At 41.5% G+C, this 121,896-nt stretch overlaps 1 pseudogene; it reads left to right on the top strand.

Annotated features, from left to right (window-relative positions):
* Positions 1 to 8,925: 8,925 nt before the first annotated feature.
* On the top strand, positions 8,926 to 109,507 carry LOC130104679 (NACHT, LRR and PYD domains-containing protein 3-like; annotated as a pseudogene).
* The last annotated feature ends 12,389 nt before the right edge of the window (positions 109,508 to 121,896 follow it).

Genomic DNA, 121,896 nt, shown 5'->3' with positions numbered 1-121,896 from the left:
TAGCTTTGAATAAAGTTTATCTTTAAATGGGGATTTTACTTAACAGTATCTGCTCAAAAACTTTACAATTTTAATGCAAAACTGTGCTTTGTCGTCTTAGATCTAATTTATACAAAGATATGTAAGCAGTATTTTGTCCATCGACACACAACAGCAAGCAGTATTCCTGTTACCGTAACCGTTTAGCCTTTTCCACTATCAAAACATTTCAAATGGATGCATTCGACAATATACGGCTTATTACGGTAATTTCAGGCTTTCCGCCAGCAAATGACGCCAGCTTTCTGGCAGAGCGGGGTCGCGGAAGGATTTGAATGTTGAACAGAGAGATACGGAGCGCAACAGGACAGGGTGTTTTGGACAGCGTAAATAATAAAAGAAAGAACGAACAAAAACATAGTGATTCAAGCGGTAGAAAACAGGTGAGGTGTTTGGGATGATTTTTTATGAAACTTGGGAGGTGGATGGCCGAATACTCTTTCAAGTATCTTAGCATGCGGTGTATGTAAAGTTATGTGTGTAGGCTATTTGTATATGAGTGCGTCGCGTATGAAAAAAGTATCCTAAATGAAAACTATGCAACTCCATGTCACGCACAAAAATACTTGTATATGTGCATTATAGTTCATTTTAAACTTAAACGTGTTAGTTTTATTTATTTATTACGATTTTTTCTCAATAAAATCAGTAATTTATTCAAGTTTCTATCATTCAACTCCATGTCACACACACACAAAAATACTTGTATATGTGCATTATAGTTAATTTTTCAACTTAAACGTGTCATTTTTATTTATTACGATTTTTTCTCAATAAAATCAGTAATTTATTCAAGTTTCGATCATTTGTCTATTTAAACTAAACAATTTTATACATTTACAAACACACCGCACACACACACACACACACACACACACACACACACAGAGAGAGACTAATGGCCAATAACTGTAATTTATTGAAAGTCATCTTTTTCTGAAAAGATAATTCCTAGCACTTGAAGATAGCACATTGGTTTATAATTTTACAGTCAAAACAAAATATGTGAAAATCACCCATTTTAGTTCTTCAAGTTCTAAAGGGGTATGTTGTATCTTTTAGAAATTTGCACACATTTTCAGAGACAAGATGTGTACTTTCACAAAGCCATTGTCTCAATAGATTCGTAGAGTGCATTTAGAAAGGATAGTTAGGATGCAATTTCTTTTTGTGCAGACTTTAAGTTAACTTTAACCAGAGATTAAAATGCTAAAGTTCAGTCCCTGTAGCGTTTATTATACTCTATAGTGAAATTAAAACACAATGTACCGATTGTATATAACCCTAAACGTCGACTTTTAAAAAGTAGTTTAAATTCTGAATAACCATAATTATTACGTCTGTAAGATTCTTTGAAAATTGGATCATATAGCAAGAGACTCTGCGACGAGAACAGATGCAAAAACTCTATACGTTACAATATCATTCTACCAGTAGTGGTTTTGCTGTAACACAATGGTATTTTCGATACATGTTGACACTTACCGATGCTTAAACAGCTTGTCTATTGTTGAAAAGATGTTGTGTAACACAGATATGGATGTAATACCCTGCGTTCGTAGTTATTAAATCACGCAAATTCATGTGAATACTGTCGAATATGAATAAAAGGCTAGAAGATCTGGAGTTCACTAACATGACATAGGAAACAGATATCCATGGGGCAAGTGTAAAGAAAACACCACACAAGCATTACAATCACACCCCGGCATTACAATAAGAATACTGCTGTTAAGAATGATACCGTGGTAAAAGTTTCAAACAGACTGTTTTAGAAAAATGAGAACAAAATCAAAGAAACATATCTTAATTTTTACAAATGTAAATATTTATTTGTGAGATTGAGCTATATTAAACAAATTTGGTATTCACTGATGATGGACACAAACTGTTTTTCTTAAAGAAAGCCCCGATTTGTGAAGACAAACATGACAAATTGTGTGTCTGTGACACCTTGACTCATAATGTGTATAGCTAATCGATAGGTTTGTTTTAAGTGTAACAGTTGTATATACAGTATGTTACAGAAAAACATCAAGCCTCACTTTTGATGTTGGGCCTATTATGTGTCTTGTGACCTCTTCGTAGACAGACCTAAAATAATATCAGTTTAAATTCTGTAATTTTCTTATGCTGTATTTGTTCATTAATTACTATATGAACATGCTTGACACTGCTCAAAGAGTAGTCTTTGTCAAAAACTGTACAAAGAAACAAGATGTATACAGCGTCATCCGCTAGTGGGGGAAAATAACATAGAATCATGGTTACAAACTTTTTCAGTAAATCGGAAGAATGGGTTCCTGTATTTGTTTTAAATGGCTCATGTTGTATTTACTTTTTTATTTTATTTTTATTTTTTATGTTTTGACTTTTTTGTTTTAGAAACTCTAGAATTTGCTTTTGTGCAATTTTATCTGCAGGTTTTACCGAAGTGTGGAACTTTGTTTTGCAACCTCATGCTTTAATGAATATGCATCTCTCAGGGCAATAGTCAGATGTGACTCTACCGTATAGTTTAAGTGTAAAACAGCATGCACTTACTTTTTGTGTTAATACTGTGTGTGATGTTCCACATCATAGATAGAGGGAAAGTTGACCTAAACAAAGTATCAGCTTAGTCAAATATTCTCAAACAGAAAGACAATTACTTAAATTAATTGTCATTTATTCCTATAAAACGCAGAATGTCGACAGCTCTTTAAGAAAAGTCTTCACCTAAAACACATACAGTCCAACATACATAATGTGAAACAGTATCATCTGCTGTCTGAACAAGATGACTAAATCTATCGGTGTAATAAAACCGCCATTTGCACACTTTTGCGTGTTTATTATAAAAAGAGCTTTTCAACCCTCTATTCTTATACCCCGCACACACTGTTGTAGTAAATTGAGCACGCGTGATTGTTGCATAAAGATTATGCTTGAATTGTATCCATAGCCTTTGCAAGGGACGGGTAACGTTAGTCCTCAAATGTGATTGCATTACAATAATGTGGTACAGGCGCTCTTAACAAATCTGTCAGAATCTATTTACATATTGTAAATGTTTACTACATCTATGGAAGGATCTGGAAGTGTTTTGTTTATTATCGTTTTATGTCGACTTAAACTATTTGTATTGTTTTTAATTAATTCGTCTTTGCATAAAAATACTTCTTGATGTTAAACACCACGGGATATAATTTAAAATGTATGTTTGTCAAAAGAAAAATCATCTGTATTTTAAACACTGCTTTTCTCAAAACATTGTGTCAGACTTATTTGGTATCATTATGCTCTTGTTCAAAAGAACCAATGGCTTTGTGAAAGTACACATCTTGTCTCTGAAAATGTGTGCAAATTTCTAAAAGATACAACATACCCCTTTAGAACTTGAAGAACTAAAATGGGTGATTTTCACATATTTTGTTTTGACTGTAAAATTATAAACCATTGTGCTATCTTCAAGTGCTAGGAATTATCTTTTCAGAAAAAGATGACTTTCAATAAATTACAGTTATTGGCCATTAGTCTCTGTGTGTGTGTGTGCGGTGTGTTTGTAAATGTATAAAATTGTTTAATTTAAATAGACAAATGATGGAAACTTGAATAAATTACTGATTTTATTGAGAAAAAATCGTAATAAATAAAAATAACACGTTTAAGTTGAAAAATTAACTATAATGCACATATACAAGTATTTTTGTGTGTGTGTGACATGGAGTTGAATGATAGAAACTTGAATAAATTACTGATTTTATTGAGAAAAAATCGTAATAAATAAATAAAAAACTAACACGTTTAAGTTTAAAATGAACTATAATGCACATATACAAGTATTTTTGTGCGTGACATGGAGTTGCATAGTTTTCATTTAGGATACTTTTTTCATACGCGACGCACTCATATACAAATAGCCTACACACATAACTTTACATACACCGCATGCTAAGATACTTGAAAGAGTATTCGGCCATCCACCTCCCAAGTTTCATAAAAAATCATCCCAAACACCTCACCTGTTGTCTACCGCTTGAATCACTATGTTTTTGTTCGTTCTTTCTTTTATTATTTACGCTGTCCAAAACACCCTGTCCTGTTGCGCTCCGTATCTCTCTGTTCAACATTCAAATCCTTCCGCGACCCCGCTCTGCCAGAAAGCTGGCGTCATTTGCTGGCGGAAAGCCTGAAATTACCGTAATAAGCCGTATATTGTCGAATGCATCCATTTGAAATGTTTTGATAGTGGAAAAGGCTAAACGGTTACGGTAACAGGAATACTGCTTGCTGTTGTGTGTCGATGGACAAAATACTGCTTACATATCTTTGTATAAATTAGATCTAAGACGACAAAGCACAGTTTTGCATTAAAATTGTAAAGTTTTTGAGCAGATACTGTTAAGTAAAATCCCCATTTAAAGATAAACTTTATTCAAAGCTATTAATTTAGATTGTATACCAAATGTAACAATTTAGTCTCATCTAATTATGGTCTTATGTGTGGCATTGGTGATTCGTTGTGTCATTGGTGTTACTGTCTTTTCTGTCATGTTAATGTCACATGTGACATGATAATAATTTTACATCCATTTAATTCTGATGTTCTCAAAGTTAAGATTTAAAGGAATGCATCATCAGTGCAGATTAACTAACATCATTCAGGCATACTTTTAACAAACCTGATCAAAATAAATAAAACATAATCTCCTTATTTGTTGCACTAATATTATTTTCTGAGACTCTGACTACATGTGCTGAAAAATTAGAAATAATATTTCATAAAACCTTTAATATTATCAAAGAAGTAAGGTATCACTAGTGTCAGAATGGTATGCCCGCATGCATACTTTAAATAAATGCACAAAAATATAAAAAATCATTAAGATGTCATTTATGTGTATTCATAAAGTCAGAGGGTGTTCTAATGTGTAAGTTTAAATGTTAGAAAAATAAACCTGCTCCTCAGGGGTGAGGTGTCAAGAAAAACAGGATGGGGACAACTCCCCAGGAAATAAGGACAATTTATCTTATCATCACAATCAATGGATAAGAGTAGGCTATATAATATGTAACTTTGCGACCATTTTGTTTTGACTTTTTCCTGAAGACGCCGGTATAAACATCTAATTATATTGATCTTACAGCCTGGTCTGTGTGAAGTGTCAAATGGGCCCCATTTTGGGGTCTCCCCGCCAGACAGGAATCCTTCAGATCAGAAGATTTTATGGTTGGAGACAGTTGTGGTCTTTGATTGTAAAACACCATGTGGCCGCACTATCTTTTAATTGCTTGATGTTTTCTGAAACAAACTCCTAATGCTATTACCTAGCATAAGATAGCATCTACACAGAGAGGAAGGGGCGGACCATTGCCCCGGACATGATGAAAGCGATCTTCATTTTCAATTTAGCAAACGGAGAGCAAACACCTCAGAAATTCAAGGATCTGTGATTTTAACCAGAGCCAAAAAGACCTCCTAATTTCACCAATGGTAGGTACACTTCAACATACGTTTAAAACTAGTTTTAAATACTTAATAAAATGTCATCTTATTTCGTATAAACACTGTTTTATATGTTTATTTATCTGTGTAAGGCAGTATATTGTTGTGCATTAGATTAAAATGCGTATACTTTATAATTTAATATCTTATTTCAAATAATATGAACTCTTATTCACTATATTATATGTTTTATTTATCTGTGTAAGGTCGTATTTCGTGTGTATTAGATTCAAGTTTGTATACTTGGTAATTTAACAGTTTGTTTAAAATAATATGTTTCACTAATTTATATGTTTTATTTATCTATGTAAGTCAGTATATTGCAGACAACATAGTGGTCAGTGAAGTGAAGATGCAATAGAATATTGGAACCTAGGAACCTGTATTAGATTAAAATGTGTATACTTGGTAATTTAACAACTTATTTAATATAATATATCAACTATTATTCGCTATTTTATGTTTTTATTTATCTATGTAAGGCAGTATTTCGTGGTGTATTAGAATAAAATACGTAATAATTTAGAATCTTATTTCATATAATATCAACTATTATTCACTATTTTATTTATCGGTGTATAAGAAAGTATATTGTGCGTATTATATTAAAATGCTTATATACCTGATAATTAGCATCTTATTTCAAATAGTACAAACTATTTTCACTATTTTATGTTTTATTTAACTTTGTAAAACCATATATTGTGGATAATTTAACCTCTTATTATATATTATATAACCATAATAATGTGAACTATAATTCATTACTATTATATAACTAATATTATGTAACTATTATTCATCACTATTATTGATCTGTGTAAGCCAGTATTTTGTGGTGTATTAGATTAAAATACTTGATAATTTAACTTTATTTCATATAATATCAACTATTATTCACTATTTTATTTATTGGTGTAAAACAGCATATTGTGATGTATTATATTGTGTTGTATTAGATTAAAATACATGATAATTTAACATCTTATTTATTGATCTGCGTAAGACCCTATACCACTGATGTATAGATTAAAATGCTTATAGTCAATTCGACATATTGTTTCAAATAATGAACTGTTATTCACTGTTTTATTTAAGACAGTATATTGGGGTGTATTTGATTAAAATGCTTATAGTCAATTCAACATCTTACTTCATTTAATAACTATTCATGTGTTTTATTCGAGCACAGTGCTTTTCATTTCTTAAAACTGTTTGTGATATTTCATCTGCTCAGAAAGACTTAAGAATCCGCAACAATATTCAGACGCATAAAGGATACCTAATTAAGTTCAGCACATGTTAAAACTTACTTTAAATGTTTAATAAAATTAATTACTATTTATGTGCTTTATTCAAGCACAATGCTATTTCTTTAAACTCATTTTTGTGACATTTCATCTGATCAGAAAGGTTTAAGAGTCTGTGACTAACCAGATAGACGCATAAATACCTCCTCATTAATTTCAAGAGTTGTTTTAAAACTTTGCTTTAAAATATATAATGAAGTTTTATTTTATAAGCTTTTATTTGTCATCAATGCTATTTCTTTAAACTCATTTTGTTTCATTCTCCCCAGCAGACAATATGGATGATGCAGTGCCGGCTGAAAATCCGTGTCAGACCTCTTCATGTTCATAATTTCGGCGTTCTGTGAACATTATCCTGATATAATAAAAACTTTCCCTGAAAACATTCCTCAGTCACACCAAGCAAATTGCCCCGTCATAAACACACACACAAACACATAGCCATAAACTCCGGAAACACATGGTCGGGGTCAAAAGTTCACATACCATCTGGTGGTCGTAAAACCCCCTCCCTACTACACATCCTGTCATAAATATTTCATAATCATATTCATAATCATAAATCATAACCTGTCATAAATCATTTTTGACAGAAGCTCCCTCATAAAGACTACTGTTGTTCTTATAGTATTGGATTTGAATTAAATCATTATTAATATACAGCAGTTTAATGATGTGGATTTGAACCAAACAATTCTAAGTTCAATTCTGTAAGTTTCAGTCTATTAATGATTATCATTGTGCTCTTGTGTAAAGCTCTGTGTGTTGTATTGTTAATACATTCACACAGTGGCATGCACAGACCTCCTCAGGGGCAGGGGCGGAGGGACCAAAAAGGGCACTCAATTTTTTATTTTATTTAATTTAACAGTACCTGCATTTTTATTCTCTCTTTTCAGCCAACTTGTGAGAGAGATGCTTCCTTTGGCTGCATCAGAGAGTTCCTTGATTTTTTCTTTATTTTTTCTTTTTTTCTTTCCTTGGCATTCTAAGAAAATATGTTGATACAATTATTAGAATGCATAACGCATCAAATGAAAATAGGGAAATGATGATAATATTACTAAATATTATTTACTTTACCAAACAAAACAGTGAGAATCAAGGAGGTAAATATGGAAAATTAATTTTTAGTTTTGTTGATGTTGTAAATTTTATGTGTATGAAAGCAGTGTTAGCTATCATGAATCAGTAACACTTTACAATAAGGTTTCATTAGTTAAATTAGTTAACATTAGCTAATAACGAACTGCACTTCTACAGCATTTATTAATCTTAGTTAATATTAATTTCAGTATTTACTAAAACATTAAAATCAAAAGTTGTATTTGTTATCATTAGTTAATGCACTGACTGTGACATAACATGAATAAACAATTAACAGTTGTATTATTAACTAAGATATACAGTAACAAATGTGTTGCTCATGGTTAGTTCATACATGAGTGAACAAATTAACCTTATTGTAAAGCGTTACTATGAAATCAAAGATATAATTTCCTTACAATTTAGAGTTGGACATGGACTTAAGATTTCATTTAACTAGATGTATTTCCCCTTGCACTTTTATTCCTTGGATAAAAACAAATGACATTGTCACTCAAAATGCGTCTGAAATCGAGTTATACTTTTATTATAGTTAAGAATAACTCGCATGCTGCCGCAACTTTTAGAGTAGCATGGTGATGGTAGGATAAATGTAATTTTCCGTATTAGCTGCTCGTTTGAAGACTCGCGCGAACTGCTGTAGTGCGTACCAGAACCGTTAAATGCGTACGAGGCGCTGCAAAGGAAACTCCGCCTACCACTTCTCCGCCAAATTTTTTTTTATATAATATTTGTGTGTATTATTATTGTTAGTGGCAAGGGTGTGTAAGTGTATTGTTATTTATTATAATATTTATAATAATAATTATTATTATTTACAATTATCAGAAAAGGGCACAATACATTTTGAGACAAAAGGGGCAGGGGCTTGAGCCTGGACTTTACCTGGACCACCTCTGCCCATAATACAGCAACGAATAATACATTTAGTATTTTATGGCTATTTACTTCTCTGATTTGTGTAATAATGCGGTATTTTAATCTTACAGCCATGACTCTAAACCTGCTGAAGTCCTCAACACATTGAGATCAAATCTGAGACAGAAGTTTGAGTGTTTGTGTAAGGGAATATCAAAGCAGGGAAACCCAACACTCCTGAATGAGATCTACACAGAGCTCTACATCACAGAGAGTGGAAGTGGAGAGATCAATAATGAGCATGAGGTGAGACAGATTGAGACACAGTCCAGGAGAGCAGAAACAGAGGACACACCGATCAAATGCAGTGACATCTTTAGACCTTTACCTGGACAAGACATACCCATCAGAACTGTGCTTACAAAGGGAGTTGCTGGCATTGGAAAAACAATCTCTGTGCAGAAGTTTATCCTGGACTGGGCTGAAGGGAAAGAAAATCAGGACGTCCAGCTCATATTTCCACTCGCTTTCAGAGAGCTCAACTTGATGAAGGACAAAACACTCAGTCTTTCAGATCTTCTCTTTATCGCTTCTTCCCTGAAACCAAAGAAATGGCCATATCCAGTGATGAGTATAAAGTGCTGTTCATCTTTGATGGTCTGGATGAGTGTCGTCTGTCTCTGGATTTTCAGAGCGATGTGAGGTTGTGTGATGTGACTGAATCAGCCTCAGTGGACGAACTGCTGACGAACCTCATTGTGGGGAATCTGCTTCCCTCGTCTCTCATCTGGATCACCTCCAGACCAGCAGCAGCGGACCTTGTCCCCTCTGAATGTGTCCATCGAGTGACAGAGGTACGAGGCTTCAGTGACACACAGAAGCAGGAATACTTCAGGAAGAGAATCAGTGATCAGAGTCTGGCCGACTGGATCATCTCACACCTGAAGTCCTCAAGGAGCCTCTTTATTATGTGCCACATCCCAGTGTTCTGCTGGATCTCAGCCACTGTTCTAGAGGAGATGTGCAGTGAAGCAAAGAGAGGAGAGATTCCCAAGACTCTCACTCAGATGTACACACACTTCCTGCTCATTCAGACCAACATCAAACATGAGAAGGACTATGAGAAGAAAGTGAAAGATGAAGACATGATTGTCAAACTGGGGAAACTGGCGTATCGGCAGCTTGTGAAAGGCAACCTGATCTTCTATGAGGAAGACTTGAGCGAGTGTGGCATTGATGTGACAGAAGCATCAGTTTACTCAGGATTGTGCACTCAGATCTTCAGAGAGGAGTTGGGCTTGTATCAGGGGAAAGTCTTCTGCTTTGTTCATCTGAGCATTCAGGAACATCTAGCAGCTCTATATGTGCATCTCTCATTTATCAACAATAATATCAATGTGTTTGACCAGATTACCAAACCAACTAATGGAGACAAAGCTTCACTATCTGATCTACATCAGAGAGCTGTGGATGAGGCTTTAGACTGTAAAAATGGGCATCTGGACCTTTTCCTTCGTTTCCTTCTGGGTCTGTCAGTGAAGTCTAATCAGAGTCTCTTACAAGAACTAAAGACGCAGACAGCAAACAGCTCGCACAACAATGAGAAAACAGTTGACTATATTAAAGAAAAGATCAGTGAGAATCCCTCCCCAGATAAATACATCAATCTGTTTCACTGTCTGAATGAACTGGGTGATCTTTCTCTTGTGAACGAAGCTCAACCTCATACGAGCTCTAGAGGATTACGTGATGTGAAACTCTCCTCGTCTCAGTGGTCAGCTTTAGTGTTTGTGTTGTTGTCCTCAGAGAAGACACTGCAGGAGTTTAACATGAGCAACTTAATTGGAGCCAGAAATGATCGGTAAGTTACACTGAGTACAATCATTACAATCTAAAGATATTATAAACAATGAGAAACTAAGAGATCAGAGGTGTTTAAATCACAGGGCACAGACTGATTTTTGGGATATTGTACGTAATTTGCGGGTGTTTCTCAAACCGTGGCTGTGTCCTAGTAAGGCTGCATATCTCGACTGCCACGTCATCGAGCGCCTCTGAAGGCCGTCTCAGTTTGAAGGATCTTTTGAAAACAGACTTCATTTTGCATCTTTAATTCAGATATTTTTGAAGGATGCATCAAGTGTATCCTTCATGTTCTTCAATCTCCCACAATCCGTTGCACACATTCCAGTTCATTTAAAATAACTGATGGAAAATGAGTTTATCTGAGTTCATTATGAAATGTAAGACACAAATAATGTATTTGGAGATTAAGGCATACATGTAGAGATGCACCGATTGATCGGCTGGTGATCGGACCGATTTTCACGTGATCGGCCATGATCGGCGACTGCCCGGTCAGTCTGACATATTTCCGATTTTATGCCGGTCAAATGCACTCGGGCGCCGCATGATTAACATCGCAACATTAGCATCACACATGCACGCGGAACGCACATGTAGGAAACCTTGTGAATTACGGCCATTTAACACCGCTGGCGTGAGCAGCACGTTTTTTTTTTTCACTTTTTTTCGGCGTGCCTGTTAATCAATGCCTGTTAATCGCCGGGAGCAGCGCGTGAGCAGGAGCGTCTATTCTGCTCGCGCTCAATTAACCCTCTGGGGTCGGCCGTCGCGACAAGCTCGATTTTTTTCACATAGCAGAAAAATAGACTTAAAATATCATTTCTGGTCATACAGAGTTAAGAAATGTGACAAAATAAACTGTTAAATGTCTATTTTTTTCAGTGTCCACTTACAATCGAAATAAAACATTGTGCTTTTGTAAAATAAAGAAAATAAACAGGGTGTGCTTTCTGCCTCTCCGTCTCCGTGAACTTTTTTTCTGGAGCACGTCTCAAAACTTAAACAAAACTCAGCGAATACCATTCACCCAGGCATGAGCAATATATCTTTATAATCATTTAAGTGTGTACTTTTAAATTATCTAATTCAAAACTAAAATAAATATTATCTGTTTATGTAATCTATATAAAAAGAGAGAGATGTCAGCCGTTCTAATTATCGTTCTCGCAGCTCATTATTTGAGACACCCCTCGCTGCAGACTGTAGCTCGATGACGTAGCTGGATGGTCCAATACGTACTGGATGGGGGTGTGTTTTGGCGACGTCATAGACGCATGCGCAGTACTGATCTCTGGGTTATAATGCGCATGCGCTGGTCTTAAGTGACATGTATGCTCAATATTTTATTGAATAATGTTCTAACCTGTGTAGTAATAGTACTTATAAATAGTAATAAGTAATTATTGATGAATAATTATTTACATAAATATGATCCTAGTTTCTCTCTACATGCATGCAAAATAGTTAATTTTACAACATTTTAAATCACATGATTTTAAACCTAAATTTGATGGATTAATAGCATGTTGTCACCACAAGTATATATATATTTTTTTATTTCAATGTCTGCAGGGTATGTACGTACATAAAACAACAACAACAACAACAACTGATTTTAAGTTTCATATACAAACTGATTACAGCAGTCAGATCAAGCGATTGTCACTAAAGTGAGCATTTATATTTATAAATTTTGCCACTGCAAAAATTCCATGCTTACTGTCAATGCACTGGCAAGATAAATGTCGTTCTAATGTGATGGCCTCTTTAACTGTTGTGCTTTCTTCAACTGGTGTGCTTTCTTCTAATGTGAACATGTAAGTTCTTTTTATTTAATTCCATATCACAATGATCACATCTGATTCTGTTCTTCTTTGGTTGAGGACGATTTACTGTTGGTTGCACTGGTGGAACATGGACAGAGGAAATTGTCGGAGATGGAAATGTTTGGGTGGATGTAAAATATTAAAATAATTGCTGTGATTATTTTAAAAGTCATATCAGCTAAACACGTTTCGCTTCAGATGCATAACAGTACACACGACTATACATGTTGAAACAACAAAACAGTGAAATAAAGATTCCAAATATGAAATACCTACCGATATACAATCAATGTTGTTAATTGTTACATAATTTTTCTTGGAAGATCAAAGCACGTCCGATTGTTCACCAACTCTCTAGTACATATGACGTCACCAAAACACACCACCGTGCATGCGCATAACAGCGTCCACTACGTATTGGACCATCCAGCTACGTCATCGTGCTACAGGCTGCAGCGAGGACTTCTTGGATTATTTTGCTAATGTGACACGCCCACAGAGAGCGCGCGCTATTCAAACGCAAATGATCTGAAGCAACACATGGAGACGTGTAAACGCCCACATAAACTCGGTAAAACACATCAAGTATACCGTAATTCCTCAAATAAAAACCGGTATTCAAATAAACGCCGGGCCTCTGATAGTGGCCGGGTGCGTGATTAACGCGGACAAATAAAGGCCGGTCTCAAATAAAGGCCGGGGGAAAATTAGTGTGGATAATCTCCTAAATGCCTTTCATTGAAGAGATGTTACACCTGTCCACTTCATGCGTGTTCTGTGATCTGATGGCTATCTGATTGTGAAAAGACCAGGTATAAATGCCATCCGAAGCGCATTCGAGACGATTTAAAGCCGATCACTCAAACCACTTCTTCAGGAGGAGATCTGAGACAAGATTCCAGACGAAACTGCACAAGTGTAAATCAAAGGCATCTGATTGTTGAAACCACGTATTTAAATTTTACTCCTCCCAAAAACGCTAAGAAATAAATGTGTGAGAGCGTGTTATAGGCTATGTAATGTTATAGCAAGTTGTGACAATACTACTGCAACACGCATCACGGCAGCTGAGCATCTATTCATAAAGCAAAAGTGCAAACTATTGCAAATTAAAGTGAAGGTAAGTCGCAGACAATACTCCTCATCATTAAAAGTAAAGAAACGAAATGATCTTACCAGGGCTGTTGCCGCGCTCTCTTATTGCGGTCTTTTGATTTTGAAATTGGCTGATCTATCAAATGCAGCAGCTCATATCTGTTGCTTTCGGTTTTGTGAACTCCATTAAATATGCACATAGCGCGATTTATATCCGTTTTGCGAAAATGCATTTGTGAGAGCAGATTTAAGTAGAATTGTTTTGATAAATCAGATAGCTTTCCGATCTGAGAAAACGCATGAAGTGGCCACGTGTAAACATCCCCTAATGTGCAATCAAGTTCATCGTAACGTACAGCCAATAGATGGTAGTAATAGATGTAACTTACATCTATTACTACCATCTATTGGCTGTACGTTACGATGAACTGTAACACAGATATCACTTAGTGCTGCTAGTAAGTATAACGGTCTTTTCAACAACTTTATTGAAAACGAAAATGTCTTGAGGAGCATTTGGAACCCAGACGGAAATTTGATTTTGATTTTTTTTTTAAATAAAGGCCTCTAATAAAAGCCTGCTGTAAATAAAATGGTAAATTGACTGCATTTATATAGCACTTTCACAGACACAATGGCCACCAAAGCACTTTACAATTTGCCTCACATTCACCCACCGACGGCGGTGTCAGCCATACAAGGCGCCATCCAGCTCGTCGGGAGCAGCTGGGGTTAGGTGTCTTGCTCATGGACACCTCGACACTTGGTCAGGTGGAACCGGGGATTGAACCACCAACCTTCCAGTTTGTAGACAACCTACATGAACCACTGAGCCACTGCCGCCCCAAATAAAAGCCGGTTACCTTCTGCAGTTTAGGTAAATAAAGGCCCCGGCTTTTATTTGAGGAATTACGGTAATCAGATTAATGTACGTCTTGCGAGGCTGTGAGGAATAATCCTGGGACATTTACCTCAGAACAAGTGCTGGTTTATCCAAAGTATCCAGCTGAGAATTGTTTTTTATTCTTGTGCTTTGTTCTAATCACGATATAGATAGTGTCTGTAAACGCAAAAATACTGTTTAAATTTGAATCACGTTTCTGTGTGTGAGAATTAACAGCACAGATGGGCACTGTTACAGACGAAATTTGAAAGACAACATTTCGTTGACTAGTTTTGGATAGATTATAAATATTATTTTACTCTAAAATAGACATCAAATAAGCTTTTGTTAGGAGTTTCTGCTCATATGTTAAATATATAGTAAGTTTTGTCAAAAATAAACTAATCAACTAAGATGTTATAGTGTTTGTTCCAATGCAGGCTATATCAAAATAATGAATCCTTAACTTTGAAATATGTTTGATAAAATGTATTGGCCTACTTTAAAAAAGGATTTTTTATGGAAAAAGACCATTTTCTTTTCAAGATGTTTCCAACTTTAACTTTGAACCAATTCTATAGAATGGCCCAGATAGCCTATTTGAACAGGATTTGTTTCCAGGTATGACTAAAAATGTGCTTTTGACTTTCATTTATATGTATATTTTATATATATGTATATATATTAGTGCTGCAAGATTAATCATATTGCAATCGTAATCGCAATGTCAAGCCTATGCGATTATATGACGCAAAATACTGCGATTTTATGAAATAAACAAATTAGGGCTGTTAACGCAGCATCTGTTATTTTTTGTCATCCTTTGGCTAGTGTTACATGATCCCGCTCTTATTCATGCGAATGCTTTAAACCATTCAGCGAGACAAGTCAAAAGAGAGCACGCTGCCTGTGAATGTCCTGACTGAAAGACGCGCGCCAATATCATGCGCATACAGTTCTCTTACGAGAGGTTCTCTCGTATTGCGTAAGTTTAGCTTACGCTACAGGAAAGATTCATCTTCTCGAGATATTGAAGCCAAAAAATTATCCTTAATTTTGTATATGTTGTCAATGCAGTGCAGCAGCTAGCAGACCTAGAGCGGGCATTCTAGCACGCTCATAGGCTGCCCTGCGGGAACTGCACAGCCTACCAGTGAGCCCGACGTGACGTCACGTCCAATCGAGGGCGCTCGCGCCCTCGCCGCATCCTAGCCCGCCAGAATGGGCGTGGCTTAGCGTATATAAGCGGGGCTCGGAGGGGCTGATTCTCTGATTTTCATCTCTTCAGCGAAGCTGGACCTTGAGAAGCCGCCGCCGTTGAAACAGCGACAAAGCCAGCTAGGACAGTGACTGAGGAAGCCGGCCGCCTTCACCACCTTCAGCCTTCCGAAGCGAGCTACGCTATCCGGCGTTGTATCCTTTTCTCATTGCAAATCCGAGCATCTAAAAGAGCACGAGCGTCTTTTTAAAGATGCCTCGGTCCACTTGCGGCTCGTGCAGAGCCCCTCTCAGCGTCGGAGACCGCCACGTTATATGCGCTCTCTGCCTGGGACAGGAACATGCTGCTCTTGCCCTCTCTTCGGGAGGATGTGAGCACTGTGAGGATCTTCCGATGTCGACCCTGCGGGCTCGACTCGAAGCCTTCCAGGACGAAGCTATCTCTTCGCCCTTTGCTGCACCGCGCAGGAAAAAGAAGCGCCGTTCACAAAGGCCGCAGGAGCCTGCCGCCGCCGCGACGCGCTCGCCGGAGTCCCTCCCTAGAGCCTCGCCGATGCCCTCCCCGCCTCTTCTCAACGACGCGCAGCCGCCGGCTACGGCCCGCCCTGCCGTCGAGTCTGAGGACGACGCGGATGGATCCGCCGCAGGAGATAGCTGTTCCATCCTAGCTTTGGATAGCGAGGACTGGTTGAGCTCTCAACGCTCCGCCTCCTCTTCTATTCAGGAGTCTGGGAGAACACGTGCTGGAGCGGAAGCCGAACTGATGCGCCTCCTGTCACAGGCCGTCGACCGCCTCGGGCTCGAGTGGTCACCGCCTCAGGAGCCCGCCCCCCAACAGGCTTGATGGCTGCTTTCTTCAGAGTCGCCGCCGTCAAGCGCCCGCTTCCAGGCCCGCGCCCTTCCTCCCTGAGCTGCACTCAGAACTGGCTAAATCGTGGAATGCCCCTTTCTCCGCAAGGCTTCATTCCTCTGTCTCCGCGTCGCTCTCCCAAGTGGACGGCGCCGCCGAGAAGGGATACAGCTCCATTCCAAAGGTCGAGGAAGCTGTCGCAGCGCACCTTTGCCCGCCCTCCGCGAGATGGCGCTCAAAGTCTGCCCTATCATCTAAAGCCTGCAGGACCACATCTGCCCTTATCGGTCGCGCATACGCCGCCGCTGGACAAGCAGCTTCCGCCCTGCACTCAATGGCTGTTCTACAAATTCTCCAACCCGATCTCCTCCGTGAGTGGGACGAGAAAGGCCGGGACCCAGCTGCCGTCACGGACCTGAGGAGCGCGACGGATCTCTTCCTTCGCGCTACCAAGTCTGCGGCCCAGGCCCTGGGGAGATGCATGGCCTCGTTAACTGTAACTGAGAGGCACCTTTGGCTGACGCTGGCTGACATGAGAGAGTCTGAGCGATCCGTTTTCCTCGACGCCCCTCACCGCAGCAGGCCGCACCCCCCACGAGGGCCTCGGCCGAGGATCGCGTTGAAACCTGAGCACGCGAAGCCCTCCTAGCACCATCAGGAGAAAAAAGACGGTTGTGTCTCGCCGCGGCCGGACCACCATCAAAACTTCTAGCCCTGTCAGTCCCCTCATCTCAGGCTACTGCAGTGGATCATTTAGCAGTCAACGAGTCGGTTACACAACCCGCTCGCCTGCACACAAACGCCGTTTTTACGGCGACCCAGAGAAATCTCATAAAGAGCAAGTTATCTGGTTATCCGGCTCATGCCGAAGGTGTTTTATGTGTAGTAAAAGTGCCCACAACCCATTGTTCACCCCTACATGTAATCACAACACTTCCCGTGTCTCACATAGAGCCCACTCTCATGAAGCAGGCAAATGCTGCTCGAGTGTTGCCCATAGCAGATGTGCCCACGTGTACACATCTTCTATCTGCCCGCTCTGTCACACGGCCAAGCCGCGCGCTTAACATAAAGCTGCGCGAGCACCACAGTGCACAGTCCCACATGAGACACAATATAAACGTAAGTCTCGTGCCCACTCACAAGCGCCCACGCTTACTAACTCGCGCTTCGCCAGTGCTGTTAAACACACGCCACAAAGCGCAAGCTCATGCCGGTCAATCTATGGTTGTAAGTCACGCGTCCGCCCACGAGCGCCCGCACTTACAAGCCTGCACGCCTCTCAAGGCGCCGCTCGCGCATATCAGAATGTGATCACAAAGCTCCCCCCATTCACAGTAATCGGGAAGCTGCATATGAAACAGCCTGTCACTGTTTTCAGCGAGCCGCCCCATATAAGCACACAGCATCCTCTGGAATTTTTTCAGAGGGGAAACGCTGCCCGCCGTGAATGACATGGCTAGTTGCCGGACACAGCGTGCGCGCTGTGTAGACAGGCGAGCCGTCATGGTCACTGAGTCCCGCGCTGCGCCCGCTCCTCCGGTTCAGTCTCTCGAGCCCGCACAGCGCGGCGACCAGAGCCCGGAGTCCATTCTACCCTTAGCTTCACATATAAAAGCATGGGAATACATCCCAGGGGTATCGAAGTGGGTACTAAGCACTATAAAGCAGGGTTATGCGTTACAGTTCGCTCACCGTCCCCCTCGGTTTCGAGCGCGGACCGCAACGACAGTGAAAGCAGAAGTAGCACACCTACTTCGCTCACAAATAACAAAACTGCTGGGCAAAGGGGCCATAGAACCGGTACCGCCTTCTCTGAGCGAGTCAGGCTTTTACAGCCGTTATTTTCTCGTGCCGAAGAAGGACGGGGGACTCAGACCTATACTGGATTTGAGGCATGTGAACAAAGCTCTTATGAAAAGACCGTTCAAAATGCTTACAACCAGACAACTCCTCGCGCACATTCGCCAGGGCGACTGGTTTATATCTCTCGATCTGAAAGATGCCTATTTCCAGATTCAGATAATACCCCGTCACAGGCCATTCTTGAGATCTGCCTTCGACGATCGGGTTTATCAATATACCATCCTGCCGTTCGGCCTGTCCCTAGCACCCCGTACTTTCACAAAGTGCATGGACGCGGCTCTCGCCCCCTTGAGAACCCAGGGCGTGCGAATTTTGAACTATCTGGACGATTGGTTGATTCTAGCACAGTCAGAGACAGAGCTATTATCTCACAGAACTGCGTTTCTCAGCCATCTGAAATGCCTAGGTCTCACGGTCAACTGGACCAAGAGCTCATTACTGCCCAGTCAGTCAATTTCCTTTTTAGGAATAGAACTGGACTCAGTGACCAAGACGGCTCGCCTGTCTACACAGCGCGCACGCTGTGTCCGGCAACTGGCCATGTCATTCACGGCGGGCAGCGTTTCCCCTCTGAAAAAATTCCAGAGGATGCTAGGTTTGATGGCTTCAGCCTCGGCGGTACTCCAGCTAGGTTTACTACGCATGCGCCCGCTACAGCACTGGCTGGCCGCGCGTGTGCCACACCGAGCTTGGCGGTCGGGTCACGAGCGGATCAGAGTGACTCAGAGCTGTATCACAGCTCTGCAGCCCTGATCAGCGGCCGACTGGTACCAGAGGGGAGTGACTATGGGGGCGGTCTCATACAGGAAGGTCATCTCGACGGATGCGTCCAACGCAGGTTGGGGCGCCACCCTCGAGGGCAGAGCAGTCTTCCGCCTGTGGTCAGACTGGGAAAAACTGCTCCATATAAACTGTCTGGAAATGATAGCGGTCGAGAACGCGCTGAAACGCTACCTCCCGCTCATTCAGGACCACCATGTTCTAGTCCGTTCGGACAACATGTCTGTGGTGTCCTATTTAAATCGCCAGGGCGGCGTCAGATCCAGGAACCTCTGCAATCTGGCGGAACGCCTCCTCGTTTGGTCTCAGCACCATCTGCGCTCACTGAGAGCTGCACATGTGCCGGGTTACCTGAACGATGGCCCAGACAGACTGTCCAGGGACAACGTTCCCCCGGGAGAATGGTCCCTGCACCCCCAAACAGTCCAGTTATTATGGCGCCTTTTCGGCAAAGCGGAAGTCGACCTTTTTGCGTCACAAGACAACGCTCACTGCCCGACGTTCTTTTCGAAGGACAGGGACGCGCTTGCCCGGACGTGGCCCAGCCGTCCGCTATATGCATTTCCTCCTGTATCTCTGTTACCACAGGTGATCAAGAGAATCAGGGAAATGCGCCATTCAGTGCTCCTCATAGCCCCGCGTTGGGAGAACCAGACTTGGTTCCCAGAGCTAATGTGGCTGTCACAGACAGCCCCATGGCCTGTCCCGCTGAGAGCAGACCTCCTCTCTCAAGCGCGCGGCTCAATCTGGCATCCCCACCCGGAGCGCTGGTCGCTACACGTGTGGGTGATCAACGGGTATCCCTGCCAGACGCAGTAATGAACACAATCTCGCAGTCTAGAGCACCTTCTACCAGAAGGCTCTACGCGTCCAAATGGTCTGTGTTCTCTAAGTGGTGCACTAGCAAAAACCTGGATCCGCGAACGTGTGGGGTCCCGCGGCTGCTCAGTTTCCTTCAGGAGCTGCTGGATAGGGGCAGATCCCCCTCCACGCTCAAAGTCTATGTGGCGGCTGTCGCAGCATTCTCTGAATCAATGCATGGCCAGTCAATAGGTAGAAACGAGCTTATCATCCGCTTCCTCAGAGGAGCCAGAAGGATGAACCCCCCGCGCCCCCCCTCGGTTCCTATGTGGGATCTTTCACTGGTCCTAGAGGCCCTGAAAGCATTGCCCTTTGAACCCCTGGACACAGCGGACCTGAAGTACCTGTCGCTCAAAGCTGTTTTTCTGATCGCACTGTCATCAGTCAAACGCGTGGGGGATTTACACGCGCTGTCTGTAAGCGCGTCGTGTCTTGAGTTTGGCCCGAATGACTCTAAAGTCATCCTCAAGCCTAGACATGGTTACGTTCCCAAAGTGGTTGGCACCCCATTCAGAGCACAGGTCATTTCTCTATCGGCTCTGCCAGCATCCGATAGTGAAAGTGATGTTAATCTCCTCTGCCCAGTCAGAGCTCTGAGATTGTACATTACGCGCTCCGCCCCATTCAGGCACTCTGAGCAGCTGTTTGTTTCGTTCGGTGGGCGCATTAAAGGTCTCGCCTCCTCGAAACAGAGCCTGCCCAGGCGGATAGTAGACGCAATCGCAGCCGCTTACACGGCAAAAGGTCTGCAGTGCCCCTTGGGCATCAGGGCTCATTCCACTAGAGGCGTGGCCTCATCGTGGGCATGGTCAAGCGGAATTTCCATTCAAGACATATGTGTGGCGGCGGGCTGGTCCTCCCTGTCCACCTTTGTCAGGTTTTATAACCTAGAAGTTCCCGCCCTGCAGGCGAAACTGCTGTCTGTTTAAGTGAGAGGCTAGCCCTGTCCAGATACTATCATGCGCAGACTACCCTCACGTGAATTCAGCTCTTCTGGTTGAGCTGCGCTGTTTCAGGTTATGTGCTATATATGCCTATACACCGGCCACACACGGCCGCTCTGTATTGCCTGTCAGTGCTTGTCTACACGCGCTTATACGCTCATAGTACTCGCGCTTATGTACATGCGTGTTGTTCCCACTTTCTGGGTTCACAGAAGTGTTGTGACTCATGAGGTGGATGCGGGCGCGCACGGCGTGGACAATGGGTTCCCGTAGCGTAAGCTAAACTTACGCAACACGAGAGAACCTCTCGTAAGAGAACGATACTGGTTACTAACGTAACCTCGGTTCTCTCTAGAAGAGGGAACGAGTATTGCGTAACTTGCCGTGCTAAACGCCACAAGCGCTATTTCGCTTCAGTCGATGAAAACCAGAGAATCAGCCTCCGAGCCCCGCTTACAGAGGTGGGTAGAGTATCCAAAAATTGTACTCAAGTAAAAGTACAAGTACTTATAGAAATATTTACTCAAAGTAAAAGTAAAAGTAATAATCTTAAAAGTTACTTGAGTAAGAGTAAAAAAGTCAACAATGAAAAAACTACTCAAGTAGTTAGTTACTAGTTACTTTGGATCACATAGGCCTATATATATATATATATATATATATATATATATATATATATATATATAACATTATATTATTTAGATATTTTTTCATTTAAATGACTAAAATTATCGTAATTAGATAAGCTATCTTTGCAACAAAAACAGAAGAGACAAACATTATTTCTGTACGTTATATCTGTATATTATATCTATAGCCCGAAAACCATTGCCTGTCCTTTGGTTTGTATAATAGTATAATAACTTATGCAACTACATTTGGATTATTAGACAATGTCGGAATAAAGTGACTCTATGGAGTTTTGCATTCAAATGTAAAGGGATGGCAGTCATGTCATGCCCAACACAAACAACGATCAAATGCAAGGATCTTCTTCTGTCTGTTCTCCAAAATGTATTTAAATGTAGGCTATATTTATGAAAGCATCTTTAAACAGGTTAACTGTGTCTAATAAGGCAGGCAAAGACATTCGTTTTCAAGTCGAGTTCGCACGCCACTGCGCAATACACATTGAGTGTGTACACACATTCATAAACTGGACGATGGTAGCTTATTTAATGTATATGTCATGATTCTGCCATCATGTTATTGATTATTCCTGGTCTTGTGGCAGGATCATGACAGAACCAATGTTTTGTGTACAAGCGCATGGCCAATTGTCAAGGCCATGTGCTTGTGTTGTCTCGTCTCTTAACCCCGCCCCCTTGTTATCCTGATTCAGTCTTTATTGCTTCACCCGTGTCACCTGTTATGTCTTGATTAGTCTCCTTATTTAATCCCCTTGTGTTTGCTGTCTTGTGTTGGTACATTGCCAAACGTTACTTGTGAGTGTCTTGTGAAAGTCTTGTCATTGAAAGTCATTGTAGGTCTAGTCATTGTTAGTATCTCTCGATGTGTTGTTTGTTTTCTAGTATTTTGTCAGTGTCGTTGTCTAGTTAGTCACCAGAGTCCTGTCTTGTTTTGCCCCCTCGTGGGCTTTGTTTTCCCCTTTTTGTCTTCAATAAATTGTGTGAAGAGCATTCAGTCTGCTTTTGGGTTCGTCAATCTGCATCCACATAACAGTGTAACTATAAAGTAATGTATATGTCTAAAAAAGGATAATGTCATACTTTGTAGTAGTGCTATATGGCGTAATAATCTGTTTGGTTGTAAAATGTATTACCTGAATGAAATCGAATGTATCGTCGTGAGGAATAATTCCCCAGGTAGAAGGTGACGTTCCCGCGACCATGGGTAACGTTACCTAAAAGTTCTCTAAAGGTGACGAACATTCTGAACCTTTACAGAACATTAGGGACGTTCGTGAAACGTCCTCTTTTGGTAATGAAAGTGCTGCGGTTCAACGTTCCTTAAGTTGGTCCTATTATAACGTTCCTTAAATTACTTTAGGGAGACGTTCCGTAATGGTAATCTTATGGACACATAACAACGTTACAAAGAGGACGTAATCAAAACGTTCTCATATGGGTCTAAGTTGGTCCTATTATAACGTTCCTTAAATTACTTTAGGGAGACGTTCCGTAATGGTAATCTTATGGTCACATAACAACGTTACAAAGAGGACGTAATCAAAACGTTCTCATATGGGTCTAAGTTGGTCATATTATAACGTTCCTTATAGGACTTTAGGGGGACGTTCCGTAATGGTAATCTTATGGTCACATAACAACGTTACAAAGAGGATGTAATCAAAACGTTCTCATATGGGTCTAAGTTGGTCATATTATAACGTTCCTTATAGGACTTTAGGGAGACGTTCCGTAATGGTAATCTTATGGTCACAAAACAACGTTACAAAGAGGACGTAATCAAAACGTTCTCATATGGGTCTAAGTTGGTCATATTATAACGTTCCTTATAGGACTTTAGGGAGACGTTCCGTAATGGTAATCTTATGGTCACATAACAACGTTACAAAGAGGATGTAATCAAAATGTTTTCATATGGGTCTAAGTTGGTCCTATTATAGCGTTCCTTATAGGACTTTAGGGGGATGTTCCGTAATGGTAATCTTATGTTCACATAACAACATTACAAAGAGGACGTAATCAAAACGTTCGCATATGGGTCTAAGTTGGTCCTATTATAGCGTTCCTTATAGGACTTTAGGGGGACGTTCCGTAATGGTAATCTTATGGTCACATAACAACGTTACAAAGAGGATGTAATCAAAACGTTCTCATATGGGTCTGAGTTGGTCATATTATAACGTTCCTTATAGGACTTTAGGGAGACGTTCCGTAATGGTAATCTTATGGTCACATAACAACGTTACAAAGAGGACGTAATCAAAACGTTCTCATACGGGTCTAAGTTGGTCCTATTATAACGTTCCTTATAGGACTTTAGGGAGACGTTCCGTAATGGTAATCTTATGGTCACATAACAACGTTACAAAGAGGATGTAATCAAAACGTTCGCATATGGGTCTAAGTTGGTCCTATTATAGCGTTCCTTATAGGACTTTAGGGGGACGTTCCTTAATGGTAATCTTATGGTCACATAACAACGTTACAAAGAGGACGTAATCAAAACGTTCTCATATGGGTCCGCTATCTTATTTGTCTCACACTGAAAGCCTGTAACAGCTTTAACTGCATTAACTGTGTGTTGGAAGTTGGCTGGATCAATGTATTCCTCAAGTGATTTGAGAGGGGACACCTGCCTTCCTTTCAAAACCAGTCTCCCTAACTCACGCATTTTCTGACGGATCAGTTCATGATCAGAACGCCGGTGTCCCATGATGTTGTATTTCTGCTCGCCATACTTGAGGATACACTTGAGGTCACTCTTTATGACATCTACCACTTCACCGTGTTTCATATCACTGAGAAGTTTCCACAGTCCCTTGCTAACTCCTTCCTGCACAGGTTGCGCAAAGGCGCAAATCGATTGGGCTCGAGTTCTACCAGGTTTTGGAAGAACACCTCGAAGTGGGCACCTTTTCATATGTTTCCAAAGAAATCTTTTTTTGAAAAGTCCTTGGCAATTTGCACAATGTAAGAATTTATTTGGATTGACATTTGGAGAACTCGCTTGTTTACATGGAACAATGACACCTTTTCCCTTTCTAATGACATCTACATTGTGTGCTCTGTCCCCCTGTTTCCTTAGTATAGTCAGTTGGAGCTTTCTTTCCTTGGAGTTCTTTGGAGATGAAATGGCTTTAGCGACTTCAGATTGATCTTTGTGAACGAGTTCCAGATGCCTGGCAATTTTGGATTGTGGTTTCTCACAAAAGAGACAGTAATGTTTTTTGGTGTATCTTCTAGATCCATCATCAGTCTTTTGACTGTGCATGACTGTAAGTGAAGTTATGGAGCTTTCCCCAGATGTGTCAGATTCAGAGTTCCGGTTTCTAGGTCCCTTGTATGTTTTTCTTGTTCCATCTTTAACAGCAGGACTGGCCATGGTGGCAGCATTTTTCTTTAATATACTGTCTCCCTCTGAGCTGGTCTCACTTTCACAATCTGACCCTGGCACATATTCATTCTCTGTTATTTCCATGCTGCTTAGTGAGTCTTCAGAATCATTTCCAAGCATTTGTTTTTTAAACTGAAATTAATCAGAATTCAGCCAATTAAATTTCCTAAATAAAAGGTCTGTGTCACTGAAACAGAACTACAATATCTCCCAATGTCTGTAGAATAAAAGTATTTCCTTCTAACATCCACGTTCTCAGAATGTTTGGAAACATCGGATTTCTGAATTAAATATGGTCTTCTAAATGTTCCCAGAACGTCCTGAATGTTCCCTGAAGGTCCTCCAAATAACGTCTACAAACCCTTTAAAGAACTCCACATCGTGACTGTCTGGGAACTTTGTGGGAACATTACTGTAACGATCACCAGCTGGAGTGCCCTCGAAAGCCACCAGAGGGTGCTCCACAATAGACTATGATCACTTCCTCACAAACTACATTTCCCATAACTCACTGCCCGGATTCATCAGCACTCATTTCATTCACCTGTGTCTTATCACCTTGTTTCTCTCACACCATAAATACTTGGTTTTCACATTCACTCGGTGCAAAGTATTGCTTTCCCAGTGAACTATTCTGAGTGTTTGTACCCTGTGTTTGTTTGCCTGTTACGACTTTGTCTGGACCTTACTTCTCGTTGTCTGCTGCCTGCCTTACTCTCTGCCTGGACTCTGTATTCTGATTGTTTCGCCGCCTGCCTCAACCCTTTGCCTGTTCTTGGACTCTGATTGTGTGTATTCTGCTCTGCTTATATCGCTGGTATTCGACCCTTGCCTGTCTGACCCTGTTATTTAATAAAGCCTGCAAATGGATCTCTCCTCGTCTGCTGCATCATTACAATTACCAAGCGATGTTCCTGACACCAGCGGGACGTTCTCAGAATGTTTTGGAAACATTGGATTTCTGAATTAAATATTGTCCTCTAAACGTTCCCAGAACATTGTGAATGTTCCCTGAAGGTCCTCCAAATAACGTCCCCAAACCCTTTAAAGAACTCCACATCGTGTCTGTCTGGGAACGTTGTGGGAACATTACCAGGCAACGTCCTTGACACCAGCGGGGACGTTCTCAGAACGTTCTGGGAACGTAAAATTTCTAGCTGGGTCATTCACAGACAGCTTAAGAAGTAACATACGAAGATGTTCAACTAATAAAGATCTTCATCGCTGGCAAAAAATATGATGTATTTGCAGATTTACTTTCTAGACTGTACTGTAGACTGTGGACCGCCACTTCATACAACGCTCTTTATGTTCTTAAATCTTCCTGTTACGACTCCGAAACGATTCAGTGCGTGCAGGAAACTGAACAGATCATTCAAACTGATTCGCAAACCGATTTAGACAGATCTGCCCAACTTGTTTGATGAAGTCTTTGAACAGAATCGACTCAAAAGAGTGATTCATTTGTGAATTGAGCATCGCATGCCCAGAAAAAAGAGAGAGCGCGCGCTTAGAATAAACTACGCTTTTAACAACATATTGCATTAAAATAAAGTAACGAGAGGAACGTCGCCCAACGTAACGAAGTAAAAGTACAGTTTTTTCATTAGAAATGTACTCGAGTTAAAGTAAAAGTACCCACAATTAAATATACTCTTAAAAGTACAAATTTTCCAAACAAATACTCAAGTAAATGTAACGAAGTAAACAAATGTAAATGTACTTCGTTACTACCCACCTCTGCCCGCTTTTATACGCTAAGCCAGGAGGACAAACTCCCGTCGGGGGGTGGGGGGGGGGGGTTGAATAACTGTTCGTCTGTTATAGGACAACTTAGTTTGAATAAACAAGCAGACACTGATTAACTACTGGCTCTACGTTTATTTAACATGAACAGCAAGACAACTAAAGTGAATGTGCTTTCCATTAAATGTATCACACAGTAAACAAATCCTTAACTAACAAAACAAACAAACGTTGCAATGAACGTGCTTTTTTTTAATAAATCACACACAGTAAACAAAACCTTAACGAAAAAACTTTGGAATGAACTTTGCAATTTAGACGCGCAAACTGCGTGCCGGTGCGGTGAGACGTGCATGCTCGGGCAGATTCGGCTTGAAGTCGGTCATCCTCGGACGCGGCACCGCGCGCGCTGTTACAAAAAAAAAGCCGTGCACACAGCCAAGCCAAATGGGGTCTTGCCGGTCTTGCGCACCGAACGCGTCATTTTTGCCACGCGCACCTTCGCGATCGTGCGGACGCGTCGAGTATAAACAAGGCTTTACTCCGTGTCAGCGTGCGCTCTGATCGGTAAAGGTGCACAGACCTCTCCCGAATCATCTCCAGCAGTAGCAGCCTCCGTTTCCCTCTTAAGCTGATATTAGTATTTAAACATTCTCTATGATAAAAAATGTTTGTAAACAATATTTTAATAGCACGGTTTTGGCGGTTATAGAGTTCTAATGACGGTGTTCAACTATAACCGTCGGTCTCACGGTTATATAATAACCGTCACACCCCTAGTTACAACCTATATCAAGCAGGGACACGTTTGTGTGCATTTTATTTTGTGATTTCACCGGAATGATTAGAGAGTCTCCGCAACGGCGATAGATTGAAACGAGCATCTGAGTGAAGATTGCGCAACTCGCGCAGCACGTCATCCATGCAACTGATAGCAGCGGACACGAGCGCTCAGCTTGATTTAAAAAACAACAGATTTTAGCGCTAGATCTCTTATTTAATAGCGAACTAAATGAATTATCTGCTAGTTAACTGGAGATGTTTTATTTATTTGTATTAGGTACATCCGTGCCTCAATGTTTCAAAAAGTGAATGTGTGTGAAACCATAGTAAAAAACAATTGGCGTTTATTCTGTCCTGGCAGATACGTCACTGTATTGTTAGACAGATAGCGAACATTAACAATAAGACTCAGTTGTCACAATGCGGTAGAAACGAGAAGGAAGCAGGATCCACATGCAGCACACTTTATTAGACAGACTGGAAACTAGACAAAGACTCAGGCTATGAACAGGACTCAGGGAAAGCACGACCAACATCGACGATAACAACATAAGAACTCACAAGGACTGAACTGAAACACAGGGCTTAAATTCAAGGACAAACAAGCTAAACGAGATAACAAGGGGGCGTGGCTAACGAGAAACACCTGGGAACAATAGACAAGACACATGGCAAACAGGGAATCACATGACATACAAGAACAAGGAACAAGACACAAAACCCAAACCGTGACATCAGTAGGCTTGACTCCAGGTTGAGTGTTTTCTTTACTGAAATCTTGGTTGTTTTCTTTTTTGTAAAACTGCAATACAGTATAAAATAAACACTATGTTACCGTCAAATATGTCAGTGAGGATAGGAGCAGGCTTCACTCAATGTATATACTGATGAATTTTAAGAGTGCTGGCCTAAAATATAACATATAAAATGGGAAAGAGGCCGCACTATGCATATATTATTTATTTTTGCACAGACGCATTTCGGCGTGTGCCTTCTTCAGTGTGCAACAAAATCACAATGTACCCAGTCTTATATATCCACACCCATTGCCACACCCATGTTAACACCAGCCTATAATATAGGATAATGACCAGACCAATAATACCAACAGTACATAAATTAAGCTGTTATACATTTGCAACAATATTTAACCCTCTACTGCACGCATTATTATGCAATCATGGAAAAAAAATTACAGTGTTTTTTTATATATAAAATGGACTCAAATTAACATATCTTTTTTTTCTTCTTTTTTGGGGTGGGGGGGGGGGGGGGGTACTTTTGGGTGCGTTGCCATATGGCAGAATTGTGCGACAATGGAACAGCCTGATGCGTTTTCTCCCAAACTGACATGAAATTCATAGATGATTACAGACCTGTCTTTTAGAAATGAAATTGTTTTTATTATTTAAAATGTTTTCAAGAGCTTGTGTACAACATATGAAACTAATTTTCAAAGTATTATTTCAACAACATTTACAGAACATCTGACGCAAACTCGTAAGAACTGGTCAATTGAAACTACTCGATGTGACACGCCTTAAAGCAGTTGTTCTCTCCGTTAAAGGTGGGGTATGTGATTTTCTTTTTTTACCATTTTTTCAAAATCACTTGAAATCCTATTCCTAACCCACTTACAGCCACTGAGTTAGAAGCACTGACATGAAAATTAAAAAATGTAATCATCTGTGAAACGGGCAGGACTCGAAAAACTCCAGCCAATCATTTCCAAGACCACCTAGAATCATTGGACAGTAAGCGCGTCAATCAAACGGTCGTACCATATCCCCCTCCCCCATGCCCCTCTTCGAATGGGTGGAGTGGGTGGAGTCAGGGCCAGCGTTGGAGGAAAGAAGGTAGGACCTTTTGAGTTGTGTATTTTCAAAAATCTGCCGGCCGTTTTGCAAATCACATACCCCACCTTTAAGGCAGAGGTGCACCTTGCACTTAAAGCAAACCCCACTGACGATGCCCTTGCAGCCAGGATTCTTGCACCTTCCTTTTGGTGCACCCATCTCTGGCCAGTTATCAAAGCGGTCAAGACAGATATATATTTTACTTTTATACTTTACTTTTACTTTACTTTATAAATATATATAAATATATGAGTAGAATACAACCATCCAACTAAATCAGTGCATCCATACATTGTCATTCATACAAAGCTACTCTGCATTAGCATGGGCAAAATATTGTTCCATTACCGCACAATGTTGCCATATGGCAACATACCTATTTTATTAAATAAAAAGGTGATATAAGTATCAAAACAATGTGACAATGATTGAAAAAATATTAGAACTTACCTCAGATGCTTGATGTATTTTTTTATTCCGAAGAAATATGAAAAAAATGAGGAAAATCTTCACATATACACGAGCACTTTTTCAGCAGCTGGAGTCATCAAAAGTGTGTGAAAAGAATGACGTTGCAAGGGTGTGTGTAGTGTCGTGATGTCATCAAAGCATATCATTGGTTACCACCAGGTTCTACCATGAATTTAAGATTAATCAGAGCTCATATTTATTTTCAAATTTCAAGAAATGTCCAAAGAAAGGGTATGTTGCCATATGGCAACACTGTGCAGTAGAGGGTTAAAAAAAATAATAATACAATTGTTCCAATTATAAGAAACAACTTAATGATAGATCCTCATTCATCCCACACGGGATACATGTGTTCAAATTAAAGATATACCAAGCTTCTCGTTGTAAGAGGCGGTTCTCACGGTCTCCCCCTCTTGGAGCCTGATCAACACATTCTAAGCCCATAAATTTGAGCGTATTGACAGCATGGCCCGCAGAATTGAAGTGCTTTGCAACTGATGATTTTTCATCATTCTTCCTAATAGCACATTTATGCTCGAAAAAGGGGTTTTTAGTTGTCGCTTCGTTTTTCCCTTCATAGAGTAACCCACAAGGGCACGTCAATAAATACACACGCATGTAATTCTGCCCTTTACTTTGTGTATCCTGCCTGTTTTTGGATGTGTAAATGAGTTATCTGTGAGCATAAAGTTGCATGCTGCACAGTTCAGACATCTAAAATGTCCATGTGGAATTTTAAAGGGAAAAGGTGACTGAATAGGTACAGGGAGGTGCGACCGCACTAACCGATCTCGAAGGTTGGGTGCTCGTTTATAGCAGCTTCGCACAGTTGCCAACTCTCGCGAGACAAATAAGCAACTGTAGCTTCAAAAACAAGCCCAAAACAAGCCCAATATTATTAGATTATTTAGTTTCAGCATTATCATTTTTTTTTATTACCAATAAATGAGCCTGCAACATATTAAACTGAAACCACTCCTTTATTAGAAAAGGATAAACGGATTAGGAAAAAAGGATTTAAAAAAGGAGAGATGGAAAAGGACAAAAAGACAATCAAGAAAAGACGGGGATATGTAACACACACACACATTATATATATATATGTATATATATATATATATATATATATATATATATATATATATATATTTATCTGAATAAAATAAATTTGACCCATATGTATCTTATGTTAGTATAGACTAGTTTTTTGTTTTGTTTTTTGTTTTTAAAGCCTGTGATAATTAATATATTACAAAAATATTGTAAAAATTACAAATTTACCTTACAAAAGAAGGTCATCCCTCTTCTCCACTGCACTGTCCATCATCTCCCCTATGATCTCCCCAACGTCTATCATTGGATTACAGCGTCGCGCGCGGCTGCCTGCACGTTGAACGGGATTTTTCTCCAATAAGGGGGCGCATTCGGCGGAATGTTTTGACGAATTACGCAATAGCACTTATACAATTGCACTGATTGGCTATGGCTGTGAGCAGACAGTGTCAATCAATGTATTGGAGATTGAGAAAACGGCAACCGTGACCATAGATGTAAAGAAAACAAAGTTGCTTGTCAGATTTTCCTAACAAGCAACCATATTTTTTTAATAAGCCCAAAAAAACGCAACCCGCAACCCGTGCTTTTTTAACGCGACTTACAAAAAAAAGAAGCCCAAAGTCGCGTATTATAAGCGGACTTGGCAACTATGCAGCTTCGTGGCAGCACTTGAAAAATGTGTCCTATCACTGGATCACTGCTTAAGATGTGCCAATGGCGATGCACAATATTTTTAAACTGTTAGAGATCTGACCGTAAGTAGATACCAACGTAACTTGCAGTGTTGTTAAAATCGTTCTGATTAGTACGTTTGGTCATCAAGTCTACCCGTTGAGTACTCTGCGCTCGCTCTAAACAATCACTCTCTAAATTGTATACATAACCCCATCAAGAAATCTTTGACATAGTTCGCCCGCTTGTCGTTCAAAACTCTCATCATCATTACAAATACGTCTTACTCTCAATAGTTGACTATAAGGCAGACTACGCTTTAGAGAGGGAGGATGGAAACTCTGGTAGTGCAACAAAGTCTTATCAGAGGCGTCCGATTGGCGTCGCTACAAAGCACTGACACTGATAGGAGTCAGAACAGCGTTTATTGACGCCAATCGGACGTTCATGTTTTTTTCCGTCTATTTGAAAGTTATGCTAATAATAACATGTTGCATTCTATCCGGCCTGATTATGTCATTTTTTAAGTTACATAGCCTACCTCCAGTTTTCCTCAACTTGACTAATTAAAGGCGATATTTGACCGGCATATCATCAAAATGTCCGTAAAACGAAAGTGACCGCACCAATTTTTTTCTAGTGGAAACTCTATATATATATATACATAACGGTACATACATACACACACATACACACACACACACACACACATTATATATATATATATATATATATATATATTGTCCTTGCATTCTTTCTTGTGTGACACACCTGAATGAAAGGCTCATTATTATGCGGGTCTTTGTCTTCTCAGGTGAGAACCACCTAATTATACATAAGGGGGTTGGGCTGTTCACGCCCATTCGCATATTGCCTTTCCAAACAAAAAAATGTTTTTCACAATTTAAAAAAATCTATTGTTTTATGTGAATGATTAGGCAGGATGATTTTCAGATCATTTTGAAGCAAAAACTCTAGGCGACAACATCCATTAGTCAAAAGTATTGTGGACACATATTTAGTTTGTGTTTTGTGGCCTTATTTCAGAAACTTTAATTTTTAGTTTTTTCAATAACCATGCATAAACAATATTCTCTCAAAAATACAAACATGTACATACATGTTGCTCACATATTATGGTAGCCCTGTTTGTGCTAAATAGAGTGTAATTTCACCTGTGTCATTAAAGTGAAAGCAAACTTTTGTTGGACAAAATAAACGATTTCACCCAAAAAGTGCCCAAAATGCACAGAATTTGCATGTCTGGTGTGTTTAACAAGAACTGGAGTAGGCTATGTCAGAAAAGAAAATGAAGACTCAAAAATATTTATAGAAAATGTACCCATTTAAACTTGTTTTTATTATTTCCCAATCGTTTCCCTGCACTTGCTCCACTTACCCGAGCTTAGCGCTTGTTTAGCCTGGCTGGACATGTGGCAGACGAGAGAAGAACTGTTTGCTAAAAAAAACTTGCCATTGATGTACAAGTGATTGCAATAGGCCTGTGTGTGTGTTTTGAGAAATATCTTTATACTGCAAGGCTATATTTATTTTATTTTTATTTGTTATTTATATAATATTTTATTGCCATTACCTGTTTTCATACAGAAGTTTAGTTTGCTAAATATATAAAATTTTTTTAGTTAGATATTGGATGTAAAAAGAAAGAAATGGTTCTTCCATAACACTGCACTTTAGATGTGTGTGAATTTCCCACACCAGGAGTAATTTATATACTGTAGTTCTATTTTTTAGCGAATTTCTGTTAAAAAAAATGAAAAAATTCTGTCTATGCAAAATGTTCTATTAAAGAGAAGATAGAAAATTTATATTTGTGTGTGCTGTAAAGTGGCTAGAAAAAATGAAATCAGAATCGGCTAAAATCGGTATCGGCAGGTCAAACTCAATGAAAAATCGGAAATCGGAATCGGCCTAGAAAATTGTAATCGGTGCATCTCTACATACATGTTATCTTTTGCTTCTGTGTAAATTAATCACTGAACACTGAAACTGACAATAATGTAAGACACTGGGAGACACAGGCGGCTGTCATTCACTGTACTTCATTAATAAAAAAGTGGACGTCCGCGGATCCTCCTGATGATGAAAATTACGTTACACGGACTTGATTCCTGGTGGCCGTTTAGCTCTTCACTGTGGCTTAGCAGACGAGCACGTAGGCCATATTCAATTATTATTATTAGGCTACTTTTATCATTAAATTAATATTACAATTCATTTGTAAAAATGATGGCGCACTCGCAGAAGCACTTCGTTCAAGGTGGAATTCATTTACAGTGTCAGAGAGGTTCATCCACAGTGTAGAATGTATACAAGTGCCCACATAAATGAAAAAAAAAAAAAATAATAATAATTCCAAAATACCAAAGAAACAACAAAAGGGAAAAATACTCAATTTTTTAGGCAAAAACAGGTATCCACAATATAAGAAATGGTTTTGCTCGAGGCACTACCGTAGCACTCTTGCATCGATATGGTAAACAAGTACCGACTTCAGGTTTGGCCTTGGATTACGTAGGCCAAACTCTATTTTTGGGCCAGACCATATTCAGGTACATAAAACATTGAATACACATACAAATACTTCATCTATTTGATAATCAATAATAATCCATTTCCAATTATATATATATCCATTTCCACATATTACACTTAAAGGTGAACTAAGTAACTTTTTTTTACCTTAACCGAACAGCTTTGGAGTCATTGTAATGTTTATATTACTGATTTCGTGTTGAATGGTGGTCGTCTCGCACCCCCCTGGTGCCTGTGAGCCGCAAAACCACCCTTGCAACTTTGGGCCGGCGGGCTGGCGGCCTCAGTGTTCGGAAGTATCGTGTGATATCAGGTCTCGCGAGGTAACGAATTGCTTTACGGCAAAAAACAGATCTGATAAAATGAGCATCAAACAGAAATAACCCGGCGCCGTATACATGTGGTAGGGCGCGCGCAGCTCTTAAAGGGGCCATACCTTATTTCCACTCGTTACAGCGTCCATCCTACTGAACAGGTACCGGTGTACAGGGGGAGGGGATCCGGCCGTGAGTGCGAGCCATCTCTGCGTGAGTGCTATTCACGACAGTACAAGTACTCCACAGCGACTCTAGGGGTCGCTGTTTGACAAAAACGGAATTCCTACTTAGTGCTGCTTTAACACATAATCTGTGCATTTAAATACACACACAAACACCTATTCACACTAGACAATAGTTTCGCCAGCTTCCAGTTGCGATGCGCCGGCGCGACTCGGCCATGACGTCATCAGCGGCTGCCGCTCGATCGTTCGGTTTGGCCGGCGCAACTTTCAGCTGAAAGACTGACTACACCCACACACACACACACGGACGAAATGACAAGACAGTGCAGTGTAAGTGTATGAAATGACCGGGAAATGGATATGGAAGGGAGAGTGGAGAAATGGGTGAATGTCCATATGCTATCATCATCTTGTGTGCACGCGCTCCTATGATAGCGGCAATGTGAGGGAGGAACGAGACGTGGATGAATGAGGTGTGTGTGTGTTAGCAGCGGTGGCAGCTAATGTGACTTTATCACAATTAGCTTACTTCTCATATCAAAAACAACTTGTTTAACTCAAAATTCTTCTTGATTCATGAAAATATACGCATTTGACAGGACAAAAAAATCTGATATGTCAAAATAGTGTTGTAGTGTAACTGTAAACTTATAGACCTTGACAAACAACATTGACAAGATAAAGAAAAAACGAATCTGTGTTGGCTGAATGCGAGGCTTCTACAGTTATAGATACTAAAACAACTTTTTCACACGTCCTTTATAAAGCAGTGTTTAATTAAAAATTATTTGAGGGTATTTAGGAAGGTATAATGTATTATTTACTTATGTTATGATGAATTATTATTATTATTATTGTTAGCATTAATTAACTTTATTTTTTATTTTCAATTAGTGTCACACAAAACACAGCAGATGAAGTTCTTCAGAAGCTGATGCCTGTGGTTACAGCAACTAGATGCGCTTGGTAAGTAACACTGAGAGCAAGCATCACTGTTAAAACATTATTACAGTTCTTACATAAACATTATAAATTAACGGTTTAACAAATACTATGAGTCACTTTTCAGCTATTAATCCTCTGGGGTCTAAGGTATTTTTGGGGTCCTTGAGATGTTTTGACATGCCCTGACATTTGTGCTTTTTTCAGTTGCTTATAAACATATTAATGGCAAAGGTGTAATTACACTCCATTTAGCACTGTAACAGTCATCAGCTGGAGTGCCCTCGAGAGCCACCAGAGGGCACTCCACTTCAGATAGTTATTTTCCCTCACAACTACATTTCCCATACTCACTGCCCGGACTCATCATCACTGATCACATTCACCTGTTTATCATTACCTTGTTTAGCTCACCCCTCATAAGCCTGGTTTTATCATTCAATCACTGCATAGTTTTGTATGTGTTGCACTGCATCTCTGAGCATTTCTTTGGTTCCCTGTATTTCTGTTTCTTGAACTCTCTGCCTGCCTTTGGATTACCCGTTTGCCTTGTCCCCTGTCTGCCTCTTGATTACCCGTTTGCCTTGTTCCCAACCTTGTGTGTTTATTTGTATGCACTGCCTACCTGGATTTCCCTCTTCTTATTAAAGCTGCATTTGGATTTAAAACTTTCTGGTCTCAGAGCAGTTTGTGACAAGCACAAACAGGGCTACCATAATATGTGATGTTTGTATTTTTGAGAGAATAATGTTTATGCATGGTTATTGAAAAAAATTAAATTAAAGTTTCTGAAATAAGGTCACAAAACACATACTAAATATGTGTCCACAATACTTTTGACTAATGGATGTTGTCGCCTAGAGTTTTTGCTTAAATGATCTGAAAATCATCCTGCCTAATCATTCACATAAAACAATAGATTGATTTAACCCCCTGGGGTCGGCTATCGCGCCGGCGCGATTGTCTTGCTTTTTTTCTTATCAGTGTAAAAGAGACTCAAAATACTCGGTTAATTTTGATCTTACATATAAGTGTTGTACATCATTAGATCCTGTTAAGTTTCAATTTTTTTTGTGGATACTCACAATAAAAACAAAGTGTTGTGCTTTTCACCAAATAAAGAAAAACAAACATGATGCGAGTTCTGCGTTCTCTCTGTCAGTGAAGTCCATTCTGAAACGCGTCCTAAGATTAACTGTAACTCCGCGATTACTTGTCACACAGGCACGAGAGGTTTTTCTTTATGAAGCTTAAATTCTCTTCTTTTAAATGAAGTAATTTATATAAAAAACAAATATTCTCAGTTTATGCAATCTGTATGAAAAGAGAGTGCTGTCAGTATTTTTTTCCCCAGCTCATTACACTTCATTACGCGTTAATCTGACACGCCCACGGAGGACGCGCGCTATTCAAACGCAAATGTGAGGCAAGCCATGACAATGCCCACATCAGCCGTTCCACCGCGGCGGTAAAATGTGTGGTGTATTTGCTGCCTTTTACCGCTAAGAGGCGCTACAATCATAGACTCTGAAAAGTGTTTGTTTATTCCGGTTTATTCTCTCTAATGCGTAATCTGCTGCCGCACCGCGCTGATTCAGAGCGATTGAAAGCTGGTAGCAGAAGAATTCAACAAGTGAAATGTAGTTAAAATAATTCATAATCACAATACTGAAATTAGGCTACTGAAATGTAATTGAATAAATAATGAAAACATTTCAACATAAAACATTGCAATAAAAACATTTAGGCTACATGAATGAGGCTTTACAACTGTATCAGCGTACAGACGGTAGCTCAGTGATCAACGCAACGACACGAGCTTCGAGGAGCTTCATTCGACCCGAGATCGAATCTCAATGTAGCATACATGTTGTTAACCGATGTTGTCCTACGTTTATATTTTCCCACCTTGATGCTTAAGTAGGTAACTGTTTATATCTGTTTACTTATTTAAAGTCAAGAGTTTTGTTTGATTATCATTACAACATAAATTTGCTACATTCCTGTAGAACCGCAGCCGCTGCACAAACGACAAAAACTGATGAAGGAAGATTGTCAGCCGATTGCATCAGAAAATGAAAAAGAAGAAGCTCGTCTTTAGTGTGCTAAATTATTGTGTAATGTAAAAGAACACAAAAATTACTTATGTTTGAAACCAAGTTCGAACATTTCAAGGTTTAAATAAAGTGTCGGGACAGTTTTTTTTTTATTTAAAACAGGGTTGCATCGGTTTAGAGTTTATTTCTTTTGCGATGCAAAATAAGAAACACTAGGCTAATCTTATTCTTGCGACATTTTAAATTCGTATTGCCAAAGAAATTACAGCTAAATTAAACAATTAAAACATTACAAAACGAAAATTGTCCAAAGAAACATATTTAAATTAAAAACATGCGTTTCTCTTTGCCTCTCTCGCGCTGGATCTCTTTTTAACAAGTTTATTTAGTCTCCCTCGCTCTGATAATACTACTGTATATGTCGCTGCGTGTCAGCCATACAAATCACGAAAAAATTATTTAGCCTTTAATTGTTGCTTCAAAGACACAGCATGCCTTGTTGAATTCACCGTACAATAACTTCAATTGAAATTTTGTGTGAAAAAAAAACTTTAAATAGGCTACAATAAATAAACTACAATATTTATAATATACTAAAACTACTATTATAAATTTATATAAAATATGGGGCCTACATTTGGACACAGATTTATCCTTACAATAATTTTGCCTGCTCATCAGGCTGGCTATCCGACACTCTCCATATGAAAGAGGAACATTAACACCTTTGTCCAGCAACTGTCCCTCCAACCCCCCACAGGCTATCGGAGTCTGAGGCTGACTTAACACAAAGAGAAGTCGCAATTCACACTTAAATCGCTATTCTAGACAGTGTTGATAATGAAGGAATTAAATGGAATTACATGTAGCCTAGTGATATTTCTGTCATAAAAGTTTATTACTAAATATTTCATTATTTCAATAATTGATGAAATAAAACTGGTTTGGGGCAGCTTTTTCCAAGCAAAACTAAATATAATCTGAAAAAACGCTTGTTAATTTGTTGTCATGAACAAAATGTTCAACTCAATATTAAATTCTACAGGGATCTTTGGATCCTTACAACCAGGCATGCAATTTGTGAATTAAGTTTTTATTTGATTTTGTATTATTCAAATAAATATCGAAACACGGTGCTTCGTGGTAATGCTGCTAAATTAAATAACATTTATAGAACAATTATGAACTTAAATGAAACAATATCGCAACATTTCGAAAAATACATTATTTGATCTGTTTTTACATTTTAATTCTGGCCGATTTAGCCTACATTTAATTAGAGCGAGATTTTCACCCTTGTCATTTTCTCATTGGGAAGCGCTTACATTGCATGTTTGAGTAGATCCTCTGTTCCTCTAGTTTTCATATGGATTAGCCTATAATCAGATAACATTTATTAGCCTAAATATTTAGACATTTAAAGGCTTTAGACATAGCCGATTTCTTATCGTGACTGAGCTGAAGTGGCTTTCGGTTCATTTTTGTGACGCGCAGTTCCCGGAGACAGAGACGACAGCCTATGCTGTTTTTGTCGTTAGCCTAATATGAATACAAGTTTACAGTTTTGAACGATGTAAGCTACTCTACTCTTATCTATCTGTATGACCAAAAAATTACGGAGTCGCCTACTAAGTTATTTTAGCTGTAATAATGAGAAAAATAAATTAATCTAAATGAACGCGCCGCCGTGTTTGTCGAACACTAACTCACCATGCCAGAATAAAACCCGACTTTAGAAAAATGCATAGGGCCACTCGGCGTGGTCTGCCAGAACACTTAATTATAAACTTCAATATTTCATTCAAAATAATCTCAACACGCTTTGTGAAATTTGAAAAGCCGTGCATGCATTAAGGCCACTGGAACTAATGAACAACTGAAACGCTGGTTTTGATTTTATTGTTTGTCGTTTAAACGTACCTGTTGCATATCTCTATTTTATATATTTGATATTGGTGAAGTAGCCTATAGCATTGATTAGCTGTGGAGGGAGGGGTGTGGGGATTAAAATAATTCAGCAGAAGCAGGGATGTTTAGACCAGAAGGAAATCACAATCCCCCCTGGCAAATGTTTTTAAAAACTCTAGGTTGTAGGGAACAGACCTCTCTGCCATGCGCGCGCACGGTTTGGAGCACAATATCTGTCTCGCATGCACGCTCGCTCTAGATAGATTACGGGATATTTTAACTAATTTGCGGTATAATAACTAGTCGATCACGAGTGGCTCAACAGGTATCTATAGATAAACTATATCCTTCAGGAATTTGACCGACCGGGTTGACACTTCAGCGTGAGAAATCGGGGGTGTGGCATGAGAGCCTGGAATAAAAAAATATATATATATAGCCTATATATATAGGCTATATATAATTAATTTTTTTACAGAACTGCTTTTGAAATTACGATTGGTAGCCTATTATTATACAGATGCAAAGTCGTTATGTTGGATACTATTTTGTTTTTTGTATTTTTACTTAGTGTGAAATGGAAATGCATGATAATTGTATTTTATAAATATAAGCAAAAAAAAAACTGTATGGTGTAACAGAGTTTTAGAGCTAGACAAATCTCTTTGCAATAATAAATATAAAATTTACAGCAGACCATGTTTGTGCAGGATTTGAACACGTGTCATCTTGATGATGAACCGTAAGTTCTACCGCTCAGCTATGAATTTTCTCACTGAGAAATACCCAAACGTCTGTTTCTGACATGAGCGAGAAAACGTTTTGTCTTTAGCCTGTGAGAGTGTAGGCCTACTTTAGCCTTTTAAAGTTTTAAAAGATTATATCTTATCTGTATGACCAACAATTTGTTGTAGGCTTATTTGGAAATTACCATAACTTGTAGTATTTCATCCTTAGGCTACTGTTAATAGACATTAGCCCCACTTACGTTTTGCTAAATGTCCCTTTGCGCAACCTGGCGGTCATTTCGCGAACGACTTTGCAATGCGACTGGTTTATTTTTACCGCGGTGGATGGCTAAAAATGGTATGTGGATGGCTAAAAGGTGTGACTATAAATGTGCTTTTGGCTTTCATTTAAATTTTGATTGTTTGTATATATATATATATATGTGTGTGTGTGTGTGTGTGTGTATAAACATTTATTTATTTATATACACTACCGTTCAAAAGTTTGGGGTCGGTACGATTTTAAATACTTTTAAAAGAATTCTCTTCTGCTAACCATGGCTGCGCTTATTTGATTAAAAATACAACAAAAATCAGTTATAGTATTAAATATTATCTCCAGTGTAAATCAGTTGTTTTCTGTGTGAATATATAGTAAAGTGTAATTTATTCCTGTGATCAAAGCTGAATTTTCAGCATCACCAGTGTCTTCAGTGTCAAATGATCCTTCACAAATCAGTATAATATGAGGATTTGATGCTCAAGAAACATTTATTATTATTATCAATGTTGAAACAGTTGTTGGTCTGTCAGTTGTACAGTTTTTTTGTTTGTTTTAGGATTCTTTGATGAATAGGAAGTTCAAAAGACTTTTGTCATTTATAATGTTTTGTAACATTATAAATGTCTTTACTGTCACTTTCGATCAAATTAATTATTCCTTGATAAATAAAAGTATTGTTTTCTTTCCTCCAAAAAATAAAAATAAAATTCTCACTGACCCCAAACTTTTGAACGGTAGTGTATATATATTGTCCTTGCATTCTTTCTTGTGTGACACCCCTGAATGAAAGGCTCATTAGTATGCAGACTGCTCAGGTGAGAACTGCCTAATTATTCATGAGGGGGTTGGGCCGTTCCGCCCATCCGCATATTGCCTTTGCAAACAAAAAAATGTTTTTCACAATTTAAAACAATCTATTGTTTTATGTGAATGATAAGGCAGAATGATTTTCAGATCAATTTGAAGCAAAAACTCTAGGCGATAACATCCACTAGTCAAAAGTCTTGTGGACAAATATTTAGTATGTTATTTGTGGCCTTATATTATAAACTTTATTTTTTAGTTTTTTCAATAACCACGCATAAACAATATTCTCTCAAAAATACAAACATGTACATACATGTTGCTCACATATTATGGTAGCCCTGTGTGTGCTATATAGAGTGTAATTTCACCTGTGCCATTAATATGTTTATAAGCAACTGAAAAAAGCACAAATGTCAGAGCATGCCAAAACATCTCAAGGACCCCGAAAACACCTCAGACCCCAGAGGGTTAAAATGTGTAAAATATTTTTTGTTTGGAAAGGCAATATGCGAATGGGTGTGAATGGTCCAACCCCATCATGTATAATGCTCTGATTCACACCTAAGACAATGACCTGCATAATGAGCTGCATAATGAGCCTTTCATTCAGGTGTGTCACACAAGAAAGAATGAAAGGAAAAACATATATATAGATATATACAGTCCCCGCCAAAAGTATTGGAATGGTAAGGCAAATTCCTTTGTTTTTGTTGTTCACTGAAGACATTTGGGTTTAAGATCAAAAGATGAGTACACTCAAAAAAATGATATGTTGGCTTTACTTAACTTTTTTTTGTAAACAGGTTCCACCGGTTCCACATAACTATGTTTCGTTAAACAAACATAATATGTTCATGTAACTTCAACATCATGGAATTTGGTCATTTTAAGCGACCCAATTAAACTCTGAGCTAATGAGTTAATTAAGTGAATAATTGAGTGATGATTGAGCATTATTGAAGACACCTGATGTTAACAAGCAGAATCTCTGAATGAGGAAACCGGAATGTTTAAGTCACCATTATGGAGATAAGTATTTGTTTTAGTTGGGCTCTTGACCATTAACTTATTAACTTTATATTTTGTTTGGTTGCTGTACATGAGTTATAACAGCCTGATGAACAATAAACAAAGGTCATCTGATGGTATTGGTTGTGTTTTAACAATCATTATTTCATAATCATTTGACCTGAGTCACTGAACTTATATTAAACCGAATTTCTGAGTTAAGTTTACCTTATGGATAATAACAGCACTGTCATTGTAGAGCATACTATTTTTTTGACTTTTCAATGAAATTCAAATGATCAAATCAATAAATAAAAAAGAAACTTCCTAAAAAATATTTTCAGTAGACACACACAGACATCAAGAATCAGCCTGTAAATCTCACCAATGGTGACAATTATAAAGCATGTTGTAGTGCATTCTGGGTGCCACCAATCAAAACTCATTCATGGCTCCTATCATGCATTGCTGCATGAATAAATAATGAGCTTATGATCTGTTTGTCACCATTGCTGAGATTCATATGCTGATTCTTGATGTCTGTGTGTGCCTATTCTAAATATTTTTTAGGAAGTTTCTTTTTTATTTCTTGATTTGGTCATTTGAATTTCATTGAAAAATCTAAAAATAGTATGCTCTACAATGACAGTGCTGTTATTATCCATAAGGTAAACTTAACTCAGAAATTCGGTTTAATATAGGTTCAGTGACTCAGGTCAAATGATTGTGAAATAATTATTATGTTAAAACACAACCAATACCATCAGATGACCTTTGTTTGTTGTTCATCCGGCTATTATAACTCATGTACAGCAACCAAACAAAATCTAAAGTTAATAAGTTAATGGTCAAGAGCCCAACTAAAACGAATACTTATCTCCATAATGGTGACTTAAACATTCCGGTTTTCTCCTTCAGAGATTCTGCTTGTTAACATCAGGTGTCTTCAATAATGCTCAATCATCACTCAGTTATTCACTTAATTAACTCATTAGCTCAGAGTTTAATTGGGTCGCTTAAAATGACCAAATTCCATGATGTTGAAGTTACATGAACATATCATGTTTGTTTAACGAAACATAATTATGTGGAACCGGTGGAACCTGTTTACAAAAAAAAGTTAAGTAAAGCCAACATATCATTTTTTTGAGTGTATGGGGCTGCGTTTACACTTAGCATTAAAATGTCAAGTGTAAAAATACAAAATAAAAAACAAAATAAAAAATACACATTGAAAAGACAAGTGTAAACGCGCTTCTGATCGGAATGTTATCCGATCAGCGTGTCCAGGTTCAGAGGTTGTCGAGGACGCATTGTGATCGGATCTCAGTGTAATGATTAAAGTTTCGTTTCAAAGACGAGAGGACAGTAAATTTTGAAGACTCTGCCATAATCCAGTTTTCCTCCGCTTTAAATCTCCCCAACCGGAAACTGAAGAGCAGCCTTGCGTCAAATGCAGAACTTATGCGTGCATATAGCCTATCCAGCCATCATGTCTGCATTCACAGGTGGACGTAATTTAAATCCCCGCTCAGTCTCCCTGCATGGCTATTAATAATAAAGGCCAGACGCAGTTTAGACAAGAAATGAAACTTATGTGAACCTTACAATAAACGTAAATCTTTAAAACAGTTTATTTAGGCTTACATGATACTATGTGTGTCATTTTTCATTTTAATTCTGCAACATTATCTGAACGAGGCGATCGCCTGTACACTCACAGTCAGTCATGAGATCTTAATGAAGAGCTGCGCTGCTTTCCAGAGGAATAATCAGAATCAGAATTTTTTTGTTTTAAATGTTGAATATTTTTATTGTTTCAGCATGTTTATCAATCTCCCATTTCTGTCAATATAGTCATTGCACGCTATAACCTTAAACGCAGATGATCGATGATGTGACTTGTTTAACATGATCAACCCAGTTATATTTGTATGATCAACTTTGGAAGTATTCCTTCGTTCAAAAAAAATAATTTGATCTAATTACTGGAGATTGCATAGGAAAGTAAAGTGAATGAGTGAAAGCAATTGGGACATTGTTGTATTTGTATCATCTTTACTCTTAATAGGCTTTATGCCCAGCTGCACTACTTCCTGAACTTCAGCCAGCTCCTTGTTTCCTGTCTGACATTATTGGACAAACTGATTAACCCAGGTGTGTCTGGTATTTGTTACTGGTCAGGCACATCTGGATTAATCAGTTTGTCCAATAATGTCAGACAGGAAACAAGGAGCTGGCTGAAGTTCAGGAAGTAGTGCAGCTGGGCATAAAGCCTATCTGGTGTCGTGACTCGTGCCACAGACCTAATTTAAATATTATGCGGAATTCCGATCGGTTATCCAGATACAGAGGCTACTTAATGTGAACAAATGTAAACTCACCATGTCCTGATTGGCTAATGATCCGATCTGCTTGATCGGATCACGGTGATCGCATGTTAAAGCCAAGTGTAAATGCAGCCTGAGACATGAGTTCAGAATTACAGCTTTTATTTCCTGGTATTCACATCTAGTGTTAAACAACTCATGACATACCACCCTTTGTGTGAACCCACCCATTTTTCAAGTGAGCAAAAGTATTGGAACAAATAATCTTAAAGTAAATAACATTTAATATTTGGTGGCATAACCCTTGCTTGCAATAACTACCTTAAGCCTGCGACCCATCGACATCTGTTAATGACTTTGTCATTTGCTTTGAAATTAATATAGTCCTTAAATGATTTATTTTTGTATGGTAGTTAATTGTTTTGATTTTGAGTTATTTGTGTTGTGGTAACGGAGGTCTTTTATTTTGAAGTTCATTCACGTGAGCGGATATAATGCGCATATGGTCCAAACATTTCAGTATGAATGAGATCCAGACGTACATGGTTATGGTATCGAAAGCTTACGGTTTGCAAGGAATTTAAAAGGATTTAGCTCCTGGTTTGAATGGAGAACAAGGTATGATTATAGACTTCCTGTTATCTTTATGTCCTTGTTTTGATTTATATTATTTGTATTATGATTACTTATTGGTGGTTGTTTTGTATAATGTTTATTATTTGGTTTTGATGGATGTTTATTTATTTTCGGTATTTTGTTTTCTTTTGTACAAGCTTTTACGTTGATTCTCAACGAACATGGTGTCCGATGGTGCCTTTATCTGTGATGACGGACATTCGAATAAAGTGTGGGAATCATCAGTCAAAGAGTCCAATCTTTCTTGAACCAGGCAGCTACAGTAAAAGCTTGCCATCATCAATCCGTTGTGATGCTTCAAGGGGTGCCGTGGTTGATGGACTAGAGAAACTTTAATGTCGGCGCGCTCGTCGTGGATTACATGATTGTTCTTTTAATGGATCAAGTTTCAAATGTAGTTCCAGCGGACGGCTCTACAAATCTACGGGCAGCAGTTGGGGCGATTTAATGAACCGATTAAGTGAAGTGAACCGCTCCAAATTGTTTGGTGGATCGCAGTGAGTACCAAAGACAACGAAACGAAATCAATTCTGAAGAGACATTTTTTTCTCTCTCTTTCTTTTCATTGATTGTGTCTGATTTAAAGGTTGATGGACATTGCTGCATGTAGATCGCCTATTAATGGACTAAGATATATCAAACAGTTTCATATTTAAAGGTAATGTTTCAGCACGTGGTTAAAATGAGTTTGCTAAACAAAATTAACTTGTTTATGCACTCAAACGAACATCGAGTGTCGAAAGGTTGTCAAACCAGTGAACAAAATTCCGTGTATGCTTTGCCAGAAAGATAACCATCAACTTGACAACTGTTTCAGCTTTCTCAACAAACCATTGGAGGAGCGACGGAAACTTATACAAGAGAAAAGGCTTTGCTATGTTTGTTTGAACTCTGGTCACAGCGCAAAGGAGTGTCGTTGTCGTCTCACTTGTAAAAACCTGCAAAAGGAAGCATCCAACTAGTTTACACGATGACAACTTTGTGAAAATGGTTAAGACTCTATCTTCTGCAGTTCAGACTCCAAGTGATCCTGATGGTACAACGAATGCAGTAGCCTTGAGTGTAAGTGGAGAAGAGCGAGATACGTATACTTCAATGATTGTACCTGTTTGGGTGTCTGTAAAACAAAATCCAAGTTGTGAGAAACTGGTGTATGCGCTTCTGGATTCTCAGAGTGATACCACATTCATTGATAAAGGAGTGAGTGATGCTCTACAGGCAACAACATTTCCAGTAAAATTGAAGCTTACCACCATGCTTGGAAAAGATACCATCCTGCAGAGTGAGAGAGTATCAGGACTCCAAGTGAGAGCATACAAGTCTGGCAGTTATATTGATTTACCACCTACCTACACCAAAGACTGCATACCAGTTAATCGCAGCCACATTCCTACTTGTGAAGTCGCTAAAAACTGGAATCATCTTACAGTCATTGTGGATAAGATACCTCCATTGCAGGACTGTGACATTGCTCTTTTAATAGGCTACAATTGTTCAAGGTCAATGACTCCCAGAGAAGTGATAGTGGGAGGAAATGATGAACCCGACGCCATTCGGACAGATTTAGGGTGGAGTATAGTAGGTTGTTCTTCACCACACTCTGTTTTAACTGGAGCCAGTGGATTGTGTCACCGCGTTGCGGTCAAGGAGCTTCCCTCAATCACACCAGGTGATGTCATTTGTGTTCTTGAGAGCGATTTTAAAGATATCGAAGAAGAGAGGACAAAGGTTTCCCAGGATGATTTCCTCTTCCTTGAAAAATTAAAGAAGGGCATACAGAGAAATGTTCATGGCCATTATCAAATGCCACTTCCTTTTAAAGTAAGGCCCAACTTACCAAGCAACAAACAATGTGTTATGGTTAGACTCAACCATCTCAAAAGAAAGATGGCGAAGGATGAGTTGTATAAGAAACGCTACAATGAATTCATGAGTGACATCTTGCAAAGAGGAGATGCTGAGGAGGTACACAACAACGGCAAGGAAGGAGAAACGTGGTACTTGCCTCACCACGGTGTTGTCCATCCGAAGAAGGCAGACAAATTGCGCGTGGTCTTCGATTGCTCTGCAAGATATGAAGGTTACTCCTTAAACGATCATTTACTTCAAGGTCCAGATTTGATAAACAGTCTAAATGGCATCTTAATTCGATTTCGTCAGCACCCCATCGCATTTATGTGTGATGTAGAGAAAATGTATCATCAGTTTCATGTCAACGAATCTGGTAGAGACTTTCTGTGCTTCCTATGGTGGAAGGACGGCAATGTCAGCCAGCCTGCAAGTGACTTTCGTATGAAAGTTCATCTCTTTGGTGCAACTTCCTCATCAGGGTGTGCTAATTATGGCTTAAAACATCTTGCAACTGAAAATAGCGAGTTGTATCCACTAGGTTCACAGTTTGTGATAAGAAATTTCTATGTAGATGATGGAGTGATCAGTGTAGAAAATGATGAAGAAGCTATTAAAGTTGCAGATGAGACACGCAAGCTCTGTGCTATAGGTGGCCTACGGCTCCACAAATTTGTGTCAAACAGTAAAATAATGCTGAACAGCATTCCCACTTCAGAAAAAATCTCTGACGTGAAAAGTTGTGATCTTTCATTCGATGAGTTACCCCTCGAAAGAACTCTTGGCATACAATGGGAAAGAGAATCGGACTGTTTCAAATTCAAAGTCCAGTTGAAAGATCAACCTGTTACTCGACGTGGCATCTTGTCTACTGTTGCTTCTGTTTATGATCCTCTGGGACTTATTGCACCGGTGCTGTTGAGTGGAAAAGGAATACTACAGGATGTGTGTAAACGTGGCAGTGGATGGGATGACCCTTTATCGAATGATCTTGATCTAAGGTGGGAGCGATGGAGGCAAGATTTAAATCATCTGCAGGAAATAGATGTACAAAGTAGTATTGGGATATATAAGTAATGAGGCACGCAGATTTCATACTTTTGTCGCTAATCAAGTACAAAGAATACACCTCAGTACAACTCCCCAGCAGTGGAAGTATGTTCCAACGGAAGAAAACCCTGCTGATCATGCATCCAGAGGTTTGCCAGCAAAGGAGTTATTCGCCTCAAACTGGTTCACTGGCCCTAAGTTTTTGTGGGACAAAGAAATGTCTGTACCGGAAGAACATGTTCCTGAACTTCTGCTTGGAGATCCAGAGGTGAAAACATGTTGTACTTTGAATGTTGATTGCATACAAAATCTGAGCTTGATAGATCTTCTTTCAAAGTTTTCTTCTTGGTCAAAAGCTATTAGAGCTGTAGCTCGTCTTTTAAGGAGAGCTAACAAAGACAAGTCTAATCATCTCAGTACTGTGTCTGAGCGACAAAAGGCAGAACTTCATATATATTTAAATGTCTGCAAGATAGTTCCTACAAGGATGATCTGAGAGGGATAAAGAGTGGAGGAAGTATCTCGTCACGCAGTGCATTGTACTCTCTTGACCCTTTCATGGATAAAGACGGTTTACTCCGGGTGGGAGGTAGACTTTGCCGTTCAACCTTTCCAGACTCTGTAAAACATCCTATAATAATCCCAAGAAATCATCAGATCACAAAAATGGTTGTTGCTCACTTTCACAACAAAGTTGCACACCAAGGGAAAGGATTTACTGTGAATGAGATAAGATCTAATGGCTTTTGGATACCAGGGATCAACAAAATTGTGACATTCTATATTAGGAGTTGTATTATTTGTAGAAAGCATAGGCGACCCGTTGAAGAACAGAGAATGGCTGATCTTCCCAAAGAGAGGGTGGTTCCATCGCCTCCGTTTACATATACTGGCATGGATTGCTTTGGCCCATTCCTTATCAAGCAGGGCAGAAGTGTTCATAAACGATATGGTCTTTTCTTTACTTGTTTCAGTTCCCGTGCTGTACACATTGAGATGCTTACTGATATGACAGCAGATTCTTTCATCAATGCTTTGCGTTGTTTTATTGCCATGAGAGGCACTGTGCAACAGATAAGGTCCAACCATGGAAGCAAGAAACGAATTGAGAGATGCACTTAAAGAAATGGATGTGGAAAGAGTAAAAACCTTCCTATCAGAGAAGCAGTGCGACTTCATCATGAATGCACCGCATGCAAGCCATGCTGGCGGCGTGTGGGAACGTTAAATTAGAACAGTAAGATCTGTGCTAAACGTTACTCTTGCACTTCATCCTGGAAGTTTAGATGACTCTTCTTTACGAGCTTTTTTGTGTGAAGCAATGGCCATTGTGAATAATAGGCCGCTTACTGTTGATTGCCTGACTGATGCTCAAAGTCTTACACCAATTACTCCAAACCATCTGCTTAGGTTAAAATCGACTACTGCTTTACCTCCACCAGGAAATTTCATCAGGGAGGATGTATTTGCACGGAAAAGATGGAGACATGTGCAGTATTTAGCGGAACAATTTTGGAGTCGCTGGCGCAAAGAGTATCTTGCGAATATAGCTACCCGACAAAAGTGGAACGTGTCTAAGAGAAATCTTAAAGTTGATGATCTTGTTATCGTCAAAGAAGAGGAAATGCCTAGAAACGAATGGAGGCTTGGTAGAATAATGGAAACCTTTTCTAGCGATGACGGGCTTGTAAGAAGAGCCAAGATTTCTCTAGGTGACCCGAAGATTGATGCAAAGGGAAAGTGTGTTAACAAACCGTCCATAATTGAAAGACCAGTGCAAAAACTCATTTTATTAATGGAGGGATATTAAGGTTGTTGTTTTTCCTCTAATTTGAAAATTTCTTATTGAGATATTGAAAGATCGATGAGTATTGTTTTTAAACTTTCTAAATTTATGGTTTAGAATTTTTAATGTTGGTTTAAAGTCAAATTGTATAAATAAACAAAACAAAAAAAACAAAAAAGATAAAAACAAAAAAGTGTAAAAAAAAAAATAGGTGGATAAAGAGAAATGATTAGTGCTTGTATACTTGGTGTTAGATTTGCACTCATAATTTGGTGGGAGTGTTAATGACTTTGTCATTTGCTTTGAAATTAATATAGTCCTTAAATTATTTATTTATCTATGGTAGTTAATTGTTTTGATTTTGAGTTATTTGTGTTGTGGTAACGGAGGTCTTTTATTTTGAAGTTCATTCACGTGAGCGGATATAATGCGCATATGGTCCAAACATTTCAGTATGAATGACATCCAGACGTACATGGTTATGGTATCGAAAGCTTACGGTTTGCAAGGAATTTAAAAGGATTTAGCTCCTGGTTTGAATGGAGAGCAAGGTATGATTATAGACTTCCTGTTATCTTTATGTCCTTGTTTTGATTTATATTATTTGTATTATGATTACTTATTGGTGGTTGTTTTGTATAATGTTTATTATTTGGTTTTGATGGATGTTTATTTATTTTCGGTATTTTGTTTTCTTTTGTACAAGCTTTTATGTTGAGTCTCAACGAACATGGTGTCCGACGGTGCCTTTATCTGTGATGACGGACATTCGAATAAAGTGTGGGAATCATCAGTCAAAGAGTCCAATCTTTCTTGAACCAGGCAGCTACAACATCACCAAAGTGTTGCATTCTTCATTTGTGATGCTATTCCAGGCTTTTATCGCAGCTTCTTTCAGCTCTTGTTTGTTTCGGGGTGTTTCTCCCTTCAGTCTCCTCTTAAGGAGGTGAAATGCATGCTCTATTGCAGGGTTTCTCAATCTCGGTCCTGGAGGGCCACTGTCCTGCAGAGTTTAGCTCCAACCCTGATCAAACTCACCTGAGCAAGCTAATCAAGGTCTTCAGGATCAGTAGAAACTCACAGGTAGGTGTGTTTGATCAGGGTTGGAGCTAAACTCTGCAGGACAGTGGCCCTCCAGGACCGAGATTGAGAAACCCTGCTCTATTGGGTTAAGGTCAGGTGATTGACTTGGCCAGTCTAAAACCTTCCACTTTTTCTCACTGATGAAGTCCTTTGTTTTATTGGCAGTGTGCTTTGGGTCATTGTCCTGCTGCATGATGAACTTCTTCCCGATTAGTTTCAATGCATTTCTCTGTAAATTGGCAGACAAAATGTTTCTGTACACTTCTGAATTCATTCTGCTGCTACCATCATCAGTTACATCATCAATAAATATTAATGAGCCTGTTCCAGTTTCTTTCTTCTGTTGAAAATAAAAGTTATTTGGAAGAATGTGGCTAACCAAACAGTTGCTGTACTTCAGTGACTTCCATAGTATATTTAAGCACAAGAAAGAAATGAATACAGGTTTTGAACAACATTAGAGTGAGTAAATAATGACAGAAATTTCTGGGTGCAGTATCTCTTTAAGGACAAGCGGCAGCATATTATCACTGTCTCTTTAAGAACTGCACGCGACGCGTCTAATATACACGCATTTGACAAGCAGATTTTCTCTGTTTGCTTTCACTTTAGAGTTACCCAACTTTGTTTATGTAAACCTTGTGTGTATTTGACAGTATCAGCGCAATAAGACTCGAAAGATTAGTCCAGTATGCAGGCGCTGTGACAGGCTTTTAGTTCCTGTGAGCGTCGCGTGTACGCGCTCAGAAAAGCGCATGTTAGAACAGCGCTTCAGCACGTGAATGACGTTTACCTAGCAAGACTTTGCAAATAATGAACTTTTGTGAATTGCGGTGTCCTGTGAGTATAAAGGCCTGTACACACCGGGACCAATATCGGCTCGCTTTAAGGCCTGCCGACGTTTAACGCCTCGTGACTAAACGAAGGGCGCCAATGTGAGTGTGCACACCAACACGAAAAACGCCACGCGTAAAAGCGTCATTTTTTAAAAAACGCCTCTGGTTCGTTTTTTTAGTTTGACGCGCCGCGTCAAAAACTATCCGACCAATGAGATTGGCGCTTTTGCTCACGTGTCTGGAGCTTCTGAAGTTACAGTAAAACACAACTTGGGGGCGCTCAAACACAAAACGGTCTTGCCGAGCACACATACGTAACGGCGAAGAAGATATACGCCAAGTAGCGTCTACACTGCCAGGAAGAAATAAGACGAGGAAGATGCAAGGCAAGATGAATGTAGAGCTGCTGGTCTCGTTGGTGTCGGAACATAAAGAACTATATGACAAACGCGACAGCGACTACAAAAATCTTGATAAAAGAGAATGTTATGGAGTGGTATTGTAGAGCAAATGGGCGCCATCTAATGTCAGGGAATGAATTTGCATGTCCACTCGGCTCATCGTCAGCGAAAATCGCTTGGGTGTGAACACAAAAAACGCGTTGAAAAACGCTGCCGAATAACGCGCGCCGATATTCGTCCCGGTGTGTACGAGCCTTTATTCGTCAGCGTTTTTCAACACGTTTTTTGTGTTCACACCCAAGCGATTTTCGCTGACGATGAGCCGAGTGAACACGCAAATTCATTCCCTGACATTAGATGGCGCTTAATGTAAAACAGAAATACCCCGATCCACAAAGTGGTGCTGCGTAACTACGCTTCTGACACTCGCTTGTCACTCAGAAGAAGAGAGCAAGTTTGTCGCGTTTGTCATGTAGTTCTTTATTGTCGTTGGTGTCTCTTTATAAAGACACCAACAAGACCAGCAGCTCTACATTCATCTAGCCTTGCATCTTCCTCGTCTTATTTCTTCCCGGCAGAGTGTAGACGCTGTATATCTTCTTCGCCATTACGTATGTGTGCTCGGCAAGACCGTTTTGTGTTTGAGCACCCCCAAGTTGTGTTTTACTGTAACTTCAGAAGCTCCAGACACGTGAGCCAAAGTGCCAATCTCATTGGTCATATAGTTTTTGACGCGGCGCGTCAAACCAAAAAAACAAACCCGAGGCGTTTTTTAAAAAATGACGCTTTTACGCGTGGCGTTTTACGCATCGGTGTGCACACTCGCATAGGCGCCCTTTGTTTAGTCACGAGGCGTTAAACGTCGGCGAATAACGCGCGCGAAATTCGTCCCGGTGTGAACAGGCCTTAACTCTACCTCTGCGTTTACATGTGATGTCAGGCACGTGCACTGGTAGGGCTCAACCTGTGCAGAGCACATGCCCTTTTTGCCGAAGTGCCCTTTTTTTTTGGTGGTGTTTTTTTTTGTTTTTTATAAATGAATGCTATTGGTCACCCTTTAAGTCTATCTGTCTGTTTTAAAAATATTTAGCCAATGAAAGATCTTAAAAAGAGCTTGTGTAGATCTTGTTCGATCTTAAACTGTCAGTAAAGCTGATAACTCCGCCCCCTCTGTCTTGACTGAATGAGCTGAAGCTCCGCAGCGGCCGCTCAGCAGACAGCAGCTGAACGAAGTTTTGCATGCATGCATGGGTAAACAAAGATCTTGTTGTTTGAATAAGTACTAGGGCCTAAACACGTTGTCTATAAAAGCACATATTTTATTTATTTGATGTCTGACTAAGACATGTGGGACCTGAGAGAGAGGGCTATGCTAGCATTTCCCATAGTCATAGCCAATACATAGCCTACACTTAAATAGCCTGCATATAGTAGCATTTCATTTTTTATAAAATGCGATTTTGACCAAATGTATTTTACAACAGGAAAAACTGAGCGCCTATATAGCTATAACAATCTAGTTGGTAAGCTGTTGATGAAAATGTAATGATGCCGCCGGCGCCGTTTCCATCGGAGAATCATAAGCACAGGTGCGCCCCCGCGCTGTTCGTACTGGAACTACACAAAGCGACGAGTGATCCTCGTCACCTAGGTAACATATATTTAAAAGAAATGTGTTCTTTGATTTATGATTGCTGATACACTTAATTTATTAACATTTAATAATTTAACATTTAATGTTATGGTAATAATATTAAATTATGGTTAATTCAAGTCTGTTAATATGCACGTATTCGCTATCTAATTTTTGAATCTACAGTATTCTATACCTATACTCTCCGGTCGTCCTCACATGTATAAATGTAGTTAAACATGGTTTCACTACAGTAATGTTGTGGTAGTAAAAAAAAAAAAAAAACATTACAGAAGATCACTGTGAAATCTTTATATTTTATCATGCAGAATGTAATTCATGATTTAATTCATTCCAAGGCTTAATTTATTTGATCCAAAATAAGCAAAACCAGTAATATTGTGAAATATTTTTACAATTTAAAATAACTGTTTTCTATTTGAATATATTTTAAAATGTAATTTATTTCTGTGGTCAAAGCTGAATTTTCAGCATCTTTAGTTCAGTACTCTGCAGTGTCACATGATCCTTCAGAAATGCTTTTCACTGCAACTGTACTTTTCACACTATTTTATCATTTTTTTCATTGCTGGCTTATTTTATGGGAAGTGTAGTGAATAAGAGACCTTCAAGAGACCAGCATTGGCCCTCCACAGTGTCAGGTTTTTGCCATCAACTGCAACTGTGGAGAGATCCTTTTCCAAAATGAGGTTAATTAAGAACCAACTCCGAAGCCTTTGCTCAGAGGAGAGACTCTCAGACCTTCTCCTCATAGCCATAGAGAGGGACATCCCAGTGGATCACAGTGAAGTCATAAACATCTTCAAGCATGGCTCACAGAAGGTTGCTGTTGTAATTAGGTTTAAAGAAGCCCTGAAACCCTGTATATCTATATTATCTATATTATTATTATTATTATTACGGTTATTAATAGTGAATAAATCTAAAGCTTTTGAGACTCTTTTTTTTTTATTTGTCATGAAGATGAGACCATTTCCTCCTTTAATGTAGGCTTACTAAATAATCTTGATATAAAAAAAGGGAGGGGGGGGCCCTTTTTCAGTTTCAGCACATGCCCCTCAAAAGGTCTGGGCACGGCCCTGTGTGATGTGATGTGAATGTACGTCGCGTTGTACAGTATGTTGAGATGAAGGCGCCAGAATTGAACTGATAGAATGCACGATACTATGATTTTTCTTCAAAAGCAGATCGTAGAGACATTTTAATCGTCCACGATCAAAAACCGCGTGAGACGCACACCCCTAGTTGGAAGTTTAAGTTGCTGGCGCTCATGCTTCGTTCGCGGTCGTCACGTGCGCATAGGAAACACGCCACCCTATCGGCAAGGCTCATCGGCAGAAATATTCATATCGGCCGATGCCGATGATGGTCATTTTAAGCTTTTATCGGCCGATACCGATGTTGTCCCGATATCATCGTGCATCCCTACCAGAAATGATGGAGTATTTTAAGTCTATTTTTCTTCTATGTGAAAAAAATCGAGCAAAACGCGCCGGCTGACCCCAGAGAATTAAATCCTCCACCTATCTGACCTGATTTGTGATCTACTTATCCGTTTTTTATGATATTTGTGTGTAAATTTTAAATGTATGAATTTAAACATTTATATTTAGACTTTTTATATTTCATTTAAATGTTAATAAATGTATTTAGGTAAAGAACAGATGTATTAAATGTATTCCATTTTATCAGTTTTATATAATCTTTCTCCCTCACATAGAGACATAACCTCTTAGAATAACAGTTAATGTTACTGATATATTGAATATGAATATATTCCACAAATTATAAACGCAATTAAGAAAAACATTGGATATAGGCATAATGTATGTCATTGTTCTCTACAGGTTGATAAAGTGTGGTGTCACCGGTGAAGGTTGTGTTGCTCTGGCTTCAGCTCTGAGATCAAACCCCTCACACCTGAGAGAACTGAATCTGTCATATAATAAACTAGGAGACTCAGGAGTGAAGCTGTTCTCTGCTGGACTGGAGAATCCTCACTGTAAACTGGAGATACTGGGGTAAGATCATACATGACTCTCACATGGAACTGTCACTGTGAATTCATAAAGTATAATCAAAATGGAATAAAATGCAGTTTCAAGCTATTGAAACAACATGATCAAATTATTTTCACGTGTTCATATGATGTAAGATAATTAATATTTTTCAGTTTGAAGCGTTTGCTCTATTTCTCCTGCACTGTGAGTTCATGTGTTTGATCTGTAAATGCTTGAACACATGAGCTGCTCCTCATTAAGGTGATACTGCAGTACTGATAGTCACACTGAAAAACACACTTTGACATCATGATATACATTTAACACCCTTTACTTTAAACACACTCAATCTCAGCAAAGTCAGGATTAACACAGTCCATTCATTCAAATTTTAGGAGAAAGCTGTTTTTTCTATGACAGACGCTTCAAACTGTAAAATCACGCAGTGGTTTAGAGAGGCATTTATGGGTCACAAGTGTTTGTGTCCATGGTGCAAGAGTTGAGGGTGTTGCAGGCTTCCCCCGTGATGCTGTCAGGCCGAGACTCGCTGCGAGCGTTTGGTTTGCCAGAAGCTACCGACTAGGGATGTCGCAATATACTGGTGTTGATGATAATCGTGATATTCAAAGCATGAAATTGACATTGACATTGTGTTAACCCTCTGGGGTCGGCTATCGCGTCGGTGCGACAAGCTCACTTTTTTCCTTGTCCGTGCAAAAGAGACTCAAATTACTCTGTTGATTTTGATCTTACATATAAGTGTTGTACATCATTAGATCCTGTTAAGTGTCTATTTGTTTATGTATACTCACAATAAAAACAAAGTGGTCTGCTTTTGTCAAATAAAGAAAAACAAACATGATGCGAATTTTGCCTTCTCTCTGTCAGTGAAGTTCATTCTGAAACGCGTCCGAAAATGAACTGTAACTCAGTAAATACTTGTCACACAGACACGAAAGATTTTTCGTTATGAAGCTGAAATTATCTTCTTTTAAATGAAGTAATTTATATAAAAAACAAATATTCTCAGTTTATGTAATCTGTATGAAAAAAGAGTGATGTCAGTCTTTTTCCTTTCAGTTCATTATAGTTTTTAAGTGTTAATGTGACCACGCCCACGGAGAGCGCGCGCTATTCAAACGCAAATGTTGAGGCAAGCCATGCCAACGACCACATCAGCTGGATAAAACATCCAGTTTAATAAGAATCTTGTACTTTACCTCGTCTATCTGCGCTGTGAGGAATAATACTATCGTAATAATCCTGGAAAAGTTACCTCAGAAGTGCTGGTAGTTTCATTTTGAGGAGCACAGATTCAGCTGATGTAGTAAGTTATTTATTCTTAAGTGCTTTGTTCTAATCGCGTTATTGAATAGTGTTTGTAAACCGCACAAAGACTGTTTAAATATGAATTGCGTGTCTGTGTGTGAATGAATGAATGGCACAGCTGTCCATCGCATCTGTGCCGTTCATTCACTCTCGCTCCTACATTAGTAAACATTATTTTTACATGAACACATCTCAACTATATTGCTATAGCCTACTGAGATTTGTTCTAATCGCGATATAGAATAGTGTCTGTAATTACAACATTTCATTGACTAGTTTTGGATAGATTATAGAGCTGGGCGATTTTTTTCCCTGAATCTGCGGGTTTTTTTAATTAAAAAACTCGATTTACGATTCGATTCGATTCGATCCCCCCCCCCCCCCCCCCCCCCCCGTTCCATTTATAACAAAATAAGTGCGAACTGTAAATATATTTTAAAATTATATATTTATTGTATTTAATAGGGATGCAACGATACCGGTTTTTCAAAACCGATCCGATCCAAAAATTCTGAGTATCGGCCGATACCGATACCAATCCGATACCAGCGTAGTTTTTTTTTTTAAATCAAGTAGAATTTCTATCACTCTGTGTTTAACACACAAAAGAGTAATTATCAGTTCAACACACAATCTACTTAATATAGACAACTTCATTATAAAGAAATTATAATGAAGACCCCCCGGGGTCGCGGCATTTTCCGAGTCCGACCCTGAACTACCAGCTATGCTTTCCCGGGCCGCCACGAGTGTCGGGTTAGCGTGGTACTCTCCACCCTCCCCTGAACGCTCCCGGTTGGATGATTGGTTCTTGGGGGCTGCACGCGCTGACTCTCGTCGGCGCACCCCCTTAGTTCCTTTCTTCCCGGAAGTGCATGAGGAGGTCACGAGCTCCTGGAAGTCCCCGTTGTCTTCCCATGATTGCTCGGCGACCTCCTCCGCCTTCTCTGCCCTTGATGAGGCCGCGGTGAAAGGGTACGCTTGGGTTCCCCCTGTAGAACGCTCTGTTGCGATGCAACTGTCCGCAGAGTGCTTCGATGTGGCATGGTGACCCAAAGCACCCCTCCTAGGCCTGTAGGTTTTCGTCTACTTTGGTGGTGAATTCCTACAGAGCTGCGGGGCAGGCCGCAACCTCACTGCATGCCATGGCCATCCTCCAGGTCTACCAGGCCAGGATGCTCAAAGACATGCATGAGGGCAGAGCTGGCCAAGAGCTCTTTGATGAGCTGCGCGCCACCACCGACCTTGCTCTCCGATCGTCGAAGGTGACCACGCGCTCCCTTGGTCAGGTGATGTCCACAGCTGTGGTCCAGGAAAGACACCTATGGCTTAACCTGGTCGATATGCGGGATGCCGAGCGGACCCGTCTCCTCGACTCCCCTATATCCCAGGCAGGCCTTTTCGGCGGCGCGGTCGAGGACTTCGCCCAAAAGTTCTCGGCCGCCCAGAGACAGACTGAGGCTATTAAGCACACACTGCCCCGGCGGCCAGCTGCTGCCTCTATCCAGCTGCCGGCACAGTTCACTCAGTCTGTTCGCCGCCGAGGGTGCCCTCCTGCGACTCCCGTCTCTACCGCTCGGCCCCAGCAGCAGCCTTTACCGGGCCGCGCCATGGAGGTAGTCGCAGGAAGGCCCCGCAGCCCGCTACACGCCAGGCCAAGCGGCGCTTTTGACGCGGACAGCTCAGAGATGGCCTACAGTTCTGTCGAGGAGGTGGCAGCAGGGTCACTCCTGTCCCTGGTGGAGGACCGGGGGAGAATCTCTTTTTCTCCTATGTGGCTAAGGTCAGAACTAACACCCCCATCTCTGAGTCCCCAGAGTGCACGGATGGCAGTGTGTGCCGCTTTCGAGCCTCACCACTCTCGTCTCCCTCTGTCACAGAGTTCTCGGATGACAGTGTGGGCCGCTTACGAGCATCGCCACTCGCCTCCCCCTCTATCGCCAGACTCCTGTCACACGAGACCCCAGCGGAACGCACGTCCTTCCCTGGTCTCCTCTGTCAGGACGCGGTCTATGACTGTACCCCCACACCGGGACGCTATGCCTCCCACGTCCGGGCCAGTCATACCGCTTCGCTGCCTCACCGAGGGTACGTCTGTGGAAACCCATGACCCCGCTGGTTCAGTTTTTTGGGAGCCTGGCTTCAGCTTACCAATCTGTCCCGCTGGGTCGCCAGGACCATCAGGCTCGGCTATGCGATTCAGTTCGCACGTTCTCCTCCCCGCTTCCGGGGAGTCCGCTTCACGACGGTCGGTGGCAATGCCCCGGTCATGCGTACGGAGGTTGCAACCTTGCTGGCGAAAGGTGCAGTCGAGATTGTCCCTCCAGCCGAAATTAAGTCCGGCTTCTACAGCCCCTACTTCATTGTACCTTCATTGTGGTTGGTTACGGCCAATCCTGGACCTGCGCGTTTTGAGCCAATCCCTTCACAGGCTTCCGTTCAAGTACGCCACCTCCTCTTATGGAGTCAGAAGCATCTGAGGTCGCTTCGTGCTATTTACATTCCAGGAGACCTGAACTGTGCAGCCGACGAGCTCTCAAGGATTCAGCCTCTCTCTCGAGAGGGGGCCCCATCCCCAGTCAGTTCAGCTGATTTGGGTCCAGGTCGGGGACGCTCGTGTAGACCTGTTTGCCTCCCACGACCCATTGCGCCCTAATTTATTCCCTGACCGAGGGCACGCTCGGCACGGATGCACTGGCGCACAGCTGGCCGTGGGGCCTCCGCAAGTATGCGTTTCCCCCAGTGAGCCTTCTCGCACAGAACCTGTGCAAGATCAGGGAGGATGAGGAGCAGGTCATTTTGTTTGCGCCCCACTGGCCCACCCGGACCTGGTTCTCCGAACTTGTACTCCTCGCAACAGCACCTCCCTGCCCAATTCCTCTGAGGAAGGACCTCCTTTCTCAGGGACGGGGCACCCTATGGCACCCTCGTCCCGAACTTTGGAACCTCCATGTCTGGCTTCTGGACGGATGATGTAGGTTTGAGTACCCTACCACCTGCGGTGGTGGCTACCATCACTTCCGCTAGAGCATCGTCCACGAGACATGTCTATGTGTTGAAGTGGAACCGCTTCGTCAACTGGTGCTCTTCTCGCCGAGAAGACCACACGATATGCCTGATCAGTGTTGTGCTTTCCTTCCTACAAGATGGGTTGGAGCGAAGGCTGTCTCCCTCCACCCTCAAAGTTTATGTTGCCGCCATTGCCGCACATCATGTTGCAGTTGAAGGTAAGTCAGTTGGAAAGCACGACCTGGTCATCAGGTTCCTGAGAGGAGCGAGGAGACTAAATCCTCCTTGCCCTCCTCTCGTACCCTCTTGGGACCTCTCAGCGGTTTTAACTGCCCTGCGGAGTGCTCCCTTCGAGCCCTTGCAGTCAGTGGAGCTTAAATTCCTGTCCATGAAGACAGCGCTCCTGATTGCATTGGCCTCCATCAAGAGGGTAGGGGACCTGCAGGCATTTTCAGTTGACGAAGCGTGCCTGGAATTCGGGCCGGCTAACTCTCACGTGATCCTGAGACCCCGGCTTGGATATGTGCCCAAGGTTCGTACAAGCCCGTTTTGAGACCAGGTGGTGAACCTGCAAGCGCTGCCCTCGGAGGAGGCAGACCCAGCCTTGGCACTGCTCTGTCCAGTACGTGCTCTCTGTGCTTACGTAGACAGGACGCAATACCGACGCAATAAAACTGTGTGTAACAAGCGTTTTTCTGAGGAGAGCCATGAGAATTTCTATCCTCTCTGTCACTATCCATCTTTATTGTCAGTCTACTGAAGGTATGTAGATTTGTGATCTACGCTACCGTTTTTTATGACATTTGTATGAGAAAATTATCAAATATATGCTTTTATATTGAATGTATATGAACATTTATACTGTTAAAGGTAAAATACAGATTGTGTTCAATGTTTTTGTAGGAATTTAATTGTCAGCTCTAAAATCCTAGTTTCCCCCTGATATGTAGTGAGAGCCGGCATGGGCCACTGACAGATGACAATTGCTCGTCCCTCTCTCTCTCTCCTGCTCTGCCCCACACACTCCCTATCTTCTTCTCACAGCCGCACACACACATTTAAGAGGATTTTTCAGAATCATTTTTTTTTCGTGTTGTAATTTGTTTATATTATTACTATGTGCATTTAAAAAAAAAAATATGTATGAACTTATGTATATCACCGTTTATGGGCGGGAGGAGGAAGGGAGAAGGAAAGACTACTTCCTTATTTTGGCTCGGAGTTTTGTTTGTTGGAAATACGAACTGAATTTAGCAATGTTTTAAAATGAAAAACGTTGCGTTTAACCCTCTGGGGTCTAAGGTGTTTTTGGGGTCCTTGAGATGTTTTGACATGCCCTGACATTTGTGCTTTTTTCAGTTGCTTATAAACATATTAATGGCAAAGGTGTAATTACACTCCATTTAGCACAAACAGGGCTACCATAATATGTGAGCAACATGTATGTACATGTTTGTATTTTTGAGAGAATGTTTATGCATGGTTATTGAAAAAAATTTAAATGAAAGTTTCTGAAATAAGGCCACAAAACACGTACTAAATATGTGTCCACAATACGTTTGACTAATGGATGTTGTCGCCTAGAGTTTTTGCTTCAAAATGATCTGAAAATCATCCTGCCTAATCATTCACATAAAACAATAGATTGATTTAAATTGTGTAAAACATTTTTTGTTTGGAAAGGCAATATGTGGATGGGCGTGAATGGTCCAACCCCATCATGAATAATGCTCTGATTCACACCTGAGAAGACAATGACCTGCATAATGAGCTGCATAATGAGCCTTTCATTCAGGTGTCACACAAGAAAGAATCTAAGGGGAAAAAAATAAAAAATATATATATATATCAAAATATAAATGAAAGTCAAAAGCACATTTTTAGCCATACCTGAAAACAAATCCTGTTCAAATAGGCTATATGGGCCATTCTACAGAATTGGTTCAAAGTGAGATTGGAAACATCTTGAAAAGAAAATGGTATTTTTTTCATATAAATGTCTTATAAAGTATTCTTTTTTAAAGTAGGCCAATACATTATCATACATATTTCAAAGTTAAAGATTCATTAGTTTGATATAGCTTTGGAACAAACACAATAACATCTTAGTTGATTCGTTTATTTTTGACAAAACATACTATATATTTAACATATGAGCAGAAACTGCTAACAAAAGCTTATTTGATGCCTATCCTAAACTAGTCAACGAAATGTTGTCTTTAATATTTCGTCTGTAACAGTGCGCATATGTGCGTTCATTCATTCACTCACACACAGACACTTTTTGAAAGCTGTAGTAAACAACAGCGCCCATCTGTGCCGTTAATTCATTCACGCACAGAAACGTGATTCAAATTTAAACAGTTTTTTTGCGTTTACAGACACTATTCTATATCGCGATTATAACAAAGCACAAGAATAAAAAATGTACACAATTCTCAGCTGGATGTTGCTCCTTGATATAAAAATAAACCAGCACTTGTTCGGAGGTAAATGTCCCAGGATTATTCCTCACAGCCTCGCAAGACGACATAGTACATTAATCTTGGTGTGTTTTATCGAGCTGGTGTGGGCGTTTACACGTCTGCATTTGTTGCTTGCGCTCTCCGTGGGCGTGTCAGATTAGCAGAATAATGACCTGCGTGAACGATAATTAGAATGGCTGACATCTCTCTCTTTTTATATAGATTACATAAACAGTGAATATTTATTTTAGTTTTGAATTAGATAATTTAAAAGTACACACTTAAATGTGTCACGGTTTATGAATTCACTGGCTTTTCCTTGTCTTGTGTGATTGTTGTGTTGCGTGTATCATTAGCGTGGGCGTGTCCTCTGATCAGCACTGATCACCACTGATCATCAGCGCCAGCCTCATCTACTCTTGTAAATATTCTCTGTGACTGGTGTTCTCTGTTGTCAGAGCGTTGTGGTATTCCTGGTGTTAGTTCCTGTCCCGTTTGGCTGTCTCCTGTGATCTTCGTTACCCGTTGGACTGTTCATCGTGTCTTCGTCGTCAGTGCTTCACTTCTGGACTTCAGCTTCACTCACCAACTACCACCAGCCTGGCTGCTCATCGTTGTCCCTGCGTCACTCTCCCACCCCTGTGTGTCGCATTGTGTGGACCTGACCATCACTGTTTATTCTCAATAAACATATTGATTTACCTGCAATTGCCTTCTCTCTCTCGTTGACATGACAAAATGATTATAAAGATATATTGCTCATGCCTGGGTGAATAGTATTTGCTTACAGTTAAAAGACGTGCTCCGGAAAAAGGTTCCTGCGCTATCTCCCTCTGGGAGTGTAACGTTGCCCCAAACCAGATCCAGAATTGTCAGCTGTGCTGAAACGGGCCGCCGAGTCTGTTGGACTTGAGTGGAACCCTCCACCGTGTCCTGCTCAGTCTCGGTTGGATGATTGGTATCTCGGGGCGGGTCGTGCTGGTTCTCAGCCCGCCACCCCAGTACCCTTTTTTCCCGAAGTGCATGGAAAGCTTACTAGGTCGTGGACGGCACCTTTTACTGCCGAAAACTGAGTGATTCCTCCCCCCTCGCTACCCTTGACGGAGGAGCGGTGAAGGGTTATGAGGCTATCCCTCCTGGAGTGGTCTGTTGTGACACACCTGTGTCCAACGGGCACTGCATTTTGGACAGGGGATCCTTGTCCATGTCATGTTGACATTCATGGACATGCACAAGGGTATTCTAGACCGTGCGCTCATGAGTGAGCTCCGCACTGCTACTGACGTCGCCCTCAGGGGCACGAGTGTCGGAGCGTGTACGGTCGGTCTAGCGATGTCCACCTTAGTGGTCCCGGAGCGCCACCGTTGGCTCAGCCTGGTTGAGATGGCAGATGCGGATAAGGTTCGGTTCCTGGACTCCCCGATATCCCAGGTTGGGTTGTTCGGCAACGCGGTGGAGAGCTGTGCCCAACAGCTCTCCGCTGCTCAGGCACAGACGGAGGCCACCCGAAACTCACCCCACCGCTGGTGGCAGTTCCTCCACCCCACCGCTGGTGGCAGTTCCTCCGCCTGCTCGTCACTGAGGGTGTCCCCCTGCCGCTGCCTTCGGTTCCGCGGGGCCCCCGCAACAGCCTCCACTCCATTCTCCGTCCCTGGGTCCCAAGAGGGCGAGGTTGGCGGCGTGCGAACATGTAGAACAGTCTTGCACGGTGCGTTTGAGGACCCGGTCATCCGCCTTCTCACGCATCCCGTTGCCCCGTGGAGACAGGTAAGTGTCTCGGAGATGGAGAGGCAGAAAGCACACCCTGTTTATTTTCTTTATTTTACAAAAGCACAATATTTTTTTTCGATTGTAAGTGGACACATTAAAAAGTAGACATTTAACAGTTTATTTTTTCATATTTCTTATGTCTGTATGAGCAGAAATGATGGAGTATTTTAAGTCTATTTTTCTGCTATGTGAAAAAAATCGAGTGCCGGCATGTTTGCCGACCCCAGAGGGTTAATGTGTGTCATTCTTCTCTACAGGTTGAGGGATTGTGGTGTCACAGATGAAGGTTGTGCTGCTCTGGCTTCAGGTCTGAGATCAAACCCCTCACACCTGAGAGAACTGTATCTGTCCGAGAATAAACTAGGAGACTCAGGAGTGAAGCTGTTCTCTGCTGTACTGGGGAATCCTCACTGTAAATTGGAGATACTGTGGTAAGATCATCTGTAACATAAAGAATAAGGATTAATATGTAGATACTGCATAAAATATATCTTTGGCGTAAACCTCATCCGGTGGTTCAGTGACAGATTCCTGCCTGAACCGTCAGATCCTGCCGATCCGGCGGTAGAAGGCAGCAGTGAGGAGTCTCCCTGAAGAGGAACATTTACATCTTAATATATTATTATCCCACAAAAGACAGTAAAACTAACAGTTAAATAAACCGGACAAACTACAAACCAGAAAACAGATGCAGGTTACATTGAAGAGATTTTTTTTAAAGCAACACTAAGTAAGAATTTTTACCTTAAAATAATGTTTTCAAAATCGTTTCAGTGGTTCATCAAGTCGTGACATAGTGAAATGGCCTTATGCCACCGCTTTGCGGTCCTTTATCTGATATATCCACGCTATGTAAGATTGCCAGATCGGGTTGCGTTTCTGTAGTGCGAATGAGACCTAAGAAAACTACAAATTTGACTTGCTTTACGGCAAGCGTTAAAATTGCCGATAGGTTGAGCGTACTCGACAGACTTCAACTACAATTTCATAAAATCATGCATCATACTCTACCTTGTCTGTGGCCATTGTTGATTCCAAAGCCGGTGCTGGATAAACAGAGAGCATGTGCGTGCGACAGTAGGATGCGTTAGGCTAAATTATTTACGACAGTAGTAATGGACAATTCCGCTTCCAACCTGTAGGGCGACCGCAGAGGAAAAGTCGCTCCCAGAGGGAGATAACGCAGCTCACCCTCCAATGCTGCAATCAGTGTCCGGTCCTTTGGGGGAGTCCCAGATGAAACGGCTGGCCCACCCATTACAGATGGACCAGCATGCTCCACGGGGGGACTCTACCGGCTGCGGTGGAAGGTAGGAGTGAGGAGCCCAAAGGTAATGGTTACCGGGCGAGACATCCAACACGATCGTCCTATCACCCATCCCACGCGGACGATGGCTAGTCTCGACCTCAACACCGCAACAGTCATATTCCCGAAATGGGAACATGAACTGTCCAGAAAAGCTGCTTCAGCGTGCTGTAAGCCCAAACACGTGACGCAACAATTGTGACCATCAGAGAGAGACAGGGAACGACCGCACCCAGAAACGCACGGGCGGAATGACATCATGAAAAAGACGCAAACACACCCGTGTTGCTCTTTCAGGAAACTCTCACCAGTGCCGGAGCACACAGGGGAATGACCGCGGCAACACTGCTACAGAGATGGTGCAGCCTTTACCAGTGAAGCACTCACTTTCTCCACCCTCAACCGACCGTCAGACAAACAAACACAAACATAAATTTGGGTGCTGTGAGAACAGCAGTTGAGAGCTTGAAAGCTTGAGATCACCCCTGCATTCAAACTGTAAACACCAACACCGGGAGAGACTTCCAGAAGAAGCACCGACACACTCGCTCGTTGTATAACAACACTCTTCAGAAGACCTTTCTGTAAAGCTGTTTTGAAACAATCCATTGTTAAAAGCGCTATATAAATGAAGATGACTTGACTTGACTTGACCTGAACATGAAGCTCGGCTCCGAAGCAAAAGGCAACTGGTGCGTGCATCTACTTCTGTATTTATACCCGTGCCGCGGAGGGGAGTGTGAGATGTAGATCTCGCACGCCAATGTGCATTAGCTCGTTCTAAAGATACTCAAAGACGATTGGCTCCCTAGCGTGATCCCATTTCAGCCGACTATGTCTGACGTTCTTGACTGAAAGGGAACTGATATGGTGACAGTCTTGGTTCAGGTGAAACACACCCCTTCCCTCTTTTCAGCTGCACACAGACATTTTGAGGTAATGCTCATCCTTTTGCAAGGGTCTGTTTGCACAAGCAGATACAAACAGTGTTTGGTGTAAATCAACTTGCCTTAAGTTGATTTACACCAAACACTGGTGGTATCTCGGATGATTGGTATCTCGGGGCGGGCCGTGCTGGTTCTCAGCCCGCCGCCCCAGTACCCTTCTTTCCCGAAGTGCATGGAAAGCTTACTAGTTCGTGCACCTTTTTTAGGTGAACTACAGTTGTCTGGTGAAATAGATGAACATGGAGGCCCACATAACAGAAGATGGTGATGTTGTTGTAAAAGCTTTATTTTAAAAGTTAAATGTTTATATAAAAATTACAACTAATAAAAACTAACAAAAAAGCAAGAAATTGTTAAATAATAATAAAACCCATTTTTAAAAAGTATATATTTTTTCCTTATCAGTCTGTTATAATTCATAAATCAAAAAGTAAGAGTAATTTAGAAAATTGACAATAAAAGAGCAAATTGACAAGAATGCAGTCTAATTCAAAAAATAAAACCATTCATTGTCTTATTTTTTAATAAAGATAATATGGAACTGGTAATATTATTAAATAAAGCGAATACATTTATTCATCCAAGTGCAGTATTCGTGTTTTCTCGATGTTTTAAATATCATCAGCCGGCAGGTCAGATGCATAATGCAATGCGTCGTGACTCGTGTAATTTTTTTTAAACTCTAGTTACAATAGTGTAAAAAGACAGGAATTTAGACCACATAATCATTCGGTCGATTGTGGCGCGCACCGATAATAAAAAATGACTGTACACGGCAGACTGTAGATGGAAGTTTTCTAATTCCCAGCGAAATAACAATATATAACCGGTCTTTAAGAACGTCTTGATCGACTGGGATACAACCACTCTCCTTGCCTCCCTCTCCGTCTTTTCCTGGCATTTCTGGTTCCCTGATTTATTTTTTATTTTCCCTGCGTTTACACTTGGCATTAACATGCGACCTGTATCTGGATGTTGTCCACATACACATTGAAAAGACAAGTGTAAACGCACATCTGATCGGAATGTTATCCGATCAGCGTGTCCCGGTTCGGAGGTAGTCGAGGACGCATTGTGATCGGATCTCAGGCCATGTTTACACGGAAACGATCTGAAGAGAAAACGCAAAAGTGGCGTTTCGTTTTCACTTTTTATTCTGCGTTTAGACGAGCGTTATGGGGGGGGGGGGGGAATCTGCGTGCATATGGAGACGCAAAAGTGTTAGAAATGCGATGTAGTATGCACTCCAGGCGGCTAGGTGGCAATGTGAAGCACTGCCACACAACAACAACAAGTCCGTGCGCCTGCGTACAACCTTCCTTCTACTTCTCTCCCTAGTAGCGCGAAATTGAAAAGACTCTTGGACGTTTATCAGAGCTGCTAGGGCAACTTGAAGGTCCGACGTATGGAAATAATCCGACATGTTGGTTGTTATTTTCCTGTACTAGCGCATGCCTGTGACGTAAATGCGTACGCGACGAGAGCAGCCATGAGCAGATTTGCGTTTTTACCCGTTTAGACGGAAACGCGACGGTGGAGCGTTTTTAAGATTTCCACTTTGGAGGGTGGTTTCACTTTTTTGCGTTTTTAAGCCCCAAAAACGCCGTCGCCGTGTAAACGAAAGGCACATCCGATAAAATATTATTACGTTTTCACCCGGAATCGTTTTCGTGTAAACAGGGCCTCAGTGTAATGTAAACGCAATCCAGCCAACGTGCCTGCATTTACAGGTGAACGTAATTTAAATCCCCGCCCAGTCTCCCCGCGTGACTGTCAGAAAGTAATGGCCAGACGCAGTTTAGACACGAAATTAAACTTATTTGAACAATAAACGTCAATCTTTTAAACAGTTTATTTATGTGTGTCATTTTTCATTTTAATTGTGCAACATTATCTGAACGAGGCGATCGCCTGTACACTCACAGTCAGTAATGAGATCTTAATGAAGAGCTGCTTTGACAGAGGAATAATCGGAATCGGAATTTTTTAATGTTTTAAATGTTGAATGTTTTTATTGTTTTAGCATGTTTATCAATCTCCCATTTCTGTCAATAGTCATTGCACGCAACCTTAAACCCAGATGATCGATGATGTGACTTGTTTAACATGATCAACCCAGTTATTTTTGTAAGATCAACTCTGGAAGTATTCCTTCTTTCAAAAAATATAATTTGATCTAATTAATGGAGATTGCATATGAAAGTAAAGTGAGTGAGTGAAAGCAATTGGGATGTTGTTTAATTTGTATCATCTTTAGGCTACTATTAATCTGGTGTCGTGCCACAGACCTGATTTAAATATTATGCGGAAACAGAAATTCGATCGGTTATCCAGATACAGAGGCTGCTTAATGTGAACAAATATAAACGCACCATGTCCTGATTGCCTAATGATCCGATCTGCTTGATCGGATCACAGTGATCGCATGTTAATGCCAAGTGTAAACGCAAGTCTCCTGCTCTTCCACCAAGTTCATCGTTAACTTCAGGCTGCCGCCTCAACTCTGATTGGTTCTGTTCACGAGCTGGGGTGGGACTTACAATTTTATTGGGTCCATCTGATGTTTGTCACTGACTCTGACTGAATAATTAATAAATACTTTAGGTCGGACTAAACCATTTTTATGGAGGTAAGAGAAGCAGATATTGGGAAAGATATTTACCCAAATTGCACGTTTTTGTGGTTTTCATTTAAATCTCAGGCATACAACTAATTTAAATATTAGAATTATTCATACTACAGGGGCCTAAATAGTATAACTGCTGGATTTTGTGGGGCCCCCTGGGCAGCGGGGGCCCCTATAATTGTCACCACCTTTCACCCCACTAGCGACGGCCCTGATGACAGGAGAGATCAATATATCTGTCACGGTTTTCCCTGGTCCTGTCCCGCACTACATTTCCCAGCATTCCCCTTGGATCCCCGCACCTGCACTCACTTCCCTCATCACCGCAGCTGTTCCCTTTCACCTCATGATCTCGCTATGCTGATCCTTTATAACCTCCTCACTCCCATTGTCTCACTGCCGGGTATTATACGTTACTTCATGTTTCTGTTTCCACGTGCTACTACTGTGTTCTGAAACACTGGCTCCAGAGGTTATCGGCGAGTGGCTTTGTGTTCCCTCACTCGGGGTAACTCCAGTGTCTAAGTGAGAGATCGTCATTTCTAACGGGGATATTCCCGTGTTGGCTATCCGTGTGATGGTGTGCCTCGGAGTGTTTCTACGTCTCTACGCTTGAGGTGATTTCTATGTTCTTACAGTACGTGATTGTTTATTCAAGAGTCTTTTATGAACGTGAATACTGGATCGACTGCGTCACAGAAGTGAGTGTTAATTCAAGGACTGTCTGTATGAGAATTCCCCGTGCATCCGTGAGTGTTAATTCAAGGACTGTCTGTATGAGAATTCCCCGTGCATCCGTGAGTGTTAATTCAAGGACTGTCTGTATGAGAATTCCCCATGCATCCGTGAGTGTTAATTCAAGGACTGTCTGTATGAGAATTCCCCGTGCATCCGTGAGTGTTAATTCAAGAACTGTCTGTATGAGAATTCCCCGTGCATCCGTGAGTGTTAATTCAAGGACTGTCTGTAAGAGAATTCCCTGTGCATCTGTGAGTGATATCCCGAGGACTGTCAGTGAGAACATCCCATGCTCATCTGAGTGATATCATAGGACTGTCTATGAGAGCATTTAGGAATTCGTGCTTGAGTTCAAGTTTAATGTGTCTGCAATCTTCTGAGTTTTCTACGTTTATTCTTCTGCCCTGGATTTGCTCTGTGTATAAATAAAGCCTGTTGATTCATATTCTGGTCCCCGTGGTTATTGTGACAATATCAAAGAAAATACAGAAATGATCAGACAGTGCTACATCCTAAATAACAATCGATGAACTGTTTAGACCCTTACTGATAAGTAAATCTAGAGTGTGTCCATGATTATGTGGGGGTCCATGTACATGCTGAGTCAGATCAAAGGTTTTTAAAACAGTTTTTATTTCTTTTGCCAAATTGGTTTCTGCATTATCTATGTGAATGTTAAAATCTCTAGAAATGGCAACACAGTCAAACAGAGAAAATTGTTGATAACCGTTCTGTAAAGTCCTCAGCAAAGGCTGGAGAGTATTTTGGAGGCCTGTAAACAATGATAAGTAAAATGCGTGGAGCACCTTTTAACACAATACCCAGATATTCGAAAGACGGGTAATTACCAAATGATATTTGCTTACATTGATAGACATCTTTAAAAAGAGCAGCTAAACCCCTGCCTCTCCTACCCGCTCTGCAGTCACTCATAAAAGTAAAGTTAGGAGGGGATGTTTCATTGAGGACTGTTGTACTGCAGCTGTCTTCTAGCCAAGTTTCATTTAGCAACATAAAATCCAGGTTGTATGTGGTTATTAAGTCGTTGACTAGAAGCGATTTTTTTTTTAAGTGAGCGTATGTTTAAAAGTGCTAATTTAACAGTCTTACTTTTTGTCCCCACAGCATTCTTAGTTTGGCATGTAATAGGCACCAGATTAGATGGGTTTGCTGTACGGCTTTCTACGACCTTAGACTTTCTATCATGTAATTGAACAGCAATAGAGAAAGATTCAGGCACACTGGGTTCCCGTTTGTTCTGTAAACATTTGAGAAAATTACTGTTATCATAGCGGGGACCCGACACATATCACTGAGAGCTGGTATCAGTTGTTTTTGGTTCACCTCAAGCCGCTGGAGGAGGGTGTGGGCCCTGGCGCTGTGGCAGAGGCCGAAGAGCTCTCACAGGAGGAGGGGGAGGGTGCGAGGTGGGCCCGCAGGCTTTGGTGGTTGCGGGGCCTGCCATTTTTTGGTTTATATCTGGGGGCTTGCAGCAAAAGAGTGGGATAGTTCTGTTCCAGCATACACCAGTTGTTCCATTTTCTCTGAGAAGCACAGAAGTGGAGTTGCTGGAGAGAGGGATAACGTGTCTGGTGAGAGGGGCTGTTGTTCTGGTGTTGTCGGAGGCTGTAATATGCTGTCCTGGATTCCCTGGCTGTTTTCCAGAAAGTCGTCCTTGGGTGCTGAATCTTGGAGCAGTTCTAGTATGTCACAGTCTGTCTGTGGTGAGCTCTGTGGGCAGGGCTCAGCTGAGATTGTGTCCGTGAGCAGAGGTTGTGGTGGCTGAGTGGTGTTATAATTGTCCTTGTGTGATGTGTCAACCACATGTCCATTCAGGTGCAGAAGTGAAGTCCTCTGGTCATTCATACTGTATCCAGGTGTGTGTGTGTGCCCACCAGGTTGAGTGGATTGGCACACATTGCAGAAGGATGATGGAGGGAGAAGTAGATATTGTCCTTTAGCACTCTTGAACCAAGTTTGTTTGGGTGGTGGCCATCCTGTTGAAACCGTTGCCTCTGACTCCAGAAAAGATTGAAGTTGTCAATGAAGTTCACTCCTTTTATATTGCAGGTTTTTTGGAGCCATGTATTAACCCTCTGGGGTCTGAGGTGTTTTCTGGGACCTGGAGGTGTTCTGACATGCTCTGACATTTGTGCTTATTTCTCTTACTAATGACATTTTCATGGCTAAAGTCTTATTATGCTGTATTCAGCACAAACTCTGCTACAATAATATGTCAGCAGCATATAGGTAAAATTTTGTAGTTTTGAGATAATGACGTTTATGCGTGGTTTGTGAAAAAACTTTAAATAATTGTCACTGAAATAAGGTCATGAAACCCATAGTGAATATTTCTTCACAACACTTTTGAAAATTGTATCACATAGCCTATAAGATTTGCTTCAAAACTATGTGAAAATCATCCTTACTACTCATTCAGATAAGACAATAAAGTGATTTAAAATGTCCAAGACTTGTTTATTGTAAGAAAGCTTTGCGCGAAGGAGGCATGATCTCATTAATATTACTGCATTTCACACCTGAGAAAGACAAAGACCCTACCATAATGGCCCTATTAGGTGCTATCAGGCCCTATCATTATGAGGAGCCTTGGACAAAGAATGAGGAGAGCCTTAAAGAATGGCTTTTTGATTGTTTGGATTTATTTACAACACAACATAATCCAAAGATACACAACAAATGACAAAAAAGCACATTATTGAACACACTTACAGATACTTGAACAGTCACACACCTGTGTGCCATTCCTGAAACATAGTACATACCTGTCATTTCCAAGGTGTTTGATTTTTCATTTTACCATGTTCATGTACAGAGTCTCATGTGAATGTTCAAGTCAGCAGGACTCATCAGTGGAGCATCTGGTCCCTGTAAAAAAAAAAAAAAAATTGTGAACATGCTGATATCAAGAGAAACTATATGACTGCACGACTTTGGGCATACATTGTAGATTTTTCTGGTTAAAATTGCGATTTAATTTATATATATATATATATATATATATATATACGTCAGGAAATCTCTTGAACTCTCGTCTCAGGCCCACAAGGAAGTAATGGAATAGTCGAAAAAAGTCGTTATTTTTGTTTTGTTTTCCCGCACAAAAAGTATTCTCGTCGCTTGATAAACTTATAGTTGAGCCACTGTAGGCACTTGGAATATTTAAACATTTTCTTTAATGACTTTCTGGGCCGTCAAGTTTCATTCCCTTAGGCAGCCTATGTAGCAGTGATCCACCTCTCAGATTTAATCAAAAATATCTTCATTTGTGTTCCGAAGATGAACGAAGGCCTTACGGGGTTGGTACAGCATGGGGGTGAGTAATTAATGACTTAATTTTCATTTTTGGGTGAACTAACCCTTTAATGATTATAAAGATTAGAGTTGAGCCGGATACTTGGCTGAAACGAGTATCCGGTACGGATAAAGCACTTTTGCCGTGTACGAGTATTATACGAGTAATACGAGTCAATATCTGTGCTCGGATTGAATAAAAATCCTCATTGGGTAGCTGACGGTTTCTGCGTTCTGTGATAGGCTAGTTTATCGAGTTGCTGTGTCCCGCTCTGCTCACTCACACACAGAATACTGAGAAGAGAACAGCTCTCTCTCTCTCTCTGTCTCTCCCTCAGTCACTCAGGTTTGCGGGTCTTTTCCGTTAACGTTTAGGGTTTCTTCAGCTTCAGGTTTTTTACTTCGGTTTGTAGTACTTACTTATTAACCAGTAGAGTTCTGGTAAACGTGGGGTTTGTTCAGACGTGGTGCTTGGTAGAATGCGACTCGCGTTGAGTCTCTGCCTGTCGGAGATTTTGTTTCTTTTTTAAACCGTCAGCTGGCTCTAACCAGTTTTTTTTACTGAGTGTGTCTGACACTTTCTTGCTGTATTTCATAAAAAAAAGGAAGTAGTGGTATAAAACTATATTACAAATTAACTTTTTTTAACCGTCTGCTGGCTCCAACCAGTTTTTTAACAGTTAAAAAAATTAAAAGTTAAAAAAACAAAAAATAATGTTGAGTATGAAAACTCTTGTTCATTGCATTTTACTTCATAATTGCAACCGCATGTGTTGTATTCATTGTTGCAAAACTTGTTCTGTATATAGTTCGTTTGTTATAGTGATCAAAACCATTGATCTGAAGCTCAATGCTGATGCTGTCATGTAAATATAGTTTTCTAATCAGCAATAAATATAACAATTTCTGATCAACCCATATCAATTGCATGCTTAAAATAACATACGGGTTAAAGCCCCACCCATTTCAAGACAACCCGACCCACTTCTGGGTTAAATCACACCCACTTCTGGGTTAGGCCCCGCCCAGTCCGAGTACAGATACAGATACAGATAATTCATATGGTTAACAGATACAGATACAGTTAATGCTGTACTCGCTCATCCCGAATAAATATATACTGTATATCTCATGCCTGGGTGAATAGTATTCGCTGAGTTTTGTTTCAGTTTATAGATGTGCTCAAGAAAAAAAAGTTAACGGAGACGGAGAGGCAGAAAGCACACCCTGTATATTTTCTTTATTTTACAAAAGCACAATGTTTTGTTTTGATTGTAAGTGGACACATACAAAAGTAGACATATCACAGATAATGTTTTCATATCCTCCTGGGACCCAAGAATAGACTTCTGTCCACTGTAGTGGACATTATATTTTAGTGAATTTCTCTGACATCATACATGTCACATGACACAACCTGGGTGTCCTGTAAAGAGCACATTCAGGACTTTACAGAGATACCAAATGTTTGGAGGTTTCACCATGAAAACAACTTCTCCTTGGTCTTTAAAAATGTCTGACATGGGGGGATCACGTGATGCTTGCAACTAGATAGACGCACTTTTTTCGCTTCCCCACTGGGTCGACGTAAAATAACTATTTGAAGTAACAATTTTGCCGTGTGATTCACCGCAACTGCTGTAATAAGTGTCAAAATGTCCCTGGACAACTTTTTTGCAACGCCCGCATCGAGTAAGAAGAGAGACGGGCGAAAGAAAACTGCTAGCAAGACTAATGCTAATAGCACTGCTAACGTAGCATCTGCTGCTGCTAAACAAATCGACACTGAATACGAAGAGGCTGAGCGTGATACGGAGCAGGCGGCTACAGAATGTGAAGCGGAGCCGGAGGACGTTATCCTCCAAAGAGATGATATATTAGTTGAGAGAGTGACCACCAACATCGCTGAGATGCTAGACACCAAACTTGCTGCTGTTGTTAAACCAGTTACGGAACTGTCTCAGAAGTTGGACGGCATTTTGGAAAGAGTGACGGATATAGAAAAGCGCGTATCTGATCTTGAGGACGTGTCAACGGTGACTGAGCCGAGACTGGAATCTTTGGAAAACGCTCTCAAAAAAGCACTGGAACGCCTTGATAATTATGAGAATCAAAGTCGTCGCCAAAATATTAAGATCACAGGGCTTAAGGCTGGCTTTGAGGGTGAAGATCCAGTTATGCTCTTTGAGAAATGGATTCCTGAAGTTTTGGATATGCAGCAGGACAGGGTCAAGATTGAGAGAGCCCATCGCACGGGACCCGCGCTTGGAGGGGGAGAGAAAAGCGGCTCTCGAGCGGTCCTAGTGAGATTGCACAATTACGCCGATAAACAGAAGATCCTTAATGCAGCGAGAAACAAAGGCAGGTTGACAGTGGGCGGTCAGGAGGTGTCCTTCTACCAAGATTTTTCAGCTGAAGTGATCAAGAAGAGGCAAGAATCGGCAAACGCGCGGCGGAGGTTACGGGAAGCGGGCATCAGATACGCTTTTGTGTACCCGGCCGTAATACGGATCTTTCAGCAGGATGGGACTACGAAAGCACTTTCCAACATGAAAGACGTCAACAACTACATTAAAGAACTGACTGAGAGATTAGACACAGGTAAATAACTCAGACTGTGTTCCGCTAAGAGCAACGTTTGGCTATTAATAAGCTCCGATGACAAATGACAGAACCTAAAAAGCGTTGAAATGAGAGCTTTGATAAATAATATTGGGCCTCATTTTCTGTTATTTAAGGTTGTGGGTTAAGACACTCAAGTTGTCTAAATCTACGTTTTAATTTGTTATCATACGGCTTGTTACACTGACCAACGACTCAGCTGGGAAGGTTTTTTTTTTTTTTTTTTTTTTTTTTTGCAACGTTTTTCTGGCTCGCAAGGACCCCAGCTGGATACTCCTTAAAGGCACACTGTGGAATTTTTGGCCACTAGGGTGTGCTCGACCTGTAATTTTCACGCCTAGTGCCCCTAGAGGCCACAAGCGCCGCAGCATTGTCGCAAAAGTCAACAGTCAACCGGTCAACCTCCCGTGTCTTTATGTGTGTGCAGACGGCATTTGATTTGTATGTTGGAGAAAGTTAATCGATTCACTACTGACCAAAATAATAATATAAATATAAGATTAATAATATAAATCCTATAAAGAAAACAAATTGAATAAAAGTAGCATACGCAGAAAACAATGTCTGATCAGGTAAGTCGCATTGACAAGGGTTGCCCAATCCTGCTCCTGCCGATCGTCTGTCCTGCACAGTTCATCTCCAACCCTAATCAAACACACCTGAAGCAAACAATTAGCAACTAACGTCTTCAGGATCTCTTTGCAATGGGTTGGAGATGAAATCGAGTAGTCGGGAAATCGTGTAACAAAACTGATATAACTCACTACATATTTCCGTTATTTGTAGTCTTCAGTTTGTTTTTCCTTTTACACAAATACAAACATATATGAGCTGAAAGGAAAAAAAACATTTACATTTGTATACGGCAGTATGTTGTGACTTATATCAGTTTTGTTACACGAATTCGCAGTAAATATTACAGTATATATACACTTATGCCGATGTTTATTTTAAACTCTCCCTTTTTCTTTTTTTGATCTCCTCTGACAAAATCTTTGCTTTCTTCGCTTTCTTCCGAGTAGCTGTTGATTCAGCCATGACGACAACATACAGACGCCTGCAATCAAACGCGAGTTGAGCTCTTTGAGCTCTCACGTTAGATTTTGAGGAAGTTGGGGTGGTGGGGGAAGTGACGTATGCCGTAAAGCGGTCGAATTTTGTAGTTCTTTTTGTGCTCGGGTTCCTACCCGAAACCCGAAGTTACATAGTGCTGGTAAAAGCGATACAGACACCTTCAGGCTTCGGCAGACGTGTCATTCAACCTATTGTAAGTCGATGTACCATCTCAATGGGTTTTGGTAATATATTATAAAGGTTGAAAAGTTCCACAGTGTGCCTTTAATAAGAGTATGACGATGTTTGTTTTTGGTTTTTGTATATTCCACCTTTTAACAGGTTTGTGGATACTTAGGTTATTGTTTGTTACTCCAAGCTGTGTGTTTTGTTTTTGCTTGGGATTTTTTTCTTTTTTTTAATGTTTTCTTTATCAGCACAGACAGAGTTAAAGGTTGGGATGGGATGGGACTAAATATAGTACTAATTTCTACTTTTTTGAATACAGCATTAAGTACATAAAGTATATAATAGGTAGTAATGAGTATTAGAATTTGTACTTGGAATGTTAAGGGATCCAATAATCCAGTGAAAAGGAAAGCTATCCTAAACAGTCTAAAAAAGGATAAAATCCAAATAGCCTTTTTACAGGAAGCACACCTCAGCGACAATGAACATAAGAAATATCTCCGGGAGTGGGTCGGTCAGGTTTATTACTCATCCTTTTCAACAAGTAGGAGGGGGGTAATAATACTGATACATAAAAACTTGCCGTTTGTTGTTACAGACACATATAAGGATACAGAGGGGAGAATCGTTTTAACCAAAGGAATGCTTTATGGGGAAATTATTTTGCTGGGTAGCATCTATAGTCCTAACGTAAATGATGATGATTTTTCTGCCTTACTTTTTGACCGGCTGGTTGAGATGGACTCCTCAAACATTTTGATAGGAGGTGATTTTAATTGCTCTCTTTGTCCTTTTTTGGACAGGAGTCCAGCTAGGAGCAGTCAGTCTAAAAGTGCAAGATCGCTTAAAAACGCACTAGAGGAAATCGGCCTGTTAGATATTTGGAGGCATTTAAACCCTTCAACACAAGGCTTTACATTTCACTCCTTACCTCATTCATCAATGTCCCGCATTGACTATATATTTATTTCGAGGCATTTGGCTCATCTAGTGGAGAAATCAGATATAGGAGTTATTGCCATTTCTGATCATGCTCCTGTTAGTTTAGAGATGCAACCACCCAGACCACTAAAGCGAACTATTTATTGGAAGTTAAACAGGCTATTACTTTTTGATGACAATTTTATTAAACTATTAGAAGAACAGACCGATTTGTATCTAAACGTCAATGACAAAGAGGACGCTGACCCTAGAATTGTATGGGATGCTTATAAAGCCTATATGAGAGGGGTTATAATCTCATATACAAGCTGTAAAAAGAAGGAACGAATAATAATACAAAATGACCTTGAAATCAAAATTAAAAGACTGGAAAAAGAATATTATGCATCAAAATCAGACGAAGTCCTTAAGGAATTAAAGACATCCAGGGACATGTTAAGTGACTTAGTGACAAAGAAAGCTGAGAAGGACATGTTATTTGCACAACAAAGACTATTTGAATTTGGCAATAAACCAAACAAATTCTTGGCAAGGCTGGCAAACAATGCTCCCCCTAAATTCTTTATTACGGCAGTTAGGGATGAGAATGGTCAGCGTCATATGGATAATAAGCACATTAATGAATGTTTTAGACAATTTTATGAGGAACTATACAGTTCTGAGACTGACTGTGACAAATTAAAAGATTGCCACTTTCTAAACAGCTTGAATATACCACGACTATCCGAAGACCAAGCTAACTTACTGGAAGGTCCCATTACATTATTAGAAATTGATACAGCCATTTCATCACTCCAATCGGGCAAATGCCCTGGAGCTGACGGATATCCCGTTGAGTTTTTTAAGGTTATGAAAGGCAAGATTAATAAATTATTACAGAGAGTATTTAATGCATCCTTTGAACACTCAAGTCTCCCGGGAACTATGTATATTGCCAATATTACAGTAATACCAAAAAAAGATAAGGACCCAGAACTGCCTTCTTCCTATCGACCGATAAGCTTGTTAGGAGTAGACATGAAAATATTGTCAAAGGTGTTGGCCAATAGATTAGAGCGGGTTGTATCAGACATAGTAAGCACAGACCAGACTGGATTTATTAAGGGTCGTCTGTCCTCAAATAATACAAGATGCTTGATTAATATTATCAATCATCTTAATTACCATCAAATACCCGGCGCCATTGTTTCAATGGACGCCGAAAAAGCTTTCGACCGTGAATGGGATTACATGTTCGAAGTGCTAAGAAGATTTGGTTTTAAACCCACTTTTATAGACTGGGTGAAGATCTTGTACAAGATGCCTGCAGCCTCTGTCTTGACAAATGGTCTTTTGTCCGTACCATTTAAACTTAGACGCGGTACTGCTCAGGGCAGTCCTTTATCACCTTTGCTGTTCTCCCTGGCTATAGAGCCGCTTGCGATAGCCGTCAGACAGAATATAAATATAGGAGGAATTTTAATAGGAACAAAACAGCACAAAATCTTATTATATGCCGATGATATTCTTTTAACTTTAACAGATCCCGATAAATCAATTCCAGCACTGGTTGATTGTATTAAAGAATTTGGACAAATATCAGGGTATAAGGTAAATTTTGAAAAGTCAGAAATAATGCCCTTAACAAAGAGTGGTCAGGTCGAGCCTGCTTATGTTAAACCTTTCCGCTGGGCACCTAAAGGATTTAAGTATCTAGGAATAAAAATCACACCCAAAATTGGTCAGCTTTATGCGGAAAACATCAATCCTTTAATTAGTCACATAAAAGAAAAAGTTACAAGTTGGAAAAAGCTTCCTTTATCATTGCTTGGTAGGATTAACCTTACTAAAATGGTACTACTTCCAAAAATTTCTTATCCAGTGTGCTTTTTGTGTTTTTGAATCCAAATGATCTTAAGGACATTAATAAATTGATATCAGACTTTATCTGGGCAGGCAGAAAACCTAAGCTTAAAATAGATACTTTACAACTTCCAAAACAACAGGGTGGGTGGGGCTTACCAAAGATTGAGAACTATGTACTGTCTATTCATGCTAGAATTGTTTCAGTGTGGGCAGCTGAATATGATGAGACACCTTGGCTTGAGATTGAAAAAGTAATTAGTCAACCCTTCTGTCTTATAAACTTATTAGATAAACGTGTAAGAGAACTGCCTCTTGCTGTTAAAGACAATTACCTAATTAATAATGTTATCAAGACATGGAGTATTTTGAAGAAAATATTTGGGAAGTCCAAGGCTCTTAACTTTCTTGCAATTCTGGTAGATACCCCAGATTTATCAGAAGGGGGCGCTGGTCTCAATCTCAATTCATGGCAAGAAGCTGGTATTAGGAGAATGTATGATTTGTGGGACAAAGGTAAATTCAAGACATTTGAAGATATAAGATCTCAATATAATATACCTGCCAACGATTTCTACAAGTATCTCCAGATCAGGCATTACGTAAAATCAAAGACTGGATCTCTGGAGCTACCAACAAACTGTTACTTGCTTGAAAAAACTCTACTGGACTGTCGGAAACGTGGACGTTTTGTGTCTAGATTCTATTCTGAGTTACAGAATCTAACGGTAGACAAACTGAAACACTTACGAACAACTTGGAATATGCTGCTTAAAGTGTCAATTGACTCTGAGTCGTGGGAGGAAATAGTAATACTGCCCTCTAGAATATCAATCTGTAATAGATACAAAGAAATGCAGTTCAATATTCTACATAATGTTTACATTTCACCTTATATATACAGTAAGTACACTCCAGGTGTTTCTCCGAATTGTCCTAAATGTAACTTAGCTAAAGGCACTAGATATCACTGTCTTTGGGAGTGCAAGAACATCAAGGTATTTTGGCAGGCAGTATGCAGTGAAATCAGTTTGGTGATAGGACAGACAGCCCCACTCAGCCCACTCATGTGCCTACTGGGGCTTATACCTGACCATCTGAGAGCTCACAAAGAGACTGTTCAGTTTCTCCTGATGCTGGCTCGAAAGGCTATAATGAACAAATGGGTTGGTAGCGACGCCCCCTCTACTCAGATGTGGAAGTCTCTGATATCTGAAGTTGTAACTCTAGAAAGATTGAGGTATTGTCTCAATGGTAAATTGCATCTGTTTAAAAAATGGGAGAATATTTTAAAGTGTCTGAAGATTAAAAGGTCGTAAACACAAAATGGATATAATGTATGTACAACCATATGACGAGATGCTGTATGTAAAATGGAAATTGCCCACATGCCAATAGATATGGTTATTTATATCGTTTTCTGTGCTGTGTTTTTGTTTTAGTATGTTTTGTTTGAAATAACTAAAATGTTTAATAAAAAGAATATAAAAAATAAATAAAAAAAATGTCTGACATTAATTTAGTGATCAAATGTAGCATTCTTATGGAAATATGATAATATATTGTAATTATAATTTAAATTGGACTACTTTTTCAAATTGTATTTCATAAAACAACATCTCAGGAAAATGTTAAGGGGTTTCAAATAAAAAAATACTTTCTGTTACAGAACAGGGCATTGATTTCAAACGTGTCCACTGTAGAGGACATCAGGACTAAAATCATGTGTATCAGGCATTCTGGGAGACACAACAAGTGAATATGGAAATAAATTATACATCAATATTCCTATGAAATGTTAGATATTATTATTAAAATGTTGCCAATTATTACTCCAATTATTACACTTATTTTTTCATTAAATGTTGCTCCAAGAACACATTAATGTGCAAATTAGATACAGTGTATAGATACATTGCATTGAATGGGAATATTAATTTATGGCCATTTTACCCATAGACATAATAAATACATAGACGCCCTATTGGCCGCTTTGGAACGTTGCTGCGATACGTCAACGGGTCCGCCATTTTGCGGAGGGCAAGACTGCGCTGTGAACAAATGTAAGTAAACGGGGGAGCTGCGTTTTTTTTCTGGATAAAAACAAACTGTTTTTACATTTATCAACCGATTTCAGTGGTTTGTATGTGGTGTACAAAAAGTTCCATCTCTAGTTATTTAAAATCTCGATAGTTAGACTTGTAAAATATTTTTTTTAATAAAGAATGGTCAATTAAGCTCAGGCTTGTCATGTATCTGGCTTTTTATTCTTGGATAAGAATGGTGAAGACCCCCATACTGAGATATAATTTAAGTTTTCTTATTGTGGAAAAAGCATTTTCTGTGATTGACCAGATTTTAGCAATAACAAAGATAACTGATGGATCCTTTATAATAATACGTTATGGTACAACTACAGTGCAATGCAAATAGTAAATATAACATAAAGTGAGAAGTAATAGTAAATAGTTTAGTCAATAAAATAAACAAATAGTATACAGCAAATAAAATAGTAATGATTAGTATAATTATATAATATCATAAGTACAATAATACAATCATAAAAATATTGATAATAGCATAGTTTATTAATAATACTATAATAATAGCAATAGAATAAGAAATATCAATTACAGAATATACACAATAACAAATAAGTTAAATAGTGACTTTAATATTTAACTCTTTTTGTTAAATTTCAGTTTTATTGAACAGTATAACAGAAGTAGCTTCAGTCAAACATACAGCAGGATACAACGTTAAAATAGCCTAAATATAAAGTTATGAAACTTTACTTTGCCCTCAGCCAAAACGATTTACCAGGGAACCATTTATAGATTAATGAGACCAAAGATCGCCCGTTTGATATACACAAGAGGAGTTATATCTCATGTTTAACCACTAGACTACAGACATCCGAGTCAGCGGCAAAACTTCAGAAGCACTGGCCGAGGTACGGCTGTTCCAGGCGGGGTAGACGAGCGCTGAGCGCATCTTACAACTCCGAAAACGTCAGATCAAATTTTTAAATAGGCGCTATCTTTATAAACAAACCACATATTTGAGCTTTAAACAACAACATTGTCGACTGAAAAACTATTTAAACTACATTTCGTGACACAATAACTGTAGTATTTTTAAATGTATCCTCTGAACGTTACTATTACTAATTAAATCATGACCAAATACAACCAAAAACAAACGTTCAGTCTTGCTTGTGAAAGGTAATTCCTCGAAAGCTGTTTTCAATTGTGTGGCGATGTGTACAGCCCCCAACAGCGCACAAAACATGCATTTTTCTCAATTCCCGGTATGAGAGGTATGGGAAAGTTGCCATCCCCAACATGGCGGCGCCGTTGACGTACGCTCCAGCGGCCAATAGGGCGTCTATGTATTTATTATGTCTATGATTTTACCCACATATTGCAAAAAGTAAAATGGTGTATCAATTCATTCCATTATTTCTTTCATAACATAGTTGAGAATAATCTTTATACAAATTTTGGTTGAAAAAATCCTGAAACCCCAAAATTTATTGGTGATTGAAAAAAAATCCCATTGTTTTTGCCTATACATATAATTTCATGTCATTTTATTTTTTAAACAACTTAGTCCTGGCGTCCACTACAGAGGACATAGCATAACGTATGAATAAAATATTATTTTATATATATGTTTTTTTACCATTTGTTTATTGTGCTCTAAACAGTTTGATGACATGGAAAAAAACTAAATTCAAAAACCTTTTTTTTCTGGGTCTCAGGGGGATATTTATTTTTTCTGTATGGCCATAAATGACAGAGTAATTTAAGTCTATTCTGTTACTATGTGAAGAAAATCCAGCAAAACGCGCCGGCGCATTTGCCGACCCCAGAGGGTTAAGCCCAAGCAACCGTGAAAACCTGTTTGTTCCTCTTGCTGGGAGTGGTCCACTGATGAATGTTTGAACTTTCAGTCTTTTAAGTGTTACAAAAAGTTAATTGAAATCCTTCTTAAGGAGTTCTGACTGCTCTTTATGAATATCATTCTTCCCCACATGAATGATGAGTCGATTTGCAGTCTTATGTTTCATCAGAATGTTCTGAAGTTCCCTATTTACATCAGAAGTCGTTGCTTGTGGAAGGCAGCACGTAGTTGTATCCCTGCTAATAATGTTTCTGATTATGGAGTCACCCACTATCAGAGTCAGGGCCGGCGATTGCTATAGGCGAACTAGGCGGTTGCCTAGGGCGACAAATGAGTTGGGGGCGCGGGCGCCCTCTAGTGTCGCCCCTGGCCTACTTCCCATTAATCATAGAATTAGAATGACAAGCGAAACAACAACATGTTTATTAAACATGATCATCCTAAGGCGCCCCTCAGCCATACGTTTAATTACTTGTCAACCTGATTATTAGATTGAATGGATGATTATTGTCGATCATTTCCTAAAGGGGGGGCGGGGGTTAGTTGCGTTACGTTACGTTCTATGGTTACGTTAGGCAAGTGCTCGGCTGCTGCGCGCGCTGATCGAAAATGAAGCGGTCTAAACCCTCTGGTGCACAGGGACGAAAACGGAGAAAGCAACAAGATAAAAAGAAAGCCCAGTATAGAGGTAAGTCTTCTCATCTCATCCATTAAGGTGTCAAATGTTCTGGGCATCGGGACAACCGGGAGATTCCCGCGGGCCCGACGTGCTTTTTGGGCCGATGCATACATCTCATACTTTTATTTTTCTATTTTTGTCTTAACGGCCCATAAACTCGTACATCGGTGACCTATTCGTTTTGTTTTGTTTTGCTTAATTGGCGGCGCTGGGTTACTTCCAAATATGTAACTTACTTTCAAGTATAGACATTTGTACAATATACTCATGAAAGTTTCCTTTATTTTTCAGTGCATTTGTTTTACAATATAGCCTATGGCAATTACTGTCATGGGATTAATATTATTAATCAAAACTCAATATCGCCTAGGGCAACCAAAGGGTTAGAGCCGGCCCTGATCAGAGTGCTGTGCTCGGCTGCGCTCTGAGCTGAGTGCCGCTGTCTGCTCGACCTTGAGCGCCAGTTAGCAGTGTTAGCTACTGGCTGATTCAGTCTGTGTTCGATCACATTCATCACATTCAGAGATTCCTCATTCATTAATACTTCAAATCTGTTCTCAAGATGTATAGGCGGTGGTAGGAGACCAGTGTTTGCAATCCTTGTCAGAGCCGTATCTGGGGTAGAGGACATAGCTGTCAACCCTCCCGTTTTTTACGGGTTTCTCACGTATTTTAGCTCTTTTCCCGCTGTCTTCCCGTTTTAGTATTTTCCCGTAAAATATCCCGTATTTTTACGCTCTGATTGTGTGAGACGTACAAGCTCGGGCAGATTCGGCTTGAAGTCGTTCATCCTCGGATGCGGCGCCGCGCGCGCTGTTACAAAAAAAGCTGTGCACACAGCCAAGCGAAATGGGGTCTTGCCGGTCTTGCGCACCCAACGCGTCATTTTTGCCGCGCTCGTGCGTCAGCGCACGCTTTGATCGGTAAAGGAGCACAGACCTCTCCCTAATCATCTCCAGCAGCCTCCGAAGCACCACCGTTTCCCTCGTAAGCTGATATTAGTATTTAAACATTCTCTGATAAAAAATGTTAAAAAAATGACACACTGTCTCTTTCTCTCATACACACACACACACACACACACACACTGTCTCTTTATCTCTCTCTCACTCATATGTAGTTATAAACTCTTTAGACTTTTAATGATTAGTGCTTTATTTTTAAAGTTTGTGGGTAAGAATAGTGTAAAAAAAATCCTTTATTTTGGGGATGGATTCCGGGAAATCTCCCTTATATTCAATGTACTATGTTGACAGCTATGGTAGAGGATGCTACTGCAGCAATATGTGATGCTCGTGACAATCTGATGTCTCGAGTGCCTTTGGGTCTCGCTCCCTGTTTTTGCCATCGATTTGTAAGTCGATCGGCTTGTTTCTCTACACTCAGTATGGCCAGTCGAGGAGCACTAGATTCATGGGACTCACCGGCTGTATGCTGAAGGCGTCCATGACGAAGCTCTGTTGTGTGTTAATTAACTTTGTTTCAAGAACTGCAATTCTTTGTAAAAGTCTGTGGCAGTTAGAGCATCAAGTAGATTTCAGAAGAGGCATTTTCTTATCCTTATGAATATAGGCAGTTGTGTTTTCTCTTCCCCGGAATGTAAGCTTTCAGTGGGAGGCTGGTCGAATAAAAGAATTCAGCTTTTTTTGTAGTAATCCAAGCGTTTAAGCACTGTGCTGATTTGCTGAAGTTAAAATTAGGTGATAAAAGGAGATAAAATATAAAAATATAAAAGCGATAGTGCAAAGCGCGGAGCAGTAATGCCTGGCTCACCAGTGGCGCCTCCAGAAATTTTTCATATGGGTGGCCAGATGGGGCCACTTAAAATCTTGGGGTGGCACACCAAAACCAGTGCATATATAACCTACACTACAAAGAAATAATATACAATTAAATTATGCTTATTTTAAATGTATTGAGCAGGCTAGGTATAACAAAATATATTGGCTTTTAATAATATTTCAGTGCTCAAACCCATGATAACATGAAAAACAGAGCGCACACAGCGTGTATGCGCATCTCGGGTGCAGAATGATGTGCTCAAAGCAACATGGTGACTCTATGTGTGCAGCGCTGCGCTGCATAAGTGCGCATTTATAAGTTCACGTCACAAAGCGAAGAAATGTCGAGCGCACAAATCCTAGTGCGATTTGTTCCTTTGTTTCAGTTTTTTATTCCAGTTATTGTTGGTTTGATGTCGATTCATAGTCCCTGTGATGTGTGTGTGATGATCTAGCAAGCACACGGTAGTGAGTCGTTTAAAACAACAACAAACTCCAACAAAATAAAGTAATTTTATGCAAATCTACAGCCTTTTATCTACAGATCATGCATTATAATGTGAATATATCATATTGGAGAGAGTTTTACCGTGCATCCAAGAGGCGCGCGCGCTGTTTGAGTATGAATGGAAAAGTGATTGACAGCCGCAGAGAAGGGAAAAGGAGTTTCCATATACTTTAATGATGTAAATAGACTTCTGTCCCTCACATTAAGCTATGGAATGACTTCAGATGACTTTGTCACCCAAACTGACGTAAAAAAAAAAAGCGGGAGGCGTGCTGTTTGTATCCCTGCTTGTCAAAACGTGGCAAAGACACATCAAAAAGCTGCTGTCACAAAATACTGTAACCATTTGGCACTTAAAAAGCACGTCACGACACATAATGCCCCGTCTTCTTTTACTAAAGAATATTTTTGACTTATTTATGAAATGCATAACTGATGCTACTAAATTTTATTCTGGCCGTTCGGGTGGCCAGTGGGGTGGCCAGGAGTCGGCCAGGGGTGGCCGTGGCCACCCCTGGCCACCCCCTGGTGGCGCCATTGTGGCTCACACTACAGGAGTTTTAGGCCGATTTATGCCCGATTTAGTTCCGATTTCGAGGAAATATCCGAGAAAATATCTTGTCGAGGACCTCGATCGGTTCCGATGTTCGGTGCAGATTATCTGGTAATGTGAGGCGTTCACAGATCGAATCTTGCACCTCCCGATCTGCTCTCACACAAATCGGGCTCGCCCCGATCATATCAAACATGTTTGATATTTATTCGAGATGAGCAAGATTGTGATTACGTCAGAACTGTTACAATAGCCAATAAGAAAGAAGTATAGGCTGTCGTGGGGAAGGAATTTCCATTGAGGTAATTTTGAGTGACTCAACAACGTGATATGCGGTATTATCTTTATTTATTTATTTATTACTAAATAAATACGTGTACGAAGACTAGTACATGTTCAGTAATGAAACCGAAACTAAAAAGCGCATTGAAACAAAGTGGAGTAAATAAGGGTCACATAATATAATAACAAAATAAGGGTCCACATAATATAATAACAGAACATAAACCTGACAATAAGCTTGTTAGACCATTGTAATATAACAGTTAGTTCAGATCCTTGAATCTCACTTTACGAGAGGCTTTCTGCTGATCAGGGCTGGACTGGGACAAAAAATCGGCCCGGGCATTTTTGGCCCAGACTGGCCCATTATATAACACAACCGAACTTTGCACGCCCTTGAATATGTATACCAACTCCTATTAAAACCACTAATGCCATAAGTGAATAGTAGTGAGTAAGAGTTTAACCGATGAAATAACTACTAAGTTGAACTATACTCCACAGTGATGAATCCTAAAGAAAGCTATAAGCTGGGATAGCAATAGCGTTTTTTTCCCACAGGTTTTTGTGAAATCTGTGGTGAGTGCACCTCTGTCCCTCTAGGGGCGTTCGGGGGCATGCTCCCCCGTAAGAAAATTTTGTGCTTTTTAATGTTAAATTCATCAATCTGGTGCACTTTGAGAGTTAAAAATAAAGAGCTCCAACCCATATTCAGTGTGCAAATTGAACAAAGAAAAACTCAAAACTCTTTTAGTTGTGATATAGTGTCTGTCTTCATTACACTACTACATAATAATAGTTATAATATTAATCCCATGGCAGTAATAGCCATATGTTGTAAAACAAATGCACTGAAAAATAAAAGCAACTTTCATAATTAGTTTCGTACTAATTTCTATACAGAGAAGCATATGATCTTTTATTTTGACGGAAACGGCATCGAGCTTTTATTTTGAAGAAAAATATGGTTTACAAACTCATTACTCATTATTGTCTCATTACAATTCGAATAAAATGCGTAATCGTCAAATATGCAGATGTGTAAATAATGCGTAACTGGGTAGTGGGTTCCTACATAGCCTAATGGTGTGTTCACACCGAACACGAATTTAATTATTTGGGCGAGTAGATTACATACAAAGTCAATGCAAAGTCGCGAATAGACGCATCATTCGCGCCCGGCGTTGCGAATGACGCGTATTGGGCGACGCGTTTGCCCCGAATGTCTTCCGTGCAAGTTGAAAAATTTGAACTCGAGCGAATGTTCAAGTGTCTAACTAAACGCGATAGACGCGTATTTGACGCTCTATTCGCGTTGGGTGTGAACACACCATAAGTGTTGTGACAGTAGCCTAGTTCTGCTTACCACTGCACTCACTCATCTCTCTCCTTATCCTCCTCACTATCCTCATCAGACACTTGAAGGGCCTTTGAAGTTTATTTTTTTGCGCTATTTCTCTGCACATTCCTTGCGTTTCTTCTCCATCGCTCTGACTATTTTGACAGATACACACTGACATTGCTCGCTCACTCAGAGCTCAAAGGGGGAGGAGTTTAAAGATGTGATTGGACCAGCCCAGTGTCAATCAAGAAAATAACCAATGGGCTGCTGATTTACGCGTTTCATCATGCGCCGGTCTGTGAGAAAAAGAAAAAAGTACGTGGACTTTTTTGTCCAATGCATTACACCGGCACAAAGATCCCAGAGCCGGCAATTAAACAAAACTAAACGCAATGGGCCGCCGATGTACGAGTTTTATGGGCCGTTCAGACAAAAAAATAAATAATTTTTTTTAAGTATGAGATACATCGGCCCACAAAGCACGTCGGCCCACCGGGCAAATGCCCGGTATGCCCGATGGCCAGTCCAGCCCTGCTGCTGATATTTCACCAGTATCGGCATTGCTCATCTCTGCGTGTTATAGACCGTCACTCAGTGCAGTTACATTGTTACGACACTAGGTGGCGACAAGGGAATGTCTTTGAGTGAGTAATTAAACTGTTCATTCAATGGAAATATAAAATAATGCAGATTCATTCTAAGATATATGTAATAAAACAAGCAGCTAATTATTTACAATATTTAATTTTAACTTTGAGCTCCACTTTATAAGGCTCAGCTGAAACGCTGAAGGTGATACGTCACTTCATTGTATTGACCAGAGCTGACGCCATTCATTAGAAATATCCTTAAATGTTAAAAGGATGATTTAAAAAAAAGATTTCGCTTTCCTTGGTCACGGCAACCTTTTCACGAATATGACTTGATATGACAGATATTTTGTTTATATCCACCTTTCCGCTTTCGATCTGTTGCGTAAGATCACGTGATCATGGTGGAATCATATCAAGGCGCTTCCTCTGGCACGATAATCTTAATAACATTGTGTAGTGTGTGATGCGTCACGATTTACAAATCTTGTAGTGTGAGCATGTTTAAGATTTGAGGGAAGACAATCTGCAAAGATTCTCCTTAAGTGTGTGCTGCAACCAGATTTCACAATCGGTTAGGATTTTAAAACTCCTGTAGTGTGAGCCAGGCATAAGCAAGAGCGTCCGAACAGTAGCTGAGCAGGAAGTTGAACAGTCACTTGTCGCCACCCAGTGGCGAAACAATGTAATCGATAGATGCGTTATTTTAAGCGCCAAGTTTCTATCAAAAGCTGATTTACTCTATTTTGATCTGTACCATAGACATCATTGTTTATATGTGAATTTTAAACTTTACTTTACCTCTATGATAATTTGAACTATTGTATCACAGAAATAATTATACTATTATGTGGTTTAAAAGACTCTTTGTGAAGCTGTTTCATGACAACTCTCTCTGAGTCAGCGGCAACGCCAACATTTAAAATGTTGCTATATAATTTTGTCAAAGGTTTAATAGATAGACGAATTTGAAGAAGTTTGTGTGAGTGTTTGAATGGAGATCAAGGTATTTTAAAGATTAATCGTGCAGCTCTACTGTCTTATCTGCAGTAGAGCTGCACTTTGCTGTCCCAACTTAATCTACTGTCTCATCTGATTCATCTGCGCATGCGCGGGCGGTGTTTGTTTGTGTTTAGAGCTCCGTCGAATTGATTCATTAATCCTTGATTTTCTTCTTTACCACTCATTTATTAACAAGCACTTTCTATTTTTATATCGTGTGAACCTATCCTCGATACTATTCCCTATAAAAAAAACAATCGGATTGCTTTGATATCGCTACTTAGATCCAACTTTGCGAATCTCGGCTACTAGCCTTTAGCCCGCTAGCATTTCACGCGTGGGCTCGCGCCTATTGACCGTCTGATTTTACACCCGTTTCACTGAAAGGATACAGGTTATATCCAGCATTCCAGTCCTAAATTAGTAGTGATATTGGTAGTATCACTGTTAATTTACTGTTCATCTGTTATAATGGCGAACATATCGGATGTGTGTCTAACGTTACCTCTGAGTGCAGGTGAGGACACATTCGAGCTGATGTCGGTGCGATTGGAACTGGAATCGGTGGAGAAACAGATCCGTGGTCTGCTGGAGAGGCAAGCCGAGCTGCGGGATCGGCGATCAGCGCTTGAAACGTCACGCGCCGATGCTCACAAGTCAGTGGTTAGTAACTTTTTGACTCCGACTTCCTCTACTCCGTGCGTTTCTCTGCCCAGGAGGACGCGATCATCTCTGGCTTCATTCACTCCGGCACCTACACAACACCATGGACCCTGGGTGATCCCACAGCGGAAGACACGAGCCAGGACCAGAGCAAGAACCTCTCCGCCCCTCCCGGTCTTCGAGATCTCCACCCGGAACCGCTTCTCCCCTCTTCACGAGTCGGAACGCGACGACGCCGTGATCATCGGCACTTCCATGGTCCGTCATGTCCGCGCTACCTCAGGTAAGGGTAAGGTGCGCACTCACTGCTTTCCTGGTGCTCGTGTTCTTGATGTCGCCGCACAGGTTCCCGAGATTCTGAACGGTGACGAGCGCGTCGGAGCCGTTGTCCTCCATGCGGGAACGAACGACATCAGGCTGCGGCAGACGGAGGTTCTGAAGAAGGACTACAGGAGCCTGATCGAGGCGGTACGCAGCACAGCGCCTGAGGCAACGATCATCGTGTCTGGACCGCTTCCCACGTACCGACTAGGACAAGAAAGGTTCAGTAGACTATTTGCTCTAAATGAATGGTTAATGTCATGGTGTAATGAACAGAAACTGCTCTTTGTAAATAATTGGAATCTGTTCTGGGAGCGACCTAGGCTCTACCGTGCTGATGGCCTGCACCCCAGCAGAATCGGAGCGGCTGTGCTGTCGGACAACATCTCCAAGACGTTGCACACCATCTGACTAGTAAGTCAAAGTCCAATTCACAGTCTTTGCTGTCCCAACTTAATTGATATAAGTAGTGTAGAACATTATATAGAAACTGTGTCTATTCCTCGTGTAGTGAGGCCAAACAATAAATCTAGTGTAGGATCTAGGAAAAATCTTATTGTAATTAAACCAGAAAATCTAAATATTAGTGAACAAAAACAATTTCTAAAACTAGGTCTTCTAAACATTAGATCGCTCACACCTAAGGCGGTTATTGTAAATGAAATGGTCACAGATAATAGCTTCGATGTACTTTGCCTTACTGAAACCTGGCTTAAACCAAATGAGTATTTCGGTCTAAATGAGTCTACTCCGCCAGGATATTGTTATAAACATGAGCCCCGTCTGATCGGTCGTGGCGGCGGTGTTGCAACAATCTATAGAGATATTCTTAATGTTACTCAGGAAACAGGTCACAGGTTTAATTCGTTTGAAGTACTTGTGCTAAATGTTACGCTCTTAGATGTAAGAAAGAAATCCCTATTATCTCTAGCCTTGGCTACTGTATATAGACCTCCAGGGCCCTACACTGATTTCCTAAAAGAGTTTGCAGACTTTCTCTCAGATCTATTGGTCAATGTCGATAAAGCAATAATTGTTGGAGATTTTAACATACACGTAGATAACACAAATGATGCGTTAGGGACTGCGTTTACAGATTTATTAAATTCCTTTGGGGTCAAGCAAAACGTCAGTGGTCCCACTCATCGTCTAAATCATACACTAGACTTAATTATATCATATGGAACCGATCCAACCGATATAGATATTATACCGCAAAGTGACGATCTCACTGATCATCACATGATAACTTGTATAATACGTACTGCTGAAATTTGTCATGTTGCGCCGCGTTATCGACCAGGCAGAACAATCCTTCCAATCACTATAGATAGATTCACAAATAGCTTACCTGATCTATCTCAGCTGCTCAGTGAACCCAAACAAACAGATGAACTAGAGGAAATGACCAGCAGTTTGAGCACCATTTTCTCTAGTACATTAGATATTGTTGCACCAATTAGATTGAAAAAGGTTAGAGAGAAAACTAAAGCACCATGGTACAATAGTACTACACATGCTATCAAGAGAGAAACTCGTAACCTAGAGCGTAAATGGAAACAAACTAATTTAGAGGTCTTTAGAATCGCGTGGAAAGACAGTGTGTCACGTTATAAAAAGGCTCTAAAAGCAGCCAGGGCAGAGCATCTCCGCAAACTAATAGAAAATAACCAAAATAATCCAAGGTTTTTATTTAACACCGTGGCTAGACTAACAAATAAACAGACATCACCAGAGCAAAATATTCCGTTACAGTATAGCTGTAATGATTTTATGAATTACTTCAATGAGAAAATAGAAAGCATCCGAAATACAATTGTAAATGTACAATCCTCTATGGTGTCTTGTGATTCAGCCTCAATTATCGTCCCTCAAGAACAACTACACCGCTTTACAACTGTAGGACAGGAAGAGCTAAATAAACTTATCATTGCATCTAAACCAACAACATGTTTATTAGATCCAATACCCACTAAACTTCTGAAAGAAGTGCTACCTGTAGTGGAAGAGCCTCTTCTTAATATTATTAACTCGTCTTTATTTTTAGGTCATGTTCCAAAAATATTCAAGCTGGCAGTAATAAAACCTCTTATTAAGAAACCGCAATTAGATCAAAATAACTTAGCAAATTACAGACCCATTTCAAATCTTCCATTTATGTCTAAAATACTAGAAAAAATTGTGTCCGCTCAATTGTGTTCTTTCTTGCAAAAAAATGAGATATATGAAAAATTTCAGTCAGGATTCAGACCGCATCATAGCACAGAAACTGCGCTAGTTAAAATTACAAATGATTTACTTTTAGCTTCTGACCAAGGCTGTATCTCAATACTAGTTCTACTCGATCTTAGCGCTGCGTTCGACACTATAGATCATAAAATACTCTTGGATCGACTACAAAACTACACTGGTGTTCAGGGACAGGCATTAAGCTGGTTCAGATCGTACTTATCGGACCGTTACCATTTTGTCTGTTTAAATGGGGAAAAATCGAAGATAACGTCAGTAGACTATGGAGTGCCGCAAGGATCGGTGTTAGGCCCTCTGCTATTCTCAATATATATGCTGCCACTTGGTAATATTATAAGAAAACATGGAATTAATTTCCACTGCTATGCTGATGACACTCAATTATATATTTCATCACGACCAGATGAAAACACTAACTTATCTAAATTGACAGAATGTCTTAAAGATATAAAATGCTGGATGACGTGTAATTTCCTGCTACTAAATCCAGATAAAACTGAGGTATTACTTATTGGTCCAAAAAACTACCCACAAAATCTCTTACAATACAACTTTAATATAGAAGGATGTCCTGTTACCCTATCGACTACAGTAAAAGACCTGGGTGTTATACTAGACCGCAACTTGTCTTTCGAAAATCATATTTCGTATGTTACAAGAACAGCCTTTTTCCACCTTAGAAACATTGCTAAATTACGTAACATGCTATCAGTTTCTGATGCAGAGAAGTTAGTTCATGCATTCATGACCTCGAGACTAGATTACTGTAATGCTTTATTAGCTGGTTGTCCTGCATCTTCAATAAACAAGCTAGTTAGTTAGTCCAAAATGCAGCCGCTAGAGTTCTTACTAGGTCAAGAAAATATGATCATATAACACCGATTCTATCATCTCTGCACTGGTTACCTATCAAGTTCCGTATCAATTACAAAGTACTATTACTGACCTATAAAGCCCTAAATGGTTTAGCTCCTGTGTATTTAATGGACCTTCTATCGCCCTACAATCCATCGCGTTCTTTAAGATCCCGAAATTCGAGGCTTCTGGTCATTCCTAGGAAATCTAAGTCCACTAAAGGAGGGAGGGCGTTCTCACATTTAGCTCCTAAACTCTGGAATAGCCTTCCTGATACTGTTCGTGGCTCAGACTCGCTCTCCCAGTTCAAAACTAGATTAAAGACGCATCTCTTCAGCCAAGCATTCACATAATGCTTACCTTTTATACCACTGTTGAATCAGATCGACTGCATTAATATTATGAACAGCAGCTACGCTAATTATTTCCCATCTGCTTTTCTGCTGTTATCTCGGGACGCTAGTCCCGAGGTAAATAGCGTTCGTCAGCTCCAGTTTGTATCCAGCCTCTCACGGAGACTTCAGACGCTCCAACACCTGCGATGAGATGACTAAACGCCTATGAAGAGACGACTCGACGCCTGTGAAGAGACGACTCAACGCCGGCGATATGTTATGCCCTAAATTAATACATGATGATTAACTAACTATATTATTCTATGTACATTTCTGAAATGTACTTTCTGTAAAGCTGCTTTGAAACAATATGTATTGTGAAAAGCGCTATACAAATAAATTTGAATTGAATTGAATTGAATTGAATTATCTCTCTCTCAGCATATGAGTAGTGCAAAGGCTTTTCAGTCCATTCAGTCTCACGTCGCTCCCAAGCGTCCACTTGAAATGGATATTACGACACTCATAGATAACAACACATTTCATCCTCTGTTGAAGCAAAAGTGGCTAACTTCTGTCAACCTCATCTATAAGCAAGGACAAAAATAAAGCAATTTAATGTTAATCAATATCGATTCTGGAATAAAAAAAATCCCTTTTAAAATGATAAACAAAAAAATCATGATAGTTTGTTGAATCAATTTTTTTCTCCCAGTCCTAACACACTCACACACGTTCCTTAAAATGTTTACTCACACACGTTCTTTAAAATGTTTACTCACACACGTTCCTTAAAATGTTTATAAATATATTAAGCACACACACGTTAGGTTTCCATGTTTTATACTGTACAAACTGTATATTCAATCCCCTAATCCTAACTGATGTATTTCAAAAACATGTACTAATGAGTTTTTTGTATATATTTCATATTGACATTATAATGTTTTTTTGTTTTTTTTAAGTGGTCATGTTTATCTCTGGAATAGGCTTAATGTGTGTTATTGTTCTCTACAGGTTGTGTGCTTGTGGTGTCACAGATGAAGGTTGTGCTGCTGTGGTTTCAGCTCTGAGATCAAACCCCTCACACCTGAGAACACTGAATCTGTCTGAGAATAAAATAGGAGACTCAGGAGTGAAGCTGTTTTCTGCTGGACTGGCGAATCCTCACTGTAATCTGGAGATACTGTGGTAAAATCATCTCTACCATAAATACTATTAACCCTCTGGGGTCTAAGGTGTTTTTGGGGTCCTTGAGATGTTTTGACATACTCTGACATTTGTGTTTTTTTCAGTTGCTTATAAACATATTAATGCCACAGGTGTAATTACACTCTATTTAGCACAAACAGGGCTACCATAATATGGGAGCAACATGCATGTACAAGTTTGTATTTTTGAGAGAATAATGTTTATGCATGGTTATTGAAAAAACTAAAAATTAAAGTTTCTGAAATAAGGCCACAAACACATAGTTAATATGCGTCCACAATACTTTTGACTAATGGATGTTGTCGCCTACAGTTTTTGCTTCAAAATGATCTGAAAATCATCCTGCCTAATCATTCACATAACACAATACATTGATCTAAATTTTGTAAGAAACTTTTTATTTGGAAAGGCAATATGCGTGGGGGCGTGAATGATCATGAATAATGATGTTATTCACACCTGAGAAGACAATGAACTGCATAATGAGCTGCAAAATGAGCCCCTCATTCAGGTGTGTCAAACAAGAAAGAGTGCGAGGACGAAAAAAAAAAAATATATATAATCCAAATATAAATAAAAGTCAAAAGCATATTTTTAGTCATACCTGGAAACAAATCCTGTTCAAATTGGCTATATGGGCCATTATACAGTATTGGTTCAAAGTTAGAGTTGGAAACATCTATAAAAAAAAAATAGACACACACACATTCCTTAAAATGTTTACAAATACATTAATCACACACACACACACACACACACACACACACACACACACACACACACGTTCTTTAAAATGTTTACAAATACATTCAAAATTAAAGCACTTTCACACTCACACGCACGTTGGGTTTCCATGTTTTATGTGGACTTTCCATAGAAATAATGACTTTTATACTGTACAAATTCTATATTCAATCCCCTAATCCTAACTGATGTATTTTTCACAATGTGAACTAACGAGTATTTGTATATATTTAATATTGACAGCATTATGTTATTGTATTTGTTTTAAGTGGTCATGTTTATCTTTGGATATAGGATTAATGTGCGTCTTTGTTCTCTACAGGTTGGATGATTGTGGTGTCACAGATGAAGGTTGTGTTGCTCTGGCTTCAGCTCTGAGATCAAACCCCTCACACCTGAGAGAACTGAGTCTGTCTGAGAATAAACTCACTCCTGTAGACTCAGGAGTGAAGTTGCTGAAGGATCTGAAGAATGATCCACATTATAAACTGGAGACACTATGGTAGGTATAGTTTTTGGAGTGTTCTGGAGTTCTTAGACGGAGGATGTGCAGACTCCCGGACGGAGTAGGCTGTGCTGGCGACCAGGGCTCTAACTCTAACTTCGAACCAATTCTGTAGGATGACCCATATAGCCTATTTGAACAGGATTTGTTTTCAGGTATGATTATGTACTGAAAATGTGCCTTTGACTTTCATTTATAAAAAGAGGATGAGGATGATATGTCACCCACACACGACCTGCCTGAAACGCCAACGATAGCATAATTGTTCTTTCTGGCTCTTGAAAAGAAAAGAAAAAGATCTTATATTCCTGCAGTGATCTACCCGGTGTAATAAATCGTAATTTCTTTGTAGCATTTGTTCCATCTGGAACAATTTTATTAAGAAATCAAAAATAGCTATCAGTACCACAGAATTATGACAAACATTAAAGCGTGAGATAGCTATAGCACGCAGAGGAAATGTTATATTCTGTATCTTTATTTATCTCGAGTTTTATTTCTTTGTTTACTATTTAATTATTTTAAAATTCATTTTATAACACTTTGTTAAAACTGTAGTTAAAATATTATTTCCTGCGAATTTAATTCCTGTGGGTTATCCAAAATCAAAATTTTGGGATTTAATGTCGCTTCAGATTTGGTTTCTGTGGCGCTTTTTCTGTGTAAAGACTGAGATTTGGGTTGTTTGTTATTAACTGATATTAAATTTGTAGTGAGTGTAATGATCATTTCTGCTGGTTCTGTATCAGCTGTCTATTGTGTGAAAGTGATATTTTATGTGCTTTTGATTTTGTAAAGTGACTTTCAGCATCAGATAGAAGCTATATTATCATGTTTGAGAATGAATTAATATAGATTATCTAGTTAGTTTTCTTATGAAAAGATGTGAAATACATAATATCTCACTGCTTATGTGACTGTTTGTATTGGCTATCAGAAGACAGTCTGATCTTCTGATGATCATCTGATGGTGAATGAGGATCCACTACAGAGACTCAGTCAACAGAATCAACAGGGACTGAAGATACAGTGACTTCACTGTTATAAATTAAGACTTAATTTAGATATTAACAATCTTCTGACAGACCTGATGAGGCGGCAGTGAAACACCTTTTATTTCACAGCAAAATACAGTTTCTCATTCATAGATTAACCATTTTATTTGTATAAACGCACAGTATAAACTCAAAAAGCTCTGAGTTTTGATGGTTTGATGGAAAAGCTCTGAATGTTTTTGTGGTATCAGCAGAGGGAGACAAAGACTAATGGAAGATTAATTTTTCATAATTATGAGGGGGGAAAACAGTTCAAGCTCACTTTTAGAAAACAATCAATGGAAGCTTGAGTTTATACATCATGTTTTTAATCATAGTTGTATTACATTTGTATTGATGCATTAAATGGGTCATATGATGCGTTTTCATGTTTTTCTTTAGTGTGTTATGTTGCTGTTTGTGCATGTATAAGATCTGCAAAGATCTTACAAAGCTCAAAGTGTCCTACAAAAAGATTTATTGTATTTAATGCCTGGTACACACTATTATTTTGCGCTGTTCCAGACGAAAGATGAGCCTCGTGAAACAATCGTGGAGATTTCTGTGGTCGTGGCTCCTAAACTATGTTTTGATCAAAGATAGCCTGTGATCATTTACGTCATGATCATCTCACAGTGGGTGCTTCTCAATATCCCTCCTCATCTCCTCGATCCTCCGTCCTCCATCCTATGACCCGGAAACCGATTGAGCTCAGCCATCTTGAAGGACATCTCAATTCTCTAATTGCACCGCGAGGAGGCGAGGATCGAGGAGTGAGGAGGCTTCCAGAGGAGCTATGAGCGAGGATGCACAGTTGCATGCTTTGCGGAAGAGTTTTATCGACTAAATGTGACGCACGTATAAATTCTCCTCCCCCTTCACGTCGGTCACAATCATTTTAATTTATACTTTACCATTGCATTTTATATAAAGCACACATCTCACATATTTCAACAGGGTATCTTGCTTTATTATTATTTATTACTAATTTCTTAAATAACCAAACTTCAACAACATAAGGGCAGATCCTTTGTGCGCTGCTGATGACGCAGTGAAGTGACGCTCGAGTGATCAAGTATTCCAAAGTATATAAAAAAACTTTCATTCGATTCCTCGGTCCTCATTTTCTTTCCTTGCAACCTTCCCTCGCATCCTGCAGGGGGTGGAGCTGAGACACGAGGAAAGTAAACGAGGATGCACAAATAAGAATTGACCCTTCGCTAAGCCACGCCCGAAAACCGCCACTGGCCAATCGTGTCTTAGCAACCGTAACTATGGATTGTGCAAATCTGATACCCGGTATCCTAAAAGTTTGGACGGGGGAGTGGAATTTTTTTCCTTCCCGATAATCTAAAAGCCAAGGGGAGAAATGCCGGGCGTGGATCAAGCAGTGTGTGAGACCCCATTCACAACTACATGTCCACAGGATTAACAAAAACACCTATTGCTTGGAAGTTGGAAATATGACGGTTCTTTGTTCATAATGCATATATTTTAACGTAAAATAAGACGATTAAAGACAAGATGGAGGCTCACTGACATACTTTAAAATATATTTCTGCATTTTGTTAATCGACGGCCTACTACCCCTGACTGAGTAACGTTAACTTTAACCCAATTTATAATTATTCGATTATTTTCACATCACTTACCCTGCTGTGCACGAACATAGCTGTTCCTCAATTTGTGTGTTTCCCATTTGAATGGTCAGCGTATGAGGCGGCTGCTGCTTGCGGTGGGACTATAGGCTTTAGCTTCAATTTTTATGAAATTATTCTCTAATCGGTTGCATATTATGTCGTGGATATATCCCTCGAATGCATACTACAGTCCCTTTTTGTCTTGCTCTCTCAGATATTTCACATGTTCGCCAAAAATTACTAATTATCTCATTGGGAATGTCGGACACCGGTGCATACACACTGTAATAGACGTGCCAGGCACGAAAGCTTGACAGGCGTAGCAACAGTAACTAGGGAGGGCGGGGCTTAGCAAAGGGTCAATTGAGAAGCACCCAGTGTGTTGCTGCTACGACCTACATCTACCAGAGCCATAGAGAGAAAGAGTTGCGACACTCTTTGATGTCGCTGCGACGTCTGTCACGTGGTTCATGTAAGTCCCAATAGTTCCAAAACATACGCGGGCTGTTATGTTCTTCTATGGGACAGACAGCAGCGATTGCATTTTTGAACGGTAAATATAAAATAAAACACACAACCAAGTACTTTTTCAGCTGTTATTGCATTTTGTTAATGTCAGTTTTGCATTTGGAGAGGCAGGGTGACAACGAAATAGTGTATATTACTTAGATAAGTTTCAGGCAATTTTTTTTGGAGGGAAAAGTGCTCGCATGGGTAGTAGCACTGGCTTTAGCGGCTCTAACTTAACTTTTCCATATTAATCAGATGATGGACGTCTCATGATATTTATTTTATCACAACTGGGCTGTATTAGGCCATTGATTCCCGTGATTTTGCTTATAAATTACAATTCAGCCATTAGCCTACCTTCGTGATCACGCAGAGGTCTGCCGTGGCGGTCCATTCAGAATTCGCTAGAAGCTAGCTCACTTCTGATGAAAGTGGCCACCCTCAGGATCACACCGTGAAACATAATCATGTTAAGACTAAGAATATAATTTTAAGATTAAGCCATACACATTATCAAAACTATAACAGATTAAAAACGAATTTACGCTTGAAAAAATTGGTTGGAACAATCAAGATAAAATATAAATAATTACGCTGTGCATATACAAATGAAGACCAGTATAAGCATCGCAAAGGGCCTCTGATACAATATAGACAGTTGACAATTCAAAAGAAGTCGATATTTCAGCAACTTACCTCTGAAACAACTCGACGCGCAGCAATGTAAGTGAATGGGGTCCAACAGCCAAATGCCAGTGTTTGGAACTAATCCGAGCTCCATATCCAGGAAGTAGGCGGTGAAAAGCGCCGCCATTTTTTTACAACGGAGGTCTATGGGAGTGTCGCAACTCTTTCTCTCTATGGCTCTGACATCTACTGACTAGCCAATAAAAATGCATCATGAAAAGGCATCTTGATCAATGCGTCATGGCGCTAAAACTTAAAACTACTTTCCTTAACTCTCTGGGGTCGGCGGTCTCGCCGGCGATACCAGCTCACTTTTTTCCTTATCAGTGCAAAAGAGACTCAAATTACACTGTTAATTTTGATCTTACATTTAAGTGTTGTACATCATTCGATCCTGTTAAGTTTGTATTTTTTTTGTGGAACCTCATAATAAAAACAAAGTGTTGTGCTTTTCGCCTAATAAAGAAAAATAAACATGATGCGCATTCTGCGTGTCAGTGAAGTCCATTCTGAAACGCGTCCGAAAAATCATCTGTAACTCTGCAAATACTCAGTCAAACAGGTACACAGGCACACAGGCATGAAGCCTGAATTATCTTCTTTTAAATGAAGTAATTTATATTAAAAAAAAATTTGTACGAAAAGAGAGAGATGATAGTCGTTCTCGTCTCAGCTCATTAAAGTTAATTTGACCACGCCCACGGAGCGCGCTCTATTCAAACACAAATGCTCTGAGGCGATCCACGCCCACATCAGCTGGATAACCCACCGAAAGAGACTCAGATTTACGACGCTGTGAGGAATAATAGTACTATCTTAATAATAATCCTGGAAAAAATGACCTCAGAAGTAGGCTACAGGTAGTTTCATTTGGAGGAGCAACGGATCCAGCCGAGGAAATAGGTACATTCTTTATTTTCAAGTGCTTTGTGCTAATCGCGATATGGAATAGTGTCTGTAAACAAAAAGACTGTTTGAATCGCGTTTTTGTGTGAATGAATGAACAGCTTTTACCTAACTATATTCCAATACTGAGATGAGTAAAAATCGACTGAAATATGTTGAAATAAAATATTTTTGTATAAGCAACGTATTAAACTGCAAATTAACATTTATATGTCCTAATCATAAAAACGATATGTTACATATGAAAGACAAGATGTCGTTTTTACTGTAAAATACTGCCACATCAAATAAGCTTGTTTGCTAAGATGTTATTATAGTGTTTGTTCGAAAGCTATATTCAAACTAATTAATCCGCAACTGTGAAATATGTATGATAAAATGTATACTTTAGTATATAATACAAAGAAAGATTACATTTGAAATATAGTTAAAATTTGAATTGTTGTTGTAATTGTAACCTTTTTATTAAAATAGCAAAAATATATGTAGGCTACATATAAATAAATCTTAGGTAAATCTTAAAAGCTCAATATAAGCCTCCTCTTTAAATTATTTGTATTGTGTTTTATTAGTGACACATTTGGGATACATTCCCAAACTTTTGTTACGGTTGGTGTAGGCAGAGGAAGACGAGGAGATCAGGATTTCCAAAAACAATAGACTTTACTTTAAATAAAGCAAAACAACAAACGGATACAGACAGGCAGACGGGCAGAGGATAACACACCTAACATCAACGTTACATAAACGAGAACCGACAAGGAGTGAGGGAGAACACAGGGTTTACATACACAGAGAACAGATTAGGGAAACAAGGCACAGCTGGGGCAAATGAACTAGACACAGGTGAATAAACTAAACACTAACGAGGAGCGGGAAACTGGAAACAGGACTGAACCAAATACACAAAGAACGGGGGAAACACAGGACATACATGTAACATTAGCTCCCCCTCCTGCAAGGCGCGTCCTCGCGCCGAGTAACATCAATAAGGGTGGGGGGGTGGGCGCCCTGGAGGCTGACGAGGGAGCAGGACATGCAGGAGGCCAGGGCGGAGCAGGACGTGCAGGAGGCCAGGGCGGAGCAGGACGTGCAGGAGGCCAGGGCGGAGCAGGACGTGCAGGAGGCCAGGGCGGAGCAGGACGTGCAGGAGGCCAGGGTGGAGACTTTCCCTCGGGTGGCCAGGGTGGAGACTTTCCCTCGGGTGGCCAGGGTGGAGAGGCCACTTCAGGTGGCCAGGGTGGAGAGGCCACTTCAGGTGGCCAGGGTGGAGAGGCCACTTCAGGTGGCCAGGGTGGAGAGGCCACTTCAGGTGGCCAGGGTGGCTTATATCCCCCCCCCAAAATTTTCTTGGGGGGAGTGACGGGTTCAGAGACAGGCTTGGGGGAACTGGACGGGACCAGCGGAGAAGGCACGGGAGGACTGGACGGGACCAGCGGAGAAGGCTCGGGAGGACTGGACGGGACCAGCAGAGAAGGCTCGGGCTCGGCAGGCGCGCAGGGAAGCTCCGGCTCGGCAGGCATGCGGGGAAGCTCCGGCTCGGCAGGCGTGCAGGGAAGCTCTGGCTCGGCAGGCGTGCAGGGAAGCTCAGGCTCGGCAGGGCTGCAGGGAAGCTCAGGCTCGGCAGGGCTGCAGGGAAGCTCAGGCTCGGCAGGGCTGCAGGGAAGCTCAGGCTCGGCAGGGCTGCAGGGAAGCTCAGGCTCGGCAGGGCTGCAGGGAAGCTCAGGCTCGGCAGGGCTGCAGGGAAGCTCAGGCTCGGCAGGGCTGCAGGGAAGCTCAGGCTCGGCAGGGCTGCAGGGAAGCTCAGGCTCGGCAGGGCTGCAGGGAAGCTCAGGCTCGGCAGGGCTGCAGGGAAGCTCAGGCTCGGCAGGGCTGCAGGGAAGCTCAGGCTCGGCAGGGCTGCAGGGAAGCTCAGGCTCGGCAGGGCTGGACGTGACCAGCCGTGCGGGCTTGGCTGGGCTGGACGGAACCAGCGATGAGGGCTTGGCTGGGCTGGACGGAACCAGCGGTGCGGGCTTGGCTGGGCTGGACGGAATCAGTGGTGCGGGCTTGGCTGGGCTGGATGGAACCGGCTGTGAAGGCTCGGCTGGGCTGGACGGAACCAGCGGAGAAGGCTCGGGAGGACTGGATGCATGGGCCAGAACTGATGTGTGTGTAGCCCACACACACAAAATCGCTGCAGACATCACCATCAATGCAGTCTCCTCTTGAGTGGACTTACGTGTGGTGTGCTTAGTCTCTGGCGGATAGGCGTGCTCCAGTAGTGAAGGCGGCTCAGGCTCTGGCGGGCAGACGACGGGCTCAGGCTCTGGCGGGCAGGCGACGGGCTCAGGCTCTGGCGGGCAGGCGACAGGCTCAGGCTCTGGCGGGCAGGCGACGGGCTCAGGCTCTGGCGGGCAGGCGACGGGCTCAGGCTCTGGCGGGCAGGCGACGGGCTCAGGCTCTGGCGGGCAGGCGACGGGCTCAGGCTCTGGCGGGCAGGCGACGGGCTCAGGCTCTGGCGGGCAGGCGACGGGCTCACTACTGGACGGGATCGGCGGAGAAGGCTCTGGAACGATGCCCCATTTGGCAGCATGTGCTGACATCAACGGGGGATCGGCCATGCTGGAAACCAGTCCCGATTTCCCATAGACCGATCTGGGGGCTGGACTGATAGTGGGCGTGACGTAGAGAAACTCTGGAAGGGTGCTGGCGAGATCCTCTTCTCCAGAGCATACTGTGAATGTAGAATTACAGCACACCAGCACCCATTCCACAAAGGCGGCAAAATCATCCCGTGGACCTTCTCCGGATAACTGCGCTCTGCACGAGCCGTTTAGACTCACCAGATAGAATGTGCAGAGGCAGTAGTCCGGGTAGTGAGTCAAATACGCCGTCTCAAGAAAGGTCTGGGTGTGGTCCTCCAAAGTTTGATCCCCCTGTTCGAGACATAGGAGGCGAACAGCGGGGATAGTCATCTTACGGTCGGTTCTTCTGTTACGGTTGGTGTAGGCAGAGGAAGACGAGGAGATCAGGATTTCCAAAAACAATAGACTTTACTTTAAATAAAGCAAAACAACAAACGGATACAGACAGGCAGACGGGCAGAGGATAACACACCTAACATCAACGTTACATAAACGAGAACCGACAAGGAGTGAGGGAGAACACAGGGTTTACATACACAGAGAACAGATTAGGGAAACAAGGCACAGCTGGGGCAAATGAACTAGACACAGGTGAATAAACTAAACACTAACGAGGAGCGGGAAACTGGAAACAGGACTGAACCAAATACACAAAGAACGGGGGAAACACAGGACATACATGTAACAACTTTCTGTAAAAACAGTATGATAATTAACTGCACAATTACTAGAAATTTTTACATTTGATATTATACAATTTGCAAGCACAATTTGAAAAATAAATAAATAAATAATTGGAACTGTGAACCAATTTTGTATTATATAGGCCTATATATATATATATATATATACACTCACCGGCCACTTTATTAGGTACACCTGTCCAACTGCTCGTTAACACTTAATTTCTAAGCAGCCAATCACATGGCGGCAACTCAGTGCATTTAGGCATGTAGACATGGTCAAGACAATCTCCTGCAGTTCAAACCGAGCATCAGTATGGGGAAGAAAGGTGATTTGAGTGACTTTGAACGTGGCATGATTGTTGGTGCCAGAAGGGCTGGTCTGAGTATTTCAGAAACTGCTAATCTACTGGGATTTTCACGCACAACCATCTCTAGGGTTTACAGAGAATGGTCCGAAAAAGAAAAAACATCCAGTGAGCGGCAGTTCTGTGGGCGGAAATGCCTTGTTGATGCCAGAGGTCAGAGGAGAATGGCCAGACTGGTTCGAGCTGATAGAAGGGCAACAGTGACTGAAATAACCACTCGTTACAACCGAGGTATGCAGCAAAGCATTTGTGAAGCCACAACACGCACAACCTTGAGGCGGATGGGCTACAACAGCAGAAGACTCCACCGGGTACCACTCATCTCCACTACAAATAGGAAAAAGAGGCTACAATTTGCAAGAGCTCACCAAACTTGAACAGTTGAAGACTGAAAAAATGTTGCCTGGTCTGATGAGTCTCGATTTCTGTTGAGACATTCAGATGTTAGAGTCAGAATTTGGCGTAAACAGAATGAGAACATGGAACCATCATGCCTTGTTACCACTGTGCAGGCTGGTGGTGGTGGTGTAATGGTGTGGGGAATGTTTTCCTGGCACACTTTAGGCCCCTTAGTGCCAATTGGGCATCGTTTAAATGCCACGGCCTACCTGAGCATTGTTTCTGACCATGTCCATCCCTTTATGGCCACCATGTACCCATCCTCTGATGGCTACTTCCACCATGTCACAAAGCTCTAATCATTTCAAATTGGTTTCTTGAACATGACAATGAGTTCACTGTACTAAAATGGCCTCCACAGTCACCAGATCTCAACCCAATAGAGCATCTTTGGGATGTGGTGGAACGGGAGATTCGCATCATGGATGTGCAGCCGACAAATCTGCGGCAACTGTGTGATGCCATCATGTCAATATGGACCAAACTCCCTGAGGAATGCTTCCAGCACCTTGTTGAATCTATGCCACGAAGAATTGAGGCAGTTCTGAAGGCAAAAGGGGGTCCAACCCGTTACTAGCATGGGGTACCTAATAAAGTGGCCGGTGAGTGTATATATATATATATATATTGTCATTGCATTCTTGTGGCTCAGTGACACACCTGAATGAAAGGGTCATTAGTATGCAGCTCCATTATGCGCTCATTATGCGGGCCCATTGTCTTCTCAGGTGTGAATCACAGCAGGTCACACCCCTGCGCATATTGCCTTTCCAAACAAAAAGTGTCATTTTTAAATTTAAACCAATCTATTGTTTTATGTGAATGATAAGGCAGGATGATTTTCAGATCATTTTGAAGAAAAAACTCTAGGCGACAACATCCATTAGTCAAAAGTCTTGTGGACAGATATTTAGTATGTGTTTTGTGGCCTTATTTCAGAAACTTTAAGTTTAAGTTTTTTCAATAACCACGCATAAACAATATTCTCTCAAAAATACAAAAACATGTTGATAACACATTATGGTAGCCCTGTGTGTGCTAAATAGAGTGTAATTACACCTTTGCCAGTAATATGTTTATAAGCAACTGAAAAAAGCACAAATGTCAGAGTATGTCAAAACATCTCAAGGACCCCAAAAACACCTTGGACCCCAGAGGGTTAAGCTCCATTTGCCAAGTTCACCTCTTTTCCCTAGTCACTGGACTAAACAGCCTCAGCCAAAAAACCATGAGACATGAACTATTTTTGGAAGCTGAAACTTGCGATTATGGTAAGGGGAGTTACATTTCCGACACATGCTTGAGGTGTTCGGCCAATCACAACGCACTGGGTCAGCTGGCCAATCAGAGCACACTACGTTTTTCAGAAGGAGGGGCTTTGTAGAAATCAACTACTATAGGAACAACAGTAGCTATAATAATGTACAGTATGTTAATAAATAATGTGTTTTGAACATTAAAGCATGGTAATATATTTTATCACACCAAATACACAAAATAATGATGTTTGAAAATAGCGTCATATGACTCCTTTAAAATAGCATGATTGGGGCAGTTTAAGACACTTGAGCTTGTGTTCATGCAGTGGTTCACAAGTGTCTGATCATCTGTCAGTTCCAGTGAAGGTGCAGCAGTCGAGACTCTCTCAGCTGATCTCAGATCAGATCAATTCTGAATTTTCTTCATTATTCAGTTTAATTGTGTATTTAAATTGGAAAATGCTGTTGTATTCACACTGCCCCAACAAACATCAAATTGCGTGTGGTTGTGCGCTTTAAAGGCAGTGACAAAAAAAAATGTGTCTAGCCCTGCTTGATGCTATTTGATAAATAAAGCATATATTAAACATGTTAATGTTTTAAAATGACATCTTTTCAATTCAATTCAACAGTAACTTGTGATCATTTCTCAACATTTATTAAATTACAGTTGTCAGCATAAACTGGTTAACTCTTAACTCTTAGATGCTGGAAAACTGTCATAACTGGCTTGTGGCGGCCAAGCGTTCATAGCGACGTCGCTTTTTGATCCTTTGATGTCAGCAGTGGCGGCTGGTGATGGAAAAAGTAGGTACAATGTGGTTTTAAAATTTTTATTTTAACAATTAAACAATTGCTGCTGTTTATTTATTACATTAACACCAAAGTAACAGCTCAAAAACAAATAGCAATTTGCCAATTTGAGATACATTGGAAACCAAGTCATACAAGGTGAACTTCTAATTGCTGTAATTTGCATGAAGTTAAATAGTCGCTGTTATAACATGGAGTAACCACTAGATGGCGAAGACTGTAAATTAATTGGAAGGGTGAGAAAGTCAATAAAAAATGCTACATTGTCTCCAGTGTTCACATGAGTCAATCATGAATCTTATCCTACAGCATAAGATTCCTACCTCTAAGGCAGACACACAAAAAAAAAAATCTAAATCCTCCAAGCACTCAGCATCTCCTCTGCTCCTCCAGAGACACAACAGCATCTCCACTGCTCCTCCAGAGACACACCAGCATCTCCTCTGCTCCTCCAGAGACACAACAGCATCTCCTCTGCTCCTCCAGAGACACAACAGCATCTCCTCTGCTCCTCCAGAGACACAACACCATCTCCACTGCTCCTCCAGAGACACAACAGCATCTCCTCTGCTCCTCCAGAGACACAACAGCATCTCCACTGCTCCTCCAGAGACACAACACCATCTCCACTGCTCCTCCAGAGACACAACAGCATCTCCTCTGCTCCTCCAGAGACACAACAGCATCTCCTCTGCTCCTCCAGAGACACAACAGCATCTCCACTGCTCCTCCAGAGACACAACAGCATCTCCTCTGCTCCTCCAGACACACAACAGCATCTCCTCTGCTCCTCCAGAGACACAACAGCATCTCCTCTGCTCCTCCAGAGACACAACAGCATCTCCACTGCTCCTCCAAGTACTTAGGATCTCCTCTGCTCCTCCAGAGAGACAACAGCATCTCCACTGCTCCTCCAAGCACTCAGCATCTCCTCTGCTCTTCCGGAGACACAACAGCATCTCCACTGCTCCTCCAGAGACACAACAGCATATCCACTGCTCCTCCAGAGACACAACAGCATCTCCACTGCTCCTCCAAGCACTCAGCATCTGAAGTACTGATACTGAAGGGTCAAGATTTGTCTTCTTAAGTAGCGGCCTGACCACAGCATGTTTAAATGCAGCTGGGACACAACCTAGACTAAGACAAGAATTAATTAAAGTGAGTAAACTCGACCCAATGGCGCAATTAAAAACTTCCTTCACTATCCTGGCTGGGACAATGTCTAACGGACAGTAGGTGGGTTTCATGTGTTGCACTACCTCAGAAAGCAGCGCAAACGAAACTGGCTTAAAATCCTCAAAAACAGCAGAGAGCAGAAGCAGCAGGTACAAACACATTAAAATTAGCACTGCAGTTTTGCCTGACAGATGCTACCTTGTCAGTAAAATAACCGAGAAATTTCTCACATGTACTAATTTAAATCTCTGTCTGATCTGAGGTACATGGATTCAACACAGAGTTAATGGTATTAAATAAAACTCTAGGTTCATGGCAACTGCTAGTTATGACCGAAGAAAGATCTTCGCATCTTCGCCACCTTCACAGCCCTCTGGTATGCGACTAGGCTGTCCTCCAATTGGTGTTCTTTACCTGCGAAATAAACTTGGACGCGAAGCTACCTGCACAAAGATAGACTCATCACAGAGTAGATATAGCTCGTGCAAAGTTGTTGCAGAGTGTGATGATGTTAAAGACATGTATGACCCGGCTTTGTGGCCAGTGGGCGCATTTGTGCGACGTTACTATGAAGTGCGTAAACCCAAGGCAATAGTGGCTTTTGGGGATGCAGAGTTGAATGCGCCTCTGATGTAAATATCTATTAGGGTTGTATCATATAACACTCGGGGTCTGCGGCTAGGACAAAATGCAGATTGGTTGTTGATCAACTGTTTGAGAACACTGATATTCTATGCATACAGGAAACTTTTCTCTCGAAGCAAGATTTGGACGGGCTTAACTCTGTTAATATTGACTACCACGGGGCAGGGGAGTCTACAACAGACTTGAGCTTGGGGATTGTGCGTGGTCGAATACCTGGAGGTGTGGCCATAATGTGGCAAAAGAAATATGATCCAGTTATTAGTGTGATCCGACTGAATGTCGATTGGTGCATAGGTGTAAAAGTTACTTGGGGCAATAATGTTTTTATTATTTTGAATATTTATACACCATTTGAATGTCTTGATAATGAAGCTGTATATTTGCAAAGCCTGGAATACAACCTCATGGCTTGATCACTGCATAAGTACGGCAGATGCTCAGGAGGGTATAGTGGATTTAGAGATCATGTATGGGATGGCAACTGCGGATCACATGCCTGTCTCTGTTATACTAAATGTGGAGAGTCTACCCGCGTTAACCCCGCATGATACCCACATGGATGATGGGAAAGTGGGGTGGGTAAAGCTCACAGAGTGTGATTTACAGCACTATTATTATCTGACAGAGAGGAACCTTGGGAATATCCCCATTCCATACAATGCTCTAATGTGTGGAAATATTAATTGTGATAATCTGAACCATAGAGAGGACGTGTGTAAGATGTATGATCTAGTTGTGGCTGGATTAAAAGACTCAAGTACACCACTTAGTAAAAGAAGTTTTAAACAACAAAATGCCCGACCTGGATGGAATGAGTATGTAAGGAAACGTCCTCGGGTTACGACTGTAACCCTTGTTCCCTGAGAAGGGAACGAGAACTGCGTCGAATGACACTTTGGGGGAACGCCCCTCAGCGTAGCGCCTCTGAAGCATGAATGAAACTGAGCCGATCTCCGATTGGTGCAACGTCATGACGTAGTGTGTGACGACACACAGGCGGAACTATAAAGGCACGCCGGCAAAACAAAATGTCAGCTTCCGTGATGAAGCAAGCGCTCCCAGGCAGGGGAAGGCGTGGCCAAGGGACGCAGTTCTCGTTCCCTTCTCAGGGAACAAGGGTTACAGTCGTAACCCGAGGACGTTCCCTTTCGAGGGAACTCCAACTGCGTCGAATGACACTTTGGGGGAACGAGTACCCACTACGCCACAACGTGCCCTGCCTGCCCTAGTGTGAAGCTGCTCACAGGCACACTTAGGACGAGAGCACAAGAGAGCCGGGTGTCGACGGAATGTCCAGACTGTAAAACCTAATAAAGGTATGAGGGGTAGCCCATCCCGCTGCATCGCAGACTTCCTGGATGGGGGCCCCCGCGAGAAGGGCTCTAGAGGACGCCATGCCTCTGGTAGAATGAGCCCTCACGGCCAGAGGTGAAGGCAAACCGCGCACCTGGTAGGCCGTGGAAATCGCATGGACAATCCAGTTGCTGATGGTCTGTTTTGAAGCGGGAAGCCCCTTCTTGGGCGAGCCGAAACACACCAGCAACTGGTCCGACTTCCGCCATGAAGAGGACCTCTGAATGTAAATACTCAGTGCTCTGACAGGGCAGAGCATGTGAAGTCTCTCTTCATCTGCCGTCACGTGAGGTGGAGGATGAAAAGCCTGCAGAACCGTAGGCCGTGCCGCACTGGACGGCACCTTAGGCAAATAGCCGGGCCTAGGGTGAAGAATGGCCTTAATGTTGCCTGGAGCAAACTCCAGGCACTCGTTAGATATGGAGAGCGCCTGGAGATCTCCTACCCTCCTCAAAGAAGTAATGGCCAAAAAAAAGACCACCTTCAACGAAAGGTTCTTGGCCTCAGCCGACTCCAGCGGCTCGAAGGGGGCCTCGGCCAGCCCTTCGAGAACCACTGCCAGGTCCCAAGTGGGAACCCTGGTACGAGCCGCAGGTCTCATCCTCCAAGCCCCACGGAGGAAACGTACGACCAATTGGTGTCTCCCCAGAGGCCCATCACTCAGAGGAGCGTGGAAAGCCGCAATGGCAGCCACGTACACCTTGAGTGTGGACGGGGTAAGACCAGTGGAGAAGCGATCTTGGAGGAACTCCAGCACTGAAGCCACTGGGCAGTTAACTGGGTCCACCTCACGCTCCCTACACCAAACGGTGAAGACGTTCCACTTTAAGCCGTACAACTTCCTCGTGGATGGAGCTCTAGAGCTGAGTATGGTCTCCACTACTCTAGCTGATAGGCCGGCCTCTAGGTACTGTGCCCCCTCAGGGGCCAGACCCACAGTTTCCATAACTCGGGCCGAGGGTGAAATATTGAGCCCTCTGCCTGTGTCAGCAGGTCCCTCCTGATGGGAATCTCCCATGGAGGGCCGTCCAGGAGCAAAATTATGTCGGAGAACCATACTCAGGCCGGCCACAACGGGGCTACCAACAGTAGACTGATCCCGTCGCGACGGACTCTCTCTAGAACTGCCTCGGCCACGTCTGCACCATGGCATCCAACCCCAGCGGGGCTGGATGGGTGAGGGAAAACCACAGTGGACAGTGGGTCGTCTCTCGAGACGCGAACAAGTCCATTTCCACTGGGCCGAACCTCTGAGATATTGACTCCACCACCTCGGGGTGGAGTCTCCACTCCCCGGGCCTCAGCCCCTGTCTCGACAGGATGTCTGCTCCCTGATTTTGACTCCCTGGGATGAATGTTGCTCTTAGAGACAACAACTTCCCCTGGGACCACAGGAGGATCTGATGCGCCAGTCTGCATAGAGGGCGAGACCTCAGACCCCCCTGATGGTTTATATAGGCCACTACCGACATATTGTCTGACCTCACAAGGACATGATAACCTTTGAGGTCCGGCAGGAAGCTCCTCAGAGCTCGGAACACCGCCAACATCTCCAGGCAGTTTATGTGCCAGGAGGCATGATGGTCCTGCCATAGGCCTGTCGTAAAGCGGCCGTCCATGACCGCGCCCCAGCCCGTGAGGGAGGCGTCTGTCGAAACGGTTCTCCGGCGACATGACGCTCCCAACACTGGCCCTTGGGACAGAAACCAAGCTTTCTTCCACATAGATAGGGAACGAAGGCATCTGCGCGTAACCCTGATCATGCAGAACGGGTTTCCCCTCGGGGAGAACCCCTTGGTTTTTAACCACCACTGAAGGGCCCTCATGTGCAGCAGGCCGAATGGAATGACACTGGACGCTGCTGCCATGAGCCCCAACACTCTCTGGAAGTGCTTCACAGTGATGGCTTGGCCTAGCCTTATCCTGGACACTGTGGTCAGGATGGACTCGATCCGCGCGGGAGACAATTGTGCCTGCATCGTGACCGAGTCCCACACCACTCCCAGGAACGTAGTTCTCTGGGCTGGTGTCAACACGCTCTTTTTCGTGTTGAGTCTCAACCCCAGGCTCTGGATGTGGGCGAGGACGACATCTCGATGCCGAACCGCCAGCTCCTGTGACTGTGCTAAAATCAGCCAGTCGTCGACATAATTGAGCACCCTGATGCCCTGAAGCCTCAGCGGTGCCAGAGCTGCATCCATACATTTGGTAAATGTGCGAGGGGAGAGAGCTAGGCCGAACGGAAGAACCCGATATTGGTACGCTTCGCCCCCGAAAGCGAACCTCAGGAACTTCCTGTGAGATGGAAGGATGGATATGTGGAAGTATGCGTCCTTTAGATCTATCGTGACAAACCAATCCTCGGACTGAATTTGACTCACGATAATGGGAATAGTGAGCATCTTGAACCTGAATCTCCTCAGAGAACGGTTCAGGTGCCTGAGATCTATTATTGGACGCAACCCCCCATCCTTCTTGGGAACTATGAAGTAGCGGCTGTAAAACCCGGACTCCCTGTCCGGTGGAGGAATACGATCTATAGCCTCCTTTGCCAGCAGGGAGTTTACTTCCTGTTCCAATACCCGACCCTGCACTGGGTCGACTACAGTCCAGACCACCCCGTTGAATCTGGGGGGGCGGGAACTGAACTGCAGCCTGTACCCATTTTGAATGGTGCGCAGGGCCCAAGGAGAAATATTCGCCAGATTTTTCCATGCATCGAAATATTTTACCAAGGGAACCAGGCTCTCGAGCCTGGCTTCGGGTATTAATCGGGATTCGTTCTCGGCCCCCTGAAGCGGATTCCCGGCAGGGGTGAACCGAAAACGATTCTCGATGGGCGGACGCGAATGCTGCCTGACCGCAAGCCTGTGGGGCGGACAGTGCAGCCTGCGTTCGCTGGATACCGATGTGTCCCGAAGCGTGTTTAACGGCGGGAGAGCAACATCGATTTCCTGCGGGCTCCGTGAAGGAGACGACCTCGGTCGTTCCACCACGGGTGGGGCCGCCCGCAGAGATCCTAGAGTAGCTAGGATCTCTTTGACAAAGCCTTTTTAGCCTGCAGGACGGCCCTCAGGTCGCCCTGCTTAGGCTGAGGCTTCGCCTGAGAGCGCTGTCTATGCCCCCAAGCTCCTTGAGGGGGGGCTCTAGACGCAACGCTCTGTTTTTGGGCCTGTCTATAGGCAGAGGAGCTGGAGGATGGCTGTGGCTGCGGCTGCCCACTGGGGGCAGACTTCTTGGACACCGAGCGGCGAGGCAGATATTGTTTGAAGGACGCTGATTGCCTTTTCGCCTCCTGAAATCTGTCGACGACGGTATTAACGGCGTCGCCGAACAGACCAGAAGGCGAAATCGGGGCATCAAGAAGGAAAGCCCTGTCTTTCTCCTTGATGCCCGTCAGGTTTAACCATAGGTGCCTCTCCGAGACCACCATCGCCGCCATGGAGCGACCGACAGCGCGGGCCGTCTCCTTGGTGACTCGGAGAGACAAATCAGCGACCTTCCTCAACTCCGCAATATCCTCCGGAGTTGGACCCTCGCCCTCATCGATGTCCTTAAGAAGGTCGGCCTGGTACGCTTGGAGCATAGCCATGGTGTGAAGACTCGCACCAGCCCGACCCGCAGCCATATAAGCCCTGCCCACCAGCAAAGATGTGTCTCGACATGGCTTAGTGGGCAGCACCGGGGCTTTTAAGGGATGATGCAGATTCGGGAGATAAATAGTTAGCTAATGGCTGTTCAACCCGCGGCATCATCCCATAACCTTTCTCTCGTGCCCCCATGATGTTACTGTAATTTAACACAGGGGGATTGGAAACACGAGAGGAATGCGGTTTCTTCCACGATTTACACAACTCGTTGTGCAAATCGGGAAAAAACGGCAAGCCCCGGTGATGAGGTTGTTCCCTGTGCTGCAGGAAGCGCTCATCCAGCTTACTTTTAGTATGCGCTTCCTGCTTATCTTGTGGCCATGTGATATTTAAATGGGCCACTGCACGGGAAACAACCTCCACCAACTCCTCATACGCGGGGACACGGGGCGGCGAGTCGTCCCCGAAATCCCCGCCCTCGATGCTGAGCACGTCTACCTCCTCGGAGGCAGACAGCTCGAGCATCGGATCCTCGACTCGCGCAGAAGAAGCCGCGGGGCGGGCTTCTGCGCGAGGCTCGAGGACATCGGAACTGCCCAATGAATCCCGAGAAGGTGCCTCAGCAGCCTCGAGATCCCCGGACAGATCCATTTGCGAGCCCCATGAAGAGCGTTGCCGCGCCGCCTCAGCGGACGCGGGTCCCGCACCACGGGGCTCGCGAGGCTGACCATCTTCATCGAAGATAGCCAGCCGGGAACGCAACACACGGATTGTCATCTTATCACAATCCTCGCAAGCAGCCCCCTCGAGAGCTGCCTGCGCGTGCTGCATTCCCAAACAATGCGTGCACAGTCGGTGTGTGTCCCCGCCCGTGATGTAACGAGGGCAAGGATGCACACACTTCCTGAAGCTCACACTCGCCATTTCCACTCAGTTTTCAAACAGACAACAATAAATAGGACAGACAGTCACAAATAGCGCTTGCTGAAGAACAGAAAGCTGACATTTTGTTTTGCCGGCGTGCCTTTATAGTTCCGCCTGTGTGTCGTCACACACTACGTCATGACGTTGCACCAATCGGAGATCGGCTCAGTTTCATTCATGCTTCAGAGGCGCTACGCTGAGGGGCGTTCCCCCAAAGTGTCATTCGACGCAGTTGGAGTTCCCTCGAAAGGGAACATCACCAGCAGGCTAAAGTGGCTTTTATAAATTGGGTTGCTGTGGGTAAACCAAGGACCGGACCTTTATTTGAGCATAAAAAACAGATGGATAAGCAATTTAAACGTGCTGTACGGTACATAAAAAGGACGGAGCATAATCTGAGGGCTGACTCCTTAGTGCGAAAATTGCTGCAAAATGATGTGCAAGACTTTTGGAAAGAAATTCAGGTTATGAATGCTGTCAAAGTTCCTCTGCCCTTTAGTGTTGAGGGAGTTACAGGGCCTGATAATGTGGTGGAGCTGTGGAGAGAGCATTATAGTGAAGTAAAAACTTCAGTACTGGGGATGTTTCCCCCGATAATGTGAGTGTCACTATTGAGGAGGTAACTAAAGCCATTAGGAAATTATCAATGGGTAAATCCTGTGGTTTGGATAAAATCTCTGTGGAGCATTTAAAATTTGCCAGTCATAGAGTTGTGGTATTACTTGCTTTGTGTTTCACTGCAATGTTAACGCATGATATATTGCCCAGCTCTATGCTATCTGTTGTACTTGCACCTGTAGTGAAGGATAAAACAGGGAAGATCTCCTGTATTGACAATTACAGGCCAATTGCATTGGCTTGTGTCATATCAAAGGTTTTTGAAATTGTGCTCCTGGATAGATTTCAGAAATATGTTGTCACCACTGACGAGCAGTTTGGTTTTAAAAGTCAATATGGAACTGATATGTGCATCTATGCCATGAAAGAGGCTGTGAGGAAGTACAGAGGGCAGAACTCCACTGTGTTTCTGTGCTTCTTGGATGCCTCCAAAGCGTTTGACCGCATCAACCATGGCAAACTGTTTGAAAAACTGCAACAGCGAGGGGTTCCTCCATACCTAATCCGGATACTAGGTTTTTGGTACACACATCAGACAATGCAGGTTAGATGGGGTAGTGTGATATCAAGACCTTTTTCTGTGACTAATGGGGTGAGGCAGGGTGGGATCCTGTCATCCATGCTTTTTAATCTTTACATGGATGATCTCTCCCGAACTTTGAAAAACTGTAAGACTGGCTGCATGATAGGGGAAAGACTATTAACCCATTTACTTTATGCGGATGACCTGGTCATTATGTCACCATGCTCTGCAGGCCTCCAGCAATTGCTTGATGTGTGTACTGAATATGGTGAATGATATGACATCAAGTTTAATCTGAAAAAGACTGTTGTGATGATTGTGAGGACTGGAGAGCAGCGTAATGCTGTATTTCCATGTTCCACTTGTCAGGAAGGGATCTGGCAGTTGTGGAAAAAGTGAAGTACCTTGGTCACATTATAAGGAGTGACCTTTCTGATAATGATGACATCCAGAGGCAGTATTGTAAATTGTATGCACAGGCAAATATGCTGGCACGGAAATTTGGAATGTGTACAGAAAATGTAAAAATAGCCTTGTTTAAAGCCCACTGCACACCACTCTACACTGCTCACCTGTGGTGTTGCTACACAAAAGCTGTATTTCACAAGTTACAAGTAGCCTATAACGATGCTCTTAGGATTCTTTTGAAAGTACCTCGCTGGACCAGTGCAAGCCAGTTGTGTGTGCAGAATGATGTGACCACACTAAATGCTGTAATAAGAAATGCTGTTTATAAATTTATGATGAGACTTATGGACTCGCAAAATGAAATTATAACTGTTTTTATATGGCCTGACCAGAGCAGTACTAGGTACAGCTCGCTGCTTTGGAGGCACTGGAGAAATTGTTTATATGGATTATAGTAATCCTTTGTTTTTATTTGTCTGTCTGTCTCCCTTGTATGTTCTTATGGACCTTTTATGAGTCTGAAATAAACATGATATATTTAACCAAAATTAGACAGACAGCCAAACTCCCGTCATGAAAAACATGAGAGTCAGAATATAGCTTCTTAGCTCCGTTTAATAAAGACTCTTGTTGAGCATGAAGACATAAACAAAGGAGTGAAACTGAAAATAAGCACAAAATATACAGTAAGGTAAAATCGTCTCGTCTCTCGTACAAATACCAACAAAGCTTAATTACAATGAAATATATCTCAGTAAACAATGTTCACGAATTGAAATCAAAGATTTATACTTTTTTGGATTTATAATTTATGGTTTTAAATCAACATGAAATCATCACAAATCTATTATTAGAAATACTGTAAAACAGAAAATATATAAACTACTTACAGGCAGTTCTTGCTAAGGAGAAATCGAAACATAACAGAGGATTGTTGCAGCTGGAACGATCTTCACCATGTGCTTTGACTAATAAACTAACTTCCTGATTCAGCCTGCAATACCATACTTGACCGCTAGAGGTCCTAATTACTCTAACAAGGACAATACCCAAAGGACAGAACACTCCCCGCTTGGTGTTTATGACACCACAGTCCATATTGCTACAATTTAGCATAAACTTTCAATCAGTTGACGGTAAAAGTAGGACGACTTCTGTAACAGGCCTTGTGAAGTTCTTTGGAGTGCCTTGAGCAGTGGTCCTTAAACTAACTGTTCGTACCTTTCTGTCACGGTTCATGGATTCATTGACTCGCCCTCGCTAGGTGTGTGCGTGTTGTGTGAATGGGCGCGGCTCATCAGCACGGCTCGTTATCTCCGCTGATGAGCTGATCAGCGCCAGCTGTTTTGAATGAGAATGTCCTATATATTGTTTGTCATGTTGTCTGGTCTCTGTCAGATGGTTGTTGAGGTTCACGGATTACTCACCGTCCTTTCTCCTTGCCCAGTGTCTGTTCTCCTGTTATTTGGACTCTGCCCTGTTCTGAGGAGCGTCAGCTGTATCCGGTCTGTTCCTGATCTGGTGTTTTCCGCCTCGTTCTGGGAAGCAGCAGCCGTTTCCAGAGACTGTTCCTGATCTGTGGAATCTGCCCTTTTCTGAGAGGGTTCTGCTGTTTCCTGCCTTGCCGTCTGCCCACGGAGTCCTGTGTTACCGAGCCTGGGTTCTGTCGCCTGTTTGTCGTCCACTGCACTGTTTGCCACTACCTTGTGTTTAATAAACACCTGTATTTACTCGCGAATAAATCCACGACTGTTCTTTCGTGCCGTGACACCTTTCCATCTTGGCTATGAATAGCAGAAGTGACCACTGCCATAGGCCATGTATTGCGAGCAGCTTGGTTATCCTTCAGTAAGACAACATCACCTTCTTGCAAGTTGCGACGTGTCTCATTCCACTTCCTGCAACTCTGTAGGGTTGGTAGATACTCCCTTTTCACTTGGAGCCAGAACTCATTGGCAAGGGCCTGCACTTGTCTCCACTGCTTGAGAAGAAGATCCCTGTCACCAAATTCCCCTGGTGGAGGTGAGACTGCTCCCTTCTGAGCAGCATTGCTGGAGTCAAGATGAATGGAGACTGTGGGTCACTTGATACAGGAATGAGAGGTCTGGCGTTGATGATGGCTGAAACTTCGGCCATAAACGTGCACAAGACTTCATGGGAGAAAGCAGTGTGTTCTCTTAGTAGGATACAATCGAGAATTCTGCGGGCAACTCCAATCATTCGTTCCCAAGAACCTCCTCTGTGTGAAGAATGAGGAGGGTTGAACTCCCAGGAACAGCCCTGCTCACTCAAATATCTGAAAACCCTTTCCTCCTGTTGCAGCTTGCAGCTCTTTACTTGCTCCCACAAAGTTTGTGCCGCAATCAGACCGTAGCGGCTTTGCGGGTCCTCGAATGGCAAAGCCCTTCTCAAGGCTCCCTCCGTAAAATGACGCCCTTGATGTTCTACTTTATCATGGTAGCGACGCACTAACAGAATGGAGATGTGATTGTGCTTGGTTAGAACCAAGGGGTTCTTTTCATTGGAGCTTAATGGAGAATTTTTCAACCTTCCTCCAATTCTGATCAACCCTTTGTTGAGAACGGGATCAAGTTTTAAGAGAGGGCTGTTCTTTGGCAGGGCTTTCTTTTCAGAAAGGGCTGCATATTCCATAAGAAAGCTCACATGTTGAGTTGCTCTCAAAATGACGTTCCTGGCTAGCGAATACTCTAGTGATGTTCGAAGTTTCTTGCACCAATGCCATCCTGCATGTTCTCCACAACCACTCTTGGATTTGATCGTGCGAATGATGTGGATCAAAAGGGCGATAGCTCTTACAAGGGTTATCCAGGTAGAGAATCTTTTGAATCGTTCTGTCCCTAAGCCATTAAGTCTAATTTGTGTGCAGTAGCTGAGGACATCACGTCTTATCTTGACATCGTGTTCTGGACGGATAAGTTTGTAGGATTCAGGCTCTTCCTGCAAGCATGTAAATGGTTTGGAGAGGAATGGTGGTCCCCTGAGCCATGTTGAATTATTGAGTTGAGATGCAGCAACTCCTCTAGAAGCATGATCAGCTGGGTTGAGCTCAGACGGTACATAAACCCATTGCTCTGGCCTTGAAGGTTGGCGAATTCGTTGAACTCTGTTATGCACATACACATAAAAACGCTTTGTCTCATTGTGAATGTACCCTAAAACTACTTTGCTATCACAGTAGAATCTTACAGAATGCAATCTGAGATCCATCTCATGGTGAATCAGGTCGGCAATTTCAACTGCCAATACTGCAGAACAGAGTTCAAGACACGGAATAGTATTATGTTGTGGTGCCAGTTTGGCTTTACCTAAGACAAATCCGACATTACTGCTATCATCATGGTTGATGACCCTGAGGTAAGCCACTGCACCGATTACTTTAGTGGAGGCGTCAGAGAAAATGCACAGTTCTACAAGTTTTGCCTCAGAGAGGGAGATTGAGGAATAGGTTCGAGGAATATGCAGTTGCTTCAGGTCCTGGAGGGAGTCTTGCCATGTTTCCCATTCTCCTCTATTTTCTTCAGGAAGTAAAGCATCCCATTCTGAGGTGTAGTTCGAGAGTTCCCGTAGTGGAGCTCTGCCTTGTATGGTGACCGGAGAGACTATGCCGAGTGGATCAAAGATACTGTTCACAGTGGACAGCACGCCACGTTTTGTGAATGATTTGCAGACAGATGACACATCATAGGTGAAGGTGTCGCCTGCTGTCTCCCAACACAACCCAAGAGTCCGCTGTATAGGAGGAACTTCACCACTAAGGTCTAAGTCCTTTATAGTCTTATGGCGCTTTTCCATTACCAGTACCAGCTCGACTCGACTCGACTCGCCTTGGCTCGCCTCGACTCGGCTCGCTTTTCGCTCCGTTTTCCATTGCAGAAAGTACCGCCACAAATAGTACCCGGTCGTCATAGCGACGCATTTCGTTCCTCGTTGCCCCATCAAGCTCTCGCTGGATCCTCTCTTCGGCAACCAAACAAAGGAATGTCTGCACCTCCTC

The sequence above is a fragment of the Rhinichthys klamathensis genome, unplaced genomic scaffold, assembly GCF_029890125.1.
Source record: "Rhinichthys klamathensis goyatoka isolate OS25496 unplaced genomic scaffold, OSU_Roscu_1.1 h1tg000014l_1, whole genome shotgun sequence".
NCBI classification, from domain to species: Eukaryota; Metazoa; Chordata; class Actinopteri; order Cypriniformes; family Leuciscidae; genus Rhinichthys; species Rhinichthys klamathensis.
This window is presented reverse-complemented; position numbering and strand designations above follow the sequence as displayed.